Below are 124,162 nucleotides of genomic sequence, written 5' to 3'. Positions count from 1 at the left end.
GTTTTCAATGCTTTTATTTTTAGAATTGTACAACCTTTTGATCACTTTTTATTGAATTGTTTATAGTTTTCAAAATGGCAAAAAAATGCCATTTGTGACTTTGGGCACTATTTTCCGTTACGGGGTTAAACGCAGTAAAAAAACATTCTTATATTTTGATAGATCGGGCATTATCGGACGCGGCGATACCTAATGTGTTTATGATTTTTACTGTTTATTTATATTTATATCAGTTCTAGGGAAAGGAGGGTGATTTGAATTTTTAGGTTTTTTTTTAATTAAAATTTTTTACAATTTTTCAGACTCCCTAGGGTACTTAAATCCTAGGTTGTCTGATTGATCTTACCATATACTGCCATACTACAGTATGGCAGTATATGGGGATTTTGCACACCATCTATTTCAATGTGCAGATCGCACATTGTAATAGAGGGCCTAAAACATGATAGCCTCGGATCATTGTGTGATCCGAGGCCGTCATGGCAACGGATCGCCACTCCCCGATGACGTCACGGGGAGCGGCGATCGGAGCCAAGATGGCGGCTTTGCCGGCGGCGATGAAAGGGTTAACACCCGCAATCGGTGCTTCATTGTGAAGCAAGCACCCGGCGTGTATGAAGAGGGCTCAGCCCGTGAACCCTCTTCATACTACCCCATGCGCAATAAAACGTACAGGTACGTCTTACTGCGCTATGGGGTTAATCTCTATGGAGCTGACAGATCGGTGAGTGTGGTGCACAGCAATTTCTGTCCCCTCCATAGAGATTAATGGAGGAGAACACAAGGCCGTCTGCTCCATGAGTCTGAGGAGTCTTTTGGACCCCTCAGCACTGAGACACCCACTGATCAGCAAGTTAGGCCCTATCTTGTGGATCAGGCCTAACTTGTCTTTGTGGGAAAACCCCTTTAATAAATAAATGCAAAACATATCAACCAAAATTTACCACTAACGTGAAGTACAACAGGTCACAAAAAAAAAAATCTCAATCACCTGGGTAAGTTAAACCATCCTAAACCTGGTTTCATTGAGGACCTGCTTTGTCCCTTGTCTGTAGCCAGTGTGGGAGGATGGGAATGACCAATACAGTGTATATGACTTTGTAATGAAGTGGAGAGATCGTTCGTCTGTAATCATAGTATATAAGGCTGGAAGGAGACGCAAGTCCATCAAGTCTAACCTTTAAGAATTAAATAAATGTTTTATCCCCATAACCCGTGATATTTTTTCTCTCCAGAAAGGCATCCAGGCCTCTCTTGAACATGTACATAGAGTCCGCCATAACAACCTCCTGCAGCAGAGAGTTCCATAGTCTCACTGCTCTTACAGTAAAGAACCTTTGTCTATGTTGATGGTAAAATCGCCTCTCCTCTAGGCGTAGAGGATGCCCCCTTGTCTTGGTCACAGGCCTAGGTATAAAAAGATCTTTGGAGAGATCCTTGTACTGTCCGTTCAGGTATTTGTACATTGTAATCAGGTCTCCCCTCAGTCGTCTTTTTTCTAAACTGAATAATCCCAAATTTTGTAATCTGTCATTGTATTCTAATCCCCCCATTCCCCTAATAATCCTGGTTGCTCTCCTCTGCACCCGTTCCAGCTCTACTATATCCTTTTTATACACTGGTGCCCAAAACTGTACACAATATTCCATGTGTGGTCTGACCAGGGATTTGTATAAGGGCAAAACTATGTCTTTATCATGAGAATCTATTCCTCTCTTGATACATCCCATTATTTTATTTGCTTTAGCAGCAGCCGCCTGGCTCTGGTCACTAAAATTAAGTTTACCGTCCACCAATACCCCCAAGTCCTTTTCAGCTTCAGTTTTACTAAGTAATTGACCATTTAGAACATAATTATACTTTTTGTTTCCATGGCCCAAGTGCATAACTTTACATTTATCTACATTAAACCTCATCAACCATTTCTCTGCCCATCCCTCAAGCTTCCACAAATCCCTCTGTAATGCTAAACTATCGACCTCAGTATTTATTACTTTACACAGCTTAGTATCATCTGCAAATATTGAAACTTGACTGTGTAAACCCACTACAAGGTCATTAATAAAAATATTAAAAAGAAGTGGCCCCAATACTGACCCCTGTGGCACTCCACTGGTAACATCAACCCAATCTGAGAATGTGCCATTAATGACAACCCTCTGTTTTCTATCACTAAGCCAATTACTTACCCAAATACACAGATTTTCTCCTATTCCCAGCAGTCTCATTTTATATACCAACCTTTTATGTGGCACCGTGTCAAATGCCTTTGAAAAGTCCAGATATACAACATCCACAGCGTCCCCCAGATCCAGTCTTGAACTTACCTCCTCGTAGAAACCAATAAGATTAGTCTGACAGGACCGATCTCTCATAAACCCATGCTGACGCTGGGTTATAAGGTTGTGCACAGTGAGATACTCCAGGATAGCCTCTCTAATAAACCCCTCAAATATTTTCCCCACCACAGCAGTTAGACTCACGGGTCTGTAGTTTCCAGGATCGCTATTTGATCCTTTTTTGTATATTGGTACCACATTTGCTATGCGCCAGTCCTGTGGAACATAACCAGTCCTCAGTGAATCTTCAAATATTAAAAATAACGGTTTGTCTATCACCGTACATAATTCATGCAGAACCCGGGGGTGTATGCCATCTGGCCCCGGTGATTTATCTATCTTAGTGGTTGCGAGGCGGCGCCGTACCTCTTCCTGGGTTAAACTGTTGACATTATAAAAAGAATTAACATTATTCCTCATTGTGTCTTCCACCAGGGGATTTTCCTGGGTAAAGACAGTTGAGAAGGCGACATTCAGTAGATTGGCCCTTTCCTCATCTCCTTCCACCATGACCCCCATGTTATTTCTAAGGGGACCCACACTCTCTGTTTTTAGTTTCTTATCATTTATATACTTGAAAAATAATTTGGGATTATTTTTGCTCTCCCATTATTTTTTGCATTATCCCAGTCTATGCCTTTAAGGTCTTCCCTTAGTTGCTGAAAATTTGCCCTCCTGAAGTTTAGAGTGTTGGTTGCCCCTTCACTAATGCTCTTAGTAAAGCGTAATACAAAATCAATGATATTATGATCACTATTCCCCAGGTTCCCCCCAACCTGTAGTTTTGATACCCTATCAGGTCTGTTGGTAAGGATAAGGTCCAGCAGTGCCCCCCCTCTTGTTGGCTCCAGGACTAGTTGCGACAAGAACCTGCTGCCTTTGCAGGACCTGCAGGTTTCTTCCCCCCAGTCAATATCTGGGTAATTGAAGTCCCCCATGATAAGTACTTCACCTTGCTTTGAAGCCACATCCATTTCACTTATCAGCATTTCCTCTGCTGCCTCCATTATATTTGGAGCCTTATAACAAACCCCTAGTAATATTTTATTATTCTTTTTCCCTCCTCTTATCTCCACCCATAGGGACTCCACATTTGCGTTACTGATGTCATCTCGCAGGACGGGCTTGAGGGGAGAATTCACATATAAACAAACCCCTCCCCCTTTTTTATTTATACGATCCTTTCTAAAAAGACTATAACCATCTATAGTAACAGCCCAGTCATAGCTACTGTCCAGCCATGTCTCGCTGATACCCACTATATCATATTTCCGCTCCAACATCAAGAGTTCCAGTTCCTCCATTTTGTTTGTGAGGCTTCTGGCATTTGTGTACATGCACTTTATATGGTTTTCCCTGTCCGTATTCCTTTTGTCCTTATTCCCTAATCTCATTCCAGCCCCCCTTCCTCCCCCATGGACTATGACTCTTCCCAGCTCTCTATTTACACTGTCTATTTGCCCTGCACAAGTGTAGTTTCCCTTCCTCCAGGTATCTAGTTTAAACACTCCTCCAACCTTCTAGCCATTTTTTCCCCTAAAACAGCGGCCCCCTCCCCATTGAGGTGCAGCCCATCCCTACTGTAGAGCCTGTAGCCGACAGAAAAGTCAGTCCAGTTCTCCATGAACCCCAAACCCTCCTTCCTACACACTTTTGAGCCACTTAATTACCTCCTTGATCTCCTGATGCCTTTCTGGTGTGGCACGTGGTACAGGTAGTATTTCGGAGAAAATAACCTTTGAGGTCCTTGCCCTGAGCTTATGGCCTAAATCTCTGAAATCATTTTTAAGGACCTTCCACCTACCTGTTACTTTGTCATTAGTGCCAATGTGGACCATGACCGCTGGTTCCTCACCAGCCCCTCCCAGTAATCCGTCAACCCGATCCGCAACATGCCGAACCCGAGCACCCGGCAAACAACACACTGTTCAGTATGCACGGTCTTTGTGACAGATTGCCCTGTGTGTTCCCCTAATAATCGAATCTCCCACTACCAGCGCCTGTCTGACCTTGCCTGTGCTCCCATTAACCTTCTTACTGGAGCAGACATTCCCCTGGTTGCTAGCGGCCACGTCTTTCTGCAGCATTGCTACCCCAGAGCTGATATCCCCCTCATCCGCCAGCCTGGCAAACTTATTGGGGTGCACCAGATCAGGACTAGACTCCCTACAACTCTTCCCTCTACCCCGCCTTCTACATGTTACCCAACTAGCTGCCCCCTCACTCTGCACCTCCATACTTCCCTCCCCACACCCATCTTCCCCAGAGAGTTTATGCTCCAGGAGCAGCAAACTTCGCTCCATATTGTCAATTGCCCGCAGCCTTGAAACTTGCTCATTTAGATCCAGAATCTGGGCTTCCAGGTGAGCAATTTTCACACATCCCACACAGCAGTATTCCCCCTCGAACGGCTGTTCTAGGAAAGCATACATGGCACAGGATGTACACCGTGTAGCAATGCCACTTATGGAGTCCATTATTCTAATGGGGATTACAATAGAAATATGCACAGAAAGAAGAATTTACAGTCCAAGTAACACAAAATACAGCAGTTACCTGCTAAAGCCCCTCAAACTTAAGTCCCTTAAACCTAAGTCACACTTAAGACACTGCACACACTTGGGATCAATGCACACTCGCCACCAAGCTCCTACACTGGCTTTTCTGATGCTTTTTTTAAAGGTTATCTGCCACAAAAATCTGCAGAGCTCACTGCAACAAGATCTGGCTGCAAAACCCTTGCGTCTCAAGGAGAAGAAATCAACAGTGCTGATGTATATGCAGTGGTGGCATCTGTCCACAGTATACTGGTACACCAGTAACATTCTGCAGTATCGGGAGTATCAGGCTCATTATAGGAACATCAGGACCAGTACTGACCATGCTGGAGGAGATCAGAGAGTTAGAGCCATGGCTAGGTGTTGTGCTTTGGTGGCTGTTCAGAATACCCTATGAAGTCTTCTTTCTACCCCACATAAACTTCATAGTCGATATAAATGGATTTGCTGGTATTCCTAACATGTGCATTACTACCCTTGACAAACTGAGCTAACAACATATTTGAACCTGAAATCATTATTTTAAAATTTCGAGTTCAGGAATTGTTACTCCTGAAATATGTGCTTTAAAAAAAAAAAAAAAAAAAAAAATATATATATATATGCACTATTGAGTTACAACCTCATTTGTATATATCATGTATAGTAGTATAAAATATTTGACTACCGGTATGTAGGTTTTCCAGTCTCAGAAGTAATTACCAAAGACCAAAACGTAGCATACTGTGACAGAAATGTATGGTTGCATCTTTACTTTCACAGGGAGCTATAAACATTGAAGAAGTGCTGCATATAGTGTAGGTTGTTGTGTGGTACATATCCAAGTAATTCAGCATTTTTTACATGTCATGAGTATAATAGTTTCCCTAGATAAGATTTAATTTTTTTACAACAGTTTTTTTTACAATGGTATTTAAGACCTCATTCACACGGCTGTGTGCATCATCTAGGCCGGATCCTTAGTGGAGTTGGGTGGAGAAAGGATGGAAAGTGAGAGCTTCTCACCTTGCCCCTATCCATTGAAAGCCGATGGTCGCACCCCAAATATGTCAAAATATAGGACATATCCTATATTCTGCAGCAAGTTCACAGGTCTCCATACGGTCTGTGATTGGGACCTTAGGATCACAAGCAATGGGGCTTATAAGATCCTATCACATACATCCCTCTATCCAGACCTTTGTTATACCCTGTAAGGCCCCTTTCACATTGTACGTGTGTGGATATATATCCGACCACAAATATATGTCCCCCTAGATGGCTATGGCACCTGGCGGCGGTAAGGTGGATCGGGGAAAGATAGAACATGTTCTATCTTTCCTCACACATACGGCTGGGTTCCAGGCAACACTATGAGGAGGGGTGAATAGCGGCCGGGTGACCACAAGACAGTGTGAAAATAGCCTAAGGCTATATTCACACTGCCGTTGCCAGCCGTACCGTAGCCCGCCCCTCTCCATAGGAAGTGTCCTATCTCATAGGACATATCCTATCTTTTTCCGGGGTACGAAGCGGTACGGTGCCGCACGTGTGCTGCACCGCACCGCTCCCGTAGGGCGCCGTGCGCCCATTGCCATCTGTGGGGGACGTATATCGGCCGTATATACGTCCCCCATACGGCAGTGTGAATGTAGCCTTAGACTGTATTGCATGCATTTATCTTCCCCTTGCAGGACATTTCTCATTGCATAAGCATCAGAACATTTGACTTCAGATTATGGAAGGCGATGATTTGCCTCTAGACTTTAGCCTTCTCTCTCTGTTCACGACCCGTGCTGCTTCTCTGGCTTCTATTACCACACGTAGGGTCCCAATGGCCTGTCTTGGGTCAGATACATCCAAAACTGAAAGAACAAAATAAACACATTTACTAGTAAACAACCTATGCCTTTCTGTAAATTTTTCTCCCATACTTTTTCAACATAGTATAGAATGTGACTCTACAGGTACTGTATATGGTTGTATACTCTTCCTGCATGTTTTCATTGTACAAGATAGGTACTGAAGTGTTATGAACTGGTAGGTTCAATCTGTATGCAAGTCAGAACTGTTATATTTTGTTAGTGTAACTCTAGACAAAGTATTTTTTTGGCTCTGAAATTTGTAATTTAGTAATTCCTGGTTGCTAAGGGAACACAAATTAGTACTTAAACTTCATTACAGTCAGTACAGTCAGTTTGGTTGTACAGCTTAAAGTAAGCGAAAATCTGAATCAATCTAAAGCTTTATAAGTGTCTTGTCTACGGCCACTTTGGCTATCACATCTATTTAATGCCCAGTGGCTCCTTCAATAATGTAAGTGAATAGTCCCATATTGCACCTGACCATGTTGAAATTGCAACTTCTTATTGAAAATACAAATGGAACACAGCTGGACTAGAAGTCACACCACCCTTGTAGATGAAAGGACAGTTGGATGTCTTTTGTACAGTGCTCCAAAAACTAAAGGGAACACTCAAATAACATATCCTAGATCTGAATGAATGAAATATTCTAACTGAATACTTTGTTCTGTACGAAGTTGAATGTGCTGACAAAATAAAAAATGGAAATGGAAATCAAATTTATTAACCAATGGAGGGCTGGATTTGGAGTCACCCACAAGATTAAAGTGGAAAAACACACTACAGGCTGATCCAACTTTGATGAAATGTCCTTAAAACAAGTCAAAATGATGCACAGTATTCTGTATGACCTCCCTACAACGCATCAGCATGCTCCTGAGGAGGTTATTGATGGTCTCCTGAGGGATCTCCTCCCAGACCTGTATTGAAGCATATGTCAACTCCTGGACAGTCTGTGGTGCAACGTGATGTTGGTGGATGGTGCAAGACATGATGTCCTAGATGTGCTCAATCAGATTCAGCACTGGGATCTCATCTCGGTACCTAAAGGCATTCAGGCTATCTCTGGCTAGCACATGGAGGGCTGTGCGGCCTCCCCTAAAAAATGCCACTCAACACCTTTACTGCCAAACCGGTCACGCAGATCACTCTCCACGGCGTCTCCACACTGTCACGTCTGTCACATGTGCTCAGTGTGAACCTGCTTTCATCTGTGAAGAGCACAGGCCGCTAGTGGTGAAGTGAGTCTGAATCTTATTGTTCTCTGGTAATTGCTAGGTGCATGGTGTTGGGCTGTGTGCATAATTTCCATCTGTGGACTTAAGGCACTCATACTATCCTCATGGAGTCTGTTTCTAACCGTTTGCGCAGACATATGCACATTTGTGGCCTGTTGGAGGTCATTTTGCAGGGCTCTAGCAGTGCTGCTCCGGTTCCTTCTTGAACAAGGACGGAGGTAGTGGTCCTGCAGCTGGGTTATTGGTTTCTTATGGCCGTCTCCATGTCTCCTGGTGTACTGGCCTGTTTTCTGGTAGTGCATACAGCCTCTAGACACTCCGCTGACAGACACAGTAAACCTTCTGGCCATGAGCTGCACTAGCTGAGCCACTTGTGTGGCTCCGTTTCATGCTACCACAAATGCAAAAGCATCACCAACATTCAAAATTGACCAGAAAACATAGGTACTGAGAAGTGGTCTGTGGTTCCCACCTGCAGAACCACTCCTTTATTGTCAATAATTTTCACCTGTTCTCTATTCCATTTGCACAACAGCATTTGAAATTGATTGTCAATCAGTGTTGCTTCCAAAGTGGACAGTTCACAGAAGTTTGATTTACTTGGATTTATACTGTGTTGTTTTTATGTTCCTTTTTTGTTTTTGAGCAGTGTATATTTACTAACCTTGTAGAGTTTCTTCTGCTGGCTCTACTGCTCTTCTCAACAGGTTCTGCAGGTCTAGATAGGCATATCCTAAATCGTGACACTCATCTTCTTCCTCATTCATTGGGTCGCTCACAACTGTAAACTTCAACCTGCAATGCAATGGAGACATAAGAGCATAAAACAGTTTATCAGCGCTCACACATACAAGTTTTTGTTTAAGAGAGGTGTGTTACTCTTAAACTAGAAAAAGGTGTGAATCCTGTTTTAAAATAATGGGTCAGATTTACTAACACTGTTGAACTTACGCTACATTTAGTCATCAAATGCACCAGATTTATCACTGCGCTATAGCCTGTGCCTGTCCACAGCACAGTCTGTCACCACGGCCTCCCTGTCCAACCGCTGAAGAGGGCGGAATAGTCACAATTCCTAGCTCTGCGCCTGGAATTGCGACTTAATAACAGCTTGTACACTTGTTTTCAGGTGTACAGGCTGTAATAAATCCTCACCCATATGCTCTGCCGAATCTCTACAAGACCATTCCTCTTTACAAACAATCCTACTCCTTGTTGAATTAGGAGCCTGAATTGTCTAAAACTGAAATAACTTGTGATTGTGAGACATGTTCGCTAGCGTTTGGCACAAATTCCTCAAGAATTTTGGTGCATTTCAATTATAGGTAATAAAGGCCTTAAAAACAGTTCAATTGATGCAATACTGATTTATTATGGGTCTAGACACAACCCAAACCAAAAGTCATATATTTATACCATAAGCAACACAACGTAGCACCTGCTAAAAGCAGTAGACACCTGGCGCACCTGACTCTTTCTCCTGAAGTGTTTGATCCCTGCAGGAGCATATACAGGTACCGTCTACGATCTGCATGATTTTCACCATCAAGATGGATCACTATGTGGAGAGAAGACATCCAGTTTAAGCAATGGCATACAGTAAATGAACATCACCTATGAGGGCTGGAATCTCAGTACAGTTGTTATGTATTGGAGTTCCAATGCTGTTCTCACCTTTGCTGAAATGGTAAAATATCTCTTCCCCATGAATTGGCTTCCGAAGTGATAAAGGAGTTTCTGTTTCTTCAGGGGGAACCCCAGGAAAATGAAATTCCACAAACACTCTCTCCACTGATTTGTCATTCACCACATGTGAATATGGGTCCAAGGTTAGGGAAGCCACCTCCACCCGGATCCTGGATGAAGGCTGATAAAAAAAAGGGGTTTTAAATTGAAACCGTTACGATCGGCAATTTACTAATATAATCCACTCTTCTTGAAGCATATTAGTTATCACTGTCAGTCCTGAGTCCATTTATGATCTTTGCTAGACATAGAAGAGCATCAGCATGGTTTCTGATGGTAGCAGAAGGTTGGATGGGTCAGTCTAACAGACCCGCTAAGCCATCACATTAGATAGATAGATAAATAGATAGATAGATAGGGGAGAGATGTAACATATCTAGCAAGTCAGCAAGCCAACCTTATTCAAATTTCACTTGCTGATGTCTTCTTGTACTGGTGCTAACAACAGAAGATTGGGTCACCATTGATAATTTCATCATATAGATCAGTGATTTTCAACCTGTGTGCCGCGGCACACTAGTGTGCCGCGACACATGGTTGAGTGTGCCGCGGGGAGCCCCTGTGCACGCCTCCTGCTGGTTGTGAAGGGCGGCATTTTCAGCTAGGACGTGTCACTGTACAATGTGCCGACACGTCCTGGCTGCCTGTGACTGCAGGAGGAGAGCCTCCCCCCCATCATACCTCTCCTAGCCGGCTCCCAGAGGCGTAACAACAGGGGGCCTGAATGGGCTCTTGATTAGTAAAGGGAGGCCGCTAGGGTCTTTTAATTAGTAAAGGGAGGCCGCTAGGGTCTTTTAATTAGTAAAGGGAGGCCGCTAGGGTCTTTTAATTAGTAAAGGGAGGCCGCTAGGGGCTCTTGATTAGTAAAGGGAGGCCGCTAGGGGCTCTTGATTAGTAAAGGGAGGCCGCTAGGGTCTTTTAATTAGTAAAGGGAGGCCGCTAGGGTCTTTTAATTAGTAAAGGGAGGCCGCTAGGGTCTTTTAATTAGTAAAGGGAGGCCGCTAGGGGCTCTTGATTAGTAAAGGGAGGCCGCTAGGGGCTCTTGATTAGTAAAGGGAGGCCGCTAGGGGCTCTTGATTAGTAAAGGGAGGCCGCTAGGGGCTCTTGATTAGTAAAGGGAGGCCGCTAGGGGCTTTTAATTAGTAAAGGGATGCCGCTAGGGGCTTTTAATTAGTAAAGGGAGGCCGCTAGGGGCTTTTGATTAGTAAATGGAGGCCGCTAGAGGTTTTTATTAGTAAAGGGAGGCCGCTAGAGGTTTTTATTAGTAAAGGGAGGGCGCTAGGGGTTTTTTATTAGTAAAGGGAGGCCTTTTATGACTGTTTTAGTGTCATTTTGTGCTATTTTGGTTGGTGGTGTGCCCCAGGATTTTCTAAGTATAAAAAGTGTGCCGCGGCTCAAAAAAGGTTGAAAATCACTGATATAGATCATGTAGATCTCTCCGTTTTAGAAACATTTCAGGATATTTTTTGCCAGAAAATCAATGTAAGACTATGAAAACAACAATATTTAATATTTTTTCAAATGTTTTTAGCTGCAATGAACATTATTTTGGAATTTATTAAGACATCCTTATTGAACAACAGTCTTAATATTCCTCCCACTGGCGCACTGTACGCTGGATTTATGAAGAGGCTCCGGCTTCTCGTTATATCCGAAGTTGAGCTTCACCACTGGAGCTCAACTCTGGATAGTCTCCATCTGAGACTAATGTAAATACCACATTGTGGCAACCAACTAAAATGTTGGAAATGGGGCTTTAAGCATTCCTTGTCTACTAGAAAACAGTCAAGGTATGTTAAATTCAGCCTACTGTATATGTTATGATTAGAAGAGATATCTCTTTAGGTATTCACTTACCAAATTATATGACAGTAATGGTTCTGGTGCTATTACAAGATCATCATCATCACTATCTGTAATCTGTGATCCTCCAAGGTTCTGTGATGAATTGCCTGGAAAAATAGCAAATCGAGTTAAACTTGACAATTGTAGGATATGTCCTCATCCACATCGTGATATTTGAGGTGGATGCTGCAGCTTTCCGACACAGATTATAACATACACACCCTATATTGTTGGCTAAAATCCATGCAGATTCCACGTGGAATACTTGGCATATTGGTATTTGCAGCTTCACATTGAAATCAATGGGAGTTGGATTTAGCACAGATTTTATTGACAGTGTGAAAAAGCCCTTAAAATGATTTGACAATCATTAGCCTGCCTTGTTACCTTTGTCTTTTGGCAGTACCCGTCTGATTGGTTTAGAAGAGTTGACATATCTTTTCTCCAGATCAGATTCAATTACAACATCATCTTCATGTTGTGCCAAAATGTCCTGCAAATTTAAAAAGGTCCATCTATCAGTAGATGTAAATATGGCATTTATTTTCTGCACATGGGCATACGTATATATTTATTAAGATGGTCAATACATAGGGGGTCATTTACTAAGGGCCGATTCGCGTTTTTCCGGCGTGTTACCCGAATTTTTCCGATTTGCGCTGATTTTCCCTGAATTGCCCCGGGATTTTGGCGCACGCGATCGGATTGTGGTGCATCGGCGCTAACATGCAAGCGACGGAAATCGGGGGGCGTGGCCGAACGGAAATCCGACGGATTCGGAAAAACTGCCGCATATAGAAAAAAATGTGTCGCGAAAATTGCACTTACCTTCACTCAGCCCGGCTTGGTGTATTCCAGTGCGTTCCGATGCTCTGCAGCGCAGCAGCGCCACCTGGTGGACAGCGGAGGAACTACCTTAATAAATCCCGGCCAGACCCAAATCCAGCGCAGAGAACGTGCCGCTGGATCGTGAATGGACCGGGTAAGTAAATCTGCCCCATACTGTCCATCAATTCAGGAAATACCTTCCCGATCATCCAGGACCGGATCTGATAGCTTCTTTTGCTTGTACTAATTGAATGTAAACCTTCATTGCTTTCTTCTAGGTAGTGCAAACTGGTCCTGGCTTTGATGTTTGCAAGAGTGCACAGATAGTGTCATTACAATACTCACTCTTAGAATATGTTCACATACAGGAGAGAGACAATGCAAAAAACAATGAAGTTTTCTATTCAATGACTGCAAGCATATATCTTGAATATGGTGATGAGTTAACAAAGAAAGTATATTAGAAAGAAGCATAACTCTTTTTTTATATAAAAAAACAAGCTTTATTTTTAGAAACTGAAAAATCCCTTTAAAGATGGTGCATGGGACTTTCATGATAGTAAAGTCAATTAGGAGATATTTTTCACAATTAACAGCAGGATATCATTTTTAACCAACTATAAAAATTCCATAATTTTGATTCAGTGGCCTCCCACCTCCACATGCATGTCCATCTCATCACTCTGGTCATCCGGTGTTGAGGAGTCACGTCTTGTCTCCTTCTGCTTCAGTTTTGGATAGTCTGTAATGTAAGGATCTCTTCTTCCCCTTTTGTTAGTGCTTGCATCTCTCTGCAGTTCCTCCTCAGCCTTTCGTGATTTGGGTACACTGGATCTGTTTAAGTGGATCCTTGAAGGTAACTTAGGCGCCATCCTAGGAGACTGGTGCTTGAAAAATATTGTTTGTTTAATTGATTTGGTTTACGATTCTGTCCATGTACAATGCATACCGCACAACTTTATGGTCACATTACAATGACTATGTTTGATATATTTATACAGTGGAGAAGTATTTGCCAATTTTGCAAGTTTTCATTTCCTGTATAAAAGACACCTATCCACATACTGAAGCACACTCAGACCTCATCACCATGGCCAAGACCAAAGAACTGTCTAAGAACATCAGGGACACAATTGTACAGCTGCATAAGACTGGGGTGGGCTACAGGAAATTAGGCAAGCATTTTAGTGAGAAGGTAACAACTGTCGCCCCCTGCCCCTGGTTGTGGCTGGGTCTTACAGCATGAAAGTGATCTGAAATACATGACTAGGGAAACTAAGGAATGGCTCTGTAAGAAGTATTTTACGGTCATCGAGTGGTCTAGCCAGTCTCCAGATTTAACCCTATTGAAAAGCTTTGAATGGGGCCGAAATTGAATGTTGTCCATCGACGGAATCAGATGATCTCCACATATTAAGTTCTTAAAGTTCTTTCTGTACCAAAAGTTAAGTTCATTTCTTTTTAATTTGTCTCTCATAGCAAACATTACAGACCCATCTATTCTTTGTAGGATAGAAAATTTCGAAAAATCGGTAGCATATAAAATACTTATTTTCTCTACTGTATCACTGGTCTGCTGTCCCAATATGGCTGCTGTTGTAGAGTTGACTTATTAGCATTAAAGAGGAACTGTCACCCTGGAAAACGGCACTAGGAGCTGCTTACTAAAGTTAGCAGCTCCTAGTGCAAAAACAAACACAGCAGTGTTACACCTCCGATACCTCTAACTAATACTGCTGCACTGTACACTACAAACGTATTCATGAGGGGGCAATCTGTGGGCTGCCTCTTCCCTGAACCCCCCTGCTCCCTCCATAGGCCGGCGGTGACTGCAGCGCATCATTAATAAGCAGCTCCTAGTGCTGTTTTTCAGGGTCCAGATCCTCTTTAAGCTGCTTTCTGTATTATCATCTTATGAAGGAACTTACGTTTCGGAGAACTATGCAAATATGTTTTCCAAGATGGGATAAGGAAAACATTGCCTCTTTGCTACATTGTAAGGCAGCCTCCTTAACAATATGCATAACTTTCAGAAAGCCCAATGACATGGTGTGGGATAAAAGCTAAGGAACAGATTCCCAACAGTTTTGGTTTAGCTGGTTTAGCTGAGTGAGACGCTTTTTACTAGGCTCTTACTTATTCTTCAGACAGGCGCTTATAGTCAGTTATAGATGAGTGTGGAGCCCCATGATAACTAGTACAAGCTATACACATCTTAAAGATGGATATATTTGTAAAACGATTGATAGAAAATCCATATTTTGCTGCGACAAGAGTAAAAATAAAAATAGATGTTTCCATTATTTAACTTAAACCACAGTTTTGATTTTAGAGGGACTTGTCAGACACATCAAGCCCCCCAAACAAAAGGTCCTATCTCATGAGTATTATAGTGGTAGTGAGTTGCTCTGCATGATGATATGGAAATGAGTCAGCGGCTCCTATAAATTATAAAATGAACCCCACACTCTGCATTGTAATCCTGTTAATTGGGTCAGCCAGGTGTTTACTAGAGGACAGAGTAGGAAGGGGTTGTGGCTGCCTGATTCATCTCAGCTCAGGAACACCCGGCTGACTGGATTCACAGGATTACAATGCAGAATGTGTGTGTATGTGTGTGTGTGTGTGTGTGTGTGTGTGTGTGGGGGGGGGGTCATTTTATAATTCACAGGAGCCAAAGACTCCTATTTCTATATCATCATGAAGGGCAACTCACTACAGTAAATGAGGAGAGACCTTAGATAGATGTGCCACACTTGTATAAATGCACCCAATTTATGGTCATTGTTTGGTGATTGTTAACATTAATGGGGTCCATTATAGGGTTAACGGCAAGAACTGTTATCAATAGAACATCAAACTGCATATTTTCATCTGCACTATGGCAGAAATTCAACTCAGCCTTATATTTATACCATAGGTCCAATGAATTTGTGCTGGATGTACAATATGGGTGAAAATTCCCCTATAACTCATGAAACATTATCACAAAAAGTATATATTTTTATACCTTCTCAGAAGTTATGTCAACTCTGGTAGATGATTCCCAGAGGCTCTGACCAGGGGCATGGTAAGGATTTTTCCATTCCAGGCTCATCTGTACAGAGCCAACACACTTGCCATAAGGATTCATAAGCCCAAAATCACCTTCACGAGCCAGGAGCATGATATACAAAATAACAGACAGAAAGACAGTTGACATAAATATGATTCTCATTGTTAATAAGCCATAGGTAAGTTTTTCTTGTTGATAGTTATTTGCTCACCTTGAACGCTGTTACCCTGTGATAGCCTCAGTAGAGGCACCTCAGCTTTCCCCAGGTATACTCCCGGCTGAGTTTCTCCATCATCAAATACATAGATACATAGTCGTTCCTGCTGGAGATAGTGCTCCAGATCCATGTTCAGCTGTAGGGGATAGACAGCTTCATACCCAAACTGAGGGTTGTTGCTACAGGGTATAATAGGGGTAGTATGGTCTGGGTAGTGGTAAAAACGATAGACAATGTATGGACTTGGCTGATGGCCTAAATGGCTTGCTTTTAGACTCCTACAGCCCCATATTTTGAATATCAGTTCATTCTGGAGTCCACTGCTCAATGGTGACTTCCAGACCTAAAAAAATAATCAGATATTTACATTCTGACATTGTAAAGTCGTTCATTATTTCACACAATAATTGTAAGTACTGGTTTTATTAAGTTAACTTTTATGTTCTTAAGTATGTCTTACCTTTTCAATATTTCCCTGTCTCTGAGTGGATAAGTAGCCATGTGCTTTATTCCTTTGTCTTTGAAGGCACTGAACACGGGTCAGGGGTCCATGCAGTCGCAGCCAGTAGCTCAGTTCCCCTATGGTCTCCCCAGCTTTATCTGATGACAGCACCAAAGTCATATTTGATTTAATCACCTAAACTGTTGTCATTGTCAAATATTTCAAAAATATACAAAGATTTTGAATATGGTTTATATACTATGGAGCAACAGATAATTATATCTGCTGCCACCTGACCTCACTGTACTATGGGGATCTTTTCTTTGTAATTTGGCAACCAAGAAATATAACATTTTGTATAGAATTTTATACAATCCAAAAGAAAAAAACCATCATACCTCTGATTACCATATAAAATGGGAGGTATACAATATGGACCCACACAAGTATTTGTATGATAGTCTGGACAACCCATTACTGAGCATTTCTGTATCAGCATTGTGGAAGTGAGATCTAATTTTCTGCATATAATCCATATTATAAATCTTGTGAAACTAGAACACCTAAAAGTATTGTAATAAGCAGAAAATGAACATTTTGCAAAGGGAACATTTACCAGTTAGGATTGCAGTGCTGTATACTCTGTCTTTACTCTCCAGTGCTGCCTCTAGCTTTAGACGTGCTCTTGCCAGTTCACAATGGTCCACTCCTTTAACTTGATAAAGCTCAACTGTTAGTGTCCCAACTCTAAGATATCGCAGGAATTCAGGGTCTGGAGTCACAGCATAGCGAGAAGTGAAGTTGTACTCAGGCTTCATTCCAGCAACTACCGGTGTTGCATGGGTCTCAAAGTCATATAGTGAATAGATACAGAATGTGATTGGTTGTGGGTCTTCCATAAGGTGTATTCCATAAGGCGTTAAACAGATATCTCCAATATGAACCTCAAACAGAGTTTCTCCATGGTGCAGAGATGGTGGTGGTGATATACCAACCTCAGAACAGGGAGAATCTTCAGTATTTACTCTTAAAGGAAATGTGCCATATGCAATGTCTTTAAGCTGAGCTAAAAGAAACAAGAAAAGAATAGATTGATGAATAGCTGATTTGCATGGTACGGTCCATTTTAAAGACAGATGTTTACCTTCCAACATCTGGACTCTAGAGTTCTTCTGAAGAACAGTGGCCTCATAGTGATGTAGCGTTTCTTCTTTCTCTCGACTTTCACATTCTAATCTAAGCTTAATAGCCTTCAGCTCCTCCTGATATTGAATACAAAGAAAACAACAGTAACAGATCACCTTCTCTATTCACCATGACCTCTACACAGGTCACAGTCTAGGACAGCGGGTAGGATGTCCCATAGACCTCAAAAAACTGACTCTTGAACAGATCTCTCAATGATGCAGCCTTGGGACTATGGCAGGGCTTTTGATACTGAAAACAGGATAAATATCGGTGATTTATTCCCTTTACTAATGAGAAAAATAAAAGCCACTGACATTAGTTTGTCTCCATTAAGAACATAGGAACAGACATGTTAAAATCTGCCATCCTGAAATAGTCAAGACACAATGGACTAGACACAATAGATAATAATTCAAATTGGCAGACATCATGTTTCATGTTTACGGTATCTTGTTATGTGAGAGTTGTGTGGAGAGTACATTATGTAACTCAAAATCAGTAGAAGTAAAGTTAACAAACGTGGTTATATAGAGCCTTGTCTGATCCATAGCCCTATTTTGCCTGCCATATGTTCTGCACAGACGCTGCTGAGATACACACAGTGTACATTATAGGTACAGGCAGTTTCCCGATTTAAGGACACCTGACTTATAGACAACTTTGAGTTAAAGTAGGATATATCAATATCCTACTTGATATGCAAGTGGCGGCAGTTAGGCCTTAATCACATGGCCATGTGTTCGCCTGGACTGGATTGTGGGTGTATCACATGGCTGTCTGGAGCATGGGGGGGGGGGAGTGAGGCTGTCTCCATTGAAACCCAATGACCACACCATGGCAGGGTATCATACACTTCTATTGTGTCCGTGATCTGGCTGTGATTTTTGCGACCAGATCATGGCCACAATAACGGCCACAATACCATGACAACCTAAAATGTTGAAAAGATCTTTTTTGGTGTTTGTCTGGAGTTATACTTGCATTTAATTTCAACAAACCTACCTAATACCTACAGAATCTGGTACATAACCTATGGACTCCTTGTGTAGCCAGCATGACCACTAGTAGGTCATTGACAGCACTGAAGAAAAATGCTACATGTGAAGAAGCAGATTACATTTTGTCACTATAAGATACTGTATATTTTTAGAACAATCCTCTATTATGTTTTTTGTTACCTGGTAATCATTGTTGATTTTATGCTGTAAGGATAACATCTCACGAGTTTTCTCTAGCTCCAGTATAGTCTCCGCATGAGCAGCTTCCATTTCCCGCATTCTCCTTTTCTCCTCCATGTCTTTCCTCTCTTCATCCTCCCATTGGACATCTGAACATTCCATACCTGATTGTGTATCATGTTGTATCTGCTTACATTTCTCTTCTTTCTTTTCTCTATGATCAACCTGCAAATCATTTCCTTTTGTCATTCTTTCAATGTCTTCAACTTTAGTTGACTAAATAAAATAAAAATGTTATAACATCAATCAATCGTAGTCATACGAATAGTTGAAAATGTTTTGCACATGTAATCTATCACTGATGGATTCTAAGCATTTATTTTATTGAAATGTACCTCCAATTATAACAATAGCTTTGCATAAATTAATAGAATGGGTCAACATAAGAATCTTTGTCATGTGTCCTATTTGGAAACTAAGCTTCCAACGTTTCTACTTTCCTCCAGAAAAGTCTAGTTAGAGAAGATGGGGCTTCTGTCAGCTAGCAATTTATTTCATTACTTTGCCAGATGTAGTAAAATGAAAATGGTATTGCTAATAATGTGCAGCTTATGTGTCTTTCCTAGCAGCTTCCTCCTCACCCCTTCCCCTCTCCCTAGACGTCTACACTCACCGGCCACTTTATTAGGTACACCTGTCCAACTGCTCGTTAACACTTAATTTCTAATCAGCCAATCACATGGCGGCAACTCAGTGCATTTAGGCATGTAGACATGGTCAGGACAATCTCCTGCAGTTCAAACCGAGCATCAGTATGGGGAAGAAAGGTGATTTGAGTACCTTTGAACGTGGCATGGTTGTTGGTGCCAGAAGGGCTGGTCTGAGTATTTCAGAAACTGCTGATCTACTGGGATTTTCACGCACAACCATCTCTAGGGTTTACAGAGAATGGTCCAAAAAGAAAAAACATCCAGTGAGCGGCAGTTCTGTGGGCGGAAATGCCTTCTTGATGCCAGAGGTCAGAGGAGAATGGGCAGACTGGTTCGAGCTGATAGAAAGGCAACAGTGACTCAAATCGCCACCCGTTACAACCAAGGTAGGCAGAAGAGCATCTCTGAACGCACAGTACGTCGAACTTTGAGGCAGATGGGCTACAGCAGCAGAAGACCACACCTGGTGCCACTCCTTTCAGCTAAGAACAGGAAACTGAGGCTACAATTTGCACAAGCTCATCGAAATTGGACAGTAGAAGATTGGAAAAATGTTGCCTGGTCTGATGAGTCTCGATTTCTTCTGCGACATTCGTATGGTAGGGTCAGAATTTGGCGTCAACAACATGAAAGCATGGATCCATCCTGCCTTGTATCAACGGTTCAGGCTGGTGGTGGTGGTGTCATGGTGTGGGGAATATTTTCTTGGCACTCTTTGGGCCCCTTGGTACCAATTGAGCATCGTTGCAACGCCACAGCCTACCTGAGTATTGTTGCTGACCATGTCCATCCCTTTATGACCACAATGTACCCAACATCTGATGGCTACTTTCAGCAGGATAATGCGCCATGTCATAAAGCTGGAATCATCTCAGACTGGTTTCTTGAACATGACAATGAGTTCACTGTACTCAAATGGCCTCCACAGTCACCAGTCTCAATCCAATAGACCATCTTTGGGATGTGGTGGAACGGGAGATCCGCATCATGGATGTGCAGCCGACAAATCTGCGGCAACTGTGTGATGCCATCATGTCAATATGGAGCAAAATCTCTGAGGAATGCTTCCAGCACCTTGTTGAATCTATGCCATGAAGAATTGAGGCAGTTCTGAAGGCAAAAGGGGGTCCAACCCATTACTAGCATGGTGTACCTAATAAAGTGGCCGGTGAGTGTATGTTACCAAATCAGCATGATAAAAGTAAACATTTTTAACATAATACATAACAAAGTTTCTTGTATTCACATTTGCCTTCACCTGAACACCTAAACAATATAGAAATAATAGGTTCAGCATATCACTTTTTTTTCAGTGTTGTTACCTTGGTGTTTTGACTTTTTGAGTTCTCTTCTTGGGGAACATTCTTAACAGTAGTTAAAATTAAAAGATCTGATACTTTGTCTTGGAGATGATGGATTTCCTGCATCTTCTCAAGAAGTTGAGACTGCAGTTGAGATATAACTTGTCTTAGATGATCATTTTGTTCTGAGAAAGTCAGAGGATAAGGCCATTTAACTAAAAGACACTGAAAGAATCAACACGTAGTTGAAACTGCTGAACCTTTATACAAAAACCAGGCCTCCACCCAGCTAAGATATATATTTATGAATTGCAAACAAGTGAAAGGACAACTTAAATTTGCCTTACATTGTTAGTATGGTTGAAAAAAAACATATGTTCATAAAGTTCAACCAAGGAAGGAAAGGGAAGGGATGGGACGAGGATGGATTTAAGAGAACACAATTCTATATTATAATATAACCATAAATGTTATTTTGATGTAAAAAAGGCACCAGACCCTTCTTGAGGCTCTCTGCTGTCCCTACTGGGACTAGCACCTGAGGCAGGCTATTCCACAGATTTACAGTCCTTACAGTAAAGAAGCCCTGTCTCCTGTCTTCTGATGGAATTTTTTTTAATGGACCGTTCACATACTTCACACATTTTAATGTTTCCCATTTTTCCATCTTTTTTTAAGACTAAATAAATACATTTTTTTTTATCTTTCCTCGTATCTAAGACCCTGCATACCCCTTATCATTTTTGTAGCTCTTCGCTGTGTCCATAAGGCTGAACCTTTTATTTGTTTAGTGGTAATATTACATCCATATATTTTAATACATGGAAAGATCCTGCTGGCTTTAGAGGCAGCTGATTGACATTGCATTCTGTTATTTAGCCCCTGTAGTACCTCACCAGGTAAATATACAGCAGCTTTTACTGTGACAGATTGCAGAAAGTATGTAAATTTACGTCATGACAGTAGTTAACTTCAAACGGCTGAACTCTGACATCTAGAAACACATTCATGGTGTCAAACTAAACAGACATCTCCCATTTAATATGATATATGGATTGTGTATGGATGCTGCACAGAGCCAGAGATATCCACTCTTAAAGCTGCACTAAAAAAGTAGATTTTTATGTACAGCTTTTTATTAACTTTAAGTGGATGTCTCTGGTTCTGTTGAACATCCATATACAATCCATATATCTCCTGTTTAACCGATGCATGGAGAGGGCTCGCGGGCAGAGCCCTCTCCATAGCCGGTAAGTCTTTGCTGCATATTGCAGCAAGGGCTTACTGTTAACACCCGCGATCAGTGCCAGCACCGATGGTGGGTATTTTCCTGCTGATCGCCGCCGGCACAGCTGCCGGCGGCTACAAAAAGACGGCGGCGCATGGGCCGCTGGAAAAATGACAAAAAATCTTATTTTATCACATTTGTTGTCAATTATTGGAAAATTTTAAATATGTAATTATTAAATCTATGGTATCAAGATAAAGTCTCAGGTCTTGAAAAAAACAAAATTAAATTTGTTATGATATGTAATGCTTTTCCAGAGATATCGTCATTTAAAGGAATGCACAGCAGAACGTCAAAAATTGACCTGGTCATTCTGGTACCAATAACCATCGGTACTGAAAGGGTTACTCTAGACACCTAGATCATTTATTGCTGTTATCCAAAAGGAAGATTTATTTGTCCCAAATAATGACATGGTAGAATTTAGAACACTTGAAAGATTTGATCAAAATATTACCATTTAGATGATTGAAAATGACTTTAAAAGTCTTTTTTTTGTCTACATAATCACCTTTTTCCTGATGAAGAAGCTCCTTACTTTGTTCAAGATCAATCACATGACACTGGATTTGTCCCTCCAGATTTGTGATCTGGGACTTCAACTCAACCTCTGTCACTTTCCAGGAGTTCACGTGTCCTGTGTCCAGAGAACTGACCATGAAATATCATAAAATATTCTTTATTGTTCATGTTCATTTATGAGCTTGGATCACTAACATTATCATTTCTATTCTCACCTTTTCATGAGATTCTCATAGTTTTCTTTAAGAAGAACTTTCTCCTTTTCTAGATCAGAGACACGATCCTGAAACTAAAAGGACACTGGCGTTCACTGTCATCGTAACTTTTTGGTCACTGCTTTGGTAACTTTAAGAGGCTATGTAGGGGTGTAGGGTGTGCTCTATAGTAGGGTGTAGAGTATGAAGAATGATAGAGCTATTAGTAGGTAAAATGACAATTGTTTAATTATATAATTACACTAGATGGCGCTATCATCATTACTGATATTTCTGTTGCTTTGTTATAGGTCAGATAAAGTAAACTTCTTGAGATTGTGATACTTTTAATGGCTAAGTGAAATATAAGATGTTACAAGCAAGCTTTCAGGACAGCTTAGGTCCCTTCATCAGGCAATATATGTCAATATTTGCTGATATTTCATCATGATGTTATTGGTTAGAGAATGTGGAAACACAATTAACAATTCTCAATCCAATGATTGCAACGATGCTAAATATGGAAGAGCAAGGTATTGCATCTCAATGTACAGGGTCCTGGTTGTGTGACACACTACCTCAAGAAGTGACTTCTGAAGGTTAGTGATGTTCTGCTGATCAATCTCCAATGCAAGAACCTTCCCTCTTTCTTCTTTCAGTTGTAAGCTGAGGTCCTCCAACTGAGTCAACACTGCTTTGTGACTGAGCGTCATCGACCTTTGTTTCTATTAAGATGAAAATAAGAAAATTAGAAGAATTTTTCAGAATTGTTGACCATGCAAAACCTCACACATCTCTGTGGGGCTGTTTAACCATATCAGTGTGTATGAAGCAACAAGAGGAGTGTGAGACATGAGCTTTTATTCTAGGCCTGCTGTGTCCTTATTATGTGTGTTGTAGTAGCAAGAGGATTGTGAAAATGCATTTATATTTCAGGATTATAGTTGGATTTGGAACACTCTGTCACTGGTCTGGAAGATCTTTTCCCCTCTTATGTTGCTGCTTCTGTTTGATAGCTACAGTAGTTACTAGGGAGGAGGGTCTGGGTAGCAGCCAGTAGTGGATTATAATATATGAGGTTTAGGCAGTAGCCTAGGGCACAAACCTTCTACAGGGCCCATGGCCACACAAACCACCCACCCAATTGTATACTGAAAAGGACCTTCACCCATAAAATACTCATACATCTGTTCCTGCTCTCAATACACATGTACACAAGAGCCATTTTAGGACCTTTGAAAGTCCACCAAAGGTCCTGAGACTGCAGATTAAAAGTGGGTAGAAGGGATGCATCTTCCATTCCCCAAGAAGCTTGATTCTAGTACCATATGTAGAAAGTGTAAGCCGGACTTGTAGGGGCTATATTATTCATACAGCCCACGGCCCATGCAGCAGTGCAAGGGAGTGCTCTAAATTCAGCTACAATCATGGAATTTAAATGCATTTTTAACAGTACTGCTGCTTCTAAAACACATACAGGTATGGTTAAACTTTTCTTCTTGCTTCAGGAACATTTGGCCTGATACACCTGTATAACAATACAAAATAGACTTTTTAAAATATACTAATTAGCGCTGGGCACTCCTGTACACATCACACAGGCACTTGGCGCTCCTTTGGCTTTTAAATATGCACGCCTAATGCATGCTATCATATGCACCCACTCCTATTCCCTTCCCTGAGAGCAGGGTGTGAGAGTACATGGCATCACCTGGCGCTCGGGAAGCCTCACTCATTTGCGCTCCAGGTCTCTGTTGAGCAGCCGGCTTGCACTCATGAGACTTCTAGAGAGCCGGGTGACATCATTGGCTCTTGGGCAGGGGGATATGAGTGGGTGGATATGATAGCTCGCTATAGGCATGCATAATTAAGAGCCTATGTGAATTGCCTGTGTGACGTTCACAAGAGCGCCCAGTGCTAATTAGAATATTTCAAAAAGTCTTTTTTTTTATCATTATACAGGTGAAGATGAAGATATGTTCCTAAAGAAAAGGGAAAAGGCCGAACTTTAAGTGTATTTAGTTCAAATCATGTCTACCCGAGGGTGGACCGCATGTGAAAATACATCACCTGTAACATACTTTATTTTCTAAAATGATAAGTTAAAAACAAGCTATATACTATGCTGTGTACCATTTCACACAAATTCCATTATGAGTCATCTTTTTGTTTTTCCTGTTACTTAGTTATTTCCTCTGTAAAAAGACTGGATGCTAACATCCCCCACTTGTCAAAGGGGTGTCTCATACCACTGACAACATTGATTGGACAGTGTGAAAAGGACATTGCACTAACACCCACCAGTCAATTACATTATCAATGTGTAGGGCATGTAAGAGGTGACAGGTCCTTGATAAATCGAAATCTTATCGTGGACTGTTTATTAGTTATAAACCTAACTTACCTCTTGCAACTCTGTTTCATAAGACTGTGAAAATGAAAAGAAAATAATAAATATAATAACTGAATTTTTAATAGGTTAAATCCATAAAAAGCTACAATCTAGTTTTACCGTAACTAAGATGGTGCAGTGACTGTCATTAAAAAATATAATTTTCTTCTAAATTTCTTGGACACCATATATATGTCTGTACATGTGAATGCGACTAAACATCAGAGCAACTATGGCTAAGGCTACATTTAACACCTAAGTGACCAGACTAATTTGTGCCTCGATGACCATTTTTCAAAAAAGTGTCACTTCATCCAGTAATAACTTTGGAATGTTTTAACTTACCAAGGTGATTTTGAATTTGTTTTCTCATGATGTTGTAATTTATGTAAGAGGTAAATTTTTGTTGATATGTTTTGAATTTATTTATGAAAAATGGTATTTTGGGAAACAAAGTGGAACATTTTGCCATTTTCAAAATTTTAAATGTTCTGCTTTTCAAAAAGATTACCTGAGTGAGTGACTGGCATTTACTATATCTCTGCTTGTTTTATCATCGTTTTTTACAATGCTTAACCCCTTAAGGACGCAGGGTTTTTCCGCTCATTTCTCACTCTCCAACTTCAAAAATCCATAACTTTTTCATTTTTACGTGTACAGACCTGTGTGAGGGCTTATTTTGTGCGTAACAAATTTTACTTTCCCATAATGTTATTTATTTTAACATGCCGTGTACTGCGAAGCAGAAAAAAAAAATCCAAATGTGGAAAAATTGAAAAAAAAACGCACGTTCTTGTGGGCTCAGTTTTTTCGACTTTGACTGTGCACTCAAAATAACACCTCAGCTTTATTCTTTGGTTTGGTGCGATCGCGGTGATACCAAATTTATATAGGTTTTATTGTGTTTTAATACATTTTCAAAAATTAAACGAATGTGTACAAAAAAGAAAAAAAAAATTTTGCCATCTTCTGACGCTAATAACTTTTTCATACTTTGGTGCATGGAGATGTGTAAGGTGTCATTTTTTGCGAAATGATGCGACGTTTTCATTGCTACCATTTTGAGGTCTGTGCGACATTTTAATCATTTTTTATTTCATTTTTTATGTGATGTAAAAAGGTGTAAAAGTCGCATTTCGGACATTTGGGCGCCATTTCCTGCCTGGGAGGTCACCACCGGCCGTAACCGTTTTTATATTTTGATAGATCGGGCATTTTGGGACACGGCGATACCTAATATGTTTGTGATTTTTACTGTTTATTATATTTTATATCCGTTCTAGGGAAAGGGGGGTGATTTGAACTTTTAATATATTTTTTTTTTTTTTTTTTAAACTTTTTTTTCTCTTTTTTTCACTATTTTTTAGACCATCTAGGGTACATTAACCCTAGATGGTCAGATCGTTCATACCATATACTGCAATACTTCTGTATTGCAATATATGGCATTTTTGCACATGATTCATTACAATGAGCCACAGGCTCATTGTAATGGATATGCAGAAGCCATGTATCCTCGGGTCAAACGAAGACCCAAGGCTACCATGGCAACCGATCACCACGCCCCGATGACGTTCGGGGGCGCGGCGATCGTAACAAAGATGGCGGCGCCCACCGTCTTTTAAATGCCGCCGGCGATTAAATGCAAGCACCGACCGCGGTTATGAGCAGTGGGGGTTTTCTGCAATATGCAAAAAACCCCACCTTTGTATGAAGAGGACTCAGCCCGTGAGCCCTCTTCATACACTCCCCCGTTAAGGGGTTAAAAGATTACGGTACTAATTGAAGAGCGTTTTTTGAGAATATTTCAGAATAAAGTATTTTTAGATTATATTTTATTTTATTGCTATGGTCTCTTTCAAATTGCTAATAATAGAAATCCCCCACAAATAAATTTTAAAAACATCACTTTTCAACAGCATGTAGGATGGAGGTTCTATTTGGAATTTTCAATTTATGCCATTAATATGATCGTTTAACTCTAAAATTTACACAAACTTACTGCAAAACTTACACAGAATAAAAGGAGGAAATGCATCTAAGAATGTGTTGTGTAACCTTCTGTTTGGACAAACAGGGGGACCCAGAAGTGAAGGGCAACATTGCGATTTGGAGGGCAGATTTTGATGTAAAAATCTTTAGTTGCCATGACATATCTGAAGAGTCCATGAGATACCAGAATAGTGAAAGCTACCTTTCTTGGTCTTCCAAAAAGAAATAAAGTATAAGTATAGTGTAATATAATTCTTTCTTGGGGTAGGCCAAGTATATGTGAGTGGGATGCCTCATTAACAAGTTAGTTCTGTCTCTCTCTATATGTCACCATATAGAAAGGGCTGCAGGCGTTAAACTCACCCACAACCCCTGTAACCTATCTAGCAAGCCTCATAGACCTTATTTGGCAGGGACTTTTGCTTGACAATCACTACACTATATAGGTGCACAGGAAAGATGACAATATACAGAGCAACAAAAACAACAAAGAATACAGAAAGAAGCGGATCTAATCCAAGATGGCAGCACGGTGCAAATTTGAGATGCAAGAGATGGTCAAGTAAACATAGTAAAGGTCACAAATACAGAGTAGCAAAGCATTAACAATAGGCAAGGGAAATGGAGAACAAGTGTCAGAGGACTGAAATAATCAGCAACCTGTAATTAGAACTGGGCAGATATACAAAAGAGTTTCTGGATGCCGCCTCCAGCAGCTGACTGGGCCTACTGGTACTACATGCTGTAACTGATGGTGGCGATTGAGATGCAAGAGATGGTCAAGTAAATGTAGCTCTCAACGTCCACAGAATCCTAGCTAGGAGAGTCAATATACAGCAGACTTACCGCTCCATGACTTTTGTCTGAGACTGCTTTGCTGTTTTCAATACGCTGCATACCCTGGCACTCGCTTGCACCAGAGGAACTTGGAGCAGGAGGAGACGGAACAAATTCTCTCCCTGAAGCTCCATCACTACCAGCAACATCAGAAGTAACGGCTCTACAATGTAGTACTGTATAACGCAGATAGGTGTAAGACAAGTGGTGTAAATTAACACTGATGCAAATACTTGTAGAACTGGTAGTGTGAAGTAAAGCTTATACATATAGGTCAAAGGCTGGTATTAACTTAACACTTTGTGATGATGTAACTGAAAACTGTAACGAGACTGTGCCCTTAAGGTATTACTGTATAATGCTAGAACTGCAAACTGTACTGGGACTGCACCTTTAAGATATTGCTGTATGATGCCAATACTGTAATAGTATTGAGAGGATACCTTTAAAATATTGCTGGATGATGCTGAAACTGCACACTGTACAGAGATTGTACCTTTAATATGATGCTGGCAATGATTATAGTTCTTGCCCTAAACCAAAGCAACCTTTCAGTAGCTTGATGCAGTGCTTCACAGTGCCCTAAAAAGGGCAAGTATTTAAGATTTACACCTGTCCATAATCAAAGCAGCCTTTCCATGTGACCATAGGAAAAGCAGCAACCTCTTCCCTGATCTGTCTCCTGTCTGTAATGGTGTCCGGACATCTGACCCTGCTCTTATACAGCAAAGTCAAATGTCCCCCCAGACAATCACAACCATGCCATAGAAGAAACACCTCTGGTTGCTAAGGAACTGCAAGCTGGTTATCAATACAAAAGCTATTTATAGGTCGGGTCCTGCATCAGGGTGCAAAGTGGATTATGTCTATGATACTGTTTTATAAGGCGTGGAAAAGAACAATTATTTTAATTGAGTACATTGCAAAGTTTACTTTTATCATATGCACCATTGATTTATGAAATAAAAAGTTTGGATATTTATTATTATTAGGGATTATACAACTGAAGATATAACAGCTAAACATGGGTAGAAGAACATCTAGGATTTGAAGATCACCTATTACCTCTTTGAGCTGTTGAAACTGTTCTCGGAGAGCACAGAGACTTGTGCTCTTCTCTCTGAGTTCCTTTTGCAGCCGGATATTTGTCACATTTTCTTGGATAGTTGTCCTGAAAACAAACCAGTAGAATTATTTCATTACTTTTGCTAACAACACACATTAACCTGGCTTTGAACAGTGTTAACTAGAAACCACTGCAAATAACATTCCATACCAAAGGAAATTAAGAAAAATGGATTGTGCTTAATATTGCTTAACGTTTCTCAAGTGCTGTCAATTACGGTTATTAAAAGAAAGTGCAATATAAACTGTAACTAGGTTATTCTTCACCTAGGGCCAATTTTCACTGCCCGGACACTGTATCTGAATATATATATATAAGCTACTATCACATGGGACATGTGCTATGAATGCCCCCACAGCTATGCCCCTGGGTTACAAATGGTAATGTAGAATATGTTGTATCATTCATTTATATAACCATCCACGGGGCCATACTTAGAGGTCACACTGCCCTAGGCACTAAGCATGGACACACATCCATTAAATGACAATTGACAATTATTATGATTCCATTGTTACTGGATGCCCCAAGCAAAAGCTCTCAAGTGCCTTATGACAAATGCAGCCCTGATCATTTTATAATATAGTCACAATATATAGGCCATAAAAGTGTTGGTCTAGCTCACCTTTGGTCTTCTACTTGCTGCATTTGTTGCAGGGCTAGTATCATCTCTGTTCCTAGTTCCTTTGATTTATTGGTAACCATGTTCTTAAATAAGGATGTGGACCGATCTTCCACATTACTGTGTTGCTTCCCGATGATCTGGAACCTGGAAACATAAGAGTCTTCATATATTCTTTATTCGTATTTAGTGTTGAGCCTATGGGATGTTGACCTTAAGTCTGCATGTATAAGTCATGAAAATTCTATTGTATGGCTCTTGAGAAGTCATCTGCCTGTGGGATATGACGTAAAGGAGGTTTGATAGGTTACTTACAGTCTTTTGATCTCCGCTCTGGCTTCTTCACTTAGTGTGTCAACACAGAAATCACTAGTCGCATGCGGATGTCCGATATCTGGCCCTTGCACAACTAGGCCTGAAATGATAAAACACTAGTTTACCCACAGAATTTTTGAGATATATTCTAGTAGAGCTGTGAACTGAATCATCATAGAGCCACATTCTTCAATACTTACCCTTTTTATATTTCTCTGGCAATACTGTGGATTTTCTAACACCAGAATCTGTCCGAGCTGTTACTGTGCTGTAGGGACAGTGTCGGCAGCCACTTTGAAACTGTAGTCTTTGCTTATAGGTAGATACCCGATGCCTTAGGGCTTCATTTCTACGTTCTAAGTCTCTCACCCGCTCTTGCAAATCCTCAATCATTTCTTCAGCCTCTAAATCTCTTCCATCTCTTCGTACACCTGGAACTTTCTTTTCTCCTTGCTTTCCAAGGTCCGAAGTCAAACGAAGCAATTTAGTGGCCATTCTACTCAGGAAATAACAGATTTGTGAAAAATACTAGAGACATGCATTTATGTATGGATAATAGTGTATGCCGCACTATCCCACTAAGTTAACTTACACATTGCTCACCCCGAATTAATTCTAACATAGACAGTGCCCCCCCTTTCATTTAAATGAGTCTTTAAAATTATAATATTGTGCCTGCCATGAATTATTATAATAGCAATTTACATATACTTTACTTCACTAGAACACAGCTTAATACATAAATACAGCACCAGTATGGAGTTCAATACTTAAGTACAGTACTAGAACCAAGCTTCATACAGAAACACAATAACAAGTCCAATTCCGGGTCCCTGTGATGATGCATCTGTACACATATGATTGATCACACCTGTATACCACTAATGCATCACCCATTCAAGATGGGAGTACTGTGCTAGTAATCACAGGGAGAAAACTAAAGAAAAACAATGAATATTTTGAACGGAAGCTTAAAATACATAATATATAGTTACTATTTTGTATCGCTGAAAGAAGTACAAATGTGCCCCCTCTGTTAGCTATATATACTGTCCCCTTTTTATTAGCTATATACTGTGCCCACCAGTGCACACTGCCCCCCAGTATTTATGTAAATAGATAGGTAACCCATGCAACCCCCAGTATATAGCTAGGTAGCCCAAGCACACTGTCCCCAGCATACAGATACGAGGTCCCAGCACAAATCAAGTATATAGCTTAGTTGCCCTAGCACATGTCCCCAGTATGTAAGTAGGAAACTCCAGCACATGTCTTCATTAAATAGCTAGGAGGCCCCAGCACATGTCTCCAGTATATAGATAGGTGGCCCCAGCAGATGCCCCCAGTATATAGAGAGGTAGCCCAAGCACACGTTCCCAAGTAAATATCAATCGCTCCCCTTTCCGGTGGAAGAAATGGGCCTGTTCAAGCATCATGGGAAGGGAGACATGCAATATTCTACAGAGCCTTGTACCTTTTAATTTTGTCTTCTTGTTTCCTAGCATAATCCTTGAGCAGTAGATTCTCTTCATGAAGACGCAGAAAAGTGTCCTCTAGTTCTTCACGGGATATTAAAGAGATTCTCCGTCTGGTCTTCAGATCTTTCTCTACATTAAAAAACATACACAAATTCACTTGCATATACAAATAACTTTTTTGATTTTTACAGGCAGTGCCAAAAAGTTTTTACTAGAAAGTGGGAAACCTGCCATGTAATAGGATCTTATTTCAGAAGGATTGTCCTCGCCATATTGTAGTATAAAGTAGTATAAAGTATAAAGTGAAAGTTTATAAAAAAGCTGGATAGATTTTACTATTGTTATTTGATGTGGTGGCACATGTGTGATCACACACTACCCTACAGCTCATATACACTGTATCACAAAGCAGCACAGAGAAGATGACCAGTATGTTCAAACATTATACGAAGAAGCCAAACTTGAAGTTTGAATCTGCTCATCTCATTACAACTCACGATATTACATGTGTATTGTCCTGGAATTGGGCCATTACTAAATTAATTAATGGAATTCTTGCCCCAAGGATCTAGTGGGACGGATCACCCCATTAGCTTCGCCAACTCAGGTAATCCAGATATTTAGGGTCATTAATTGCATTTTAAAAGTGCATCTTCCTTCCCTAGCTAGGCTGCATGGCACAACAACAATACCACCAAGTGTCGAGGATAGCACATACAATGTGCATTACTTGTATGTGTCTTATTTATTCTAATTGTAACCTTCCCAAGGCTTAGCAGGTGGCTGATTTGTTGGCACCCCAGATTGTCTAGACAGAGCAAACCTAAACGTATATGCTCTGTCTGGAGGTCTCACTCTTGAGTTTGTGCTGTGAACATACAGATTGCTGCAAGCTTCAATTCTGTGCTGTTGAAGGGGTTTGCACGTAAAAGAAAATTCTCAAATTTCAACCTCCTAGTGATGTTTACACAATAAAGATCATGTTTAACCCCTTACTTTACAATTTACTCAATTTATTTCTGTTTTAGCTCATATCACTCCCTAGGCTGGTCAGTGCAAAATGTGGGCTGAGGACTCTCTAACCAGACACTTCATATTTCCTCTAGTACTATGAGCTGAGATTGTGGTTAGATTATAAGGGTACAAGGTTTATATGCACTTTGTTTTAGCTTCTGAATATTCACTAGTATCTGAAACATAGAAAGAGAGATTAGACAGATCAGAGATGAGAGATTTAGAGATCCATGAGATGCATATTACAGATGTCATTCTCAGCGTTACCATCACAGCCATTACATATTGTCAGCTCTAATATATGCCTCCCCTCCCCTCCCCTGGATAAAGATCTTATTTGCCTGCTTTACTCTCCTCACAATGTTGATTTTTGCCTTCAGGAAGTCTGTGTGTGAGCTCGTCTTGAAATTCAAGGGTGGTGGCTAGAGGCAGAGAGCAGCTCAGTGAAGCGTCAGAGAGAAGAGCAATATGTCTCCCGACCCTATACTCAGAAGATCCAAGGTTGGGTCTAGGGGAAATTGAAATTGTGTACACCAGGACTGATAGAGAAATGCTGTATTTTTGTTAATAACAGTGAATTAAAGAATGTGTTATTTTGTTATCCTGAGTACATTTAAGAAAATAGTCTTAGTGGGAATACCCCTTTAATACAGCAGAGATGACCCGGCTCACTGGAGATACTTGCCAGCCAAGCTGACCACAAAGTTCTTGCAGGCTAAGGACTATTTCTACTGCTACAGCCAGTCAATATACAGCCCAGCTAACCCACTGAAGGAATTCATAGCCAGGCTGTTACCTGTTACTGTACATTTTTTTTCCTAATAAAGGAGCCGTGAGTTGTTATCAAGCTCTCTGCTTGCTGTGTGTGTGTCCCAGGACTGCTGCTACCATCACAAGAGTCCCTCGTTACAATCTGCCAGGAATTTGTCACCTACACTGGGAGTGCTCCACAGGGAACCTTTCCCGTTACTCAACATCCCCCTCTTGTTGCTTCAACTTTCCAGCCATGATGGGTACCGATGAGGCCTTTCTTAGGACAAACACTCCTGTGCCAGCCACTCTGGTCCTAGCCTCTATTTGCCCCTGTATACTGTCAATGACTAGTAGGGATGTTGTTCATTGGGGGCAAAAAGACAGCCATAAGTGGTTGTGCTGCAGCAAAGGGGTTAAGTCTAACTTCTGGGACTCCCAGCAAACATGAAAACTTTTATGAGACTTCTCTGACAGCTGTGTCTGGCAGCCTGTGAATAGAGCACAAGGAGAGCATGCGAAACTTTACTGCAGTCACATGAAGCAGTTAAGAGGACCCAATATTTGGACTCCTACTTATCAGACACTTTACTAATATTTTTTGTTACTAATGTCACAAACACTTTTATGGCAGCAAAACCACAACAAAACTGTACTGTGAAAACCCTCACACAAAATAAAAAATAATATTGATGCCATACATATTAATACATATATGAGTTTATTGAAGGCATTGGTTTTGTGTGTGATGACTCACAATGAGGTACATATCTATGAACAAGGCATATGATGGCACTCCATCAATTTGTGGCAAGATAACATGGGGATATACTCTATATGAATTCTGTGGCCTTTTTTTCCATTATACCGTTTTTACCTGACTTACTAATACATTTTTAGGAATACAATGGGGCTTATTTACTAAGGGTCTCGGATCGCACCTTCGACCTGACATTTTCAGGTTTTGCGTGGCTGTGATAGGTATTTAACTGGGGATTGTCAGGCGCGCTATTCCCTGACACGCTGTCTCAATACCTGAGAGCATGCAGTGCTAGCCTAACTTTTTCCCTTCTACGATCTGTGTTTGACAAAGGTCTATGTTTGGCCGAAACATTACTAATTTGAATATGATCGCTTACTTGTAAATAAACTATTCACTTGGCATTATATACAGGCAGTCCCGGGGTTACATACAAGATAGGGTCTGTAGGTTTGTTCTTAAGTTGAGTTTGTATGTAAGTCGGAACTGTATATTTTATCATTGTAATCTCAGACAGAACTTTTTTTGTCTTTGTGACAATTGGATTTTAAAAATGTTGGGTTGTCATAAGAATCAATATTAACACTAAATCTTCATTACAGACACATTTAATAACTGTTTCAGCTGATTATTGTAGCCTAGGACTAAAGTACAATAAATTACCAATATCCAGAGGTCAGTTTGTAACTATGGGTCGTATGTAAGTCGAGTGTTCTTAAGTAGGGGACCACCTGTATTCCAAAGGAGTGCTTGGATTATTCTTTAATTTTAACTGGGGATTGTGTCGCACCCTTTAGTGGGGAAGCGACACATGCAGGATATCGGGCGCACAATCTTAGTGAATTGTGGCAGATGTGCATTGCGGTCGGACAATGCACTTTCGGGGAATGCGTCAGTACAGGTACGTAAATGTGCCTCAATGACATTTTGTTTGCAATGCCTATTTTTAAACTTTAGGATTAATCAAAAATAAGTTAAAAAATAAAGAGAAATGTTAATAAACACTGTTTAGCAACTGGCCACCATGTATTCTCTTTATCGCCACTGTTATTTGCTGTTTGCTTTTTACATAACTCTTGAATATGACCTATCATCTTTCCTGACTTGTTTTAGTAAATACTAGCTGTAGCTCCTGGCGTTGCCCGGGATAGTAAATAACTGCTCTTAGCTGTAGAAAAATAGAATGGGTTAACACAAAATATTTATATGTATCAATAGACACTGTCTGTCTTGGGCACTCTCATTGGAGTGACTGTCTGTCTCGGGCACTATCATTCAAGTGACTGTCTGTCCCAGGTACTCTCATTCCAGTGACTGTCTGTCTCAGGTGCTCTCATTCCAGTGACTGTCACTGTCTCGGGTGCTCTCATTCTAGTGACTGCCTCGGGCGCTCTCATTCCAGTGGGTGTCTCTGTTTTGGGTGCTCTCATTCCAGTGACTGTCTGTAACGGACACTCTCATTCCTGTGACTGTCTGCTTCGGGCACTGTCTCACTCCAGTGACTGTCTCTGTCTCGGTGGCTCTCATTCCAGTGACTGTCTCTGCTTCGGGTGCTCTCATTCCAGTGACTGTCTGTAATGGACACTCTCATTCCAGTGACTGTCTGCTTTGGGCACTCTCATTCCAGTGACTGTCTGTCTCGGGCACTCTCATTCCAGCATCCGTCTATCTCAGGCACTCTCATTCTAGCAACTGTCTCGGGCACTTTGATTCCAGTGACTGTCTCTATCTCGTGCACTTTCATTCCAGTGACTGTCTCTGTCTCGGGGGCTCTCATGCCAGTGACTGTCTCTGCCTCGGGTGCTCTCATTCCAGTTACTGTCTGTAATGGACACTCTCATTCCAGTGACTGTCGGACTCGGCCACTCTCATTCCAGTGACTGTCTGTGTCTCTGACATTCTCATTCCAGCGGCTGTCTTTGTCTCTGACTGTCACTTTGTGTATGGAGAGATTTATCAGAAGTGTCTGAGAGCAGAACTGCTATAGTTGCCCATGGCAATCAATCAGCGCTCCAGTTTAATTTTTGCACAGCTGTTTATAAAATTACAGCTGATTTCTGATTTCCATGGGCAACTTGATCACTTTTACCTCAACCACTTCTGATAAATCTCCCCCTATCTCTGCATCCTATACTCATTGCCTATAGTAACCAATCAAAGCTCAGAGCTCGCATTATTATTCTTCTAGTTATTGATGTTTGTATGAGTACCTTCTGTCTCTGCCCTCTGCCTTATCTATGTTGGGACACACATAGAAGAACCAAGTGTTCTAAGCGAAGATCTTCTGGCATTGTTATTTACTAGAAATAAAAGGATTTACTAAAACTGAAAGGGCATTACAGGCTGTCCCCTACTTAAGGACACCCGACTTACAGATGACCCCTCTGCCCCTGTGACCTCTGGTGAAGCTCTCTGGATATTACTTTAGTCCCAGGCAGCAATGATCAGCTGTAAGGGGTCTGTAATAAAGCTTTATTGATAATCCTGGGTCCCATTACAGCAAAAAATCTTGAAAATCCAATTGTCAATGGGAATTTTTTTTTTTTTGGTCTGGATCTACAATTATAAAATATACCGATCCGACTTATATGCAAATTCAACTTAAGTACAAACCCAACTATACTGTATGTAACCCTCGGTTTGCCTGTACTTTTTAAAATTCAATAGTCATCTAAATATTAAATATTGTCTGAAAATATAAGGCATACATTGTCTAGATCATATTTCTACATCATACCTTTCATTTTGGGAGCCTTGTGAGTCGGATACCTTTGGATGTGTGTTGCTTTTGCTACATCTGTAAAGCAGATATCACAATGTTCTTATAATCACACTATAAAGTCAATTTATAGTAACACTAGTAAGCATTGTACAATCCAGAACCTTGTATGGCTGTAATGACGGCTGCTCTGCAATCCGTGTCCTTTACTGGAAGGTCTGAAGAAGTCTCATCAAAAAGTGACATCTTCAATCTGTCATAAACTGTGTAACCAAAAGACACATAGCATTAATAGCACTAGATGAGAACATGGCATACAAGGGTTAAGGCGTATGATATGAAGATATAAGCTAGCTAATCCTATAGGACATACCTGCTCAGCGCATAAAATATTATTTACAGGCTATTTGATTTCCTCCATATTACTTCTTCTTCTTTTCTTGCTGTATCCTTTTCCTCTGTGTCACTTCTTCTGGATTATAGGTCTGATAATCTTAGCCCCATCTGTTCCTGCTAGAGAATGGATTGGCCAATCCATGAAGGGTGTTAGAGTTGAGCCAAATCCTCACAAAGAATGGCCAGAGCGAAACAATTCAGGATTGTCTCCCTTTTGAGAAATAACACAAAATGTACAGTATATTCTGTTATTAAAACTACCAATAGCAACAACAGCCCCTATCCTGATACTATAAGCATAACCAGGTATTCAGTGTTATAGGATTAGAGCTATAGAAAAGATACATTTGAGTTTGGACTAGTGACTTCTAGTTAACATGTTCTAATTAGTAATTACATATATACCTACCATTCAATCAAAAGATCAAATATGGGGTTGACCAGATTTTTCTATTTATCCATATCTATTTAGATATCTGTGTAGGAACGTATGTATTATTTGGTTGACTGAGCTGCTGTGCAAATTCCCCTAGATGGCAATATAGGAAAGTGTATCTGTAGTTCTGGAATAATTGTGAAATTATATTTAATGTTAGAAATGTGTGGGGTACAATATTAAAGGGGTATTCCAACAAAGTTTCTCAAATATACTCAGGATAACAAAATAACACATTCTCTAATTCACTGTTATTAACAAAATTACAGCAGTTCACAGATATAAGTCCAACCTGTCTCTATAATATATATATACATGTCTGTTTATACAGTTCCCATAATCTATTTATAATGGCCCCCATATAATTACTCCTGAATTAAATATATACTGTACTCCATATACAGCCACGCAGTTTAATTTAACCCCTTATCAGCGACACTAGTTTTCAGCTTAATGACCAGACTTGATTTTTCAAATCTGACACGTCTCACGATAATTGGTTATAACTTTGGAACGCTTTAACATATCCAGGTGATTTTGAGAATGTTTTCTCGTGACACATTGTACTTCATGTTAGTTGTAAAATTTAAGTGATAAGTTTTGCGTTTCATTCTGAAAAAAAGTGAAAATTTTGCAAAAGTTTGTAAAAATTCTTTATTTTCCAAGTTTGAAATGTTCTGCTTTCCAGACAGGAAGTAAAACTACCCAAAAAGCTTGATAATTAACATTTACGGAATGTCTGCTTTATGTTGGGATGATATTTTATGCGCCCTGTCATTTTTCTAGGATGTTATGAGGTGCAGAACTTTAGGTGCGATTTTTCTCATTTTCATGAAAATTGCCAGAACTCACATTTTGAGGGAAAACTCAGCTTCCAAGTGACTTTGTAAGGCCTAAATAATAGTATCACCCCATAAATTACCCCACCATAGAAACTATCCCCTCAAGGTATGTAAAACAACTTCTATTGAGTCTATTAACCCTTTAAGTGTTTCACATGGGTTAAAACAATATGGAAGTGCGATTTAGAAACGTTAGAATTTTTTTGGAAAATACATTAATTTAGGCCAAAACTGACCGTTTCATAATAAATTAAATGATAAAACGTTCTTCAACGTTTGATGCCCAATTTCTCCCGACTGTACTGATACCCCATATATGGTGGTAAACTGCTGTATGGGCGCACGGCCGAGCATAGGATCAAAGCAGTGCCTTTCACAACAGATTTGTATTGTCACATTGTACAAGCTATACATTTTAATTTTTTTTGTTGAACATATGAGGGCTTATTATTTACAGGATGAGATGCAATGTATAGATAATTCATTTTGGGGGTCTTAAGCTTATTCATGAGATTTTATTAACTATTTCATGGGGGACACAAACAAAATCATCAATTTTTGTTTTGGATTTTTAGCACTTTTTTTTTTGGGTTGGTACGATCACGGGGATAACAAATTTGTATAGGTTTTATAATTTTTTCATACATTCACAGGAATTAAAACCTCTTGTACAAACTTTTTTTTAAATTTTGCCATTTTCTGGCGCTAACTTTTTCATACTTCGTTTTACTATTTTTCAGACCCCATGGGGTACTTTAACCCTAGGTTGTCTGATCGATACTACCATATACTGCCATGCTAATCGCACATTGTAATCAATGGGTTAAAACGAGAGAGCCTCGGGTCTACAGAAGACCCGAGGCTGTCATGGTGACTGATCGCCGCCCCCGTTGACATCACAGGGAGCAACAATCTTCGCCAAGATGGCGGTACCCATGTGCTGCCATTTTTTTTAAGCTGCTGGCAGCTTCGCTGGCAGCAATGGACGGGTTAATGCCGTTGATAGGTGGTAGCACCAATGCCGGGTGTTACCAGTAAGTGTTTGTTGCAATATGCAGCAAAGACTTACCGGCTATGGAGAGGGCTTAGCCTTAACATACTGTAGTCGTGTCATCACAGACATCAGCATAACCATCTGAATAATCAAGAATTTATTCAGGATGCAGCCACTTTATATTAAGGCTCAGCCCTATTTTTTGTCTAAGTGGCACCTGGTTTTCACCAGAGCCTGCCACAAAGCAGGATGGACTTGCTGCGGCAAGGTATCACCAGGTCGCTCCACAGTCGCCACTTTACCCGCGGTGGTGTCCAAGGCATGGTACAAAGTACTGAGGCAGAAGTGGTTGGGGACAGGCTGGAGGTCGAGACAGGATCAACGTCAGGAACAAAGCAGGAGGTCAGGACAGGCAGGACGGAGTCAATGTCAAGAACCAAACCAGGCTCACAAGCGGAATTCAGAAATACAGCAAAGCACATGAAATAGCTTTTGCAGAGGAACTAGACACAAAGATCTGACGGGGAATGCTGGGAGAGGCCGGCTTTTATCCAATTTACTAGGAATGGCCAGCAGCACTGGCCCTTCAAATCTTCGAGCGCTAGCACGCGCCCTAGGGGGCAGGGGTGCACATGTCGGGCTGTTGGATCTGGAGCAAGAGCGTGGATAGGTAAGGAAGCAGAGAGGGGAGCTGGGGACCGGAGCAAGGCCCGGGACACCCATGACACATACCCATGGCAATGCTTGCTATTCCCATATTGTACAACTGATCACAGCAGCAGGACACACTGGTGCCAGGTTTACCCAATTAGACTAGTCAATCTAAACAAGCACTAGATGCTGATGCTAGTTCTGGCAATTAAATTGGTCATGTGATTATGAAGAGTGTATGCGCTAAACTAAATGACAAATCATACTATGTATGCTATGATCTCATAGACTGGGATGTTCTAACTTTCGCTCTTCCAAATGTCTTGTCTCATGTACAATGAATGTTCAAAGTTTTGAATGAGAGGAAGGTATGAACTGTATCATCAGAACAACAGACCTGCACAAAACTTCATATAGAAACCACACTCAGAGGATCTCTACAAGCTCAGGTACTCTGAATAATATAGTAGATTTTTTTTTATATATATGTAAAATGTTTGATTTGTATATGTCAAAAGCATCCAAATCTTGACACAGCTGGGACATTCCCTGTGCAATAAGGACCGGTGAGCATCATCTTTTCTTCTATTACTGCTGCTATATCACTTTGTTTAGACTTGTATCTTGTAGAATATTCTATGCAAAAAATGTGCGTGATTTGTCGGAAACTGACTATTCCCCTAGTATTTTATAGTTGTAATTTGGCTGTTGACAAAAGACTTAATCACAGATGTATTGAGTGTGTCTTGTATGGAGGTCTATGCTTCAAGAAGACTTTTATATTCCGTAGGTCTCTTAATAAGCAATCCAAAGTGAGATTAAGACTAGGGGGTCCTAGAAATTGTTGTAAAATTGAACAATTTTATACATTTTTCCATATACCGTATGTATATATATATATATATATATATATATATATATATATTTATAAGCAATCTGATGTCCATAGATGAATAAAAGCCCAACCCAAGTCATTTGAATATGCCTTAGTAACTTTAACAACAATCCCTGATGGTCAATCTGTTTTCTCAGATTAGGATCTTTATTCGTGGGAGAATCTTTCTGACACTTGCCTATTTTTTGGTGTGTGTTACACTTGTTATTATTGGGAATCTGTCAGCAGTTTTGTCCATGCATAATTTACAGCCCTGGAGATCTGTGTAACCATAACTTTGTATATGTTGCACAAAGTAGCAGCAGGATTGTGAAATATGGATTTATTTTCTAAGTCCAGCTTCAATCCTGGAATATAAATGTATTTTCACAGTCCTTCTACTATTAATCACACACAATAAGTTATGATCTATCCACCCTACACTGTCTGGAGCTTACTATGGTCAAAACTGCTGAAAGATTACCTTTCAAGTTGGTTTGCCTATTATATGTAAGTCAAGAGTATATTGGTATATTGTCTGGTACACAGTTTGGAATTGGCTGTAAGATTCTTTCAAGATCTTTGCTTCACAATGTATGTTAAATAAATGGTTTATAAACGGTAATAGTGAGTTATTGCCTGATATCTAATGATATGTACTAAGATGTATAATTTTCCTCCACAGAAGGATGTCTATGAATACCACCCAGCCTCCTCTTTTCCTCATCCAGGATTATATTACAACTGGAAACACATTTCCATGGAATGTTACCTCTGGAGAACTTACAATTGTTCTTTGCTGTGTATACATTGGGAACACGTTGCTCGGGCTGACAGTTAACATATTGGTCATATGGGGGATCTGGCCAGAGGTCAGTATTTCACTCGGTCTACCGATTTATGCCATCAATCTTCTCTGTGCTGCACTGATGCAGTGTGTGATCTTACCATGTGGAGTGGTATACCTTTTACACAGCTCAGCAGTGGGCCCTATAGGCTGCCATATACTTGGCCTAATTCCCAAGGTCACTCAGAGGGCTGCAACAATGTTCAGTATGTGGATATTTGTTGTGCGCTATGTTGCAGTATCTCAGCCGCTGAACTACAGTACATTTTGTAAAGGTTGGGTGGTAGGATCAGTCAGTTTTACACTGTGGCTGACTGCATCTATCATTTCAGCAGTCGAGCAAGGACTACCCAGAGACAATGGAGATCTGTGTTTTCCTGATTTCAGATTCACAACAGAATGGGCCCTACTGCATTTCATTGTGTCTTTTCTCTTTAGCCACCTATCCCTCATCCATCTTTGTATATTTGCTTATCTGATCTCCCGTTCTGTGAAGCACTCTAAAACGGTGCCCATTGAACAATATCAAAGGATCAGAAGGCTTCTTATTTTTGTTATTATTAATTTTGGTATATTATTTTGCCCAATGCATTTTGTTCTGCAGTATTACAACATAAAACTGGTGCGGGGTACATCAAATTTTCAGATACAAGAAAACCTTAAGGCACTTTATCAGATTCTATTTGCTTTTAATAGCTTTAGTATAATAATTGCCCCTTTTTTCTATATCATTAGCACCAGGAGAGTTAGTACAAGACTCAAGCGGCTTATCCAGGGCAGATAAAAGCCATATGCACATTCAGCAATGGAATGGGTGCAATGTGATACAATGAAATCTGAAATGATTTTCATTTATATGAGTGTAATCTGGAAAAATGCAGCCTGTATGAACATGGCCAAAAAGTTTACATGCAACCTTTGCCAATACATAGGCCATTAACTTAAAGGAAACCTACCACTTATTATTTATATGAGTGTAATCTGCAACCTTTGCCAATACATAGGCCACTAACTTAAAGGAAATCTACCACTTATCATTTATATGAGTGTAATCTGGAAAAATTCAGCCTATATGAACATGGCCAAAAAGTTTACATGCAACCTTTGCCAATACATAGGCCATTAACTTAAAGGAAACCTACCACTTAAAAGTGGTAGTTTTTCACACAGATACATGGCACCAGCTCAGGGTGAGCTGATGCCAGAACATATTTTCATTAACAGAATAAAGCCAGTATAAAAGAGCTCTCCGGCACACTCGCGCCTGCGCAATTTAGCACGGCCTGTTTCCCCGTGCCAAGTTGTGCAGGCGCGAGTATGCCGGAGAGCTCGGTGACGTCACCGGCTCTCCAGCACTTCAGAATCCGGCGGATGCACGGACGCGCACATGGTGCGCCGTGCCCTAGTGTGGTGCGCCGAGACATAAGTTATATCAACATTCAAATCTTTTATACTGGCTTTATTCTGCTAATGAAAATATGTTCCGGCACCAGCTCACCCTGACCATGCCATGTATCTGTGTGAAAAACTACCACTTTTAAGTGGTAGGTTTCCTTTAAAGCAAAGAAACCACAAGGATTCTACTGTCAGAAGTAGATGTGATGGTAGATTCCTCCTGCCTGCCTCTGCCCTAATCTGAAATTTAATAATCCTGGAACCTAACCTAACTTGTTAAAAACATTATTTTAGTTATATGTAAATGAACTGCAGAGACTACTGGGGCATGGAGTAGCCTTGGCTCCCAGTGCCCAGCCAGCCTATTACACATCCCAGGAGCCTCTGCAGTTAATTTTTATTTGTATACTCACACATGTGAGTTACAGTCACACAGAGTATACACACCACATATACATACATAAAGCATATATACACATACATACAGTACCAAATACACCATATGCATCATATACACAAACATTCAACATAAAAATCACATATGCTCACACATAAAGAGCATAAAGAGCATATACACACACGGCAAATACACAGATACATAAAATACCATATACAGACATACCCACACATTTTAAATGCCAAATACCCCAGTTGCTGGGGCCCCTCACATTGTGGGCCCCAAAGCAGGTGCTATGGCTGCTACCCCTGTAATTATGTCCCCGAACAAGAAGGATTCCTGTGAGGTGAATTTACAGCTAGGCTATTGTTCTAACCTACTGTGTACATTTTAGCAGCCATAGCAGCTACCATAGGGCAAAAGATGTTAGGGCTATGCATTTCAGCCTATGTGGCAGGTGCCCCATCTATACTTTTATTGGGACTTTCTTGCCCACGGCTATGTGCCCTGCTACCGTCTTGTTCTGGAGCATTATAAAGTAACTTGATATAAAAAAGATGCAAAGGGCAATATTCTGAAACATCTCCATCCACAAAAAGCCAATTATGGCACAAACACACATTTTTGAAATTTTCTGCAAAAAGTGCAAAAGTGAAACCCACTTACAATGTGGAATTGTACAAGATGGACAAAAACATCTATAGAAAATAAAAAAACTTTTGCTAGCTGCAAGAAAGTATAGGCAGCGTATTATGCATCACTTCAAAGCCTTACATGAGACATATTAGTAACAAATAACACATTTCCTCCACCTCTCATTTGTACTGGATGCGTCATTGTGGTGTCTAACTTGCTGACAAAATATATAGATAGCCACAGTGTCTGTCCTCTAGGTTGGGTTCCCATATGCAGAAGCTAGCACATCTGTATAGCTTACTTCCTGAGTGGTTACTTAAAAGCCATAATAGCATGCTAGGGAAATTTCCTTACACAATAGTATTACTATAGCCTAAATAAATGTGTAAAACTGTATAAATGTAACAATAAAACTGGTATAAATGTAACTGATTGGGTGTACATTAAGAGCATGTGGATTGTCCAATTGTAAGGAGGCTCAACTACATTCCTTTCTGATCCCAAATAGGTCTATAGCTAGCAGCTTTTATGAGAAAAATAGTATTCTTTTTTTCCTTTACTCTTTGCTCAGTGGTGGAACTGACAAAGCATTGTACTATCAATAGAAGAAAACAACCTTCGTTTTTATAGCTGTTCCTCTAAAAGAAAAGAAAGAGCCTCCTGGGAATATGTTATATGAACAGTTATTTTTTATTTAACAATTACAAGTGCTTCCAATAGCCTGAAACACTCCAAGACTTATGGCACATAGTCTTTCAAAGGCTTAATTCCAAGAGAGATTGGAGTTAGCTGGAGAAACACGCTCTTACAAATGCTCAAAATATATAATAAAACAAAGTCATTGCTCAGCGCCCTATCAAATGAACTGTTCTGTACGGTTAAAGAAATGTCAGGAATGGAAGACCCTTAGCACCACCACTGGCATCAATCCACCTGGCGTGGATCTTATATAAAGGGGACAAGCATATTGTTCAGATCACAGATCTTCTTCTGGGGCAGAAGCCTTAAGAGGTGAAACCTAGGCTGGGCCAGGTGCTTGGTGTTTTTATGATTACATACACAATTTTAAGCCTGTTTGTCAATATATAACAATAAAAGACTTGTATTCCCATACCTGGGTTATATGTACCATTTGCTAATACCCTTTACTTAAGATCCACACCGGGCTTTGGACACAAAGGTAATCTACATTAAAATATGGATGTATTGCACTGTATTATATAACACACTAAGCATGGTGGAGGGAGTGCACAACCTACTGAAGACATCCCGCTTCCCCGTGGCACTCGCCGGACCCTGGGGCTGCTATCGGAGGATCGGAACCCACCTGGGAAGCGGGAGCGATCCTTTTCAGAAGCATTTTGCACGTGTAAGGGGTTAATACCTACGATTGGAAGAATCTCTGATCATGGGTGTTACAGGCGGGTGTCAGCTTTAATACACAGCTGACACTGGCAGCTTCTGACACTGATTCCATTGAGGAGCTGGTGCCAGAAGCTGGACATAATAGTACGGCATGGGTCGGCAAGTCACTGCTGCCCATGCCGTACTACTAAGTCCAATGTCGTTGACGGGTTAAAGGGAACCTGTCAGAGCGATTTGGGACACTAAACCACCCACATGTAACTATGGACAGACAGTGTAGTGTCCTAAATCACCCTATATTATTTAGAGAAGCCTGTGTAGTATACCCTGGTTTCACTGCACATGTGCCATAGGTACAGCATATATGTAATGAAGCTGGGGTTTACTATGATGGATTCATGTAACCATCATTAGACTCAGGCTTCCTTAAAAAAACCTCAAATTAGAGTATTTGCTAAATTTAGAGCTCCCAAGCAGGAATATTTGTGGAACCTTTGCATACTTTCACTATTCACTCCAACTCCAGAAATTGGGCGTGTGATCTCAATCCAGTTAAAGGGTAGTATTGAAAGTGGAACAGTTCAAGACAGAAAATGAACTAGATTTATTAAAAATCTTTAATATGCTGCATTACATCCATGATCTGTGTGCCCTAAAGCATAGCTGGCACTTACTATATTTGCTGCTGCAACTTGACTTCAACACACAAAGGGGAACAAAGGAAAAGTTGAAACACTGCCCATAGCAACAGTGCTATTGCTTTTATTTCTATCCTATAATATTTCTATCTTTAAGTATAGTGTCAACAACAACAAAAATACTACCTTATGTCTTGTCATCATTGCACATTAAGCCTAGACATTGTTAATTATTGTAAATCATATACCTTAATAAAATTGCAATCTTTCAATACAAATACACTAATAAATAATATAAAATTTCTCCTTAAAGTATTGAGGAATCCCAGGCAGATTCTTTTCCAGACAGATTTTCACAATAAAATGTGGAGAAGTTCACTGCTTTGTCTTCAGGATCCACCTCCTATGAAAAGTGTACAGATTAGTGGCTGTTTAGAAGTATTGCAGCAGCTTCAATAAACATCATGCAGATCATTATATGCTTGAGGATTCCCATTATCTCTGGCCATAATATGGCTCAGATTGTACATTTTTTTTGGCCGTTTTCCCTTCTTCAAGTTGACAGGGTACTGGCACATGCAGCGCTATTTATTCATTTATTTGCTTATTTATTCTCCTTCCTTACAAAGAATGATTGGGGTTTTGTACAAGCGCTGTTATTCAGACCTCCTTCCTCATAAATCGTAAGCTTTTATGAGCAGGGCCCTCACTTGTTTTGTTTTATTTGACCATGTTATTACTCTTCAGTGCCTTAGAATCCGTAAACCGCTGTGGGATATGATGGCACGGTATCTCTGCACATTAAAAGGTGGATGGCTGTCAATCACTGATAGGAATATTTAAAACTGGTTTTCCTGGACTTTTTTGGGCAAGTCCCATTGAGGTTTTTTGAGACTTTTCACTGCTAAAAAGTTTCCCAGGGCTATTATCGCCACTTCCCCGGGCTTAATCATAAAACTACTACTAGTGCAACACTGTGTAAAGCCAGATTTATGACCATAAAAACACCATGGTTTACACCATTGGTGTATGTGCTGGGACTTTTTATGCATTTTGAGACTTTTTTGTGACTTTTTAATAAATATACCGGGCAGAAATTAGAATATCAAAGACAGTAAGAACATTTATTAAAAGGCCAAAGCCACTCTAATGAATCTGATGGGTAGCGTATCTCCAAAAATTGACATAGAACTGTCCCAAGGAGCTGGCCTAATGATAAATAACCCCCAAAGAGACAGCAGAGATTTAAGGGTATTAAATACAGGTAATTATTAACAGATGGAGACAAGTTGGCTTTAAACTTCATTTATCAAAACTCTCAAAAACTACTCTGCAATAGTTGCACTTGTGATGCTATGGACAACACGATGCAAAGAAAGATTCCTACTACCTTTGGAGTGGTAATTGATAGACGTGAAGGGCTTCTTGAAGCTGTAAAAAAAGCATAAAATTCTTTCAGAAGGAGAGATGGATACAAATAGAACCTGAAAGTCATAGATAAAGTAAGAGAGGGTTTATAAACATATGCATTACATTCCTGATTTTATATTCTGGTTCTGGATCTGGTTCTGATGTTACAATATTACTCTGGAGATCACTGCCATTTGTTTTAGATCTTCTTAGAGCAAACATACTGGTGGTCAAAAATGCTGAGTGATTCAGTCTAACCACCCAGATCCTAGCTACCCCAATACTCAAATAATGGATTTACTCCCATTGTACAGGACAGTTCATAAGAACAGATGCACCTGAAGCCGCTTCGTCTTACCAGCAGTAACTGCTCATAGGAATGATTCATTGTTGCACTATCCCTATTGACACTTAATTCTACATAATTTAGTGTCTACAAAAACACAACAGATAATGGTTTATGAGCATAAGCAATCATTTACATAATCTCCAACAAGAGCAAGAACATGTCTATCACAAGAACGCTTAGCAAAAAAATATTATTTTTACACCTTACAAAATATTTTTTATGGTAGATACTACAATACGTTCATATCATAGTGAATCATACATAGAAAACCGTACATAAACTATCCACAGACCTATTTTGTAGCGACCTTCTTCAGTTGTATCTAAAACTTGGCTTGTCTCCTCATTTTTTTTCACTGGGCTTGAAGAGCTAGAATAAAAAAAAATCATAGAAATTAACTTCTATTCTTGCTACCTCTATCATACAATCTTTTTTTCAAGGACATAGATAAAAGCTACACAGATGTAACAGTTAGAGACTGGACTTCGCAAAATTATGGTTGCTTAATAAATGCAAAGGAATAGAGAAAGAAATATTTCACTATTTCTTTCTCTATTCCTTTGGATTTCTCTGCGACTGTGTGGACCGGTCTTGTGCCGTGAGTAGCTCCTCAGGGGGCAAGTTGTGCACCACGAGCAACTGTTTTTCTGTGTTTAATAAATGGCACATGGTAAATATGAGCTGAGTCTTTTTATGCATTATAGTCCTTTCCCTGTTTGTTGGCACAATGGCACCACAATGATATGCAAAAGTTATAGAGAACCAAAGATTCTATGAATAGCCTTTCTTCGTATAACAACCAATTTTCTTCTGTTTAAAGAGAACCCGTCATGCAAAATAACCCCCCTAAACTAAATATATTTTCATAAACTGCCATTAGAGAGCATTGCCTCTATCCCTTCATTGTCCCTCTACATGCCTGTAAACCTAAGCAATGAGGTCCTAAAGCTGTATGCAAATTACCTGTGAAATGTCCAATGAAGCATTAGCATATTCAAGCTGTCCACTCTATTCATGAGTGGGAGGCACAGCCACACCCCCAGTGCATGACTGACAGCCTGTATAATGATGTGAGGCTGTATAATGATGTGCTTCCTGGTGCTGGTGGCCACGCCCCCTGCAGCCTGTGTGTGCATGTGTGTGTGTTTAGGAGAGATACAGCAGCTCCAGGCAGCCATGTTACAGCAGAACATGTCAGATTCATGTGTAGCTGATGTCTGTGTCTCTCACCTGTATATTAGGAGGATGCAGCACACACACTAGCCATGCTTTACTATACATTACACACAGACATGAGCAGGGGGAGGAGAGGAGAGGGGTAACAGGGGTGACATCACTGCCTCTGACCATGTGACCAGCCTCATTTACATGATAAAGAAAAGATGATTTTACAATGAATAATGTATGAAATAACTAGATAAAGGCTGGGATGGGATCCTTGTGATCTGCTCCAACAGGTAGTAGTGACAGGACGAGTGACACAGACCTGATGACAGGTGTCCTTTAAGCAGCCCTTTAACATCTTTGAGAAAGATACCAAAACTTGGAGCCAACAAAACAAAAACTGAACATCATATCATTAGAAATGCATAAACTTTATTCACATAATAATAGCAGCAAGCAAGGACAATGCTAAAAACAGTGCGAAGCCTACTTGGATGGGAAAAGAAGTGCTTTCAGGAAACATGCACAATGAATAAGGTATGGACGTGTGATATAAAGTAAATAAAGTGATCAGTAGACAAGCAACAATATGCAACAGACATTACACAAGTATAATTACCATACCAAAATGTAAGAACACGCTGTAACACTCCGACACATGTTTCGCTGAGTAGCTTTCTCAAGGGAAAGCTACTCAGCGAAACATGTGTCAGGGTGTTACAGCGTGTTCCTACATTCAAGGATTATCTATTATTACCGTTTCGGCCAGGCCCCCGTGGCCTTTGACAGTCGGGCAGGAGCCTCCGTCAGTCCAGACAGGAAGCTCCTGTCCGTCACTGTATAGTGCTCGATGCGGCCGGAAACGGCTGCTCGAGCATTATTATTGGAGTGATGTGGCTGGAAGACAACCCCGGCGCACATCGCTCCATAAACTAGGATGCGCGGTCGCGGGAGACTTAGGTGAGTACAGGGTTTTTATTTTTTAATTAATGGTGGAGGGGCAGCATATGAAATAATTAATGGTGGGGGACAGCATATGAAATACTTAATGGTGGGGAGCAGCATAGGAAATAATTAATTATGAGGGGCAGTATAAGAAATAATAAATGGTGGGGGGCAGCATATGAAATACTTAAAGGACACCTGTCATCAGGTCTCTGCCACTAGTCCTGTCACCTCTACCTGTTGGAGCAGCTCACAAGGATCCCATCCCAGCCTTTATCTAGTTATTTCATACATTATTCATTGTAAAATCATCTATTCTTTATCATGTAAATGAGGCTGGTCACATGGTCAGAGGCAGTGATGTCACCCCTGTTACCCCTCCCCTCTCCTCCCCCTGCTCATGTCTGTGTGTAATGTATAGTAAAGCATGGCTAGTGTGTGTGCTGCATCTGCTGACATGCTGCATCCTCCTAATATACAGGGGAGAGACACAGACATCAGCTACACATGAATCTGACATGTTCTGCTGTAACATGGCTGCCTGGAGCTGCTGTATCTCTCCTAAACACACACACAGGCTGCAGGGGGCGTGGCCACCAGCACCAGGAAGCAAATCATTATACAGCCTCACATCATTACACAGGCAAGCACTGGGGTTGTGGCTGTGGCTCCCACTCATGAATAGAGTGGACAGCTTGAATATGCTAATGCTTCATTGGACATTTCACATGTCATTTGCATACAGCTTTAGGACCTCATTGCTTAGGTTTACAGGCATGTAGAGGGACAATGAAGGGATAGAGGCAATGCTCTCTAATGGCAGTTTATGAAAATATATTTAGTTTAGGGGGGTTATTTTGCATGACGGGTTCTCTTTAATGGTGGGGGGCAGCATAGGAAATAATTAATGGTGGAGGGGCAGCATATGAAATAATTAATAGCGGAGGGCAGCATATGAAATAATTAATGGTGGAGGGGCAGCATATGAAATAATTAATGGTGGAGGGCAGCATATGAAATTAATGGTGGAGGACAGCATATGAAATAATGGTGGGGAGGAAGCATATGAAATAATTAATGGCGGGGGGGAAGCTTATGAAATAATTAATGGTGGATGGCAGCATATGAAATAATTAATGGTGGAAGGCAGCATATGAAATAATTAATAGTGGAGGGCAGCATATGAAATAATTAATAGTGGAGGGCAGCATATGAAATAATTAATGGTGGGGGGGCAGCATATAAAATAATTAATGGTGGAGGGCAGCATATGAAATAATTAATGGCAGGGGGGCAGCATAGGAAATAATTTATGGCTTGGGGGGAAGCATATGAAATAATTAATGGTGGGGGGGGCAGCATATGAAATTAATGGTGGAGGGCAGCATATGAAATAATTAATGGTGGGGGGCAGCATAGGAAATAATTAATGGTGGAAGGCAGCATATGAAATAATTAATGGCGGGGGGAGCATATGAAATAATTAATGGTGTAAGGCAGCATATGAAATAATGGCGGGGGAAGCATATGAAATAATAAATGGTGGGGTGGGGGCAGTATGTGAAATAATTAATGGTGGATGGCAGCATATGAAATAATTAATGGTGGAGGGCAGCATAGGAAATAATTAATGGTGGGGGGCAGCATATGAAATAATTAATGGGGGGGATATAGGAAATAATTATGAGGGGCAGTCTAGTAATTAATGTGGGGGGGCAGTATATTTAATAATTAATTGGCCAAAATAATTAATTAATTCGGCCAATATATAAAATAGTTCACAAGGGGGTGCCGTATATTAAATAATTAATTGAGGGGGGGGTGCCAGTGTATTATGGATGCGGTCACATGTACCGCTATTTATTTTTATACTTTAGTCCGGCCCCCCAACGGTCTTTTAACTATGTAAAAAGTTTGGGGCCCCCTGGTCTATGGGAACTCGTGAAAATGTAAAATCTTGATGACAATTTTGCTCTTAGTATCAGGCAGAATACAATAGTTCTTTAATTCAGAAACTCTATCCTTCATGTCTGCCAAATTTGTAAATTAAAATATTAGATTGCATTTAGGAAAATATTTTACATTTCAAATTTTTTTGTAAACCTTTTTTTCTCCATTCATTTTCCTCACTATAAACTGTTAGGTGCAGGGCTTACCGTGGAGAAGTCTTATTTGCACGTCGATTTTCTTTCCAATACCAACTAAAGAAAACAAAGTAACACGGTGGATTTAGTGGATTTACTACTGTTTTGGTGTAGTGTGGAGAACAGTTTAAAGGGAACCTATCACAGTCCTTATGGATTTGTGGTCCTTATGGAACTGCGCTGTTATCCAGTGAAGGTGATGTAGAACATTCTGGCTTCACTGCACTTTGCACAGGTTTTGGGAGCACTAGATGTATATCCAATCCGGTCTGAGCTATATAAGGTTGATACAGGAAGTCCCCGGGTTACATACAAGATAGGGACCGGAGGTTTGTTCTTAAGTTGAATTTGTATGTAAGTCGAAACTGTATATTTTATAATTGTAGATCCAGACAAAAAAAAAAATTGTCCCCGGTGACAATTGGAGTTTAAACATTTTTTGCTGTAATGGGACCAAGGATTATCAATAAAGCTTCATAACAGACACCTTACAGCTAATTATTGCAGTCTGGAACTATAGTAACATCCAGAGAGCTTCACCAGAGGTCAGAGGGTTCTGTCTGTAACAAGGGGTTGTCTGTAAGTCGGGTGTCCTTAAGTAGGGGACCACCTGTATTTGGAAATAATGAAGATGAATCATGTGATTCTATTTCACTGGCCACGTAGGGAATAGTTGAGAGTAGAAAACATGTCTATGTCCACACTGTAACCCCAATAATCTGCAGAGATATACCAACATCCTCCATACACCGTGTATAGGGCACTGCTAATCTTCTGTCTGATTCTGAATGGATAAACAGTCACAGTGCCTGGATATATGAGTAAGTGTCCCTGTTTTATCATGCTTGATTTTGAAGCTAGATTTCCTTTCAAGGAAATACTTTCTGCATAGATTTATCTAAAGATACTACTACTAGCACTTTAATAGTACAGTTCACAACGACAGAGTTCTGTCACCAGAGCCCATGCCCGTAGTTGATCCTTAGTTATTAATGACAGGTTTACTTACCTGAAACTAAAACGATTAAATCTTTTATCTATAATGGAAAAATATCACTGTTATTAGCAGGTGCAAAGATGTATGACAAATTGTAATATGGACTACAATTTTAACAGGTAACACATGTTTAAGAGTTCGGTTTTTCATTTGTCTGATCTTGTCTTATAATATTCTAATATTCTAATATTGTGTGCTTAATATAATGATAGACAACAGCCACTGTGTACCGTAATTGTTATGGTGTTCTTCATGGAGTAAGCATTTGGTCTTATGTATAAGACTGTGTTCACATTTCTGCAATTTATTCCTATTATTTCTTCTCTAGCGAAAATCACAAGAAACAGAAGAGTGATCTACCAGTTATCAGCAGAGACCATGGGATGCTATTAACTAAAATGAGATCCATTTGGTCTCCATTCAGGTGTCTGATTTCCCCCCTTATTTTAAACTATTCAATTACTTTATATTGTAAGAATTCCCATTATTGGACAACCTATTCCCTAAGTGAGTTGATAAGTTACTGTAGAACCCACATATATAAAATTCATAAAAATAACTGATATAATAGTAAGATAAATCGCCAACTTACATTTTTTACTCTTCATATAGAACCAAAGTGCAAGAGTAAAGCACAGCAGTAGACATATTGCTCCGATAATCCCCGCTATCACTGGTGGGGACATCATGGAGGCCTCTAAAAACACAACAATGCTGTTAAGTCATATTGAAAGCTAGGGTAGATAAAGAGTTAATGTATCCAAATACACCGTTAATAAGATTATAAAGGTACTGTAGCACATATTTTCATGGTAAATGGGAGACATACTGTACCTGAGAGTTGTAGGGAAAGTACTTGACTCCTTTTAGACCTGATCTTTCTACCTCTCAGCTCTTGTTCATATTCACACACATAGGAAATATGGTTTATCTGTCCCAGATTAAATTCAAGGGAAGCTGATGAAGCTGTCAAGTTGGTTACATCATTTTCTTTTACTGGATTGAAGTAGTAAAATGTCCTGAGTAGATCATCATCTGGTGCCGAGCAGTTTAAGGTTACCCTAAACCCAGCCTCTACTTTTACAATGGAACCTTCTAAAGTAAGTGTTGGAGCTGGCCATGGGTCTAAGGGCAAATAATACAAGACAAGAAGTTTACAGCATGGGTTATACCAACTGATTGCAAAAGGAGTATAACTGTGTGCAAACCTACAAACAGAAGAATAATTGGGTTTTCAATTTATTGTATATTAAATGGTAGCTATGCAATAATGCATTGTACAATAATGTTTCAATGTTTGGGTTTCCTTTATTCAGAAATTCTAGTTTAAAGGAAATATACAAGAACCAGGTGGAATTGATATTGGAAGTTCTGTTGTCAAGAGTATATATGGTACAGAACTAAGCACCCAGGTACAGCCACTGCACAGTATACAGTGCTACCTGTTTCCAGCCCTGTTCATTTTTGGTAACACCACTTCACATACTATCTGATTAGATGGGTGCCAGCTGTTAGAAGAGATCTAAAATTGTTGACCTGTCCCAAGCCACACAACCTTTGTGCATAGGATTTTAAAAGAAACAAGAACAGGGGTTCCTTTGTACCCCAGTTTAAATGTAACTATGGTAGCACATGCGCTATGCCACTTACTCCATCTCTATGGGACTGTGGCTGATAAACCAAACACAGTCCTTGATGAAAGTGGGATCATGCCTATGTGACCACTGTTGTTTTCAGATAAAGGCCTTGAGCAAAGATTTAGAAAAAGATCTAAAATTTCTACATAGGAAGATAAGCAGGATCAAGATTGCAATATACATACTGCAAGAAACAACAACTAAATCTGTAGGATGCACCGAGCATCAGAATGCAATTCTTTGAGCCCACCTGGTTACATTTTATGTGGGCCCACCCTTTATCATCCCCTTTAAAAACAGACTTTACTATTTGCCAAAATTTGTTTTCCTTTTGCTTAACCTCTTTGGTATAGTAATGGGTTAAAGTCTAGACCCAGTCTGGATCCTTTGATGGGCCACTCTGATACTGCACATACCTATGGTTAAAAGGGATAGAAAAGACAGCCAGAAGACCTTTATACTATGAGTTTGCCCATCAAAGAAAATTCTCAAATTTCAATCCCATAGTGATATTTACACAATAAAAATCATTCTAACCCCTTACTTTACAATTTTACCCAGTTTTATTGCTGTTTTAGCTCCTATAACTCAGTGATGGTCTGTGTAAAATGCCAGAGTGTTGGCGAGGACTCTCTAAGCAGACACATTATGATCCATCTAGTTCTGTGAGCTGAAAATGTGGTTAGATTATCAATGTACAAGGTTTATATACACTTTCATTTACCTTCCGAACAATGTACTAGTATCTGACACATAGAAAGAGAGAAGAGACAGATCAGAGATGAGAGATGATGAGATCCATGTGTTGCATATCACACACAATGACACTCTCAGCTCTGCTACATCTCAGCTACACACAGATATCAGATCTGATGTGCCTCCCTCCTCCTCCCCAGATAAAAAACATATGTGTTTGTAGCTTGTAGCTCTCCTCACGATGTGATGTGTTGTTTGTCGGCAGAGTGTCAGTGAGTGTGGGCTCGTCTTGGAATGCAAGGGTGGGGGCTAGGGGCAGAGAGAAGCTCAGTGCAGCATCAGACAGGAGAACAAGATGTTTGGCGGCCCGAAAGTCAGAAGATCCAGGGTCGGAAACCAGGGGCAACTGAAATTGTGTGCAACAGGACTGATAGAGACAGGTTGGAATTATGCCTGTGAAATGCTGTATTTTGGTTAATAACAGTGAATTAGAGTGTGTTATTTTCTTATCCTGAGTATATTTCAGAAACTTGTTTTTGTGGGAATACACATTTAAGTTTATAAGTAAAACTGACTTTGGGAAACTTACCAATTACATGTATGTTAACAGTGCTGCTTTCAGGGGACTTTATCTGACGTTCCTTAATGGCATAGGTGTAGTTACAGGTATAGTTTCCATTATGGTACAGCTGTAAGCTTGGAATCTGGTAAGATAAGTCATTTTTCAGCAGTTGTCCATCTTTATAGATGTGATATCTTACATTACCAAAGCCATAACATGTTAAAACAAGAGTCTCTCCTACTACATAAATTTCCATATTTGGAGTCAACCTAAGAAAAGGAGTTGATGATGGATCTAAAAGATTAATAGAAAAAAATGGAAGCAATTATTTATAGCCAGAGCCTATATACACATAGTACAAATGTACACAAAGGAGGACACAGTGGGATGAATTTATCACCAAGTTGTCTGTTTTCTTGTACTACTTTCTGAGACTTTTTTTGTCTCAACTCAAGCAGCAAAGTCTTGATAAAGGTTTCAAAACGTAGTATAAGAAAACAGACAACATGGTTATAAATACCCCCTAATTTTCCTACAGTTTTTGAGTAGAATTGCAAGGTAAAAGTCGAGACACCTCCCAAGTCTGATGTAATAAATCACCCACAGGTCTCATATACAATGAACAAATGACCTTGTAGATGCAGTCACTATCTGCCACGCAGATGCATAGAAATGTTTATCAATATTTCAATCTGCCTTCCAATGCACCATGGTTCGGTGCACCACATAGGGCACGTTTTACAGGTTCGAGTGGGAGGTGCTAGATATTCTAAATGGGCAAGAGCGGGCACATCCAACCTCATGGTCAGACACATGGTACACCAAAATTATCATTTACACAGGACTATAAATGAACATTTCTCTACATTCAGGTTAAGGATATACTTATGATGGAGGGTACTTCACCTACAAAGCCAAATGTCTGAAGTGTTACGGACGCATTCTCTGTACATCTAACATGCAGCATACCCATTATAGGTGAGCCGACATTACTACTATTCCAATAATCCTCCTAAATAATAATACATTGTACTCAGGACTGATGGATAGGCTCTAAATAATGCGGATATGTGGGTACATGAAAATACAATACGCTTCTACCTAAAATTCTATGGTCTAGCCAGCAGATACACACCGTATAGAATATGACATATTGCTAAGATCTGCTATAAATTTCTGTTGCGATGTACATACCCTCCACAGTGATGGAAACAGGGAGACTTGCATGGGACAAAATATTTCTCCCAGAAGTAATAACCCAGTATTGACACTTATAGCTTCCGGCATGCCACTGAGATAAGTTAGATATGTTGTATGAGGACATTATCGTGGGCATCTCAGATATGTGAATTTCTTGGTCGCCTTTGAAGAACTGGATGGTGGTGACTGTAGAATCCTCAGGAAGAGAACATGTGAGGCTGACATTTTCCCCCTTTATGTAAACAGGTTCTTTAGGGTTCAGAATAATGGATGGAGCCTGAGGGATATCTGTAAAATGGAAATATTAACCTTATTATTAGAGAGTGTAGCAGTTGAGTGTTTATGAAAATGTAGGGTAGTTACTTTTCAAAAAATCTTAAGGGGGTTGTCTGAGTTATTCCTATTATGCACGGTAGTCACATAATAAAGTATACGTTCTTTGTTTTCCCCAATCTAAGGCTTCACCTCCATCATCCTATAAGTGACATTATATCTAGTGATTCTTACTGTTAACCCATATATTGTGCAGGTAAAAATCATATTCACTTTTGTATGAATATACATACCTACTACTGTTATGGAAATAGACTGACTCTTTTTAGAGAATATTTGTCTTCCATATCGATTAGACATGTAACCACATGAGTAGGTTCCTCTCTCTGCGTGTGATAAACTAGATATCACATATGAATTTTCCAGTGATTTATGAAATTCCTTGTCATCTTTAAAATATTGAATGTGTAAAACATCAAAACCATTTGGCGGCACACATTTGATACTGATAGACTCTCCACTTGTATACACTGGCAAAACAGGGCTCAAATCAATGGATGGTGGATAAGGTGTTTCTGTAAAAAATAAAGTAAAAAAACATATAAATATGCTATTTGGAATGTGTCACTTTGAAAAAAACCTCATGCTTATATGCCCTAACCCTACAGTCATAGGGTTCCTGCTGTAGAGGGATTCCAGAATTTCTATCTCCTGTGCAAAACACCATGGTAATTAGAGTCAGGGGCAGAAGGGCACCAAAGCTGATACCCCCATGTCATCAAACTTTTCCTGTAGTACTTACACTTACTGACAAGGAATCAGTAATCTTAGAGGAAAAGTTGATAAGCGTATGATAATTCATATTACATATTTTCACAAAAAACAAAATTAATCATCGTAGTTCATCCTGTTCTATAAAGTGCTGCCTGCAGATTCATTGAAATATTCTCTTAAAATAATTTTTTTGATGTCAAGACACTTCTCAGTTTTGATCGATGCAGTGCAACAACTATTCTCATTATTTAACCCCTTGAGGACGTAGCCATTTTGTAGCTTAAAGAGGACCTCTCAGCACTCCAAACATCCTAAAGTTAGCATGCCATCATGTATCCTGGTTCAGGGGCACTTTGAATTCTCCTCCTATCCCCCTCTGTTCATGAGATATGAGCCCTGGGATCTAATTATTTACTGTGCTGTATCGTCAGAGGGGAGGAGCTGTAGCACGAGGAGGAGGGGGGGGGGGTGTGACTATGCTAACATCCTCTGACACCATCCAATCAGCAGCAGAGGGTGTCAGAGAAGGGAGTCCTTTCTACAAATGTGAGTACGCCCCTAGCTGTGGCTACATGCTCCCGTCATCATGTGCTTGCACTGCCGGGCTCATTAATGTAATTATAAAAGTTTATTTTAGAAAGAAGGAGGCCATGGATCACAAATATAAGAAGATTACCACAGTGGCAGTGCCTGGATCTATGAGTATGTGCCTCTGGTTTATCATGATGGATTTTGCTGGTCGATGTGTATTTCTACAACATGTAAAGAAAAATCCTCTTCAATTCAATTAAAGAGATCCATACCTTCAACAGTGATTAAAAAAGGTGAACTATGGGAAGAAATATGTCTTCCAGAATAATTAAGCCAATATTGACATGTGTAGCTGCCTTTATTTTCCAGAGATAATTTAGGGATAACATATGAGGACATTGTCTTGGGTTCCTTTGGTTTGTAGATTTCGTGGTTATCTATGAAGTACTGGATGCTGATGACTGTGGACTTCTTAGGAAGAGAACATGTGATATTAAGTGATTCCCCCACTAGATAAACAGGTAGCATAGGTGTCACTGTAATGGAGGGTGTCTTGGGGATATCTGTAAAATAGACACATAAAATGAATGTAACGAGGTTTGACATGGTCATATCTTCTGCATACCACAATACAAAATGCACATATAATTTTGGTGCTATGTGATGTCCACATAGAAGATAAATTATTTTTTTTTTGCATTAATGCATCTTATAGATTATTTATTTGTCTTTGAGAAACACAGATTTGAGTATAATGGTTGGAGAAAATTTAGCTTGATAGATTTTCTACAACTTTTATCAAAAAAAGGCCACAATTTTGTCTGTAAGTCCCGGACTGATGTGATACCACCACATAGAATCCAAATGTTAGTATATCAGTCCTTATTTGTTGCTTTCATTACTGTTTTCATTGCTTATTTATTTCCTCCCATACAATGTTAACATACTCTGCTGTTCAATGGCAGATCACCATATGGTCGAGGTTCTCTGAAGGCCCATCACCTTTCGAAAAGGTCCATACGATAATTCGCCGTGCTTGGATGTGCAGCTGCTGCTGCCTGCTCTGCTCCATGTCTGTAGTTCTTCCTGCTAAGTGGAGCAGCAGGTCACTGCTTGCCCCTCCCCTCAGCTCTCTCCTCCTAGTGATGTGTCATTCGTGAACGACATGAGCCGGCTCAACTCTCCTCTAACTTGCTCACCCTGCCCTCTTTTACCCGATACAATTGAGTTAAAAGTGGAGTGGTTTGGGGTGATTGACTGGCCTGCGGCTTCCTATTATATATTTAATAGAGAGCTGTTCAAGAGCCAGAAGATCTGGCTCTTCTTAGTGAGCAAAGCCTAATGAGCCTTATAAGTGCTTTACTTTTCCCAGAGTCCTTGTCATGCTGTTTAGGACCCTTTACATCCTCTTTACCCTACAGAGTCCCTACCAAATAGGGTCTCTCTTTAGTGTCCCTGCTGCATTAGACACAGTGTTGGACAGTGTGACTACTGTTTATCAGCACGCCGGCCAGTGGTTGTTATTAACTCTTTTTGGGCTTAGGGTGGGGTCTAGGGATAATAATGACACTCTTTGAACAAGGTAGTTGATTCTATGGTTCTTTGTTATGAATTTTTGATGATTATGCTTTTTTTGGTATTACAGTATATACATATGCAATATTTGTAGCGTTTGCACTTTATCTTCATAGATCAGTGGCCAAATGTTATTGTCCTTCTTTAGCCAGGATATTGTGGTTTTAAGCATTTAATAATAATTTTTCATTATAGTGTACAATAGCCCATACATATAACTTTGTGCTGATTGTTTGTCACAATAATGTGCTTAGGGAGGTGTCTTTTCAAAGCCTAGAAAAGTATAATGTAAATGCAATAAATGGGGGCAGCCATCAGATGTTTGACATTATTGGGGTCAGGAAGAGGGCGACTTGGGGGCCCCAGTTTGTTCAACAGTCCAGGACCTATTGTCTAATTAATCCAGCACTGCTGCTGTTCTGCACACAGGTTGTAACTAAGAAGTGAGCTGATTTACATTTGCTGGATTGTACTTCCTCAATTTATTTACCAATGACTTACCTATGAAGGTTATTTGAACACTCTGTGAATAGGCTGAGAGCTCTCTCCCTTGTATCAACATGAAGTATCCACAAAAATAATTTCCATTGGACAGTTTTGTAGGGTTAGATAATGGATATTGACATTTCTTGTTACATGCTTCTTCTATGTAAATACTTTTCCCAGATCTGTAAAACTTGACGGACTTAAGATCACCTTCAATGTTATAAGGAATAGAACATATGACTGACACCTCCTCCCCTGTGATATATACTGGCTGCGAAGGCTCTAGTGCGAATGATGGAACTGGAGGTGGTTCTGTTGAATAGACACACAATAAAAAATTAACATATTGTAGTTTCAATATAAACCAGTACTATTCTTGTTGACAAAAGGTGTTTAGATACTAATATAATATGTGAAGAGTACAGGCTCGGACTGGCCCACAGGTGAACAGGCAGGCCCCTATACCATGCATTAGTAGTACTTGACGGGGTACCCTCACGTTTCTTCATACATATACTCAACATACAGCCATCCCATGTATTCATGTAATTATATGGAACGAACTGTACATGTAACTGAACAGTGGTGGGTCCAAAGATCAAATGTTACTGATGGACCCTAGGCATCCCAGGCCAACACTGGAAGAGTTCATGTTTTTCTATGCTAGATGTTAAAGGGGAATTCCAGGAATCAGCATAATTCATATACAAGTGGGCACTCAAAATATAAGCTAATGTGTAATTAGTTGTTATTTAAAATTTTGCTCCCCTTAGCAGAAAATGCTGCTGACATAGACTGTAATGGAGAATTAAAATGCTACTGGCCCTTTAATCAGTCCGTTAATTTCCTCCGCGCGGTCCGTCGCAGAAAAGAAGATGGCCGCTGGTCACATGTCCACATCACATGTCCTGCACCTGCCTGGGCAGGGTCATGTGATCACCACTACGTTTGGCTGTAGTCGGTTGGTTGCAGTGCATCCAGTATGGCCAGTGTTGTGGTGATGGCAGTTACACATCATTACTATGGTAACAGAGCAGCACAGTCTGTTACATCATCACTGGAAGCAGAGCATAAGAGGGAGGAGGAGTTACTGAGAACTAAAGGATCATGGAACTTGTAGTTTTAAGTGGCGGCCATCTTAGTGATAACTCCACCTACTTTAGAGAGGCCATAAATTTTGTAAATCATAAAATCATATTATTTTAGCTACGTTTTGTGACTAATGACATTGAGTATTGTTGTATTCATTTATTTATATCATCATGGGTTTTTGTGTCAGACGTTCATATTCCCGGAATACCCCTTTAAGTGATAATATATGGCATTAATAGCTTGTCCTATGCCTTCAAATGCACTTGCAGATATTGTAACACATATTACGTTGGTCTTAAAGTGTAACTATCATTTAAAATGATTTCTTATTTGAGAATGTTTTACCATAACATATAGAATGCTCTTAGCGATACATGTTGAACATCCTTCCATTTCTTGCAAGTCCCCCTGATACAAAATCTTGTTTTGTATCAGAACCTGCTAATCATAGTGAGAGCTATACTACGTCACATGCCGGATGTGGGTGCATGGAGAGGGCTCAAAGGCTTCAAAAAGATGGCGGCGCATGCTTGCGAAGACCCGATGCTGCTTCATGTTAACTCTTTCATTACATTGTGCTGATAGCACTTTAAAATGAATGAGGAGGAAAATCCCCATGTAGTATGGCAGTATATGATAGGATCAATCAGACAACCTGGGCTTAAAGTACCCTAGGGAATCTGAAAAATAGTAAAAATAAAAAAACTGTTTAAAAAAAAAAATTATAATAAAAAACCATAAAAATTCAAATCACCCCCTTTCCCTAGAACTGATAAAAATATAAATAAACAGCAAAAATCATAAACACATTAGGCATTGACGCGTCCGAAAATGCCCAATCTATCAAAATATAATAACATTTTTTCACTGTGTTAAACCCTGTAACGGAAAATAGCGCCCAAAGTTGAAAATGGCACTTTTTTGTCATTTAAAAAAATTCTATAAAAAGTGATCAAAAGGTCGTACAGTCCTAAAAATGATAACATTGAAAACGTAATCAAAAGTTGCAAAAAATGACACCTCCAAAAGCTCTGTATACCAAAGTATAAAAGAGTTATTAGCGCCAGAAGATGGCAAAATCCCCCCAAAATTTTTTGTACAGGAGGTTTTAATTTTTGTAAATGTATGAAAACATTATAAAACCTATACAAATTTGGTATTCCCGTAATCACAACAACCCAAAGAATAAAGTAGACATGCCACTTGGGGTGTACAGTAAAATCCATAAAATCCAAGAATACACTGCAAATGCGTTTTTTTCACCAATTTCACTGCATTTGGAATTTTTTTCCCGCTTCCTAGTACAAGGCATGGCATATTAAATACCACCATTCTGAAGTGTCATTTTTACGTAGAAAATAAGCTGTCACACAGCTCTGTACATGGAAAAATAAAAAAGTTATAGATTTTTGAAGGTGGGGAGTGAAAAATGAAAATGCAAAAACGACAAAGGGCATTGACGGGAAGGGGTTAAAAAAACTTTTTTTCTTCAAAATGCTGCCATTCCTGTCTATGCTGAAATCAGATGACTGAAATGGGGACAGTAATAATCTAGGTACATGGGGTTATCATTAGGCATTGTCGTTTTAATCATGCCTGAAGAACACTTTTTTACGTAAGATTTATCATAGTGGCTTTGACTGCTTGGTAAATGTGGCATATACGTTGTTAATATTTGGAACTTTTTGGGACAAAAGTTTAATATTTTTGCTCAACCAGTTCCTAAATATTTCCTACTCCAATTGGGGACTGCATTTTATATGGCTTTTTTTATATGGATTCTATATTTATTTGTATATGGCTTCAAATTAAAAGGTATCAGGATAACAAGTACTCGGAGAACCAGATACACTGAACCCAGTAGTGCTCTCAAAGAGTGACTTCACTTTATTATAGACACAATACATACTTCTAACAAGACATCTGGCTCATAGTTTCATGGTAAGACTCCACTTTTGCTATTCTATTTGACCATAATATAAGCAATATTATTAATATTAAAGCCTGAGGCTAGAACTTCATAGTTTTGCTTCCTCTCTAGTGAGACATATAAACACGTCTGTAATGAAGATGGTTCATAGTTCACTCAAACCTCTCAATAGCCTCTGACCTTTATGCTAATACAGCGAGTATAAAATATTAAGTCTAGTAGTTCTAATGAATATAGTTACAGCAATTCTAGAAGTGTATACTGAAACAAACAATTTAGGTTTGAAATAAATAAAACCATTTGAAAAGCGGTACATCAAAAATATGTCTGGATTCGCTTCACAAATCTGGAGAAAGTTGACTGCAGTGCAAAGTATTGTCACTAAAAATGGGCACATGCTACAACTGTGCAACAATTATATGCCAGAACACTGATAAACTTACAATTATATATTCCCCATAATGACTAGAAACAGTGTTACTCCTCATCTACACATAGGAATACTGATGTCTTATAGGTTTGCTAAAAGGTGATGTACAGAGCGCTGTGGTGGACCTCACCCAGCATTTCCTATCTGAGCTGCTGACTGTGGAAAATGTGCACTGTTATATACATATTATGGTGTACAATGTACACAATAATGGTGTGCATCCGCCATTCTTAAGTGCGTCAGGTCAGATGCTGGGGCCCTCTGACATTGCGGGCCCCATAGCAACTGCTATGTCTGTTACCACTGTACTTACGCACCAGATCTCAGAGAATCGTAAAGCATTCCCTTACATCACCACTGTTTGCAACAATTTTCTATTTTAGACACACACGAGAAATAGACATAGTTTCAAAAACATATTTCTATTATATGATATAAATGATGCAATACCTGCTGTAATGATTGTAACTTCATTGCTGGAACCTGAAGCAATGGTTCTTCCACTTACTTCTGCAATGTACTGGCAGGTGAATGTATCAGGTGTAGTAACCTCCAATGTCGCCACAACAAATGTGTTTCTTTTTTGTACATTAGAAGTAAGAAGTAGCTGCTCATTCCTATAAAATTTTACCTCTGTTACTGTAAAACCCAGAGGGATAGAGCAAGTGAGGATAGCATTCTCCCCCTTTATATATACCGAATGTTGTGAGCTCAGAGACAAGGAAGGAGCCAGCGGTGCACCTGGAATGACATTTTTCATTTTATTCCTTTTTTTTTACAATGAAATAAATGACACTCACAAATAGTACAAGAATAAAGAACCTACTTGTTACATTGACTGTTACACGCTCACTAGGCGAGGAGCTGATATTCCGTCCATTCTTCTCTATCCAATATTTACAGTAATATGTGCCTGGTGCTTCCTTGTCTGCTGCATAGATCTTGTACATATTGTTCAGTGACACATTTTCATGAATAATTTTGTCTTCCCGGTATATCTGGATTCCATAAGCTTCTGTGCCATCAGGTGGTGAACATGTCAGACTCATGTGTTCCTTAGTAGTGTATACAGAGAATGTAGGCACCAGCATAATGTTGGGTGGCAATGGTATGTCTACAGCAGATAAATGGGACACAACACAGACATTCATATTAAAATATAAGTATAATTTTCCAGCTCACCAACCTCTGTTGGAATGATCCTCTCGAGCACGGTTCACCCCACTGCAAAGGCAACATGAAGACAAAAAAATCCAGATCCAGCTCATGAAGGTCTTGTGAAAAGTCGTCTTTATTTGCGCTTGTGTAACTTCCAGGTGTACAGAAACATAGAAAAACGTCAACGCGTTTCGAGCAGTTTACCTGCTCTTAATCCTGACTCCTGTGTCAGTGTGTCCACTTCAATCCTATCAGAGGAAATCTGTAGCATCCTCAATAGTAGAGACATAAGATATTTCTAATATTTTACCCATACACTAACTTGTCTCTGCAAAACCTAGAAAGCCTATGTGAATAGGATGTGTCTCATTCTCTCATTAACTAAACAGAAGTTTTCTATGTTGTGCGATCCAATTTTCAACCACTAGAGGGAGTTGATGCGACACACTACACAATGAAAGATATTCATGTTCATATTCACGAGTAGTTCACACATAACAGATAATAATTATGTATAATAATAATAATATAATAATAATATGATTTCTCAAAATATGTAGTATTGCTGTTATGTCTTTTATCACTATGTTGTTTTTATATTTAAACTTTATGGGGGTCATTTACTAACGGCCCGATTCACGGTTTCCCGACGTGTTACCCGAATATTTCCGATTGTACCTGAATTGCCCCGGGATTTTGGCGCACGCGATCGGATTGTGGTGCATCGGCGCTGGCATGCACGCAACAGAAATCGGGGGGCGTGGCCGAACGAAAAACCCGATGGTATCGTGAAAACCGCCGCATTTAAGACAAAAAATGTGTAGCGAAAATTACACTTACCTTCACCAGGTATAGGCCAGTGAATTTTAGGGCATTCCAGTGCGCCTCCGGGGAACTTCAGCGCAGCAGCGCCACCTGGTGGACGGCGTAGGAACTACCTTAGTGAATCCCGGCCGGACCCGAATCCAGCGCAGAGAACGCGAACGGACCGGGTAAGTAAATCTGCCCCTATATCTTGTATGAGTTTTGTATACATGTATGTGTGTTTCCACATGATGTCCCGGAAATGGCTGTTCCCCATTTAAGGAATGTTCACAAAAGGATTGAAGTGGTCACACGCACACAGGAGTCATGATTAAGAGCAAGTAAACTGCGATGACGTTTTTTATGTTTCTGTGGACCAATTTGACATCCCCTGTGCAGTGCTGTGTAATTTGTAGGCGCTATATAAATAAAGAATTATTATTATTATAATTGTTACACCTGGATGTTACACAAGCGCAAATAAAGATGACTTTTCACAAGATCTTCATGAGCTGGATTTTTTCTATTTATATTAAAATATGCGACAGATGCTACTAAATTATTCTAAATTAAACATTTTAAAATTTTACAACAAAACTCACCCATCTCATGGCAAAGAGAAAGGAAACAAAAAACAAATACATTAAATGAAAAACCCACCTGAATAATCCTTGTTACTGTACCATACTTACAATAGTAAGTCACTCCTAGTAGCTTATTGGGTGTTCAAATAGGGAACCACTCCTTTAGACTCCTTTAGACGCACATGAAGTGCCGAGTTTTCCCCTTATTTTGCTATGGCAGGTAACCTGATGCAGTGTTTTGGCTGTAGAAAGCATATTCATTGCCCTAACCCATCCACCAACATTGGGTAGTTGGGAGCCTTGGAGGAGGGGATTCAACCCAGGATTGTGGTCAATTCTGAAGACTAGGACTGGATTATGGGGAGGGCAACCTGTGGCCTCCACTACTTTACAGAGGGCAGTGCTTCCACCAAACTAGCATGCTGAACCTGCAGCATCCGGACACCTGCAACTGAAGCTGTCCCTTGTACAGCAGAACAGAGCTGGTGGTTACAGTAAGGGGGCCAGTAAGTTACAATAATTATATCCTCTATATAATTATTGAGATAAGGAGAGGTAATTCTGTATGTGTGTATATTCTGTATGTATATATACGTGTACACTGTATGTACGTTTGTTTATGCTGTATGTATCTTTATGCTGTATGTGTGTATATGGTGTGTATGTATATAAGTATATAAATGTGGGTATATATAAGTGTATAAATGTATGTGATTGTAACTCACATGTGCGAGTGTAAAAATATATGTATTTTTAAGGTGGAATAGGGGCCCCATTCAGAAGTCTGCTATGGGGCCCCATTCAGAAGGCAGCTATGGGGCCCCATTCAGAAGGCTGCTATGGGGCCCCATTCAGAAGGCTGCTATGGGGCCCTGCCAATCTTAGTTATGCCCCTGATAATTATTTGTGTCCAGTAGGTGTCAGCATTTCTCAGTGATGCTACTCCCTGTAAGGACTAGAGTGTCAACAACATGGAGGAGCTGGACTGAGAGGAAAAAGAGAGGAGGTGAAATCTTCATCTGCCTGGGAACAGAGAAGGGCTGCTGCTATGCGGTCCTCAGCAGGTCAATGGCAGTGGGATATATTAGTGGGGATTCATAGAGTCCTAGCAGCTGACTCCCCATACCACCTAAACCATACAGGTAGCTCTATACCACCCAGTCTCCCTCTCTCCCTCTATAGACACTTTTCTATTTATATTGCCACATAGACTTTGATTGCATAAATTACATGTAACCTTCCCTGGTGCTAGTAAGATTGCTTTAATTTAATTATGTTATAGTTTCTAAATCTCTTTACAGCGCGCCTTGCCTTCACCGTCCTAATATGAAGTTTACGCTGTTGGAGAAGTATATGAATGGAAACTAATGTGTGGCTGGGTAGAAGAGGTGGTGGCAGCTCTGGGCCTGCCTAAGACTGTAGCATGTAAAGGGTTAATGACCCAGGATAAGAGCTTAGTAATCGTGCTCTAGCTGTGCAAACTGTTCTCCCTTCCCTCACTGATTGTCACATGCATGTCACATAAAAAGAAGCATGTCAGAGCGATCTAGCACCAGGAGACCACATTGTAGGCTTGGTGTGCTTCTTGGTGGTGAAATAACCCCCATAGCATAAGGACACTGCCAAAAGATTTTTCAAAAGCCACTTAAAGGGAACTTGTCACCAAGGCACTTTTTTTGCGTTATTACAGCTTCCAAAAGCCCATAAAATGACATATGTTTGTGTGATGTATACATGAGCTAATATAGGCAATAGAGCACAGTACCTGGTTCCCTGCCAACGCCCTCCCTAACAAACTCAAACATGACAAAAGCAAATAAGATTTTGTCATGTTATGGGCTGTTGGAGGCTGTAATAACCCAAAAATAGTACCTTGGTGACAGGTTCCCTTTAAATGAATCTGATGATATAGAACTGTCACAAGGAGATAGCCTTTTGTGAAATATGCAGTAGGAGATGATCAGTAACCTATCAAGTGTATTAGACTTTTGTAGTAACCAATCAGAAGTTGGATTGGAAATTAACCAATCAGAGGTGTTATTTTAATAGCCAATCATAAGCTATTGTTCAAATGTATGATAACCAATCATGCTAATCGTTAAGATCGTTAAGCTTAAACATGTATAAATAAAGGGGTTTGACCCACCCACAATTGGGAATTTTGCTGAGTTCTACACCTGCCTGTTGAGCTCCGTTATTACTCTGTTACAACGTAATTCACCTAAAGCACATGAGCAGATGTCCTGTGTGGCTGACCTTATGTGCTTCAACAGCATGCCATACCCACCTGCAAACTGGAAAGCGATTCCATTGCTCATATTGGATGGTACATCCGTTCCATTTTCTAGCGTTTGGTATGCACAGTAGTATGGGCCAATATCTTGTTTTGCAGTTATTGTAAACTTGTAGGTAACACAATTTTTGTCATTTTCTATGGAATAAATCACTGCATCTTTTTTATAGAAGTCTATTTGGTGGGTGATAGGATATTGGGAGCAGCATACAAGGGTTATCTCATCATTAAGCACATAAATCGTCAGGTTTGGGACTGCTTGAAGATATGGTAGACCTACAAGAACAAAATATATATTATTACCAATGTTATGAATTTTACCTCCCAGATGGAAATTTGTTACTTGCCTTTTAATTAATATACTGCACCTATGGCCTGCGTCGGAGATTCCAATGTGCATCATTTATAAGCACGTGCGGATTTGCGATACAATTTCCAAAAATTTTAGAACGATTATAAAGCTCCTTCCTGATACATCTTTTCCTTCAGTTTTATCCTACACACCTTTCAAGAGACCTAGGACCACATTTATTATAGTCTTTGCGCTAGTTTTCTGTGTGACTTTGCACATGTATTCATAAAGTGTCCTATCTTTTCACGGTTATGGCACGGTACGGTGCCGCACTTGTGATTGCATCGTACTGCAACTGTGCTGTGCCAGACGCCCATTGCTGGCCTATGGGGGACGTATATACGGCGGCCGTATATACTTACCCCAACGGCCATGTGAAAGTAGCCTTAGCATTATAACATAAAAAACTTTGCAAAGTCTTTTATCTTTGCCAAAAACTACCTTAGAAATTCCTCTCATGGTACATATGAATTTTTCACATTTCTGCAACTACTAATAACACACCCAAAGGTATTTTTATACAGATCTCCAGGGGTAACACCTACAACTGTCTGCAGCTCTATATGGTCAACACTGCTTGTGGAATTCCTTTACAGCAACCCTAGACCCCAATATATGGTTCAAGGGATCTGTACATAGCTGAAGGACGATGTCTACACAACTATGGTGCTTTACAGTCTGCAGCAAACACAGTGTAACTTTACCCTTAGATACAATTGTAGTTTAGCTTTAGCTTAGAGAGAGCTGACAACTATTGTACCTGACGTGAAGGTAAATTGTAGAAAAAGGAGTAGCCCTAAAGGAGAAATAAGAATCAGGCGTTAGAGAAAAGCAAGAGGATACAGTATAATAGAATGACATATTTAATGGATTCAATGATGTGGTATCTTTCTATGGTTTCAGTCTTTTTACTGTTTTTTCATTATGTTTTGAGGGAATTTTTGGATGCATTATTTACCGCATCCAGGTACATTATATCCAGGTACACCATATTATATGATGTGTAGGAAGACTGTCAGTGAAGAGGAGAATGCAGCCCATGTCATGTTACAATGGACAATCTACAGACTGCATTTGAGGTGTCAAAGTCAGCAGTGGAGGGAAAATTGAGAGAGGAGGCCTGGTGGGGATTATAAATGAGAGGTTATACCATTCCTGGGTCCAGCCAGTAAGGAAGCCATGCCAGTCACTACAAATATGATGAGATAATGGGGCACAGCGACATGTCCTATCTTTCTCCTGGCTACGGAATGGTATGGTGCTGCAAGTGTGCTGCACTTTACTGCTCCTGTATGGTGCCGTGCACCCATACGCCGTATATATACGTCGGTGGTGTATACGTCCCCCATACGGCATTGTGAATGTCGCCTTAAGCTGATCAGTTCTGCCTGGGGCTAAAGTTCAGTGAATTACCATAGGTCACATTAGGTAGAGAGGTCTGTTTGTAATTAGGTCTGGTGTCCTTAAGTTGGGGACTGTCTGTACTTCATTCTTTGTGAGGACAGCATAAATAAAGCAAACATTTTTATGTGCAGATTTGGTTGGTGATTTCACTACCAGGGTTTCACTGAATATTGTAAGTCTGACAATAATGTTAATAGATTAATTAGTTTTAATGTAAATTTCAATTACATTAGGGTAAGGTCACACATAGCAGATGTTTTGTAGAAAATCCATTCCTTACATTTGAATGGGGTTGGTAATGATTTCTCCATAATCATAGGATTAGGACAATCTGAGTAACTTCTGGAAAGATTTGCATCCATTTAGAAAACAAGCATTGCTTTTATACTCCATAGCAGTTGGTCTTTGTGCTGGATGAACCCAAAGTATGTGATATTAACCGGGCAGCTCCGTAAATGACTTTACTAACACTGGCTATACATAACTTAGGGGAACTGTATATTTTATAATTGTAGCTCCAGACAAATATTTTTTTGTATCAGTGACCATTGGATTTACAAAATCTTTTGTTTTAAAGGGACCAAGGATTATCAATAAAACTTCATAAAATACAGACACCTTACAGCTGATCATTCTGGGACTATAGTAAAGCATCCAGGGAGCTTCACTAGAGGTCACAGTGGTCAAAGCAGTCCATCTGTAACTAGAGGTCGTCCTTAAGTCGGGTGTCCTTAAGTAGGGGACAGCCTGTATACTGTATGTGCTTCTGAATACTGCACAATTTTCACTATACTGCACTGACATGGAAGAAACAGAAAAAGACTTACCTGATGTTATCATTCTTATCATTATCATTAATTTTCACAAGTATAAATGCAGGAGTGGCATGCTAGATAGAAATGAAGAGAATATGTGCAGAATGTGGGGTAGTTTCCGGCTCTGACATGGTTACTGGCTAGTTCTGAAGAGGTGCAAATGACAGGAAACTGATTTCATGTGTTTGTGGTGAGGTTGTCAGAAACTCTAATACTACATTGTTTGCTGTTTGGTTTGTTAACTGAACCGATCATTGAGCAAGAATATTAATTGGTGCGTTTTATTATCTGTAAATTTACATGTAGCAACTTTTATGTAACATCAACATCTAATAAGACTCAAGTTATCAAATCTAAAAGTGGTTGTTGAAGCCCAGATATTTATGACCTACTTCTTGAGTCCATCCACTTTTGATCAGCTGCCATAGTGCATGAGGCTACAGAGTGTGGTTGCACCTTCCTGTAAAGTTAACTTTTTCAGGTCCAGGCATTTTTGTTATTGCCACATACAGAGAGACCTTTCCAACAATATCACTTCATGCGGGTTTGTTTCTTGTGGAACCATTGCAATATAAATTTTAGGTGTATTTAGCTGTGTTTTGAGGTACATAGATGCCACCTATTACCTTTTAAAAGCTTGTTTTACTATAACATCATAAATGTATTCTTTGGGTTTACACAATTACAGCAACACCAAATGTTTTGTGTTTTTTTAAAAATTCAACTACTTTTGCATAAAAATCTATTTTCTTTATTCAAGTATCATATCTGTATGAGGACTTTTGAGAAAAGCCTATAGTTTTCATCGGGGCTGTTTTGAGATGTAAATGTTTTTTTCACTGCACTTTATAAAATATTTTATTTGTGAGATGGACAAAAACAGCAATTCTAGCATGTGCACCCTTTGAAGGTGGAAATGTATTTATTTTCTAACTTTTTTAACTGTTTTTAGGGGACTTTGACATTTTATCATTTGATGGCTTGCAGTTCTTATGTAGTGCAAGTGCTTATGTAGTGTTTTATACTGTAAATAAAATACAAATTATAACCTTTGACACCTACTGAAATCATTCCCAGTGGTATTCATTGGGCCCCATCTATCATGTAATGTAATGATGTCTGTACCCAGCAATCATGTCTGTGGGAGTACTGATTCTTTACAAAAGGGATCCCCTCCCCCCTACACCACATATATGACACAGTCTTTATTTTCTGCAACATCTAAGGAGTTAAAACTAATTTTTGTCCATTTTGTCCAAAACAGTTATGTTTTAACACACTGTAGAGAGCCTTTCATAACAATTCCAACAATACCTGCTTCATGCTGCTGGCTTATTCCTGGGTCTAGATACATCTTGTTCTATTTATCATTCCTTTCTGTAAAATGCATCCAGCTTTTCCTGAAGGGGGCAGGCGCTTGTGACCTCAGCTCTGGGCAGGGAAACCAGAATTACTCCAGGCACATGAATGAGCCTTATTAGCTCAGCCAATCAGGTTACAGAATCTGTGCTGCAGCTTGTGCACAGAGATCCAATGCACGCCAAGCCAGGGGAGACACAGTGGTGATGGAAATTACAGCTCTTCTTAGTGAGCTGGCTCATTAGGCTCAGCTCACTGAGAAGAGCCGGCTCTTCTGGTTCCTGAACGGCTCCCTATTAAATATATAATAGGGAGCCGCAGACCAATCAGTCACCCCACACCACTCCCCTTTTAACCCGATTGTATTTGGTTAAAGGGGGAACTGGTGAGCCGGTTATGGGCGGGGTTAAGTGAGCCATAGGCTCACTAAGGTGAGCCCGCTCCCGTTGTTCACGAACAAGAGCCGGCTTCGCGAATGACACAGAGCTGCAGCTGTGCATCATAGTAAGAAGTGATCATACAGGAATCTACTACACCACATAGAAAAAGACCACCCCCTAAAAGACTTATTTTATTCAATTACTTCTATGTTAGCTGCCCCCTACATGCAGATTACCCCTTTCTTGTGAGTAGGTCTGCTCAAAGAGTCTGTCATCAGAGGAAGCTGCCCTCTTGGCACCAAAAATTGTGCCATATGTTTTGGATGCATCAATCAGTATCTATGACAGCTGGAAACCTCTTAAACTCTGATGGTCATACTGTCATAATGACTGCAACAGACTGCAGGAAGCTGTGAAGTTCATTTTTACTATATACTGCAATACTATTGGAAAATATTGCAGAAGTAATCAGACTCCTTAGGTTAAATTCACACAAATGTGCTAGCCCCGGCAACGGCCACTTACTGGAGAGGAGGAGGGTTGATCGCTGCTCATCCCTCCCCTCTCTATAGAGAAGTGAGCAGATGGCGCTGTAACATGGCCAAATATAGGACTTGTCCTATATTTCACCTTGCACAGTCACGGTGCAGTGAGACAGCACGTTCTCGCCGCACAGGGACCAGGCGCCATAGACGTCAATGGGGACTGGTATCCGTCCGCAAATGGTGTGGCTGGATATTGGTCTCCATTAAGTTTGTGTAAATGAGCCCTTAGATAGAGCATGCTCTATCTTTTGTGCAGGCATGAAATGGTGAGCACACTTTCTGCTCACCATACCGAGTTTAGGTGCCATAGCCATCTCTTGGGACAAACTGCGGCCGGATAAACATCTCCCAAACATTTTTCTGGCATGAAAGCTTGTTACAATTTACTTCATAACTTTATGCCTAATGTCTTAACATATGTCAGTGATGGCAAACCTTTTAGAGGCCGAGTGCCCAAACTACAACAAAGACCCGCTTATTTATCGCAAAGTGCCAACACAGAAATTTAATTTGTGATTTATACTCCCTTCTCTATCACAGTTTTCATTGATACCAGCACCTGAGGCACCAATAAAGCAGAAAACAGTCCCAGGTAGAGCTGTCACTTTAAAATAGCTCTGTGCACAGCAAGTCCTGGGCTGTCTGGGACTGCAGGAAGATACATGGAGTCATCTCTGGTGATGGCCTGGGTGCCCACAGAAAGGGCTCTGAGTGCCACCTCTGGCACTAGTGCCATAGGTTAGCCATCACTGCCATATGTAAATAATCAGCAATGACTAGAGTATAATAAGCATAACATAACAATTTTATTGCATCAGATTAAAAAGACAACATACACGGAAAAGAGTCAACCGCTGGTTAAAGAACTACGGTACATATACATCATAAATAAATAAAATAAAGGATGTCCTGGAGCTGGAGAGGGCTCAATGTAGAGCCCCAAAAATAATAAGGGATATGGAGGGTCTCAGGAACGATTAAAACAACTAGATTTATTTAGTCTGGAAAAGAGACGACTACGAGGGGACATGATTAATTTATATAAATATATGAATGGTCCATACCAAAAATATGGTGGTAAGTTGTTTCAGATTAAATCAAATCAAAAGACGAGGGGGCACTGTCTCTGTTTGGAGAAATCAAGGTTTAATCACTGGAGGCGACAGGGTCTTTTTACTATGAGAACTGTAAATCTGTGGAATAGCCTGCCTCAGGCGCTGGTCACAGCAAGGACAGCAGAGAGCTTCAAGAAGGGTCTAGATGCCTTTTTACACCTAAATAACATTGATGGTTATGTTATATAGAATTGTTTCCCCTAATTCCCTTCAACATGCAATCCCTTCCCTTCCTTGGTTGAACTTGATGGACATGTGTCTTTTTTCAACCGTATAAACTAAGCTATGAAATCACAGTAACCTGTATAGAAGGTCTAGTCCTCAGAACAAGTAAAAAAATTTTTCTTACATACAAATATTGTATATTACCCAGAGAAATAACAGAGGACAAGAGACACATACAAAATACTGGCACCACCCGACAAGGGTTTTTCTTTGCTTTATCAAGAGTACTCCTGAAACACGTGCCTGATGGTGTCCACCATTGGTCTATATACACCTGTGTATGTACATTTATATATATTTTTTAAATAGCACTTTTTTTCCCTTTATGGCTCTTAGATTCATGTATGCAGTGGACTACAACGATGACCAATGGATTTATAATTTTAAATAAAATGGTTAACGAGAGTGTGGAGTTCTTATTTCAATAAAATATTTTTTCAAAAATTGTGTTTTTTTAATATGAGTTGGAATTTCCTCTTAGTAATAGCGCTGTGTGTTAGTCACTGAAAAGGCTATCGTCAACCTCCTTATCCATTAACCCGTTACCCACCACCACCAGGGGTGTCGGGAAGAGCCGGGTACAATCCAGTACCCAACCATCCAGTGATGGTTGGGGACTGGAGTGGCCACAGGCTGGTATTATTGGGCTGGAAAGGGCCCAAAACATTATCCACATTCATTCTTATCTGCCATTTGTCAGGTCAGGACTACAGATTCCACAAATTCCTCAGCAATATTATACTATGTATTCATTACTTTACAGAATTCAGTAGCATCTGCAAATATTGAAATGGTGATAAAACATGGTATGTGAGCATATACCTCACTGAAATACTGGTGTGTGCCCCCTCTGGCAGGATGTGTACTTCTTTTAGCGTCTTCTGCCCTTGCTTTTACAGAAAAATGCTTTTAAAATTATACAAATTATTTGAGAGGTTCCAGAGGTGTTAATGGAGCCTGGAGTCCCTTGGGCTCATTTGCATAACGTTAAATCCTTTTTTATTTAAAAACAATTGCATAGGAGGGGCCAGTGCGCTCGGTCTACAATCCTTCATCCTGGTGGTAGATTTCCTTTAAGAGTCTATTAGGTGTGGATATACACCAGAAATGTAATCTGCAATAGGATCATGGGTTATATAAAGCTTGTGGGCACACAAATCTAAATTTTTCAAATTATCTTATGGTTTTTTCAATAACTACAGTACCAATATTAAGCTTACTAAATAGATAAGGTAGAAGAACCAAGATTACTACATAGATACAGTACCAGAACCAAGTTTACCACATAAGTACTGTACCAGAACAATGTGTAAAGCATAGATAGAGTACCAGAACCAAATGTACTACATAGATACAGTATTGCTGCAAACTGTGAGCACATCAAGCAGCCAAGCAACATCTTAAAGGGAGATTTGGGCTGGGTGATTTGGGCTGCCAAATCCACCAATATAATGGTCTGCCATTGCTGCAGGCTAAGCAGGCTACCATACAAAGTGTGCACTGGCCTGGTCAAGACTAGTAAAAGATCAGGTTCAAAATATTACATGTTTTTAATATACATATGTTAAGGAGATCGCACTGGTTTCGGAGCCAGGGGTCACACAGGGGTTCAAGCACTGTCCAGTTCATTTGATTCAAACTTCATTTTTATGTAACCTGCTTGTAAGGGTTTCTCCTTGACACTTGTTATAGATGATTGTCCTCCTTCTTATCTTGTTCTCTAGCATTGCTTATCCCTTGTTTTGGTTAGTTAGAAGCTTCTGGAGACATTCTCTATACATTCTGTAGATAAACATGTCTGTGAACAAGGCCTATTAACTTTTTCCCAGAATGTGCTGGTGAATTCATTATGGCCAATAGCATTACAGTATTCTTATCTCCTTCTTTGCACCCCCCAATGCTCCTTTTTCTGTTTGGATATACGACTTGTTGGGAAATAAATGGGAAGAAGATTTTTACATGCACAAGAGACTGACGTGTGTCTTGGTTTATGTTCAAGTTCTGGTACTGGGAAAACCAAGAAAAGGTTAATTTGAAAGTCACTGTACAACATGAAGGGCGGTTAAGCCCTAGATAAAAATCTCTAACAACATAATATACATAATTTTAAGTATATTGAATCTAATAAAAGTAATGTTCCAAAAATTTGCCTAATTGGCATCTGTTGAAAGATCTGTCCTACTACCATAAGCACCATCTACATTATAGTAGAGCTGCATCACTTCCCTGTCACTAATCCACAGTGTTGTTTATAACCTCAATATAGTTACATTAAATGAATGAAAGTGTGTTAAATCATATATGTTTATTTTTTGAACATTTTTGTTTCCTTATTTGCGGACTGAGAGCTCTTCAGACTCAACGTTCTTGTTTCTGTGAACAGACAATGAAAAACAATATGTAAAGTCAAATCACAGGAGACACATTCACAAAAAGCTCTAATTCAATGTGCGTTCTCAAAATTCACACATGACAGATTTATTTCCGGGTGCGTTTTCACAGGATGTTTGTATTGTGTTTAAAAAATGCAATGCAAATGCCCAGGGATGGTGCATGACCAGATCCATGAGCATTTCCATCGAAACCTATGCGAATCAGCGACAAGGACCTGGTGTTTTGCAAATTTACATGCAAAACACAGGGGGGGAGGCAGGGGGAATTTATCACTGCTTCAACCCCAGTTTTCTGGAGTAGAAGCAGTGAAATAATCGTAAATTCTTGCACCACCGCTGGCGGAGTGGGTAGGCACACGGCGTTCCTGCCCCATGCCCGCATACTTTCGTTTGCAGGTTTTAACACAAAACTGCTGTCGGTTTGCGTTGCAGCCGCACTGACTTTCGGATTCATTAAGAGACTTACATCTCTGGGCATTTTGTAGCATTGAGTTTTTAAATGCAATACAAATGCTCTGTGTGACCGCACAGTTAGTTTTGGAAATGGCTACTGAATGGAGTTGTTCAGGTAGGAAAAATATGGTTCCTTCAAGACTGATCACACAAAGATCCAACCTCTCAGTATATCTGGCACACAGACAAGTGGCAGGACAATTCTTTGCAAGGCCATGGCTAGGGCAGAATGGAGCAATAATCTGTACCAGGAACTAGCGCAGGCTACACCAATGCACTGAAGAGTCCCCTCCACACCCACTTTACGTGAAGAGGACATAAGTGGGGAAAACGATGCAGCTCCTGGTCAGAAGTTGTGACTTTAGCAATGTTGTAAAACAAATACAATCTTTGATAAATCTACCACCAAGTAAATGTATGCATTAAAATGCCATGAGTGAATTTGCTACTTAGTTCTACTGACATACTGATTCACAGGATATTGGTAGAATATTTTCTGCATAGGGCTGTTATTCTGTTATTCTTCTTGGATATGTGTGAATATATTGAAAGTTGAGTTTAAAATTTCTCTTAGTTCCAAAGTCCACCCAATGCTACACACTCCCAACTCTACCAATTAGTCTTCCAAATACAAGCTGTCATAATTCAGCAGTAGAAAATATTGTCAGTAAGGAAGCACAAATCTATATTGTAAATGTACCTTATGCGAGTTGCAAGCAGGTGTACCCCAAAAATTAGCATGATAGAAATTAGGACAATGAGTTTTCCAACAAGAACACTTCCATATAACTTGATACCTGTGTTTAAAAAGATAATTTGTGATTTAAAAAAACATACAAGTTGAAAAAGTCCATTATTGTTTAGGAGGGGGAACACAACTTAAAATAAGGTTGACCGAACCCCTTAATTTGGCAGATATTGTGGAATAATAAAAGGATGATAATGGATTCTTTTGTTCTTATGGGCTACAAGAGAAGTCTGTGGCTTTCTCCTCTCTTCCCACTCAGAAGACATGCACTCTCGACAAAGCCAAGTGTACATGTGCATGTGGGAATAGCGAGGATTAATCACGAGTTCAGCAGATAGTACATGAATCCTGAGCCACTGTAGTTCTTCTAAATTGGTCGGAAATAATACACAATTTTATTGATGGACATTTATCCTTTTTCATCCATATAAACTATGATAATATGAATTAACAGATGCCCCATGGGAAACTACAAGCTGTTATATTAAGAGGCAATGATTTTCACAGCACTGTCATTCACATTGTATATGATGACCCTAGTTCCATGACTTTTTACCTTGTCTTGAGAGACCATATTCACTTGCAGTACAGCTTCTCACATTGCTTTCTAAAAAACAGAAAAATACAGTTTCATAATTTGCTGAATTTTCATAGGTGGCTTAATGTGGAAAGAAATTAAGTTCAGTAGCACCATAGTGTAGAGACATCAATTGCTCCTACCTTGATTCCCTCTGTCACATATGATAGTAATATAAAAAGAGTTCTTTTCACAGCTTTACTCTTTACATCTCCAAATTGTCATTGTTATCCAGCTAGATAAATAAGGGTAAGTTATTGCATTTTGTGCTTTGAGATCTGAATATAGATCAAAGAACTTGTGTAACTTCCAGGTGGTCCCCAACAGTATATACAAGGTTAGATTGCCTGGTAACGAGCTGAAAGTTGGAGTAAATAGGTTGATTGCAAGGTAATGGCATCAGCAAAGGTCCTTTAGTGACGTAAGATCACTAGGATCAAGCTGCTACGTAGAGGGGAGAGTCTTGGCTTTTCAGACTATGAATATTTCAAAACTTTGGCAGCTAACTTTTGTGACATGTAAACAGGTCAAAAAATAGAGACAAAATCTTGTAAAAAAAATGGCATGTTTTTTACTTTTAAATATCATTCTTTATCATTCTTTTTGAAACAAACAATCAGCAAATAACACAACACATGAGTCCGCAATATAGATTACAACATGAGTCCTGAGATGGATTATCATTTGATAAAAAAAGTCAAAGACCAAAGTAGTTTAGCTAGCTAATGACAAAATGGTGGGGTTTTTTGACTCTTGACTAGGGGGTCACTTTCACTTCCAAACTTTAGGGCAAATAAATGGACAACAAAGTCTGCAAAAGATCTTCTGTACCTGCCTTTCAACATCTTTGGGGAAAAAAAGGTTATGGGACAATGTATGCAGCACTTTTATGTAATTTATTATGTTTTATCTTATAACTGTTTAATAATTTGGGAACAAATATATCTCACCTATTAGTGTCAAGAAGACCTCATTACTCTTGCGTGATAGGACTTCCTCCCCTAATAGATTCACAACGCTGCGGCAGAAGTAGCATCCATCAAATTCCAGATCGTAGTTCATGACAATTCTATTAGACTGCTGGCATAAGACCTCTCCTCCATTTCGATACAAACAAAATCCATTGATTAAAGAGGGTATTGAAGGATTTGGGACCTCGCATACAATCTCTATTTCGTTACTTTGAATCCGCAAGCTTTTTGCATACCTTAAAATTGGAGTTGGAGGCAGGTCTGAAAAATAAAAGTTTTTCTGGTATGTGCAAAGGTTACAAATATCACTCAACCAGATACAATGTAACATTTTGCAGTGGATACAACAGGATGAGACAATGCAACTACAACGTAGTCAGAAGCCATATTATCACATTTTAGTACAGAGTCGGGTGTCAAAACCAAATATCATATAATTGTATATTTAGGCCAAGTTAGGCACTTAAAGGGGTATTTCCACGAAGACAAGATTGTTAAATATACTCAGGATAACAAAATAACACATTCTTTAATTCATTGTTAATAACAAAATACAGCATTTCACAGATATAATTACAATCTATCTCTATCAGTCCTGGTATATACAGTTTCAGTTGCCAAGGGATCCCAACGTAAATGTTCTGATTTTTATGGTTGGGCAGGACAGATTCCTCTCATGAATTGCTTCTACTGTCTGGAAGATGCAGTGTGATCTCTGCCCCTCCCCCTCCATTACAAGAAAAGCTCATACACAGACACTTCCAGACAGAAAGCAGCAGCGTGCACTGACTTATTCTACAAACTACAGAAAAAATAAGATCTTTATAGCATGAGAAGAAGACATGTAGCAGAGATGACTGTGTGTGAGATGCTAGCAGAATGATGTTCAGAAGCTAAATGAAAGTGTAGATAAACCTGTCCATTGAAAATGTAAGCACAATGTCAGCACACAGGGATCATAATGTGCCTGCTTAGAGAGTCCCTGCCTACACTCTGCAATTTTACAATGACCACCATTGAGTAATAGGAGCTAAAACAGCGATAAAACTAAGTAAAATTGTAAAGTAAGTGGATTAAAAATGATCTTTATTGTCTAAACATCACTAGGTGATTATAATTTGAGAACTTTCTTTAATGGGCAAACCCCTTTAACTTCTGACTTTGATACCTAACTCTGAGACCTGCTTTCTGAAACCTGATAACTGAGTACGACAACTGAAGCCCGACCAAGTGACTTCTGACTCTGATGTCTAATTTCTGACTCTGATACCTGCCTACTGACTGACAACTGACTTTTAACTCTGATGTCTAGCTTCTCAATCTGATACCTGCCTACTGACTGACACCTGACTTTTAACTCTGATGTCTAGCTTTTCAATCTAAAACCTGCCTACTGACTCTGACACCCGATTTATGACTGAGGCCTGACTTCTGACTCTGACAACTGCCCCATGAATCATCAGTATATAAACAACTGGGGTTCCATTTGAGTTTAAGAATTAAGATTCAACGGAAATAAGAGGTAAGTACTGATATTTTTGTGTAACAACATGTGCAGTATTTTTTTCTTAAACTGTGATATGAAATTTATTGCATTAAAAATAGAATATAAATAACCTTTACAAAAGAACTACAATGTATTTGATCTCAGTGAGTCCATGTCTGTAGGGGCCATAGCACTGTTTAGTTGGCACATTAGACATGGTTATGTTAGTTAAAATGTTAGCTGACGATTAGGAGGTAATACAGACATAGAATTACATATTGTCAAGTACCTATGACAGCCAGCATGGCTTGGTTGCTAGGATGAGATTCCACTACACGTCCTGATATATCAGTCATATATTTACATGAGTAGTTTCCAGAATGTCTCTTTTGTGTATTATTAAGAGACAAAACTCCAAAATTATCAGCCTCAAAAAGTATTGCTCCATTTTGATACAGCTGGATTGATTTGGCACTTTGCCCGTCTAGCACCAGACATCTTATTACCACTGATTGATTCACAAGGAAGACATTTCTCAGGGGTTCCACTACTAATTTTGGAGCAGGTGGAATTGCTGTGAAAACAGGTAAAGAAAAATAAAAAAAAATGTATATTTCTATACAGATTGCAGTATGATAGAAAACATGTAGAGACAGCATTTAATACTTTGTATCGAACGCAATAAAGTAATAAAACATAATAAAGACATGAGATCAGGTCTCTTTCAGGGGCAATATATAATCAGTCTGTGAGTTTTTAAATTTTATCTACTGTGAAACTATGATTGCTGTGTATAGGTAACTCTGGTCTTGTATCATTACGTATATACAGTATATATATATATCGCCATATCTGTCTGTATAGCTTAGCTCATAAAAAAAAAGTCTCAGAAGCAAAGGATGAAACTATGTATTGTTCTTAGCCCAGTCTTCATCACACTGTATCAAAAAACCATTTAGCTCTGTTATAACTTAGAAAACCCTGATGTATCAATGCCAGATGGTCAATTGGTGTCTTATACATGAAAGATGAGAATACTATCCATAGCTAATGTTTCACCATTGCTTCTAAGTTCATAATTTTAAAACAAACTACTAATATTCATTGGTGCTGGACCTCATGTAGTGGCAATAACCAATATTCCTTCTCAGTTCTCCGTTCTGCACTGGGTCCTGACACCAGATGTTTGAGGCAGCTGCCAGCAACGGGACCCAAAGAAAGGGTCCTGCTGCCATATTTAGGACCGAGAGTAGAGCATCACTAGGAGCATGAGAGAAGAAGAAGAAGGCATCCATCAGCAGATGAGATGGAAAGAGAGGATAGTACATATATTTTTTGTATGGCCTGGTCTGTATCAGTTCCAACTGTCTGGACTAGGGTCTCCATCATATCATTTTTATTGTTTGGTCTTGGATCCTTATTTTTGGGCTAGTGCTATGCTTTATTGTGGCATTTGGTGGTTCAGTGCCTGTGTTTACAAGTGAGGCTGCTTTTAGTTGAAAAGTATGAAAATACAGCACCCATAGAAAAGGTTGTTCACTCCTGGAAAAGAGTCAATATATCAATAGAGCAGAATAGTTTTCATGTACAGGAGAAGTCACTCACCAAACACATTAATCTTTACTAAGTGGCTTTGTGATATATTGCCCTCAGCAGTGTAGCTGGCGCACAAATAGTCTCCAGCATCCATAATAGAAAGAGATTGTATGAGCAGTCTATTTGTGCCAGAAGTGTTAGTTACCAACTTTGCATCTTTGAAGAAGTGATAACTAGAGATACTTATTGGGCTGTCAGTATCACATCGGACAGATAGAGAGTCTCCCACAATGTATACTGGTCTCTCTGGTTCCAAGCGAATACGTGGTGAATATGCATCTGCAAATACACAATGAGTTAGTATCTGAAGTCTAGACATTCAGTGTTTCATTCTCATTTGAAACGGCGGGCCATCACTCCATATTATACAAGACATTTGTTGTCAGATCTAGCTAAGGGTTCATTCCCACGGTTGTTTGCTCACCCGTACCCGGAGGAGGGCTGATCACTCTTCACTAGGGTTGAACGATGTATTGAAATCTCTGTACTTATACGATAGTTTCAAAACCAGAATGGTTCAATACTGGGTTTCTGTAACCTGTGATACTGAATGACTTCCACAAACTCCGCAGACTCCTTGTCTGCAGAGGAGACGTCGGGTTAGCGGCAGAGCAGGGACCATGTTATCAGGGTAATATCACCCTCTGTCCATATATGGGTCTCTACATCTCCCAGGGGCTGCCCAGTCCAGGATCTGAACCCACAACCTCCAAACTCCACCTGCCATAGAGAGACAGGACAGAGCCTCTTCCCACTAGTCTATGGGCTTACTGGCTGTCTATGTGAGGATTGTATGTAACCAAGAGCTTCACTGTTACACTGTGACACAGGCAATCATGCAACCAGATCACGGTCTCCATAACAGCCATCTGAATGAGGCCTAACTGTGTTGGGATCTGCCAGCAAGCTTGACTGCCGATAAGTTGGAAGTGGATTCCCCCACCATTGACTAGACTAGACCTTCCTCCTTGTACATGACTGCAATGAGGAAAATATAGAATATAGCAGTCGTCATAAATGCTCTCCAACTGCACTCAATGGCCCACATTTATTAAAACTAGTGCAAACTACATTATGTGCAGTTTGCCTATAAAGGGTGCAGTGTGCGACAGATTCCCAAAATACTTCTCTGGCAGAATGCGACATTTCATTTTTGGAGCACTTTATTCATGCTGCAGAATTGTGGCACAGACACAATTGTGGCGTATGTCTGGCACAATTGTGGTGCACGATCCGACTAAGCACTAACACGCCACTTTTAGTGCACATTTTTTCTGCCTTGTCAGACACAGCGCAGCAGCGGCACAAAACCGGCGCAGAAACTTTAATAAATGTGGGCCAATCTCTGAACCATGACTCTCAGAATGAGAAAAATCTAAGACTCATGACCAAATCTATTATAAATTGTCTTGCCTGTCTTTTTTTATAGTTATGTTTTTGCTAAATATATTTGCAGTATTGTCTATGTTACTATATTTACTATATAGCATCAAAATATTTTAGAAATCTTCTTGGAGACTTCAGTGATGGGGATAAGTGCTTTTTCATTGTGAGAAAGCCTTTTTTAAATTTTCATATATTAAAGTGTTATTTGTGGGTTCCCTTACACTTCCTTCCCTCTTAGAAATGGAGGATGGTTGGGACATTTTGTGATATGTAGGCAGAGCTCCTCTTACACAATATATCACTTTGAGTCATTGTGTTGCAATAAATCCATAGCAGTATGAGAAGTCTTATGGTATAATCCATTTTCCATTCTGCTTTGATGATTCATATCTCGGTGATTCATCAGAAAAGAATATTTTTTAGACAGAAAATAAATACAGATCAATATGTATTTACTTATCTCTGCTGAAGTTGAGTGCACTCAACACGGACGCTGTCATGCTCTGGGTTTTCTGATTATAGTCGCTTACATGCATTATTAGATTACACCAAGGGTCATCATAAGGGGCTGTCCTTTGATTGGTCGCGTGCGCGATCATGTGACCCGCCTCAGGCATCACGGCAGATTACATAGTCCTAGTACTTGGGCGATTTATCTTTCTAGGTCCTTTGTATTTGACATCGCCCTAGTACTTGTATGGATCTATGTACATCTTCTCAGTCCAGGATTATCATTGGTCTTCATGTAATATAGGTTACCATGTGTATTGGCTTCTATTTTTACTTCTGTCATTATTTATTCACTTATTTGTTTCCAATAACATTGTTATTGTATGGATGGTTTATTATATGGATGTATATTTGGTGACATGTTCCCATCTATTTATATCTTGGTCATGAGTCAGTTATTGGTTCATTCTTTGGAGCTTTATGTCTCCCCACTTTTTAGTCAGTAATTTTTGTTTTATACTTCAGACTTGTTGGGCTTATGATTTATGTATACAGCACACAGGGCCGGCTCCAGGTTTTAGTGGGCCCCTGGGCGACAGAGCCCTAGTGGGCCCCCCTTCAGTAGTAACACTGCCCCCCCCTCCCCCACGTGGACACATCCCCCCCTCCTGTATACACACTGCTACCCTCTCCCCCTGTATACACACTGTTCTCCCTCCTCCTGTATACACACTGCCCCCCTCTCCCCCTGTATACACACTGCCCCCTCTCCCCCTGTATACACACTGCCCCCCTCTCCCCCTGTATACACACTGCCCCCCTCCTCCTGTATACACACTGCCCCCCTCTCCCCCTGTATACACACTGCCCCCTCCCCCTGTATACACACTGCCCCCCTCTCCCCCTGTATACACACTGCCCCCCTCTCCCCCTGTATACACACTGCCCCCCTCCTCCTGTATGCACACTGCCCCCCTCCTCCTGTATACACACTGCCCCCCTCCTCTATACACACTGCCCCCCTCTCCCCCTGTATACACACTGCCCCCCTCCTCCTGTATACACACTGCCCCCCTCCTGTATACACACTGCCCCCCTCTCCCCCTGTATACACACTGCCCCCTCCTCCTGTATACACACTGCCCCCCCTCCTCCTGTATATACACTGCTACCCTCTCCCCCTGTATACACACTGCCCCCCTCCTGTATACACACTGCCCCCCTCCTGTATACACACAGCCCCCCTCCTGTATACACACAGCCCCCCATGTCTCCCCCCTCACCTCACTGATGCAGGTCTCTCTCTGTTGTCACTGCTTTCCCCGGCAGGTCATGTGACCATGACGTCATCGCAGGTCCTTCAGTCTCCGATGCAGCAGCTCCTGCCGGGGAAAGCAGTGAGTGCCTGCAAATGCTCTCATAGCGATCTGTGTCCAGAAGACACAGATCGCTATGAGAGCCGCCCGACACTGCTACAATTGATCCGGGGGCCCGAGTGGGCCCCTCCAGTACCCCGGGGCCCCGGCACTTGCCCGGGTTAGCCGGGTGCTGGCGCCGGGCCTGACAGCACAACATTCTCCTTACCTGTGTTTAGCATAGCTGCGTTCACCAGGAAATACACTGTGAAAATATTTTATAATTATGTCAGATTTTGTAAGATAGTTTCACACAAATACAACACCGTAACTTAAAAGTATAATACAAATAGTTTAGAAGATTACAGAAGATTTCTCCTATTTAAAACAAGTTAAATATTATATTTAATAAAAAAGTATGTGATCTTTTTGATTCCCCTGAGATCTTCCTCTTTTCACTTAGATATGTTATTCACTACGGACACCATCGCCTACATGCAATTGTTGAATCCAAAATGGCACAACCAGTTATTAAGTTTACATGCAATTATATTTTACATAGATTTATAAGATAGAGTAAAATGTAAGCCGAGAAAGAAATAAAAAAATGAATATTATATCAAGCTACATAATGACTTACCGTAACAATGCTTGTCCATGTACTGCAACAATGTACAATGTATACACTGTCAAAATGTTTGCTACATGAGATTTGAGCTTCGTGTATTGACATCACTTACGCATTAATTGTGACATCACTCTTATTTGTGTAACACTACTATGTGACATCAACCCCAAAATGTGACATCATTGTGTGCTATAACCTTTTCTTATCACTTCACACTGTATTATCTATGTACTATGACATCACTGTGTGAAATAACCTTTTCTCATGACTTTACACTATGTAGTATTTATGTACTGTGACATCACTGTGTGTAATAACCTTTTCTTATGACTTCACAGTGTATTATCTATGTACTGTGACATCACTGTGTGTAATAACCTTTTCTTATGACTTCACAGTTTATTAACTATGTACTGTGACATCACTGTGTGTAATAACCTTTTCTCATTACTTTGCACTGTATTATCTTTGTACTGACATTACTGTGTGAAATACCTTTTCTCATGACTTTACACTGTATTATCTATGTACTGTGACATCATTGTGTGTAATAACATTTTCTCATCACTTTACACTGTATTATCTATGTACTGTGACTTCACTGTGTGTAATAACCTTTTCTCATCCTTATACACTGTATTATCTATGTACTGTGACATCATTGTGTGTAATAACATTTTCTCATCACTTTAGGCTGCATTCACACTACCGCAAGGGGGACGTATATACGACCGACATATATACGGCCGATATACGTCCCCCATAGACGGCAATGGGCGCGCCGCGCCCTACGGGAGCGGTACGGTGCCGCACACGTGCGGCACCGTACTGCTCCGTGCCCCGCAGTGCGCCATATATCCCTATGGAGAGGGGCGGGTGAGCAGCGCTCTCCCCCTCCTCCTCTCCCCGCGCGCTGCCGTGTGCCCACCGTGCTACGGTACAGCGGGCACCGGTCGTGTGAATCCAGCCTTACACTGTATTATCTATGTACTGTGACATCACTGTGTGTAATAACCTTTTCTCATCCTTATACACTGTATTATCTATGTACTGTGACATCACCGTGTGTAATAACCCTTCCTCTTTACTTTATACTGTATTATCTATGTATTTTCTATGCTCAGTTTACACAGGAAACATGCAATCTAGCAAAATAAAAAGGTCCTGCTACTTACTGATCCATTTCAACACACTTTATTCAGACCTTTTCATTCAGGTATGAAAGCTACAGGCGGTATGGTTTAACTTATGCTTCTTCCGGATTGGAGAGTGCTAGGACTGTTTTCTTGTAGGTGAATAATATAACTACTCATAGGGGCATATTTATCAGGTAGTCAGTGCCGCAGAAGGCCTGAAATAATTGCAAATGCCAGTTTATTGCTAGCACTTGCGATTATTTGCCCCAATCTGCCACCTTCACGCCAGTGGGGCGTGAAAGGGTGTGGGGGTGGGGGGTGTGGCCGGCCAAGCGGAGGGCGCTGTTGGCAGTGGGCCTGTGTGGGGTGTTACTATCCCCTCGTTGGCACACTCATTGTGAAAAGTTGCCAGACGCGTTGATTTCTATGCCAGGCCCTGCCATAGCGTAGGGACCCACCATAAAGAGGTCACCTTGAAGTGGTTGGTGGGCTTATACAATTTGATCAAAATGTAACTAAGAACCTCGAGTTCGTTATATAATGTATTCTAGCGGCAGTAGATCATTGTGTGATGTGTGGATGTGCAGTCCAGTTCTTTTTCTCTCCCCATGTTGGTTTAGTACATTCTATCCCTTCATTTATTTTGTTTTTCCTGGTACCAGCACTCCGCCCCATTCGACCCAGGTGTTTTTAAATTAGCAGAAGACTGCATATAGGGGCCGCCTACTTCCTCCCAGGAGACCACATGGAACAGTGAGTATTCAAAAACGGTTCACACATGGTGAGCCTTTTTTCCTGTTCACATGGTGCGGTATTGCATGACGTCTGCTGCTTCTGTGGTGCGGTGCTGGTGGGAGCCCGGGGCCCGGAGCCATGGGGATTATGCCTGCCAGTATGGGTGCTGGGGGGCAACCGGGTCTTGGTCCCTGCTGGCGCTGTGCTTCATCGGTGGTGGACGCCATGTGATGCCGCACATAATAGCATAGGGACCCACCATAAAGAGGTCACCGTGAAGTGGTTGGTGGGCTTATACAATTTGTTCAAAATGTAACTAAGAACCTCGAGTTTGTTATATAATGTAGCCTAGCGGCAGTAGATCATTGTGTGATGTGTGGATGTGCGGTCCAGTTCTTTTTCTCTCCCCATGTTGGTTTAACAATAACGCTTAATTGCAGACACCTCTGATGACTGTTACAGCTGATCATTGTAGCCTACGGCTAAAATACAGTAAGTTACCAATTACCAGAGATCCGTTTGTAACTAGGGGTCGTCTGTAAGTTAGGTGTTCTTAAGTAGGTGACTGCCTGTATAATATTTGTATATGTTCCCTATGATTTGTAAAGTGCTACAGAATATATAGAGATTTATATCATTGTGTTTATTATGCCTGTACTGTGTCATTATTAATTCTATTATGTGTCTTCATTTGTGACATAACATTGTATGGATATATAGAAATGTATAGATACAAAGTCCAGCTTACCAATAAAGAAGGTCATATCCCAAGCCATGTCCAAGGCTTGTCCTGAAAGAAATAAACATTGGTACGTATTCAGCCTGAAATACATATAGTTAATTTGGACTGGGGTCTGCTGGGCCTACCAGACATGGTAATTTATAGCCTCCACCCCATTCATAAATTCCCTATAGATGTATATTCAACATTATCTAATAATCCATAATATTTGTGAATCAATCTATAAGAAAAAGACTATAGTGTCAAGTGATTGCTCCATTCACTTCCAAATGGGCTTTTCTTCCCATGGATCCCTGCGGTAATTATGAGGTGTTGGAAACTATGCTGATAGTAGGTATCTCTGGTACTATGGTTGGCCTGGTCAACCCTGGACTTGATACAAGAAGTTCCTGTTATTCAATGGTTTCAATGGTTCAATGTAGAGGGCAAAAATTATCATAGCATGGGCATAAATATCAGGGTAACAGGCATAGCAGCATCCATGGAAGGCATTGTGTGTATTATCCCTGTACTGTGACATCACTGTGTTGATTATCTCTGTACTGTGACATCACAGTATATATTATCCCTGTACTGTAATATTAATGGGGGTCATTTATCTTAAATCAGGCCATTTGTATGTGTCTTTTTTTTTGTTTTGTCTGGGTTCTGGACTTGTTTGTTTATTTTAGAGGGTGATATATCAGACATGTGCGTCTGTGGTTTTTTTGCAATTTGTTTTTTTTTTTTTTAAAAGTTGCACAAAAGTCGAAAACTCTTTTGCAGCCCCATGAAAACTTTTGGCTTCACTTGCTTGAGACTAAAGTTTTTTTGTGCCAAAGTTGTGATTTTTATCTATAATTTGCACCAAAATTGCATTTTTTTTAATAGAACACATCCGGATTATAATGATATATCAGGCACAACACTGAAAAATTCTGCCAAAGATAACTTTATTAGGCAGGTGAAAAAGTTGCAAATTTTGGCAGAAATTTGCAAATGCTCCAAAAATGTTGCAAATGCAAGAGAAAAAAAAAGAAAAGAGAAAGATAAATTACCCACCTTGTTTTTATTATCCCTGTACTGTGACATCACTGTGTATATTTTCTTTGCACTGTGACATCACTGTGTATTAACCCTTTACTGTGACATAACTGTATGTATTTTTTATTGTATGTATTGTGACATTACTGTTTGTAATACGCATATACTGTGACATCACTGTGAATATTATCCTTTTACTGTGACCTCACTGCATGTATTATCCCTGTACTGTGACATCAATGTGTGTAGTATCCCTATATGTGTTTATTAACCCTATACTATGACATCACTGTGTGTACTATGCTTGTCCTGGGACATCACTGTGTGTATTACATCTGTTATGTTACATTGCTGTGTGTATGTTATGTTATGCTATTTTATGTTATGCCTGTATTGCGATATCACTGTGATTATTTTTCCTGCTCTGTAACATCACTGTTTTTATTTACCCTGTAATGTGTACTGTGTCTATTATCCCTGTACCATGACATCTCTGTGTGTATTATGCCTGTACTGTGACATCACTGTGTGTATTATCCATGTACTGTGACATCGATGTGTTGATTATCCATGTACTGCAACATCACTGTTTGTATTATCTCTGTACTGTGACATCACTGTGTTTACCACTCCTGTACTGTGACATCACTGTGTGTATTACCCCTGTACTGTGACATCCCTGTGTGTATTATCCCTATACAGGGACATCACTGTGTTTATTTCCCATGTACTGTGACATTACTGTGGTCCTTATATCTCTAATGTCATGTTATTATATGATGACTCTATTTTCTTTGTACTGTGACACCACAGTGCTTAATGCAGTTATGTCAAAATGGGGGCTCCATTCCCAGGATTATTCTGGGGCTCATGTATAATTGTGTTACAGTAATAACTCTATACTAGCACTTCTTAAAAAGTTTGAAAACTACATCACAATTTTAGCAAATATAAAACAAATTTACTTAAATTAGAAAAGTTACCCACAAATGATGCATTAGATTGTTATGATTCCAATACACCAGTTAGGATGAGGTAAGTCAAAGCACTGATGTAAATGTCACAAGAAAAATGACCTTTCACAGTTCCTCCTTTCACAATTCATTTTGTGGTGCTAAATATGAGCCAACATATGTCCATGTAAAAGTTTCCTATGTACATGTGTCATGGCTAGAATGTATGGTTCTACAGTTGCTTTTCCTTTTCATTATTCAAAACTTTGTTCTGGAAGTTGAGGTTTACATAAGAAACCACCTTTGTTTTACTTACTTTATGGGGGAGATTTCTGAAAATGTTGGTGAATAGACCAGTGCAGAATTAGATACCACAGCCATATTCTACTCAGTGATGTATCTTGTGTAGTTTAGAACCAGCTTATAGTTAGTATCATTTCTGATGGAATTTTCTGGCACACAGACTGAATTTTCTGGCACATGGATTAGACCATGCCCCTTTCCTGCGGCCACTCCCCTTTACGGTCTAGTCGGAAAAGCTGCCTAGAAAGGATCTAAAAACCTTAATAAATTTGGCGCAAGCCATTTCAGGTGCAAATTACTCCAGAATTCTGGCATAGACAGATTTTTAATCCCCCCTCCCGATAACTAAAAAGGTAACAGAGGACAGTATCTGGTATAAATTATGCTCCTTAAAATGGCAGGTACTGTGGATTATTCATCTCTGCCCAGAGGTGGTATTCTGGTTGCTAATAAATGTTTCAAGTAACACTTGTGCCATCTTTTTCCTTTATCTTTGACCTTTTTTAAATTGTCTTTAATCAAACTTAGTACCGTATAAGCCGACCCGAGTATAAGCCGAGGCCCCTAGTTTTACCACAAAATACTGGAAAAACCTATTGACTCGAGTATAAGCCGAGGGTGGGAAATGCATTGGTCACAGCCTCCCCAGTATATAGCCAGCCAGCCCCTGCCCCAGTGTATAGAGTCAGCCAGCCCCTGCCCCAGTGTATAGAGCCAGCCAGCCCCTGCCCCAGTGTATATAGCCTGCCAGACCCTGCCCCAGTGTATATAGCCTGCCAGACCCTGCCCCAGTGTATATAGCCTGCCAGACCCTGCCCCAGTGTATATAGCCTGCCAGACCCTGCCCCAGTGTATATAGCCTGCCAGACCCTGCCCCAGTGTATATAGCCTGCCAGACCCTGCCGGACAGATCGCACAGAAGATATACAGGGGTCGCCGGAAAGGTGACCCCTTATTTTTTTGACTCGAGTATAAGCCGAGTTCGGGTTTTTTCAGCACATTTTTTGTGCTGAAAAACTAGGCTTATACTCGAGTATATAAGGTAATCAAAGGTCTGAGTTATAGAAAAGGAAGTATGATTTACATCTCTATAAAGTCGCGAATTGGATATCTGTATGTGAATAAGTAAATGGACATAATAAAATGTAATTCATGATTCTGTTACTCAGAAAGAACAGACATCAAAGGGCCGCTTAAATTTTGTCAGAACTACAGCAGAATTTGGTGATGGAAGAAAGTGTGTCAGACTTAAAGAGGGTTAGATATTTTGATATCTTTCTCATAGACAGCAATACATAGGGCTACTGGTATGAATGTAGTATTGTGGTCCAGGGATACAATTGCCAGCAAAGGTCAAGATGATATTTTTTAAACCATTCACAAAGTGGATTTTGCCATCCTCTGGTTTAGTTTAGACTTATACATTTAGAACATGAAGGTCTTTTCTCAACCCACTTCAAGATAACTAAAGAATGAAACCAACCTGTCCTATTACAGAGAAATGTAAGATGCCACTAGACAAAAATCCAAAAATTAAAACTTGAACAGATGAGATGAAATAAACCAGCCCCACACTGACAATTGTATCAGGTGACCCTGATATCTTAGTATGACCCAAAAGACCTCTGTGATCAGAAACAAGATACTAAGCAGTTTTGAAGTAAACACATATGTACTTACAACCGTCCTGATGGTTACTTGTTTCACTAGTGTTTTTCTCAGATCTGGTCTTTTGTCTTATACAATTTGTGCAATACATGATGTAGCACAAGTTCCTTATTTATCTATAATGCAACACATGTTGTGAAATACGGGAGGAATAACAAAGGAAAAAAGATCAGAACGTATAATCAACATGTTTTACCAAGTTTTTGATTAAACATAAGAAATTATAGTATTAGAAAAACTAAATCCTAGTTTCTGGGTCATCCACAGATCCCACGGAAGTGATGAATAAGCGATAAAGCTTCTCAGAGACAATGGGGGTCATTTAATAAGGGCCTGATTCACGTTTTCCCGATGTGTTACCTGAATATTTCCGATTTGCGCCGATTTTCCCTGTATTGCCCCGGGTTTTTGGCGCACGCGATTGGATTGTGGTGCATTGGCGCCGGCATGCACGCGATGGAAATCGGGGGAGGGGGGGGCATGGCCGAACGAAAACCCAATGAATTCGGAAAAACCGCCGCATTTAAAAAAAAAATAATAAATTGTCACTCGGCACGTGCTTACCTTCACTCAGCCCGGCTTGGTGTACTCAGTGCGTTGCGATGCTCTTCAGCGCAGCAGCGACATCTGGTGGACGGCGGAGGAACTGCCTTAGTGAATCGCCAGAAGACCCGAATCCACCGCAAAGAACGCGCCGCTGGATCGCGAATGGACCGGGTAAGTAAATCTGCCCCAACGTGGGGCATTTATTATTTTGACTTGACACTTTCTCAGCTGCTAGTGTAGTGAGGACAGGGGACAGTGCCAATTGGACTCCTGTGATACATGAGCATAGCTTCCAACCGTCCCGGTTTGGCCACATCATCAGGTTCAGAACACCATCTGTCCATATATGGTGTCTACCTAGGGCTTCTCAAGACGCAAGGTTCAATTAAATAAATCTTTGCCCAGCCTGGGATTCAAACCCCAGACCTTCTGCCATAGAGACACAGCCTTTATTCACTGAGCTATGAGCCCAGTGATTACCTAGCTGATGATTTTTGGTAATGAAGAACTGTTATCTGCTGCTGTTACACTGTGACACAGATTTAATGCACTGATACACAGAGAGGGATCTTCTCAGAGGTTATTATTGTAATTATTGAGACAATTATTATTATTATACATTTTATTATTTTTATTATTATGGAGCCGATTATTAATAATAGTAAAAATAATAATAATAATCATCTCCATAATAATAATAATAAAAATAATAATTGTCTCAATAATTACAATAATAATCTCTAAAAAGATCCCTCTCTATATTCCAAGGCATTAAAGGGGTTGTCCGAGTTTAAAAAAAAAAAAAATATGTGGCCGGGAGCGGGGTTACTAAAACAATAAAGCTGTACTTACCTCCCGGTGCCCTCCCGTATCCAGCGCTGCTGTCGCTCCGGTCCGGGGGCCATGTAAACAAACATGGCCGCCGGAGCAGCGCTGGACTCAGCTTCCGGCCGGCCGTGGCCGGGTACGCCTATCCGTCCCTATACACAGCATTGTGTATGGGGACCGGAAGGTTGTCGCATCCGGCCGGAAGCTGAATCCAGCGCTGCTCCGGCGGCCATGTTTGTTTACATGGCCCCCGGACCGGAGAGACAGCAGCGCTGGATACGGGAGGGCACCGGGAGGTAAGTACAGCTTTATTGTTTTAGTAACCCCGCTCCCGGCCACATATATATTTTTTTTTAAACTCGGACAACCCCTTTAAATCTGTGTCACAGTGTAACAGTAGCAGTTACCAGCTCTTAGTTACCAAAAATCCTCAGCTAGATAATCACTGAGGCGCTGTGTCATTATAGCACATGGACTCTGCAATTTCTAGGTTCAAATCTCAGTCAGGTTAAAAAAAATGTAATTATTGAGAAGATTTTTATTATTATAAAAATTTGGGAGGGATTGGGGGTGTGCCGTCATTTTGACCCTGTTTCCCTCCCACAAATGTTGGGAGGTATGCATGAGGATTGCACATTGATTAGATGTGGACTTCACCATAAATTCATAAGTCACATAAACAACAAGAACACAGACACAGTGGTACTCTGCAGATCCAATAGACTGAAATCACTTTTATTAGTTCATAGCCACATAACAAACACATTAAAATACATATATGCAATGGAAAAGTTTCTGGCCATGGTCCATGATAAGACTCATCTGCCATACAGGGGTTCCCCTTCACATTGAAGCCAGAACCACATAGAACCACAGTTAATAAAATTCAGAAATCACTTTATTTAACAACTTATGAATGCTTTTTATGCATATTAACCACAGTAAAATCCCCATCCAAGGCACCCTTTGTGTATACAGTACCACTGGCTTTAATAGAAAATATCCAATGATAGGGACTGCAGTCTCTAAGAGGTTCCCAGCTGTAAAATCAACCAATTGGTGTCCCCCTCCATGTGCTAGTGTTGTTTAGGTACCTCAATTATCTGCCATGATCAGTGGTGGAAGACAGTTGCCCTTAGTCCATGATCCCACCACTTAAAAACCTTAAGACTGTAAGGGACTTAATGGTTGAAGAGATTGGGGAAAGGTTGAAGTCCCCTAATGAGACTCAAAAAGAGTACAATTTATGGAGTTGGCTCATGTTCTCGAAATATGTCACTCTCCACTTAATAATTACACAATTTTACAGATTTTAGGCATGAGGGGATTCAACATATGGTTCAACAGGTTTTTTTTCTTCTATGCTGTCATATATCATTATGTGCTGTTTGGTATAATCGCATATTATAGCGATTTTTCTCTTCCTTACTTTTTCTAATCCTTTCTTCAGATGTCATCAAGACCAAAATAGTACAGAGCTCTAAATTTCACCATCAAGATCCCGGAAAACAATAAAGGACCATAGGAAAGTGATTTTAAAAATGTAACTTTTAATATTTAATAGAATGACCAGGCCCACTAAGACATGTCACACAACAAGTAGCAAACAACAACATATTAGACATTGTCATTAGACATTGTCATAAAAGAATACAAAAATATTCAGTTCTGCCTCATTAACCAACAATAGCAATTGAAAAGTCATAGTGGTATAGACACTAATACAACATACTGTATTGAGCTACAGGTTACCTGTTAATTGTTCAAGAACTGTTCTTAATATGAAAACGGATTAGGGAGGAATGTAATCTACCAAATCCATGCCAATATTTCTGTACCTAAAAACATAAATCCCACTCAAACTAGGGTAGACCTCTGACTCTCATCTGTTACATGGGCTAAAACTACCTATCGTCTTCTTTACCTTTGAATAAATTAATAGGCTTGGAGCATCTTTATGCATCAAACTCTGGACTAAGAATGGTGGTCTTATCAGATCCTATATTTAGTATCCTCTCCTTCCCACCAGGTCTTAAAACCAGTTAGCATGGCCTAGATGACATATCATTCACCAGTCATGTATGCCCCTGAGCCTACACCTTATAGGGGTTATCCTGGAAGAATATTTTTTTTTATTTGGAGTCCAAATAAAACTAACAAAATTATTAATACCTATCTTTCAACCCTATTAGGTAAATTTCGCACCCCCCCCCCATGACTTCCAGTCTCTTTACCTAAACAGTGATGTTGGGTCAACATTGTGCAAATGCTACAGCCCAATATTCGTTCCTTGTGCAAATATGATGTAACATTACTAACATGCCCTGTTATAATTATTACATGTCATTCCAATATTATAAATATTTCTACAGCAATGGAGGCTGGACTTTTTATGGATGCAGGCTTTTTCTTTTTAGAAAAGAGTGGGTTAACAAGGGGTTTAAAAAATAAATAAAGGAAGCAGCATTACTAGAACCTATTTGGAAGTGGTGGGCCGCAGGGAGAGTACAGGATAGGTGGGAAAGAATAGAATCAGAGGTAGCAGATGTACGCTCACTAAAAGCTCTGCTGTTGTATAAACTATTAGAACTAAAGGGGAAAAAAAGAGTAGGTACTTTAGGGAGGGATATACTAGTAACGACAGATGAGACGCTGCATGCATGGAGCAAGTACTGTTATCTGTTTAAAGACAAAATAAAACTCTCCCTAGAGGAAATAGATCTAATATCCGTAGAATGTTTAGTAGAGGACCTGGACTTGACAGAATGGATAAAAGCAGGAATAAAAAATCTTAGGGGCCTGAAGAGAAATGGAAATTGGATATCATTTAGAGAATTAAAAAAGGAATTTAATATACCCCCATCGGATTGGTTTATATATCTCAGGTTAAAATCCCTATCTCACTCATTAAAAGATTTTTTAGAGGAATCGGTCTACACTAGGCTGAGATTTTTAACATATATTAAGTCATTTAGATCAAAGGGAGGCACCTCCGCAGCTTATAGGGATCTTATTCACCGATATAGTAGGGGCAAATTACCGTATATGGTAAGGTGGGAAAAAGAACTGGGACTGTCTTTCTCAGAAGAACAGTGGAGGAAGGCAATAGAGGATTCAAATAGGAATCTGCGATGCACAAATCATATGGATAATTTGTTTAAAATCAGGAGTAGGTGGTATTTAACCCCCCAAAAACTTGCAAAGGCTAATCAAGATGTCAGTGAGTACTGCTGGAGGGGATGTACGGCCATAGCATCAACCCTGCATATGTGGTGGACCTGTGACCGAGTGGTGCATATATGGAACTATGCTTTTGATCTTATTTCAATAATAAGGAATACACATACTCCACCTTGCCCCGCCATTGCTTTATTGGATATATATACGAGGGGTTTTTCTGAGAACGAGAAATGGCTAATAAGCAGACTATGTGCGGTGGTGAGAATGACTATTGCAAAGCAATGGAAATCTGCTAGCCAGTTTAATAGAGACTCAATAATAGAGAGTATGAATGAATGCCATCGCTATGAAATGTATATGTGGGAACAAGGCATAATAAGAGGTAAACAGTTTAAACATAATTGGCGTCGGTGGCTAATTTTGAATATATGAACCCGAAACGCCCCTTCAAATTCAAATTTCAAATTTCAAATCTCAATTTGGTTAGTGTTTAGTTACATATACCCTATAAATTTAGGAACTGAGATACCTCCTTTGGTCCTGTTATAGTAACTCGCCTCCTGTCAATACATAAGCGTATTAGGATAGAAAAATACTATATTTATTCTTCTCTTTCCTTTTTCCCTTTTTCCTTTTTTTCTTTTTTCTCTTTCCTCTGTATCTGTGACTCGGATACTTAAATATGTGCCATATTTAAGTATTTAAGTATTAGGAGAAGTACGATGAAGGGAGGATTTTTCCTCCACAAATGTATCTATTGACATTTTCATGTTTACGAAATAACGTCGATTCATCTCTACACTGGAATAAGTAGTAACTAACTGTAAGATTTGCTGTAATAAGTAGTAACTAACTGTAAGATGTGCTGTGATAAGTAGTAACTAATTATAAGATTGTTGTTCTATATGAATTAATCTATGTTTTCTGATGAAGGATCAATAAACATGTTGTCAACTTAAAAAATAAATAAAGGACTAGTATCCTGATCTATCTGGGTATACAGCAGCAATTAGCTAAGCTCTCTTACCTGTGTTTTGAGAGGAACTAGGAAGTAGAGGCATGTGAGGACCTAAGCATTCCAGTAAACATTGGATAAGAGTGCTGGCTAAAAATGTGGCTTTTCCATCAGATTAGGATTAACAACAGAAGAGGTAGGAGGGGCATGTGCAGTGTAATAAATAGTGATATTTGCGTCATGAAGCAAAGAACTCTTAGAGTCTGTCGATGGTAATTGATCATAGCTTTTGTTTGGCTTTGTTTCTATTTGGATTTCAGAATATATATGAGCTTCTTCTTGAACTTGAGAAAAATCTTCAACTGATGCTGAAGATTTCGTGGAACTTTTAGGCACAAGGCCTTCGGAATCAGTCATCCTGGTATTTGCTTTTGCTGATGACAGTTGTTTATTTGATGGTGTTGAATTTTCGCAGAATACAGAATAAATCGGATTGCTCAGATGGTTTTGGACCAATGGTGATGAAGAAATGTTTTTCACCTATTAAGCAAGAAAGAAGATGGGGGAAATATAATACCATTTGCTAGTCAAAGTCAGTTTAATTTTCTCAATGAAAGCTCGGAAAGTATGCTATATACTACAAGGGGCTGGCAGTCTATATACTACAGGGGGCTGTCAGGTGATATATACTTCAAGGGGCCGGCAGGCTATATACTACAGGGGGCTGGCAGGCTATACACTACAGGGGGCTGGCAGGCTATATACCAAAGGGGGGCTGGCAGGTTATATGATACAAGGGGCTGCCAGGCTATACACTACAGGGGGCTGGCAGGTGATATATACTTCAAGGGGCTGGCAGCCTATATACTACAGGGGCTGGCAGGCTATACACTAGAGGGGGCTGGCTGTATACTACAGTGGGCTAGATGTCTATACACTACAGGGGTCTGGAAGGCTATACACTAAAGGGTGTCTGCCATATACTACAGGGGACTGGCTGGGTATATATTACTGGGGGCTGGTGGCTATATACCACAGGGGGCTAGCAGGTTACACATTACAGGGGGCTGACAGGCTGTATATTAAAGGGAGGGCTGGCTATATAGTACAAGGCAGTGTCAGGCTATATACTACAAGGGGGGCTGGCTATATACTACAGGTGGCAGGCAGGCTATATACTACAGGGGGCTGGCAGGCTATATACTACAGGGAATTGGCAGGCTATATACTACAGGGGGCTGACAGGCTATATACTACAGAGGGGCAGGCTTGCTGTATACTATGAGGCTGGCTGGCTATATACTACAGGGGGCTGGCTAGCTATATACTGGTGGTGCTGTGACCAATGCATTTCCCACCCTAGGATTATACTCAAGTCAATAAGATTTCACAGTTTTTGGTGGTAAAATTAGGTGCCTCAGCTTATACTTGAGTATACATGGTATGTAATTATTTTGTGTCTTAATATCTCTAAAAAATATATATGTTTTGCATCTTTGCATACTATGACCCACACAACTTTTTTATACTTTGGTCTATGGATTTATTTAAGATTTAAGTACATTTTTTGGGGGATGATATTATGTTTCCATTGAAAACTGTATTACCTTTGTATCACTTTTTATTTACATTCACAAAATAATAAAAAAAACAGAGGTTTGGACAAAAAATTCACAGGTTCTTTTTCTGTTACAGGATTCACTGCATGGGATAATTGTTTCAATATTTTGATAGATCAAGCATTTTCGAATGTGATGATATCCAAAATGTTTAAGATTTTATGTGTTTATATATTTTTAGATGTGTTCTAGGGAATGCCTTTTTTATTCAAGCCCTTTTTATTTAAAAAGAAAACATATATACTTACCTCCCTCTGGCACTCCTGCCCAGCACTGTGCTTCTGACACCATGGATCTCTATAGGTATACAGAGTTGCAGCAGTGAGGCCATGTTTATAGTTCAGACCTGTTGTAGCCTCTGCCTGTGTACATTGACACAGGCCACACTCAGGACCATAGTGCACTATGAATGTGACGCCACCACTGTAACTCTATATATCTATGAGTATATCTATGGAGATCCATGGTGTCAGATGCACAGCGCTGGACAGGAATTGGAGGGAGGTACAACTGCTTACATTTTTTTACAGCTGCCCACACCACTCTTGAAAAAATATTAACGCTTCAAGAACCTCTTTACGTGTGCATTAAGGGCCTGGGCTGTTGTTTTTTTTGCTTCTACTGAAAATGTAAACTCTAAATAGCCATAACATTTCAGGTGTATAACCTGTCAAATAAATCAGTAGCAATACTTCCTAGACCATTCCCTGCTTAAGAGTACAATAAACAGTCAGGCATAGCTCCAATATCATTAATGGCAGAGATCCTCATCCTTCAGCTCACTTTTTTGGCTGTGAAAGTGCTGGATTGTAATAACTTCAATACTTTTTTTTTTCACAAAAATGTTTAGATATATTTATAAAGTAACATACTTGGCTTCCTGGTCGGTAGTTTGGACCTTTCTCTAGGGATAAAGAAAGTATTACTTTTATATTATATACTCTTATGATATAGTATGGTATAATATGGTTAAAAATAAGAAAAACATTAGCTACACACATATTTACATCATTCAAGAAAGTGATATCCTCCTTACTTAATGAACCTATAATTTTTACAAAAAGTTAAACAACAAAATGCATACCTCTATGTATATCTATATATCATTATATACTGTACCATCAGTACTATGCAAAAGTTTTAGGCAAGTGCAAAAAAAAAATGCTTAGCACAAATAAGTTCTCTTATGTTATGTAATTTTGTCAATTACATTTACAGAAAGATGGTTTTCACAAACTACTTAAATAAGGAAGAGAGGCAGGGGAAAAAGAAGGACACATGACCAGGTTTCTAAAGTATAGACAACTGAAGTAAATATCAGTGGGCACCATACAATACATGTCTGGCTGCTAGTCATCTCACACTGAAATGAATATTATTCTAGAGAAAAGAGAGTGTGTAAGGACGGTGGATGACCAAATAGTATCCTAAAACAATGTTGAAATATCTTGAAATAAACTATTAAAATGAGTAAAAGATTTACAAAATATGTTTATTGGTAGGCCCTTAGAATATAGTGGTAATCATCCTGTTTGACATGCCCCTCGCCCCAATCCCCTACATTGTAAATGCCAATGTAATAAAAATATATACATATAACAACAATGATGCACCTTATGTATAGAATGGAAATTAGATAAAAAATAAGTAAAACATCCAACAACAGACTAGTGCTCTGCATCAAGAGCCAAGGTCAATTATAATACAAACACTATGGGGGACATGTATTATCGTATCTGTGCCCAAAAAATGCTGGGATTTTACGTTTTTTTGTGGTGCAGAATTGGTAGGGATCATTTATAATGAGTTTGCGCCAGAAAGAACAGATGTTTCCGACTATCCCAACACCTTGAGGTTTTTTTGGTGCAAGTGGGCATGGCCCGACTTTTCCACATTATCCTCCACATTTATGTGTATCTTGCCGGCAATTTTAGGCACACAATAAACCAGGAAAAAATTGGTCTGAGAGCAAAATTAAGGCGCAGTGCAGTGCATGCAACATTTGGGCGAACACTTCATTACTGTAGGCAATTTAAAGTGCACCACTTTAATACATTGGGCTGTGCTTTGCGGAGACTGATCTCCGATACTGACAGTCATCCTTACGGCACAATTAATAAATCCCCCTCTATGTCTCATAGCCAGCTCTAAGGCCGGTTTCACATTATTTATATATGATGCACAGAGTTCTTATTTTCCCGATACATAGAAGAGCCAACGGTTCTGCTACATATTGGGGAAATTAGAACTCTGTGCATCATATATCAATATGATGCATGAGTTCAGTACCCAGCATAGTGATCAGTCTGGGACACAGCACTCGTCTCGTTTTTTGATCATGGGATAGCGTAAATCCAGCCTTAATAAAGGGAGGGGGGAGGAAAAGGGAGTGTCCTGATGTTTTCCAATGACTTTATTTTCATCTAGATATAGATGCTTTCTACAAAAAATAAAGGGAACACTTAAACAACACAATAAAACTCCAGGTAAGGGTACATTTACACGGCCGGACAGGTATACTGCCATGCGCAGGAGAGGAGGAGAAGGTGACCCCTGTCCCCCTCAATAGAAAACATTGGTGCACGGCCGCACACACGCAAAAAGGTAGAGCATGCGCCGGGCCGCCATTGCTGTCCATGGGGACCTATATGCTCCCACAAATACATCCCCACAGACTGGTATGTGAATGCACCCTTAATCAAACTTCTGTGAAATCAAACTGTCCACTTTGGAAGCAACACTGATTGCAAATGGAATAGACAACAGTCGGAAATGATTGGCAATTAGCAAGACACACTCAATAAAGGAGTAGTTCTGCATGGAAGGACCACAGACCACTTTTATGAAACTATGTGTTCTGGCTCATGTTTTTGTCAATTTGGAATGTTGGTGGTGCTTTCACACTTGTGGTAGCATGAGACGGACTCTACAACCCATACAAGTGGCTAAAGTAGTGCTGCTCATCCAGGATTGCTCAATGCGAGCTGTGGCCAGAAGGTTTGCTGTGTCTGTCAGCGTAGTGTCCATAGGACATAAGAGACAGGCCAGTACACCAGGAGATGTGAAGGGGGCGGTAGGAGGGCAACAACCTAGCAGCAGTAACACTACCTCCGCCTTTGTGCAAGGAGGAACAGGAGGAGCAGTGCCAGAGCCCTGCAGGCCACAAATGTGCATGTGTCTGCACAAACGATTAGAAACCAACTCCATGAGGATGGTATGAGGGTCCGACGTCCACAGATGGGGGTTGTGCTCACATCCCAACACCGTGCTTGGCATTTGCCAGAGAACACCAGGATTGACAAATTCACCACTGGCACCCTGTGCTCTTCACAGATGAAAGCAGGTTCACACTGAGCACATGTGACAGAGTCTGGAGATGCCATGGAGAACGATCTACTGCCTGCAACATCCTTCAGCATGACCGGTTTTGCAGTGGGTCAGTAATGGTGTGGGGTGGCATTTCTTTGACTAAATTAAATACATTTACTGATTCATTAAACTTTAAGCACTACACATTGTAAATCCATTTAAGTAGGCATTACATGTGCTTAAAATATAGGTCATATGCTGAACATCACTTTTTTGTGCATTTATTTCATATATATACATGCTTGCTTTTCAATAGACTTACTTTTCTGAGTTCTCCGGTACAATATGCATGATAAAACCGATACAGCAACAACGACAATCCCACCTGCTATATAATAAATCCAAAATGATGTAGTATCTAAATTATTGATAAAATACAGGGGATAAATAAGAGTATATTTAAATACATACACTCACTGCAGAATATATTTAATGCACAAGTACTGAAAACGCAATACATAGTATTAATAAGTATCTAAAAATATGAAAAAAGAAAGAAAGATGAATTTCTACATTTATGAAATTATATCACCTTATTTATTTCGTAATCTTTGCAGAGGATCATGCTTCAAATTTCCATATAGGCAGTCCCAGTCCCAGTCCCAATACACCTCACTTACAACCTGACCCCTAGTTACAGATGGATCTCTCTGCCCACTGTGACCTCTGGTGCAGCTTTCTGGATGCTGCTAGTTTACTGACATTTAGCCCCAGTCAAATGTTAAAGTTATCAAAGGTCTCTGCAATGATTTATTGATAATCCTTGTTCACATGATAACCCCTAATTTGGGAAATCCTATTGTCATAAGGGCAAAAACACTTTGGAGTCACACTTAGACAAACCCTTTTAAGAACAAACCTACAGAACCTATCTTGTACAGTATGTAGCTTGGGGACTTCCTGTATTGCTTTTAAATAGCATAACGTTATCAAAAGAAAGACATTCATATTGGTTTTCTAAACATTTTTTTAAATGTGATGTTCTTTATAATATTCTAAAGTTTTACAGTTTTATTTGTGTAAACTTTTATATATTTAACAAATGGGCCAAATCGTGAATTATGAAAATGACAGGTAGCAAATAGGCAAAAAAGGGCTGACGCAATTCACTTTTAACTTTCACAAGTTAAAAAATCTGGAAATACTTATAATACAGCATAGAAAAATCACACTGAAATATCTAAACACTGAAGCAGCAATCTGTATGTACTGTATTGAGTGTCTATTGGTTGTCATAAGTAAACAGAAAAGCTAAATAGCTTAGCATCTGCATACAATTTGATAAAAACGTGCGCTGGTAAGCTCCAAATGTATAGTAAAGTAAAATCACAGTAATGTTATATATGTGTTAGCACTGGCAGTATTTTAATGTACTGTATATATACAAAATGTGCTGAAAAACCCTATTCGGCTTAAACTCGGGTCTATGAAAAAAAAAAATTCTGTACTCACCTTTCCGACACCCCGCAGGTCTTCTTGTGTCTTCAGAGCCACATCTTTAGAAGACAGAAGAGGACCTGCAGGAGGCATCGGAAAGGTAGAGTTTTTTTCTTTTTACTCGGGGCAGGGGGATGGCTTTATACTTAGGGGGCAAACACTGTCTATATACAAGGGGGCAGGCACTTGCTATATGCAATGGGGCAGGCCCTGGCTATACAAGGGGGCAGGCCCTGGCTATATACAAGGGGGCATGCACTGGCTATATACTAGGGGGCTACTGACTATATACAAGGGGGCAGGAACTGGCTATATACTAGGGGGCTGCTGGCTATATACTGGTGGGCATGTGCTGGTTGGCTATATACTGGGTGTAGGCTGTGACCAATGCATTTTCCACCTTATTTTCCCAGTTTTATGTGATAAAATTAGGTACCTCGGATTATACTTGGGTTGGCTCATACTCAAGTACATACGGTATTTTTTTTTATTACAAAAAAAGCTAAAATATATCATATTTTTTATGTTCTCATTTAAAAATTCAGTGGTTGCTGCATAGTCGTTTTGAGAATGACTTTTGACAGGTCTAGCTCACTAAGCATACTTATTTACCGGTATCTCTTGTATACTGTGTATATATTATACATGATGTGATGTTATAGGTAAGCAGTTCAAATATACTTTCTAATAAGAGCCAGAAGTTTGAAAGGGTCTTCCAGGCTTAAACCCTTGTGGAGTCGGGGTAAAATAAAAAATACTCATTCTTTGATTTGGTTCCCATGGCACACTATGGGGCAGATTTATCAAGTGTCTGAAAGTCAGAATATTTCCAGTTGCCCATGGCAACCAATCACAGCTCGGCTTTCATTTCACCAGTGCTCATGAATATTTTAAAGGGCAGCTGTGATTGGTTACCATGGGCAACTGGAAATATTCTGACTTTCAGACACTTGATAAATCTGCCCCAATGTGAACACCACTGTTGCTGACCACTTTTTTTCATCTCTACCTCAGCATCCAAAGTGTTTCCAATTAAATATGTCCATGCCTAGGCCTGGAAAACCCTTTAAGTGATGGCAAACTATACAAAGACCAGGGGAATATTTATCAGGGGCTCTGCGCCTTGTCAGTAAGCTAGCATTTGCAATTATTTAGCCCAATCCGGCATCTTCACACCAGTGTGGTGTGAAGGGGCGTGAAGGGGAGGCATAAGTGATAAGTCACCAGCTGCGTTTATTTCAACGTCAGGCAGGGTCTGGCGTAGAAATAAACGCTGCGCAGGACCCTGCCCGATACATGAAGAGATGTATCTCTGATGTATCTTGATGTATTGGGCTGCACAAGCGCAGGCGTATGATAAATATCTCCCACAGGAACTAATTAATTTCATGCATATTATTACTACACAATTCCTTGTAAACAGTTTACCTGCTACCACGATGTTGACTGTGTTACTGCCCATTGACTGGTTTTTTGATCCATTAGATATGACCCAGTAGCTACATGTATAAACACCTTCACTCTCTTTCTTTGAGATAAGCATTGAGTAATGGGTCATTGTTTCCTTTGTATCACAATGTATTTCAGTGTTATTCCTGAAATAGCGGATTCCTTTCACACCGGTGTTAATTGGTGGGGTGCAGATCATAGTGATTTTCTGTCCATTCTGATAAGAAGATTGTGATGGACTCACAGCGAGAGAGGGTAATGTAGGGTAACCTAAAAATAAAAGATTTATCTTGTTCAATATAAATGAATTATATCATTATATTGACATCACAGGTAAGTCACTTATAGTCTAGGGAAAGGAAGTACATTGGGGGAGATTTATTAATCTGTCCATGTCAGAATTCTGTCATAGTTTGCGCTGAAAAACTGTCTGCACCACATTGACAAAGGGTTTTAGACAGTTTTCTGGCTCTCCTACGACTAGCTCGACAAAGGGGCGTGGTCTTAGACAAGGGGGCGTGGCCTCATGCCAAAAAGGTCAGTACACCAAAAATACTGCTGACCCAACAGAATTGTGTCCTTACTTTCTGGCGTAAGGTAAGCCAACCAATAAGGGGGTGCAGAGTACGACTAGACAGTATAAGTATACATATACTATACTATTTATCTTTCAGCACCAGACACTTATAGGAATCTGGTGCAGAATAACACTGTCTAGTCTAACTCTGCACTGTCTAACCTTTGGACACTTTTTTATAAATCTGCCCCATTATATTCCTTGTCAATTGGTGGCATGAGTGCATATACTGTATTTCATGGTCTGTGAGAAGAGGAGGTTGTGAATATTTGCCGTTGATGAGGGTGACTGAGGTCCAGTGAATAGCAGTGCACAGCAATTGTTCAATAGTCAATTGAAATTCGAAATTAATTCTTTATAGCTTTCAATTTGTGTATGTATGTAATTTGAGGATGAACTACTAACATTTCTAACATTTTTACTTGGAAAATAGAGAACAACATGTTTTTTTTTACTTTAATAGAGAAAATGATACAATAGTTAAGATGTTTTACTTGAATTGTTTATACAGTACTAATAGATCCTGCATATCCTGGCACACACAATGGAGATTACCTGTGAATGTATAGTACATGTATAAATGTATAGGACCCTTGTTATCCTATATCTTAACATAGAGCACCTTCATTATATCTAAACATTGATTAGTAAGTGATTATTATATTAATTACCCCATGCATTTACATACAATCCAGTAAACAGGAAGATGACAACCCCCACTCTTCCCTAAAAATAACTTTATAGCAATACATACCCGCAGAAGTGTCCCAAATCCAGAGATTAACTGTGCATAAAAAGAATACTTGTTATGATCCATAGTAAAAATGTTAACTGTCTTAAATATATAAATTAAAAATATGAAAATCCACATTGTTGCAAGGCTCTCTGCCCCTTCACTGAAAAACTCTTTAGAAAGCTTGTCTAAAAGCATGATCTATAGCAGTGATGGCTAACCTATGGCACTGGTGCCAGAGGTGGCACTCGGAGCCCTTTCTGTGGCCATCACCAGAGATGACTCCAGGTATCTTCCTGCAGTCCCCGACAGCCCAGGACTTGCTGTGCACAGAGCTATTTTAAAGTGACAGCTGTACCTTGGACTATTTTCTGCTTTATTGGTGTCCTCAGGTGCTGGTATCAATGAAAACTGTGACAGAGAAGGGAGTATAAATCACAAATTAAATTTCTGTGTTGGCACTTTGCGATAAATAAGCGGGTCTTTGTTGTAGTTTGGGCACTCGGTCTCTAAAAGGTTTGCCCTCAATGATCTATAGAGATCTCTGCTCTCCTGAATTCTTCTCTAGCATGACATATGTACAGTCAAAAAAAAGGGATGACCGCTACCATCAAAATCAAGCCTGATAAACCAGGGACAGTTACTCATAGATCCAGGCACTGTGACTGTCGTAATCTTTTTATTTTTGTTCTCTGCTGCCTGCAGCAGACCCTTCCCCTGGCTTCGTGGCCTCATTCCTTCTAAAATCCACTTCTATAAAAGTATGATAATGAGTTTAAAAGGCTACTGGGGTTGATACCAGTGCCCTGCAGCACAGAGGGGCTCTGGGAACTATCCTAATAGCCTTTGAGGCTCATTAGCACAAGCGCACTGACATTTGTAGAGCAGGCCTTCTTTCTGCCCAGATTTACTGTGTGACCAGGCATTTTTAATGTTCTTTGGTGGGGTGAGTGACCTAAGGTCCTGTGCATGAAGCTGAAGCCTTTGGTACAGGCAGTCCCCGAGTTACGTACAAGATAGGTTCTGTAGGTTTGTTCTTAAGTTGAGTTTGTATGTCGGAACTGTATATTTTATAATTATAACTCCAGGCAAATTTTTTTTGGTCTCTGCGACAATTGGATTTTAAAAATGTTGGATTGATATAAGAACCAGGATTAACGATAAAGCTTAATTACATACACCTTTAATAACTATTATAGCTGTTTATTGTAGTCTAGGGCTAAAGTACAGAAAATTACCAATTACCAGAGGTCAGTTTGTAACTAGGAGTCATCTGTAAGTGGGGTGTTCTTAAGTAGGGGACCGCCTGTAGTAGTTTTGTGGAGGTCATGGTGTTGAGTATATAGAATAATTGTATGGTAGTATTCTTTAATTGTATGGCTACATTCACACGACTATGTGCCCGCCGTACCGTAGCATGGCGGGCACATGTAGGCGCCCGGGATAGGAGGAGGGGGTGAGCACTGCTCACCTATGCCCCTCTCCATAGCAATATATGGTGCACAGCACCATATTACATGTCCTATCTTTCTCCCAGGTACAGAACGGGGCTGCACGTGTGCAGCACAGTACCACTCCGGTACAGCGCCATGCTGTGATTGCCGTCAATGTGGGACGTATATACGGAGTATATACGTTGGCCGTATATAAGGCCCCCATACGGCCGTGTGAATGTAGCCAATGCCTGTATTTTCCGATCAAATTATATCTAGATCTAACAATGTTCATGAGTTACACTTTAATGTACACTATACTTTTCTCAGCATTTCAAATACCACAATAGTGTTTCGAATTAGTCTTTTACGAGAATAAAATGTCCCAGACAGACGTTCATTTCTGTATGGTGTGAACCACACATTTCCTTCCTTTTTCTAATTTATTGCAAACACACGGTTTAATTCTGTCAGCGACATTTATTTTGTTTTATATGTTATTCGATTTCTAAAAATTGCACAGTATTCATTCATCTTTACAATCTCATCATTCTGGAAACATTTTAAATCATTGGAATGTGTCTTATTTATAGTGACTGTAGCTTTCATGTAGTATTTTCAGGTAGGTTTACCCACAAAAGAAAATTCTCAAATTTCAATCCCTAGTGATGTTTACACAATAAAGATAATTTTTAATCACTTACTTTATAGTTTTATTGCTGTGTTAGTTCCTATCACTCCCTAGACTGGTCAGTGTAAAATTCCAGGCTGTGGGCAGAGCTCTATAAGCAGATCCTTCTAGTCCTATGTGCTAAAAGTGTGGTTAGATTATCAGGGTACAAGGTTTATATACACTTTCATTTACCTTCTGAACATTGCTCTAGTATCTGACACATAGAAAGAGAGATGAGACAGATCAGAGATTATGAGATCCATGAGATGCATATTACATGCACAGCTTTGCTACATCTCTGTTCTGCAACACACACTCAGATCTAAAGTGCATCCCTCCCCCTCCCCGGATAAAGATCTTATCTGCCTGTAGCTTGTAGCTCTCCTATCGCTGCTACTGCTGCTTGTTGGCAGGAAGTCAGTGTGTTTCAGTGTGACCTCGTCCTGGAAGCCAGGGGAAGGGTCTGCTGCAAGGAGCAGAGAACAGAGAACTTAGTAAATGTGCCCCAATGTAATATAAAGTGAATAGATTTTAAAATTTAAAAAACCTATTAGTACCTGCTGGCAGTTGCCAGTGGTTATCAAATCCTTGCATCCTCCCCAAAATGATGCCAGGCTCCAGCTCTTACCCTATGCACTAGATGCCGGCGATGGTGGCATCCAGTGCGCAAGCCGGCACCACCCCACTGACGTCTCCTTTAATTGAAGTTGGCAGCCTCGCCGGCATCTATTGTGCAAGTGCTGCTAGCTTCATGCTCTCGGCACTTGCGGGGACTTACTGCTCATGCGCAAGCATGAGAATTGGAGACAGGGAGAGTGGTGACCTGTGAAGTAAAAGGAGTGCCTGGATGAATAAGCCGATCGATTGGACCTATAAGTATGTTATGTGTCATATGCTTAAGGGAAGATTAGTGAAGTTTGATTAAAGCCAGGGTAATGAAATGGGCAGCTTTAGAAAGGGGCCGGGGAGTAGATTTAGTAGGTATGTTTGGATGAGGGCACTAATTTGTGGTGACAGGTCATCTTTGAGTGCTACTATTTTGGTGCCAGTTGCCTCCACCAGAGATTGGTTGCCGTGACAGTTGAGATGCTTTCTGAAGCTTCCAGGCCTTTTATATTAAGATCCCTATAACACCCTATTGAAGGCAGAAGGAACATACAAATAAATAAACTAATGAAGTCATGAGCACATTTGATATCACTGTGTCTATAAATTCACGTCACAGTGAGAGACATAAAAACCAAACCTGGAAGATAATTGACTAAACTTTTTATATGCAGACCTCTTGACACTCATCAACAGATACAACCATCAATGAGCTTGATTAGTTAACGTTCAGGGTGTAAGTTGTAACAAACAGCTGGCACCATAATGTAACACCCACGTTTGGAGTGTGTCTAACATTTGAAATGCCTCCTGGGGGATTCTACTCTCACGATTGCCCCCCCCTTGCCTCTTTTGGGGGGTGCAGATTGTTGCTATAGCAGCCCTGAGGTCTGATCCTGTCACACAGACAGGATTTTGCAGTTTCTGCAGCATGGACATATATGGAGGGTCATGTGATCTCTAACTGTCCATGAACAATCAGTCCAGGAATGTCTGGAGGTAAAAGGCAGGAGGCTTCACTTTACATATCAAGAAAGTAGTGCAGAACTTTAAATAGATAGTAAATAGTAAATTACCTGCCCGGTAATATGTTGCCCGGTACACTTACACACACATTACAAAAAACATCAGGTAAAGTGGCCATCCCCAAACTCGATATGGATGAGGTCAGCACTCACTTGTTATTGAATAAATGTGAATCTTTTAATGGTCCATGGTAAAACAACAGTTACAGGCTCATACAGATAGATTAAAAAAGCAACCAACCCCTTTAATCCTAGCTTCTGATGTGCTGATCTTGTTAATCCTTCTTGTATGCATGGTTAAATATAGTTTTCATAAGCATAAACAACTCACCAATGATTCCTGCCACATAGAACAGTCTTCTAAAAAATTCCATTTCAGCTGTAAGATTAAGAGAACCGTAACAATCGTTGAAATAATACATTTATGGTAAATAGAATTATTATGATTGATAAAGGTGAATTGTGAAACTGAATGTAATAGTATTAATTATTTTAAATGTAACTTTTAAAATATAAAATTTAAATATAAAAAAACTTTTTGAACAAAAAATAACAACGGTGTTAGTCTTTTCTGTCATGATACAAAGACACAAAGGCGTTAAAAAGCATTAAAACCTATAAAACTAAAGTCCCTGGATTATGTAAAAGATAGGTTCTGTGGGTTTGTTCTTAAACAGTAACCGTCACTTCAGATGATTTTTGATATTGTGGAGAGGGGCAAGTTGTGAATAGTTACTGTCGTTACAATGGCTAACAGTAGTTATCTGTGGGTGTGAGAGTGAGACCGACAGACTGACAGGGAGAACACATCCCCCCCCCCTTATGGTGGGGGTAGAGACACAGGTGACACGTTTTGCTTTGTGCTCCATCTCGTTTCTTCGCCCCCGGAGCATTCAAATAAACTTTATTATTTATAGTGAAATCCTGGGACTGCCCCTCACAATCTACTTACACATGTGACTGATGACAGAGGAGAACACATGCTGCCATATATGTCCATTACATAAAGCTGATGATAAAGCTCAAATGTGCAACTAAATATAAAGATAGTCTAGTGAGGGGGAAGTGTCCAGCTACAGCTGTCATTCAAAGAGCTGTACAATGTCTATTCTTGTCAGAGGTCAATAACCTAAGACAGCCAGCACATGGCAATTTTCATGTCCACTTATTACATTTATTAATTTATTTGCATTCCCATTACAATGTTACTTCTACTTTGCTAGGGCAAATCTGTGTTCAGTATTGAAGACAGATCTCTCTCTTCTTTACTGTTTTCTACCCAGCTGTAAGTGTTAACCCTTTGTGCTCTTTTCCTGGCTGCAGTATGCTTTGAGCATAATTTTTAATCCCTTCACGCTCCGTGGCGGATATATCCGCCAAGGAGCTGTGAAGGGTGTATGAAGAGGGCTCACGGGCTGAGTCCTCTTCATACAGAGATGTACTTTGCTGCATATCGCAGCAAAGACCCATCGCTAACACCCGCGGCCGGTGCTTGCACCGATCGCGAGTGTTAACCTTTTCTTTGGTGCCGGCAAAGTCGCCGGCAGCACTGGAAGTATGGCGGCGCATGGGCGCCGCCGTCTTCCCTTCGATCGTCGCTCCCCCGAACGTCGGGGGGCGGCGATTAGTTGCCATGGTAGCCTCTGGTCTTCGTTTGACCCGAGGCTACATGGCTTCTGCCTGTGGCTCATTGTCATGTATACTATGCAAAAATATAAAAAATATAATCAAAATATAAAAATGGTTATTGACGGCGGTGACCTCCGGAACGGAAAATGGCGCCCAAATGTCCGAAACACGACTGTTACACCTTTTTACATGACTTAAAAAATGTAATAAAAATTTATCAAAATGTCGCACAGTCCTCAAAATGATAGCAATGAAAACGTCGGCTCATTTCCCAAAAAATGACATTTCCCACAGCTCCGTACACCAAAGTATGAAAAAGTTATTCGCGTCAGAAGATGGCAAAATTTTTTTTCCTTTTTTGAACACATTCATTTAATTTTTGAAAATGTATTAAAACGCAATAAAACCTGTATAAATTTGGTATTACCGCAATCGTACCGATCCAAAGAATAAAGTAGAGGTGTTATTTAGAGCGCAGAGTGAAAGTAAAAACTGAGCCCACAAGAACTTGACACAAACGTGTATTTTTTCAATTTTTCCACATTTGGAATTCCTGCTTCCCAGTACATGGCATGGAATAATAAATAACATCACGGGAAAGTAAAATTTGTTACGCACAAAATAAGCCCTCACACAGCTCTGTACACGGAAAAATGAAAAAGTTGTGGATTTTTGAAGATAGAAAGCGAGAAATGAGCGAAAATACCCTGCGTCCTTAAGAGGTTAAACATCAAGCTGAAAGTGAAAGGGGTTAATCCTCACTCCCAGAGTTGTTTAACCAAAGACAGAAAGATTAGATGTGAGCTCATACAGCCTCTAAAGCCACCCAGTGCATAGACTGGAATATGCATCTCTATGATTTTTTTTACAAACAAAGCAAAAATTGTTAATAAATTGTATTAGAAAAATGTTCACTACATCCTCCCATACACAATATAAAAAATTATTTCAAATGCCGGTTATGCTTTAAGTTAAATTTGTATGCGAATCAGAACGGGTATAATATGTAAGTTTAACTCAAGACAACATTTTTTGTTGGATTTTCAAACTTTTGGGTTTTAATGGGTAGAGGAATTAACAATAAAGCTTCATAGCAGTGAACTCTCATAGTTGATTATTGCAGCTTAGTGATAAAGTTCAGTAAATTACCAGCATCCAGACAGCTTCAGCAGAGGACACAGTGAGTTGCCTGTAAGTTGGTACATCAGTATGAACTATTGTATCTATAGTTAAATCTGATGCAACACCAGATGCAGTGGCGTAACTAGGAGAGGCAGGGCCCCCCAGCAGACTTCTGAAGGGGGCCCCCTGACGGCTTAAAAATGTACATATATTACATTCCTATATACATAAACATACAGTTAATCACTCATACATATACATCTATACACTGTTACACACATAGAGCATATACACATCACATATAAACACATACAGTGCCATATACAGAAATACAGCTTACATACACACATAACGTACTGTATTTATACACACCATACATCATATACACATACAGCATATACACATCACAGATACACACACATAAACAATATATATATACCACAATATGCAGCATAATATGTATACAATGGTGCACATTCTTCATTCTTTAGTGTCAGGTCAGATGACGGGGCCCCCTGACACTGTGGGCCCCTTAACGGCTGCTATGGCTGCTACCGCTGTAGTTACGCCACTGACCAGATGCTGTTTAGCAATGGTGAGCAAACTGCACTACAGTTGGTATCACTAATGTGCAGAGTGCATCAGATTATTGAATACTTGTGCACGGTCTCCATATTTCTTTTGAGTCGCTGTAATAAATATGACACGCGGTCTGACTCTGCAGCTACACTGCCCTTTAGTCGAAGACACTACTTAAATACATACAGAAACGAAAATGACATTCTTTTATGTGCAAGGTACGACAGAAAACTATTGAATCAAAAATAATAGATCTGGCCCAATGTATGACCTGGATTCAGTTACATAGCTGAAAGGGCATAGAGCTGTTCTGTAAAATGGCATAGAATGTGACTAAAGCACAACATAAAGTGCAACATACCATTTCCAATTTTTCCAATGATTTAACAAAAAACATGAATTTCTTAGCATAATTCATTATAGTTTTTAGCCTTTGGTTAACTTGGTAAAAAAAGAAATGAAAAAGGCACACATTATATAAAATAGAAATAACTCGGAATTATATGCTATTGGTATTGAACTTCAGAATATATTTGATTCTAAATTTTTCTCAAAAAGCTTCAAAAGTATTCACAAAAAGTACCATGTATAAGCAAAATATATTACATGAGATCAGGTGCAAAATTTATATAAATATATAGTAAATATATAGAAATTCTAATTCCACTCACTCTTATTACTAATCAGTTAGCTGGTGTCCAGATAACTCGCAAAAATGATACAAAGTATGTACAATTGTTTTTAATTAAATTAAAATTGAGAAAAATAAAATAAAACAAAACAGTTATGCACAATAATATAATTTATCATGTTCCTTTTCTTCTCTCACCTCTTAGCGATATTGATGTCCTCAGTGCTGTACTGCTACTAGGGTAAATATCTATGCTATAGAGAAAAGTACAAAAATAGTAATCTCTCAGTAGTTACTTCCTGATGTATTTTAGGCATTGCATTTCTTAACTTCATGGTTTCTCATACTCTAGCATTTCAGAAGTGTCACCAGTAGAGATGAGCGAACACTAAAATGCTCGGGTACTCGTTATTCGAGACGAACTTTTCCCGATGCTCGAGTGCTCGTCTCGAATAACGAACCCCATTGAAGTCAATGGGAGACTCGAGCATTTTTCAAGGGGACCAAGGCTCTGCACAGGGAAGCTTGGCCAAACACCTGGGAACCTCAGAAAAGCATGGAAACACCACGGAAATGGACAGGAAACAGCAGGGGCAGCATGCATGGATGCCTCTGAGGCTGCATAATCGCACCATTATGCCAAAATTATGGGCAACAGCATGGCCATGACAGAGTGACAGAATGAAGCTAGATAGCATCTAAAACATCCAATAATTGACCCTGACACTATAGGGGACGGCATGCAGAGGCAGCGGCAGCAGGCTAGAGAGTGGCATGGCGACATACCCTAAATGGACTCAGGCTTCAAACCAATGGGTGGCAGAGAGGAACCAAAGGAGGTGAGCAAGAAGCGCTCAAATAATATCGGTACATGATAAAAGTTTGCCAGTATATTTTGTGGATTACACAGCAGGGTGGCGACAAAGTTAACATGGAAGCCATGAAAACAACCGAAAATTCTGCCTGACACAGCTCGTTTGATAAGGGGACCATGTATGGAGGCAGTGAACTAGTAGTAGATTAAAGGTGCTGCAGTTAAAACTATGTTAGTTGGATCTTGGCATGGAGCTGGCGCTCCGCTGCCAGGCGAGCTTTCGCCAATCCAAGCCCCTGTCTCTAGGCTACTCCCCAAACAGCACTTCTAAGAACCTTTTGTATAAGATCAAGTGTAGTAGCGTTCTTATAAGTTTAGGATATGCCGGGTGAGGGGAATGTAAACAGATGCGCAAGAAGCGCTGAAATAATATCCCTAAATGGTAAAAGTTTGCAAGTATATTTTGGGGATTACACAGCAGGGTGGCGACAAAGTTAACAACTTTGATGTGGAATGCCCTGTAATAGCTCTTGGGCGGTGTGCCTTTTATCGCCTAGGCTCAGCAGTTTCAGCACCGCCTGCTGTCGCTTAGCGACGGCACTGCTGCTGTGCCTAGAGCTACCGACTGATGGCGCCATGCCCACGGATGGTGATTCGGAGGAGGAGGAGGTGGAGGAGGGGTGGGAGGAGGTATAGTAGGCCTTTGAGACCTGGACCGAGGTAGGCCCCGCAATTCTCTGCGTCGGCAGTATATGACCAGCCCCAGGGTCAGACTCGGTCCCAGCCTGCACCAAGTTAAGTGTAGTAGCGTTCTTATAAGTTTGGGATATGGCGGGTGAGGGGAATGTAAACAGATGCGCAAGAAGCGCATGATGCGCATGGAGCTGGCGTTCCGCTGCCAGGCGAGCTTTCGCCAATCCAAGCCCCTGTCTCTAGGCTACTCCCCAAACAGCACTTCTAAGAACCTTTTGTATAAGATCAAGTGTAGTAGCGTTCTTATAAGTTTAGGATATGCCGGGTGAGGGGAATGTAAACAGATGCGCAAGAAGCGCTGAAATAATATCCCTAAATGGTAAAAGTTTGCCAGTATATTTTGGGGATTACACAGCAGGGTGGTGACAAAGTTAACAACTTTGATGTGGAATCCATGAAAACAACCCAAATTTCTGCCTGACACACCTCGTTTGATAAAGGGACGATGTATGGAGGCAGCTATATGGACGACTTTTGGAGGTAGCAATGGAGACAACGTGTGGAGGCTGCAATGGAGACAATTTAATTTGGATAGTGCCTGTATGTGGCAGTCCCAAACATTTTTCAAACCAGAGGAGCAGGTAGGTGGCCCTCCAGTAAAATGGGATAGATTGAGTGCCTGTATGTGGCAGTCCCAAAAATGTTTCAAACCAGAGGAGCAGGTAGGTGGCCCTCCAGTAAAATGGAATAGATTGAGTGCCTGTATGTGGCAGTCCCAAAAATTGTTCAAACCAGAGGAGCAGGTAGGTGGCCCTGCAGTAAAATGGAATAGATTGAGTGCCTGTATGTGGCAGTCCCAAAAATTGTTCAAACCAGAGGAGCAGGTAGGTGGCCCTGCAGTAAAATGGAATAGATTGAGTGCCTGTATGTGGCAGTCCCAAAAATGTTTCAAACCAGAGGAGCAGGTAGGTGGCCCTCCAGTAAAATGGAATAGATTGAGTGCCTGTATGTGGCAGTCCCAAAAATTGTTCAAACCAGAGGAGCAGGTAGGTGGCCCTGCAGTAAAATGGAATAGATTGAGTGCCTGTATGTGGCAGTCCCAAAAATTGTTCAAACCAGAGGAGCAGGTAGGTGGCCCTGCAGTAAAATGGAATAGATTGAGTGCCTGTATGTGGCAGTCCCAAAAATGTTTCAAACCAGAGGAGCAGGTAGGTGGCCCTCCAGTAAAATGGAATAGATTGAGTGCCTGTATGTGGCAGTCCCAAAAATTGTTCAAACCAGAGGAGCAGGTAGGTGGCCCTGCAGTAAAATGGAATAGATTGAGTGCCTGTATGTGGCAGTCCCAAAAATTTTTTAAAACAGAGGACCGGGTAGGTGGCCCTCCAGAAAAATGGAATAGATTGAGTGCCTGTATGTGGCACTCACAAAAATTGTTTCAAACAGAGGACCGGGTAGGTGGCCCTCCAGAAAAATTAAATGCATGAAGTACTATAGCAAGAGCCAGTGGGCCCTGTCAAAAAATAGCCATTTTCCTCTGCTTTAGTGTACAAAGAGGAGGAGAAGGAGGAAAATGAGGAGGAGGAGGAGGAGTGGATCAATTATTCAGGTTGAGCTTCCTTCACCTGGTGGAGATTGGAAATTCTGAGAAATCCAGCCTTTATTCATTTTAATAAGCGTCAGCCTGTCAGCGCTGTCAGTCGACAGGCGTGTACGCTTATCGGTGATGATGCCACCAGCTGCACTGAAAACCCGCTCGGACAAGACGCTAGCGGCAGGGCAGGCAAGAACCTCCAAGGCGTACAGCGCCAGTTCGTGCCACATGTCCAGCTTTGAAACCCAGTAGTTGTAGGGAGCTGTGTGATCATTTAGGACGATGGTATGGTCAGCTACGTACTCCCTCACCATCTTTCTGTAAAGATCAGCCCTACTCTGCCGAGACTGGGGACAGGTGACAGTGTCTTGCTGGGGTGACATAAAGCTGGCAAAAGCCTTGTAAAGCGTACCCTTGCCAGTGCTGGACAAGCTGCCTGCTCGCCTACTCTCCCTCGCTACTTGTCCCGCAGAACTACGCACTCTGCCGCTAGCGCTGTCAGAAGGGAAATACTGTTTCAGCTTGTGCACCAGGGCCTGCTGGTATTCATGCATTCTCACACTCCTTTCCTCTCCAGGGATGAGAGTGGGAAGATTTTGCTTGTACCGTGGGTCCAGGAGAGTGAACACCCAGTAATCGGTGCTGGAATAAATTCTTTGAACGCGAGGGTCACGGGATAGGCAGCTTAGCATGAAATCTGCCATATGCGCCAGAGTACCAACGCGTAAGAATTCACTCCCCTCACTGGCCTGACTGTCCATTTCCTCCTCCTCCAACTCCTCCAACTCCTCTTCTTCTGCCCATACACGCTGAACAGTGAAGGACTCAACAATGGTCCCCTCTTGTGTCTCGCCAACATTCTCCTCCTCTTCCTCCTCATCCTCCTCCACCTCCACCTCCTCCGATATGCGCTGAGAAACAGACCTCAGGGTGCTTTGGCTATCAACAAGGGAATATTCTTCCCCCGTCTCTTGTGACGAGCGCAAAGCTTCCGACTTCATGCTGACCAGAGAGTTTTTCAACAGGCCAAGCAGCGGGATGGTGAGGCTGATGATGGCGGCATCGCCACTGACCATCTGTGTTGACTCCTCAAAGTTACTCAGCACCTGACAGATATCAGACATCCACGTCCACTCCTCATTGTAGACTTGAGGAAGCTGACTGACCTGACTACCAGTTCTGGTGGAAGTTGACATCTGGCAGTCTACAATCGCTCTGCGCTGCTGGTAAACTCTGGATAACATGGTCAGTGTTGAATTCCACCTCGTGGGCACGTCGCACAACAGTCGGTGAGCGGGCAGTTGGAGGCGGCGCTGCGCTGCCCTGAGAGTGGCAGCATCTGGGCTGGACTTCCTGAAATGCGCACAGATGCGGCGCACCTTCGTGAGCAAATCAGACAGATTGGGGTATGTCTTGAGGAAACGCTGCACTATCAGATTTAACACATGGGCCAGGCATGGCACATGTGTCAGTCTGCCGAGTTGCAGAGCCGCCACCAGGTTACGGCCGTTGTCACACACAACCATTCCCGGCTTGAGGTTCAGCGGTGCCAGCCACAGATCAGTCTGCGCCGTGATGCCCTGTAATAGCTCTTGGGCGGTGTGCCTTTTGTCGCCTAGGCTCAGCAGTTTGAGCACCGCCTGCTGTCGCTTAGCGACGGCACTGCTGCTGTGCCTAGAGCTACTGACTGATGGCGCCGTGCCCACGGATGGTAGTTCGGAGGAGGAGGTGGAGGAGGGGTGGGAGGAGGAGGAGGCATAGTAGGCCTGAAACACCTGGACCGAGGTAGGCCCCGCAATCCTCGGCGTCGGCAGTATATGAGCAGCCCCAGGGTCAGACTCGGTCCCAGCCTCCACCAAGTTAACCCAATGTGCCGTCAGCGATATATAGTGGCCCTGCCCGGCAGCACTCGTCCACGTGTCCGTGGTCAGGTGGACCTTGTCAGAAACGGCGTTGGTCAGGGCACGGATGATGTTGTCTGACACGTGCTGGTGCAGGGCTGGGACGGCACATCGGGAAAAGTAGTGGCGGCTGGGGACCGAATACCGAGGGGCGGCCGCCGCCATGAGGTTGCGAAAGGCCTCGGTCTCTACTAGCCTATAGGGCAGCATCTCCAGGCTAAGCAATCTGGAGATGTGCACATTAAGGGCTTGGGCGTGCGGGTGGGTTGCACTATATTTGCGTTTCCGCTCCAGCGTCTGGGGTATGGAGAGCTGAACGCTGGTGGATGCTGTGGAGGATCGTGGAGGCGACGATGGGGTTTTTGTGCCAGGGTCCTGGGCAGGGGGCTGACTAGCAGCTGACACAGGGGAAGGAGCAGTGGTGTGCACGGCCGGAGGTGAACGGGCTTGTTGCCACTGAGTGGGGTGCTTAGCATTCATATGCCTGCGCATACTGGTGGTAGTTAAGCTAGTAGTGGTGGAACCCCTGCTGAGCCTGGTTTGGCAAATGTTGCACACCACAGTCCGTCGGTCATCCGGTGTTTCCTTAAAGAACCTCCACACTTCTGAAGATCTAGCCCTCGCCGCAAGAGCCCTCACCACGGGAGCTTCACTAGTTGACAGTGGCGCTGATGCACCAGCTCTGGCCCTGCCTCTCCGTCTGGCCCCACCACTGCCTCTTCCAACCTGTTCAGGTCGAGGACTCTCCTCCGTCTCAGAAGCACTGTGTTCACCCGGCCTCTCAACCCAGCTTGGGTCTGTCACCTCATCATCCTCCGATCCCTCAGTCTGCTCCCCCCTCGGACTTCCTGCCCTGACAACAACTTCCCCACTGTCTGACAACCGTGTCTCCTCATCGTCGGACACCTCTTTACACACTTCCACTACGTCAAGAAGGTCATCATCACCCACAGACTGTGACTGGTGGAAAACCTGGGCATCGGAAAATTGCTCAGCAGCAACCGGACAAGTGGTTTGTGACTGTGGGAAGGGTCCAGAAAACAGTTCCTCAGAGTATGCCGGTTCAAATGCCAAATTTTCCTGGGAGGGGGCAGACTGGGGGGGAGGAGGCTGAGGTGCAGGAGCTGGAGGAGTGGCGATTTCGGTGACATGGGTGGACTGCGTGGAAGACTGACTGGTGGTGGACAAATTGCTCGAAGCATTGTCAGCAATCCACGACATCACCTGTTCGCACTGTTCTGGCCTCAACAGTGCTCTACCACGAGTCCCAGTAACTTCAGACATGAACCTAGGGAGTGTAGCTCTGCGGCGTTCCCCTGCTCCCTCATCAGCAGGTGGTGTCTCACCCCGCCCAGGACCACGGCCTCTGACCCCTGCAGTAGTTGGACGCCCACGTCCCCGCCCTCGTCCTCTACCCCTAGCCCTCGGGTTAAACATTTTTAAAATGAGAGTTATAACTTTATTTTTTTTTTTACTTTTTGTGTTTTTTTTTTTTTTTTGAGTTTTTAAAACCAAACAATGCTATCCTATTGCTATGGCTATTTTCTAGCCAAGTATCAAAGGAAGCACAGTACTATGCCAGATGAGATGACACTGAGTTATTGCCTAATAGAAATCCAACCCCTACTGAATTTTGCCACTTCAGCCTTTGCTATGGATATGTGCGCCACTAAGCGCAGAACACAGCGGTCGCAAGTCCCACTACAAATTGCTCAGAATTGGCAAGTACATGCACTGCAGAAACTACAGTCACCAGCAGATCAACCAGAAATCAAATATATAGAACGCTACTGTAGGCTTCAAGAAGCTGTTTGTATTCTCCTATGGCTATTTTCTAGCCAAGTATCAAAGGAAGCACAGTACTATGCCAGATGAGATGACACTGAGTTATTGCCTAATAGAAATCCAACCCCTACTGAATTTTGCCACTTCAGCCTTTGCTATGGATATGTGCGCCACTAAGCGCAGAACACAGCGGTCGCAAGTCCCACTACAAATTGCTCAGAATTGGCAAGTACATGCACTGCAGAAACTACAGTCACCAGCAGATCAACCAGAAATCAAATATATAGAACGCTACTGTAGGCTTCAAGAAGCTGTTTGTATTCTCCTATGGCTATTTTCTAGCCAAGTATCAAAGGAAGCACAGTACTATGCCAGATGAGATGACACTGAGTTATTGCCTAATAGAAATCCAACCCCTACTGAATTTTGCCACTTCAGCCTTTGCTATGGATATGTGCGCCACTAAGCGCAGAACACAGCGGTCGCAAGTCCCACTACAAATTGCTCAGAATTGGCAAGTACATGCACTGCAGAAACTACAGTCACCAGCAGATCAACCAGAAATCAAATATATAGAACGCTACTGTAGGCTTCAAGAAGCTGTTTGTATTCTCCTATGGCTATTTTCTAGCCAAGTATCAAAGGAAGCACAGTACTATGCCAGATGAGATGACACTGAGTTATTGCCTAATAGAAATCCAACCCCTACTGAATTTTGCCACTTCGGCCTTTGCTATGGATATGTGCGCCACTAAGCGCAGAACACAGCGGTCGCAAGTCCCACTACAAATTGCTCAGAATTGGCAAGTACATGCACTGCAGAAACTACAGTCACCAGCAGATCAACCAGAAATCAAATATATAGAACGCTACTGTAGGCTTCAAGAAGCTGTTTGTATTCTCCTATGGCTATTTTCTAGCCAAGTATCAAAGGAAGCACAGTACTATGCCAGATGAGATGACACTGAGTTATTGCCTAATAGAAATCCAACCCCTACTGAATTTTGCCACTTCGGCCTTTGCTATGGATATGTGCGCCACTAAGCGCAGAACACAGCGGTCGCAAGTCCCACTACAAATTGCTCAGAATTGGCAAGTACATGCACTGCAGAAACTACAGTCACCAGCAGATCAACCAGAAATCAAATATATAGAACGCTACTGTAGGCTTCAAGAAGCTGTTTGT

General features: G+C 40.5%; 5 protein-coding genes across 7 annotated transcripts; 1 reads left to right on the top strand and 4 right to left on the bottom strand.

Moving 5' to 3' along the window:
• Positions 1 to 4,683: 4,683 nt before the first annotated feature.
• Positions 4,684 to 36,759, bottom strand: RPGRIP1 (RPGR interacting protein 1). Of its 2 annotated transcripts, none has more exons than XM_072149960.1 (25): positions 36,663 to 36,759; positions 36,517 to 36,576; positions 31,252 to 31,384; positions 29,978 to 30,273; positions 29,778 to 29,877; positions 29,466 to 29,609; positions 28,780 to 28,885; positions 24,898 to 24,921; positions 23,072 to 23,218; positions 22,515 to 22,588; positions 22,289 to 22,428; positions 20,511 to 20,674; positions 18,479 to 18,754; positions 17,257 to 17,374; positions 16,729 to 17,178; positions 16,131 to 16,270; positions 15,665 to 16,013; positions 15,409 to 15,545; positions 13,055 to 13,285; positions 11,958 to 12,063; positions 11,583 to 11,677; positions 9,654 to 9,846; positions 9,447 to 9,537; positions 8,644 to 8,774; positions 4,684 to 6,741 (listed from the first exon to the last, which is right to left on the bottom strand). In XM_072149960.1, the coding sequence occupies exons 1-25, from the start codon at positions 36,742 to 36,744 to the stop codon at positions 6,608 to 6,610; spliced, it is 3,921 nt and encodes a 1,306-aa protein (XP_072006061.1). In that variant the 5' UTR covers positions 36,745 to 36,759; the 3' UTR covers positions 4,684 to 6,607. The 2 variants fall into 2 exon arrangements, with proteins under 2 accessions (XP_072006061.1, XP_072006069.1); XM_072149968.1 differs by having other exon boundaries at positions 18,479 to 18,703.
• A 4,621-nt stretch (positions 36,760 to 41,380) lies between these two features.
• On the top strand, positions 41,381 to 42,363 carry LOC140079813 (uncharacterized). The gene has a single exon (XM_072126118.1). The coding sequence runs from the start codon at positions 41,381 to 41,383 to the stop codon at positions 42,320 to 42,322; it is 942 nt and encodes a 313-aa protein (XP_071982219.1). The 3' UTR covers positions 42,323 to 42,363.
• A 3,596-nt stretch (positions 42,364 to 45,959) lies between these two features.
• On the bottom strand, positions 45,960 to 71,757 carry LOC140079657 (immunoglobulin superfamily member 1-like). Its single transcript, XM_072126106.1, has 17 exons — positions 71,587 to 71,757; positions 70,116 to 70,151; positions 68,998 to 69,279; positions 64,991 to 65,278; positions 64,615 to 64,905; positions 60,728 to 61,024; positions 58,924 to 59,214; positions 57,640 to 57,921; positions 57,068 to 57,361; positions 55,901 to 56,167; positions 53,813 to 54,103; positions 53,571 to 53,675; positions 52,991 to 53,018; positions 51,994 to 52,038; positions 48,021 to 48,097; positions 47,360 to 47,400; positions 45,960 to 46,372 (listed from the first exon to the last, which is right to left on the bottom strand). The coding sequence occupies exons 1-17, from the start codon at positions 71,612 to 71,614 to the stop codon at positions 46,277 to 46,279; spliced, it is 3,039 nt and encodes a 1,012-aa protein (XP_071982207.1). The 5' UTR covers positions 71,615 to 71,757; the 3' UTR covers positions 45,960 to 46,276.
• A 2,885-nt stretch (positions 71,758 to 74,642) lies between these two features.
• LOC140128319 (immunoglobulin superfamily member 1-like) lies at positions 74,643 to 93,885 on the bottom strand. 2 transcript variants are annotated; one of them, XM_072149938.1, is made up of 9 exons: positions 93,814 to 93,885; positions 89,861 to 89,902; positions 86,843 to 86,878; positions 83,432 to 83,701; positions 82,116 to 82,400; positions 80,320 to 80,601; positions 79,349 to 79,399; positions 78,745 to 78,841; positions 74,643 to 77,571 (listed from the first exon to the last, which is right to left on the bottom strand). In XM_072149938.1, the coding sequence occupies exons 2-9, from the start codon at positions 89,886 to 89,888 to the stop codon at positions 77,529 to 77,531; spliced, it is 1,092 nt and encodes a 363-aa protein (XP_072006039.1). In that variant the 5' UTR covers positions 89,889 to 89,902; positions 93,814 to 93,885; the 3' UTR covers positions 74,643 to 77,528. The 2 variants fall into 2 exon arrangements, with proteins under 2 accessions (XP_072006039.1, XP_072006047.1); XM_072149946.1 differs by lacking the exon at positions 83,432 to 83,701 and having other exon boundaries at positions 93,814 to 93,873.
• Positions 93,886 to 95,895: 2,010 nt separating this feature from the next.
• Positions 95,896 to 116,440, bottom strand: LOC140128311 (uncharacterized). The gene is made up of 7 exons (XM_072149926.1): positions 116,391 to 116,440; positions 112,563 to 112,610; positions 108,516 to 108,545; positions 107,164 to 107,454; positions 104,561 to 104,656; positions 101,802 to 101,833; positions 95,896 to 99,850 (listed from the first exon to the last, which is right to left on the bottom strand). Exons 2-7 carry the CDS (start codon positions 112,603 to 112,605, stop codon positions 99,461 to 99,463), a joined length of 882 nt encoding a protein of 293 aa, XP_072006027.1. The 5' UTR covers positions 112,606 to 112,610; positions 116,391 to 116,440; the 3' UTR covers positions 95,896 to 99,460.
• Between the last annotated feature and the right edge of the window lie 7,722 nt (positions 116,441 to 124,162).

This window comes from Engystomops pustulosus, chromosome 1 (assembly GCF_040894005.1).
Source record: "Engystomops pustulosus chromosome 1, aEngPut4.maternal, whole genome shotgun sequence".
Taxonomy (NCBI): Eukaryota; Metazoa; Chordata; class Amphibia; order Anura; family Leptodactylidae; genus Engystomops; species Engystomops pustulosus.
The sequence above is the reverse complement of the archived record's forward strand: the minus strand, read 5'-3'. Positions and strand labels throughout refer to the sequence as shown.

What these genes read in the sequence shown, in the direction of transcription:
- RPGRIP1 (XM_072149960.1), bottom strand. Translation starts at nt 36,744, where the DNA reads ATGTCACTTTTTGATGAGACTTCTTCAGACCTTCCAGTAAAGGACACG. An exon ending in CAGCAAGTAGAAGACCAAAG is followed by an intron (nt 28,886 to 29,465) that starts GTGAGCTAGACC and finishes GTTTGTTTTCAG; the next exon opens with GACAACTATCCAAGAAAATG. An exon ending in ACTTCAGGAGAAAGAGTCAG is followed by an intron (nt 8,775 to 9,446) that starts GTGCGCCAGGTG and finishes ATTGCATTGCAG; the next exon opens with GTTGAAGTTTACAGTTGTGA.
- LOC140079813 (XM_072126118.1), top strand. Translation starts at nt 41,381, where the DNA reads ATGTCTATGAATACCACCCAGCCTCCTCTTTTCCTCATCCAGGATTAT.
- LOC140079657 (XM_072126106.1), bottom strand. Translation starts at nt 71,614, where the DNA reads ATGATAATGATAAGAATGATAACATCAG. An exon ending in TGTAACAGTCAATGTAACAA is followed by an intron (nt 64,906 to 64,990) that starts GTAGGTTCTTTA and finishes ATGTCATTCCAG; the next exon opens with GTGCACCGCTGGCTCCTTCC. An exon ending in TGTTTCCATCACTGTGGAGG is followed by an intron (nt 56,168 to 57,067) that starts GTATGTACATCG and finishes TTAATCTTTTAG; the next exon opens with ATCCATCATCAACTCCTTTT.
- LOC140128319 (XM_072149938.1), bottom strand. Translation starts at nt 89,888, where the DNA reads ATGGCTTGGGATATGACCTTCTTTATTG. An exon ending in CGCAGCTATGCTAAACACAG is followed by an intron (nt 83,702 to 86,842) that starts GTAAGGAGAATG and finishes GTGTATTTGCAG; the next exon opens with ATGCATATTCACCACGTATT. An exon ending in AGTAAAGATTAATGTGTTTG is followed by an intron (nt 82,401 to 83,431) that starts GTGAGTGACTTC and finishes CTGTTTTCACAG; the next exon opens with CAATTCCACCTGCTCCAAAA.
- LOC140128311 (XM_072149926.1), bottom strand. Translation starts at nt 112,605, where the DNA reads ATGGAATTTTTTAGAAGACTGTTCTATGTGGCAGGAATCATTG. An exon ending in AGTCAACATCGTGGTAGCAG is followed by an intron (nt 104,657 to 107,163) that starts GTAAACTGTTTA and finishes TCAATAATTTAG; the next exon opens with ATACTACATCATTTTGGATT. An exon ending in GTACCGGAGAACTCAGAAAA is followed by an intron (nt 101,834 to 104,560) that starts GTAAGTCTATTG and finishes CTTTATCCCTAG; the next exon opens with AGAAAGGTCCAAACTACCGA.